Source organism: Canis lupus, unplaced genomic scaffold (assembly GCF_048164855.1).
Source record: "Canis lupus baileyi unplaced genomic scaffold, mCanLup2.hap1 Scaffold_109, whole genome shotgun sequence".
In the NCBI taxonomy this organism is placed as follows: domain Eukaryota; kingdom Metazoa; phylum Chordata; class Mammalia; order Carnivora; family Canidae; genus Canis; species Canis lupus.
The window spans coordinates 5,283-131,596 of record NW_027326483.1 but is presented as its reverse complement, the minus strand read 5'-3'; the positions used below and the strand labels follow the sequence as shown (position 1 = coordinate 131,596).

The window sequence follows — 126,314 nt, the reverse complement described above, 5'->3', positions numbered from 1 at the left end:
TTGCCTCCTCCCCGCCAGCTGCAAAGTCCCTATCACCTGTTCCTCTGGTCTCCCAGCAACAGAATCCCCTGCCACTTTTGCTTTGTGGATCTTTCTGAGACCTGTCTGGGATGTGGTACCCAGGGCCCAGGTTGGCGAGTTTGGTACCACTCAGATGCCGCGGGCTGGGCGGCCCTCCGCCGCCCGATCTTGAAGCCCAAGGGCAGCTCGCCCCTCTTACCCGTGAAGCTAAACATGGTCTTCATCGCAAAGCTTTCAGGCTTCAGACACAGGTTTTCGCCGCCTCTACAGCTCAACACTTAGTGCTGGAGATAAGCCAAGCCGGCCTCGCGGCAACGTCCCAGCAACTGAGCACCGGGGTCCAAAATCTCTCTCTGCAGAACAAATGTACCCCGGCAATGCAGCTAAACACAAATGCGCCTGCGCACCTCAGAAACTGGCGTCACTCGCCTGCTCACAAGGAGCCCATGGCCAAGAGTGCCCAAAGCGCATGTGCCAGGAGGCCCAAGCCTCTCAAATCTCCGCGGCCCCTTGAGCTGGGCTGGCTTCCCCTCAAACGTTGCCGGGATGGCTGAGCATTATGGGACATTTGCAAAAGACTCTGGGGTGTGGAAAAGCAGTCTTCCGGGCCCCTGAGTGGCTCAGTGGTTGAGCGTATGCTTTCAGCTCAAGTCCTGATCCTGGATTTTGGGATCAAGTCCCGCACAAGACTCCCCCGCAGGGACACTGCTTCTCCCTCTCCCTGAGTTTCTCATGAATAAATAAATGAAATCTCAAGGAAAAAAAAAAAAACGTAGTATTTACATACGACTAGGGCTAGAGTGCATGAAAGCACGTTCCCCCAGAATACTTCCCTAACGAATGCTCTCCCTCAGTTTATTCCTCTTCCACATCCCTCGGGACCCCTGTCAGTCTCCATGGAATGCAGCGGATGCAGCCAACAGAAAACTGTTCTCATGGTCAGACTTGGCAATGTGTATCATCAAGTGCAAGCTCACAAGGGGAGAACAATTCACATTCCCTAGATGAAATGAAAACCCGTTTCTGCATGCCTCCTAATCCTCCCATTTGGCCCAGCCTTACGTTTACATTTTCTTTATTTTTAGTTTTTGCTGCTATTCCCCAATTGAACCTTTAATCAATCCAAGATTTAGTTTGCAGTGTGGTGCAACATTTAAGTTTTGTTTTTTTGTTTTGTTTTTTTGTTTTTTTTTCTGAGAGAGAGAGAGGTACAGAGGGTGAGGGAGAGAGACGGAGGAACAGGAGCTAAAATCAACAAACACGAAAAATAAAAATAAACAGAGGCTTAACCAACTGAGCCACACAGGCTCCCGCGCCCCAACATTTAAGAACTCTTTAAAAAAATAGCTATTTGCTTCTAAATAACCCATCTTTTCTCACCTAGCTTAAAATGCCACTTTATCATAAATTCTGTTATGGTTTTCTTTTTCTGGGTTTTACACTGGATTCAATTGACCAGTTGCCTTGTATCAATCAGTACTCTAGTATTTTAACTGCTTTATACATATGCTTTAGTATCCAATGCAGGTCCATAGTTCCCCTTCTTAATCTTCTCCTTCAGTATTCTCTTGGCGATATTTACCTCTATGCTACTGGAGATATATTTTTAATCACTATGCCAAATTTAAAGAATTCATGGAGAGAATTTGTAATTAGGTTAAGAGAATTAATGTTAACAGAATCAATCTCCCTGAATCAGTGTATTTAGATGTATGTTATGTCTTTGTGCCTAAGTCTTATTTGACATCCCTCCTTAGCTTCCAGGAGGTTTTTTTTTTCCCTTATGTAAATCCTGCATACACTTCGTGATGTATTTATATCCTGGCTTTTTCTTTTTTCTAATGAAGTGATATATTTTCTGATTATAACTTCTAAGTGGTCACTCTTTTGATATCTGTATATTTATTTGGTAATGAGAATAAAGCACATTTTAAACTACATGCTTGTTAACAAAAGTTGGCAGTTTCTCGTAGATACTCAGGGAAGGCACGAATTGGATGGGAAAGATTTCACCAGAAAGATATACATCGAAGAATGGTATGATGTGGTTGAAAAAAAAATCAAGTAAAATACAAACAGGATAGGCTGTTCATATTTATGTGTATGTGATACACACACACACACACACACACAGAGGCTGTATACGAATGTCTACAGAAACTCCTTTGAATGTGGTGGTAATTGATCCATTAATTAATTACAACTGGACTACAGGCGATATTCTGGGTGAGGCAGATAGAAAAAAGCAGGAGCAAACCCATGACAACAGCTAATACAAAACTAGCTACCCCTAAACTCACCAGATTCCTATTACATTTGTTAATGATTTTAAGGATTAACCAAAGTAGGAGCTGCCCCTGACTGGCTTAGTTGATAGAATATGCAACTCTTGGTCTTGGGGTTGGGAGTTTAAGCCTCCTGTTGGGACTATAGCCTGCTTAGAAAAGGGAGGGGGTGGGGGCTTAGTCAGGCATCTGCCTTCAGCTCAGATCAGGATCTGAGGGTCCTGGGATCAAGCCCCATATCAGGCTACCTGGTCTGTGGGGAAACTGCCTCTCCCTCTCCCTTTGTTGCTCCTTATCCTTGTTTTTTCTCTCTCTGTCAAATAGATCTCTCTCTCTCTCTCTCTCTGTCAAATAGATCAGTAAAATCTTTAAAAAAAAAAAGAAAGAAAGAAATTGACCAACAAAACCTAACAGAAGCCACTGTTGGCACAAGATGCACCAGCAAAATTGGGAAGTTTGGTGTCTGTTTTTACAGCAAGACAAACGCATAGATAGAAGTGTAGGCACTTATTTCAGAGGCCATTTAATGCCATTTTGTGCATGTAGGTCGCATGATTTGACAAGAAGTAGTTTGGAATGAGCAACCTAGAAACTAAGGGGGTCTGCATCTTCAGAAACTGCTGCTGGAATGAGCTACAGAACTCTGGAGACCACTAGGGTCCCTTCTGAGAGGGTGGCTAGTTCCAGGGCAGATCATGTTCATTGGTGGAGGAGCAATGAACAAAAACAAAGGAACAACAACAAGAAACCATTTCTTGGCCCTATTCAGCTTAGCTAGACCAAATGGTATTGGTGCGTGTGAATGATTGCAACTATGAGCATCAAGCATTTGTCTCTTACAGGTGCCAGCTAGAAAATTATCTTTTGTCCCCTTAGAATTCCCCAGGGTGACTTATGAGACCAGTAGAGGCTCTGTGTAGTGACAATTGACTAGAAGACTGACATTTCCTAACGCAACCTCCGATGAGAGGCAACGGCATTACTAGGCTATAAGGAGACAGGAACTCCACACCAGGACTCCAGGTAAGTTGAACAATTTGGTTGACTGTAGTGTTTTTGTATAGATCAGAGATACTCAAAGAGTATATGGTAGTCCAACTCTGAGCTTCTTTGTTCCTTGGTCGAATGCTAGGTGGATCCCCCAAAGACTTTCTCACAATCACCTGAAACCTAAGATTTCCAATTCCCAGACTTCTGTGGAAAACCATTTCGGATCTAGAACAGACATCCTCTAGAAAGTTCCTGATTAGAACTCCCATCCCCATGAGTCTCATGTATGTCCTGGTTCAACTTTGCTGCATACTCATTTGGTAGTTATACCAATGAAAATAACAAAGTGTTAGAGTAATGTATCTTTTATGATGAAAAGCAACTGAGATATGAATGCTTTACCAAATCCCTTAGCTCAGGTTTTCCAATTCTACTTCAGGGCTGTCATGTCTCCTCCTTTTAAGAGTTGCCAAGAAATTCACCACACACTTTCCATAGGGGCACCTGGCTGGCTCAGTCCATTAAAAGGCTTCGTTAAGGGAATCCCTGGGTGGCTCAGCGGTTTAGTACCTGCCTTTGGCACAGGGCGAGATCCTGGAGTCCCGGGATCGAGTCCCACGTCAGGCTCCCTGCATGGAGCCTGCTTCTCTCTCTGCCTGTGTCTCTGCCTCTCTCTCTCTCCTCTGTGTCTTTCATGAATAAATAAATAAGATCTTATAAAAATAAGGCTTCTTTAGCTCAGGTCAGGATTCAGGGGCCTTGGGGTTGCCCTGCCTCCAGCTCTCTGCTCAGCAGGGAGTCTACTTCTCCCCCTTCCTCTGTCTCCACCCCCATTTGTGTTCTCTCACACTCAAATAAATAAAAATCTTTTAAAAACAACCAACAGTTTTTCATAACTGTTTATTCATTCCTTTGGATATCTCTTCCCTTGCAGTCCACTCTATCTACCGAGGAAAACTGAATTTATGTCGTAATTAAACTATGATGAGAATTTGAGGGCTCCAGTGTGTTGAGGATGATCTGGGCCATAGTCTACTAAAAATCCCTGACCTGGGAGAACCACCTCAAAGGGACCACAAAATTAAATCAGAAACGTGTACTGAAAACCTGTATTCTGGCATTGTGGGAGTCAGTGAGGGAACAACAAACATGACATTGCGGTGTTCATGGAGTAGAGGCGAGTTTAATGCCACATTTAGGGTGAGCACAAAGGGCCTACGGAGTCATGTAAAAATAAGGGTAGTGACTCAGGGATGGATGCGCAGGAAGAAGCAATATCAAAGCTAAAACTTAACGAGTAGGGGTTAGCCAGTGAGAGGGAGAGAAGCACATTCCAAAAAGAAGGGATAGTGTATCAGTGAGGATCCAAACAAGAGACAAACCACTTAGTAATTTCAACAGGGAACGTTTAATATAAAAAATGATGAACTATAACAGGAGATCAACTATAAAGATGAGAAAAGAAATCCAAATACCCTAAGGTGCAAGATTACCCAAGAAAGGTTACCCAAATGGGTAAATCCCAAGGCTGGGATTCAGGTCTCATTGAAGGAGATGTCGGAACTGCAGTCAGAGTTGCCCGGCCAAAGCTAGTCCGTGCTACAAAGCATGCAAACAGGAACTACCCTTCAGGAGTGCAGGGAGTCCTGTCTGATAAATGGATGTATAGGGAGGGTCAGGGAACAATGAGCCCACCGACAAGCAGAGCAGTGCAAGGCCTCCAGTGTATCATATGCACATGCAGAAGGATGCAACAAACCCCGTAGGGATACAGCAGAGTTAAGACTAAGGACTGGATGCAGAGAGTGAGTAGGGTGTCAACAGCATTTGCTAGGGGCATGGTATCCATTTTAGAAAGGTCACTGGCTGAGGCCCGGACTGCATGCTCTGGAGTGCACAGCTGGGAAGAGTACTTCTGATGCTGGTGAAGCGGGGTTAGCAAGGGAGGAAGAGAAAGGAAGGAGATAGGAAGAAGAGAAGAAGAAGGAAAGGAGGAGGAGAAGGAGACGGAGAACACAAAGACGATGAAGATGAAGATGAAAGAAGACGAAGAAGAAGAAGAAGGGAAGCAAACCGGAACATGGGCCAGGGCCAGCGCTCAATCTCCAGGCTAACAGGAACAACCCTCTGGGACACAAATGAGTTGAGGTTGGTAATTGGATGCGCAGAGGAAGTCAGACATACAGGACTCAAACTTCTCTGCCATCCATCGTGCTTCAATCACACCTTCTTTAGCAACTTTGGACCCCCCCTCCCAAGTTACCTCTTCTGTGGTACTGTCTTCAGACTTCTCTGTCCCACCTTCTCATTACTATCTCATCATCATTTAGTAATTCTTTATATTTACTTCCACTGTTTAAAATACTATGTCATATCTGTCTTCCGATTGGACCCAGACTAATATAGAGGCCAGGGAGTTGCACTCTTTGGATTTGTCTTCTAGAGGATCTACCATAGAGAGCACAGTTGAACTGCAGCTCAAAATGTAGACAGCTGCTACATTTTCATATCCACCGTAGCACTCACACCAAGGCCTTGTGTCTCTGCTAGGCTGTGTCCAGCCAATGACTTAGCACAGAAGGAATACTAAAACCAAGTCATTTCTGTCTCCCGTAGGACCCCTCTACAGGCAAGCTTCTGATGGGGACTCAAGATCAGAAAACCCCGAGGGCCTGTGCTCTGATTCTCCAACAGGGGCTTGCCCTGAGATCCACGGTACAACTTTTCCCCACCACTGACACCATGAATAGCATAGGGTCTACTGGATCCTGTGACCAAAGCAGTGAGGACTCCTAAGCACAGCCTGCACCTGCTGCACAATTCATCTGCTCTGAGACCACTGAAGTCTTGCATTCCTTAGTTTCACCAAGGTGTATGGATGAAACGAGTACTCAATGTAGGACAAGGTTTCCCAACCTTGTACCATGGACATGGTGGATTGTTGTGGAGGCCTCTCTTGGGTATGTTTACCAGCACTCCTGACATCGACCCACTAGATGCCAGCAACATCCTCAGTTGTGAGGATCGGAAATGTCTCCAGACGAATCTATTGTTAGCAGTGTCTATAGCTAATAATACTGCATTGTATACTTAAACTTTGCTAAGAGGGTAGAGCTTATGTTAAGTGTTCTTACCAATTAATTAATTAATTAATTAATGAGACCAGGAAGAGACTTTGGGAGGTGATGGGTAGGACTATGGCTTTAAGGCATTGATGATTTCACAGAGGTCTATACTTATCCACAAACTCACTGAATTCGATACATTAAGTATGTACAGCTTTTGACATGTCAAAAAACAGGTCTCCAGACACTGCCAAATGCTCCCTGAGGAGCAGAATTCTTCTCCCACCACCCCACCCCCAACGCATTGAGAATTAGTGGCGTAAAATATGCTACCTCCAGAACCCAAAGAGGTCTCCCAGTTTCTGTCTTTGTGAAAAGGTATTCAAAATGTGGCAATTTTTCTTTCACTCCTGCGAGAATATCCTGGCATGCCCACTGGATGCCTCAAAACTTCACGGATATGTCAATTCATGCCGTCTTACCAAGGGCCCAAAGCGTTATAGCCTCTTACTGATCCTCATGTCAAATTAGCATGGTGTCAATATGATAGGCCAATGAGATATTCTGGGGATGTTCAAATGGTCTAGCTCCATGAGTTAATAAAACGCTGAGGCAAATTAAATGAATGAACACTTTGCCTATACTCTATGAATATGAACTATTTCTGATTCACTAGCGGACTAGAAAAGAATGCATTTGCCAAATCAGTGGTGACACATACCATGTACCTGACGTCTTATCAATCTGTTCTGGAAGCAATAAGAGGCGCACAATAACTATGACTGGAATTACTCTTTGTTTAAGTTGACAGTAACTACAGATATTTGCCACAATCTATCTTGTCTCTGAATGGGCCAGACTAGTGAATCAAGCAGAAATGTGATAGAGCTCACCAGCCTTTCATCCTTTAGCACTATCCCACTGCACCTCTGCTAGGATGCAGGGTTGTTTTTGGTATACCCTACCAAATGAAGGCTTGGAGACAGTTTCAGAGGTTTCTGCTTGGACTCTCTAAATTTTTTTTTCTCAGTTATATTTCCTTATTCAGGAGAGACACAGAAAGAAAGGCAGAGACATAGGCAGAGGGAGAAGCAGGCTCCCTGCTGGGAGCCCTATGTGGGGCTCAATTCCCGGACTCTGGCATCAAGCTCTGAGCTAAAAAAGAAAAAACTCACAATTTCAACAAGAAACACTTTTAGCTACTGTAAAATCATACAGAAAAAAAAAAACTATTGCAAATGACATCAATCTATATTACAAAGGATTCTGAATTATACTATACAATGTTCTTCACCTTGTCCTGTCAGAGTAATTGTTTTCTACCTAACCGATCACATGCTGACATTTTTCACTATACTTATAAATACTCTTCTTATTAAGTTAAACTTTCCGCCTTGAGAAATTGTTACCACTCTCGACCAAATACTAAGATTCACAAAAAAAAAACCTTACCTTTTAGCGTAGTCAACTGCATTTATATTTGCTTTTTCTACTAAAAATGCCACCATTTTCTCTTTTTTTTCATTTATAGCAAGTAAAAGCGGTGTGAGGCCATCCTGTAGGAGTGCAAACAAAATTTATAATTTACAAAATTACATATTTGGATAATGAATCGTAAAAATTCTGAACGATCCTGTAACTTAAACATGTAACATAGAAAGTAAATAAAATTAGCCCTTTCGTTCTCAGCCCTCCATGGTTTCACCAGCTGCTCCTTCTTTTTAAAATACTGCTTTCTCACGGAGCGTGGGTGGCTCAGTTGGTCAAGCATCTGCCTTCAGCTCATCAGCTCAGGTCATGATCCCAGGGTCTCAGGATGGAGTCCCACCTTGGGCTCCCTCTGCAGCAAAGAGTCAGCTTCTCCCTCTCCTTCTGCCCCTCCCCTCCACTCGTGCTCTCTCTCCTGCTTGCTCACTCTCTGTCTCTCTCAAAAACATAAAGTCTTTTTAAAAACTAAAATAAAAATAATAAAATAGACCTCCTCTTCCTCTTCAACAGATTACCTGCAGTCATTCCACAAACTCGCTTCAAACATTGCCTGGCTCCAAGAATCTTTGCTTCGCTCACAATATATATCATGGTATACCCTAGTTATTTTCTTCTGCACCATCTAAACCAAAAGATTCTAGAGGGGAGGGGTTATTTTTTATCTCTGTATCTCCACTCTCTAAAACACAGTAGTAAATATTTAAAGTATCGTTACTGATTTTAATGGATATCTCCGGAGTAGTGTTTCTTCAATTATATTCCAAAGAACACATGATTTGCAAGAGATACTGTGCCCCAAAAGAAAGATTCAATGATCATCTATGTTTGTGAAACATTACAAAACTGCACTATACATCTAGCACAAATGAACCCCATTTACATTTGCTTATCCCCATTTGACAATTCCTTCTTTTGTAGCAAACATTAATACTTGAGAAACAAGAGTTCCCAGGGATATAGTTTTAAGAACTTTCCAATAAAGGTAAGGGTTTTCTCCAGGTTGTACAAACTTGCTGGATTCTCATCTATCAATGGTATGGGGATCCCAGATGTCAACATAAAACACTCCAGCTCCAAATGAGTCACTAAGGAGATGGACTCTGAATGAAAAGAGCTAGGTTTCAGGGCAGCTGGGTTGTGCAGGCAGTTGAGGGACGCTTGGTTTTGTCTCAGGTGTGATCTCAGGGTCGTGGGATCCAGCCCCACATTGGATTCGGGGCTCCCCTGGCACTGAGCACCAAGTCTGTTTAAGACACTCTCTCTCCCTCTCCCTCTCCACCTCCCCCACCCCCACAAGCCTGTGCATGTGTGTGCTGTCTCTCTAAAATGCATAAAGAAACCTTTTAAAAATTAAAAAGAAAAGTAAATAAATAAAAATAAAAGAAAGAAGCTTCAAATGAATTTTGACCACTTAATACTAAATAATCTTTGGTTAAGGTGGGCCCACAATGAGATGAGCACTCGGTGTTATTCTTTATGTGGGCAAATTGAACTCCAATAAAAAATTGTGGGTTTTTTTGTTTAAAATAAAAAATAAGAACAATAAAATATTAAAAATAAATAACTAAATAAATAGTCCTTGGACTTTCTCCTATTATACCATGATAAAGTTTTTTCTTAACTGTTAGAAAGCTCAGTATGAGATTTTTCTCATTTTTACCCTTTTATTCAAATTCAGTTCCATACAACATACTATTAGTTTCAGAGGTAGAAGTCAGTGGTTCCTCAGTCTTATGTAACACCCAGGACTCATTCCATCATGTGCCCTCCTTAATGTCCATCACCCAGTTATCCCATCCTTCCACTCCACCCCTCCAGTGACCTTCAGTTTGGCTCCTATGATTAAGAGTCTCTTAGGCTTTGTCTCCCTCAGTCTCTCTGGTTTAAGTTTTTCTCTTCTTCCCCTTCTCCTCTGTCTTGTTTCTTAAGTTCCACATATGAATGAGATCATATGATAATTGTCTTTCTCTGACTGACTCAGGGTATTACGCTAAGTGAAATATGTCAATGAGATTTTATTCTCAACTATACTCATTCTGAGAACCTAATGCACATCTACTTCTAAAAAAACCGGTTTGTATTCTAGTTTCTATTATCATTGCTATTTTTGATTATTTATAATTTAGGCTAAGTGTAAATCAGAAATAAAAATGTCATGACTTACCAATAAAAATTCTAATACTAGATGAGCACTGGGTGTTTACATGTTGGGAAACTGAGATTAAGTAAAAACTATTAATCACAAATTCTAATACTGCTTTATACGGATTATTTTTAGTATAATAAAAGCTACTATGTAAATTGAGTATTTAGGGAATAATACCAAGGAGAAAGAGAATACTGTCTGGAATATGCATAATCTATCCAAGCAGAACCAGGATTAACCTCACATGGCTTACAGATATTCCAAAAGGTACATGATTACTGTACATATATAGAAAAAATGTTTGTAAAAAAAACGACTTTCAATTCCTAACTTAGAAAATTCATCCCGAGGCACCTGGGTGACTCAGAGGGTGAACATCATGATCCCAGGGTCCTGGAATCGAGCCCATATCAGGGTCCCCATAGAGAACCTGCTTCCCCCTGTGCCTAGCTCTCTGCCTCTCTCTGTGTGTCTCTCATCAATTACTGAATAAAGTAATGAAAAAAAATAAGGTGACAAAGAAACAGAAAATTCAATCCCAATCCTAAGAAATTAACATAAAATACAAAATATATATTATAAATTAATATGGAGTGTCTTGAAAATCTTGAAATCTTTGTCAACATATACCATAAAACAGTAATTGTAAACTCAATGGTTATGGAGGCAAAGCAGGTGACACGAGTCAGTGAAGACCCTAGGCGGGGACACGAGCAAACTGGAGACACACGCCTCCTATAAAGGGACAGCCTCTGCACAGCATACCAAACAGCAGCATGGGCTCAAGGTACCAGAAGTGATCTGTAAGAAAAGCTCAAAATCCAGAGTTCTACATGCGTGCCATAATTTTAAGTGTTAGCTCAACTGACAGTGGAAACTAAATACATCCAGGGGCTACATTTAGTCTATAGCCTACTTGTGTTTTTCTATTTGCTGTGACTGTTTCCAATGGCCGTGCGTAAAACAAATACTTGGACATCAAACCTTTCCTAAAGCATCAGGATCATGTTTTACCAACAAATTAGGCCCCACCTTCTAAGGAAAATTGCTGTGAAGACTCATTAACACCTACTGTCAGAATTTTCCAATGCTTGTTTCAACTACAATCTATTTGTATTTACTTCCCTCACATTGCTAACCGAACAGACAGGAGTTCAGAGGAATGCTGAAGCAAAGTTATTAAAACAATTACCATCTATATTGTCACTAACTACATGCTGAATGTTTAACACAGTAGTGATTATGCACTATGCCAGGGCCCTATGAATTTGAAAGACATCCTAAGATAGTCTATCGTACAGCTTCAACTAAAAAAGAAGGTTCACGGATTTCTACTGCTGCAATTGGGAAAACCCTGCTTGTAATAATCAGAATGGTAGCAAAACACGTAAAATCTTTAAAGGGTCAGACTCTACTTATTAAAAGACTACTCATAAAGACTTCCCATCTGGGTGCCGGTGAATGACTGATAGTTGGAAGAAAAGGTAATTATTTTTCAAGCCAACGAGATGACCAATAATTTTCATCTGTAATTCTCAAAGAGATACAGACAGATGAAAGGCTAATGTTGGAGAGAGTGGAAGGAAGTAGCCAGTATCCAACTTCAGTTAAATCTCTTCCAGAGATTTAATATTTTTACATCTCTAAATTTGTATATGTATACCTACCCATTCAGTAGTTGTTAGCCAAGAGTTGTATCAGAATCTCAAAACCCTATTTCCAAATTTCTGCGTACACACGTTATTGGATTCACTCCATCGAAATCTTCACGGGACAGTTTAGGCTTGTAAATTCTTTTAAATTCCCTAGTTGACTGTGATTCACCAGCACAAGTCTAGGTGAGAAGTAGTACAGTACACAACCATGCCAGTCTCCCCTTTCACCTATGTGGCCAATTCTCCCTATCACTTGAGGATTCAGCCAAAAACTGAAATGAGTCACTTATCAAACCTGCATTCAATTTCCATGGCTAGAGGTAGAACAAGGTCTAGTAAACTCAAAATGCAACTTGATTCCATTATTTACACACTCCTTACTTCCTTCCCATCAAGACATTCTAGATTTGCAAGCAGAGTTTAGATTCGTATCTAAGTGGCTATAGCTGCAAAATACTATACTGTGTTCTTTCCTCTGCTTGTCCACTTTTTGTTTTTTTTTTAAGATTTCTATTTATTTATTCATGAGAGTCTGAGAGAGAGAGAGAGACAGGCAGAGACATAGGCAGAGGGAGAAGCAGGCTCCTCCATTCAAGGAGTGCCATGTGGGACTCGATTCGGGAGACCATGGGATCATGCCCTGAGCCGAAGGCATATGCTCAATCACTGAGCCACACAGGCGTCCCTTTTCGTGCCCATTCAACCACCAGTTTACTGCCAATCTGATGTCCTTAGAGTCCTCCTAGAATTGATCTCTATATAAGTTTACAACACACTCACGGGTTCGTAAAGTAAGAATTATTATCCCTGAAAATTGAAGACTCCTTACCTAAACATAAACACTGAAGAAAAACAAACACAATCCAAAAACCTTGTCTTGATATTTCCCCTCACTTGCCAAATGTCTAAATCACTCTGCATGTTCCTGACTGCTTTCTCCTTTTCCCCTCTTTTGTCCCTCTTAAGTCAAGGCTGATAAAAGATAAACTCCGACCGTGTTAATAAATCACTTTTTGATCAAATAGGAACTTCTCAACAGCAGCAAGATTTGATATTGTAAAATACACTTGTTTTCTGTTTTAAGTCAAAGCCTATTTCCAAGGCAAATTTTGCTTTCCTCTGTTGTTTGACACTAAATAAGAAACAAACTGGGTGAGAAAACATTTTTGAAAATAAAGTTTCAGAACACATTCTGTGTTCTCATAAATATTTGCCATAAATACATAAAAGAAACTTGCCTTCTCTAATGCTTCTTTAGAGGTATCATTATTTAGGGGCAACTGAGTGGCTCAGTCCGTTGAGCATCTGACTCTTGGTCTTAACTCAGGTGATGATCAGAGTTATAAGATCCAGCGCTGCGACAGACTCAGCGCAAAGTCTACTTCAGATTCTTACTCTCTTTCTTTTCCCTCTGCCCCCACAACATCCCCTGCTTGTACATGCTCGCTCACTTCCCCCCAAAAAATAAAATCTCACGGCTGAGTAATACTCCATTGCGGACATATACCACAGATTACTCAACAATTAGAAACAATAAATACCCACCATCTGCTTCAACATGGATGCAACTGGAGGGTATTATGCTGAGTGAAGTAAGGCAATCGGAGAAGGACAAACATTACATGGTCTCATTCATACGGGGAATAGAAAAGAGTGAAAGGGAATAAAGGGGAAAGCAGAGAAAACGAGTGGGAAATATCAGTGAGGGGGACAGAACATGAGAGACTCCTAACTCTGGGAACCAAACAAGGGATGGTGGAAAGGGAGGTGGGTGGGGGGTTGGGGTGACTGGGTGACGGGCACCAAGGGGGGGGCACTTGACGGGATGAGCACTGGGTCCTGTGCTCTTTGTTGGCAAACTGAACCCCAACTAAAAAAATTTTTAAAAAGAAAAAACTAAAAGATAAAATAAGTACATAAACCCCAGAGTGTGAGGTGAAAAAAATAAATAAATAAAAAAGCTTAATTAAAAAAAGGAAGGCAGGAAGGAAGAAGTATTATGGTAAGCCTGGGGGGCTCAGTGGGTCAAGCATCTCTCTCTGGTTATGGTCACGATCCCACTCCTGACATCAAGCCCCGTGCATCAGGCTACCTGGCTCAGTGGGAAGGCCTCTTCTTCCCCTACCTCTGCTCTTTCCTCCCTACTCATGTTTGCTCTCTCTCATATAAATACAATCTTCAAAAATAAAAAGTGTTGTTATTTAAAGCAAAAGCTTAGACAGTTATTTCAAAATATTTTCATCCAGGAAATGCTTGAGCTTCCAAATATGAAAAATCGACCCTATCTATGGCACACAACAGTGTTTCTGCAAGGGCAGTGACTGAATGTAATGCACGTCAAAGAAAGCACAGGGAGACTGGCAAGTGTGGTCATCACCAGCTCCCCATGCACACCTACCACCCCACTGAGGAACTACATAGGCTGAGCAGGAGCTACTCTCTGGAATGGGAGGCCTCACCGTGGTACATGGCTGGCAGAGTGGCTACCAGCACAAGCAGATACCACCTGTAGGATGTCATGACCTGATCCCCCTGCTCTCATCTTCTGAACCTTAGGGCCTAGAGTGCCCAAGGCCTATTACAACCTGCTGCTTTCTCCTCCCATTTACATTCACCCAAGCTACTCCTCTGGGTCACGGTCTCCTACTCATCCCCAGAAGCATCCATTTCCTAAGCCCCTGCACACCTTTCGGCCTCCATCATCACCACACTCCCCTCTAGGCCTTCAATCCTTTGTGGGCTCTGAGGGTACCATCTACTCCCAGGCACAAAGGGGAAGATTTTCTTTCTGGGGTGGAAAGGTTGCTAGCAGACAAAATGTTGCCTTTCTACAGGCATTACTTTTCTCTTTCCCTGCCCCTGCCTTAGTTTTCCAGTTGTTTCCAGGATGACAGGACCTGCTGTATAAAATTCAGTGCCGATGTCTTCATATATATGTGTACATATACAAAGAAAACATTTGCAGCTATTTTTATTTATTTACTTATTTATTTATTTATTTATAATGTAAAATACGTTGTAAAAAAAAAAGTTGACCTGTACCTTGTTTCTGATCTCCATATTTACTTTCTTTAAAAGTAGTTTCTGTGCTATTGTGACATTGTCCCCTAATGCTGCATAATGGAGAGCAGTGTTGCCCTTGATGTCTTTTAGATCAGGATTAGCACCATGTTTCAGCAGAATATCTACACATGCCTCATCTTGGGATTGTACAGCCTGTGAGCATTACAACAAGAAACAGAATGTAAATTCTGGGAACTGAAAGGAAACATGCCACAAGTTTCACCAATGAGTTATGTTTAAATGCAAGAAATGTTCATTCCAAGGACTTCAATCCAATCCATCTCAGGCAGATATACCTGTCACCACGCACCTTCAGTAGAGCGGTCGTGTTTTCAACATCACGGAGGTTTAGCTGGCATTTCCGATCTACCAGGAGCTTCACCATATCTTCATGGCCATTGGCACAGGCCAAGTGGAGACAACTCCTGTGAGTGTGAAAGGGCTTGTCAGGATTACAGTGTACCTTTTCAAAAATTGCTAATCAATTCATAGAATTGTAAATGTTAAATACTGCTTATTCTCATGACTCCAAAACAAAGAATTAGTTTACTTCAGACTTCTCTGTCCCACCTTCTCATTACTATCTCATCATCATTTAGTAATTTTTTATATTTACTTCCACTGTTTAAAATACTACGTCATATCTGTCTTCCGATTGGACCCAGACTAATATAGAGGCCAGGGAGTTGCACTCTTTGGATTTGTCTTCTAGAGGATCTACCATAGAGAGCACAGTTGAACTGCAGCTCAAAATGTAGACAGCTGCTACATTTTCATATCCACCGTAGCACTCACACCAAGGCCTTGTGTCTCTGCTAGGCTGTGTCCAGCCAATGACTTAGCACAGAAGGAATACTAAAACCAAGTCATTTCTGTCTCCCGTAGGACCCCTCTACAGGCAAGCTTCTGATGGGGACTCAAGATCAGAAAACCCCGAGGGCCTGTGCTCTGATTCTCCAACAGGGGCTTGCCCTGAGATCCACGGTACAACTTTTCCCCACCACTGACACCATGAATAGCATAGGGTCTACTGGATCCTGCGACCAAAGCAGTGAGGACTCCTAAGCACAGCCTGCACCTGCTGCACAATTCATCTGCTCTGAGACCACTGAAGTCTTGCATTCCTTAGTTTCACCAAGGTGTATGGATGAAACGAGTACTCAATGTAGGACAAGGTTTCCCAACCTTGTACCATGGACATGGTGGATTGTTGTGGAGGCCTCTCTTGGGTATGTTTACCAGCACTCCTGACATCGACCCACTAGATGCCAGCAACATCCTCAGTTGTGAGGATCGGAAATGTCTCCAGACGAATCTATTGTTAGCAGTGTCTATAGCTAATAATACTGCATTGTATACTTAAACTTTGCTAAGAGGGTAGAGCTTATGTTAAGTGTTCTTACCAATTAATTAATTAATTAATTAATGAGACCAGGAAGAGACTTTGGGAGGTGATGGGTAGGACTATGGCTTTAAGGCATTGATGATTTCACAGAGGTCTATACTTATCCACAAACTCACTGAATTCGATACATTAAGTATGTACAGCTTTTGACATGTCAAAAAACAGGTCTCCAGACACTGCCAAATGCTCCCTGAGGAGCAGAATTCTTCTCCCACCACCCCACCCCCAACGCATTGAGAATTAGTGGCGTAAAATATGCTACCTCCAGAACCCAAAGAGGTCTCCCAGTTTCTGTCTTTGTGAAAAGGTATTCAAAATGTGGCAATTTTTCTTTCACTCCTGCGAGAATATCCTGGCATGCCCACTGGATGCCTCAAAACTTCACGGATATGTCAATTCATGCCGTCTTACCAAGGGCCCAAAGCGTTATAGCCTCTTACTGATCCTCATGTCAAATTAGCATGGTGTCAATATGATAGGCCAATGAGATATTCTGGGGATGTTCAAATGGTCTAGCTCCATGAGTTAATAAAACGCTGAGGCAAATTAAATGAATGAACACTTTGCCTATACTCTATGAATATGAACTATTTCTGATTCACTAGCGGACTAGAAAAGAATGCATTTGCCAAATCAGTGGTGACACATACCATGTACCTGACGTCTTATCAATCTGTTCTGGAAGCAATAAGAGGCGCACAATAACTATGACTGGAATTACTCTTTGTTTAAGTTGACAGTAACTACAGATATTTGCCACAATCTATCTTGTCTCTGAATGGGCCAGACTAGTGAATCAAGCAGAAATGTGATAGAGCTCACCAGCCTTTCATCCTTTAGCACTATCCCACTGCACCTCTGCTAGGATGCAGGGTTGTTTTTGGTATACCCTACCAAATGAAGGCTTGGAGACAGTTTCAGAGGTTTCTGCTTGGACTCTCTAAATTTTTTTTTCTCAGTTATATTTCCTTATTCAGGAGAGACACAGAAAGAAAGGCAGAGACATAGGCAGAGGGAGAAGCAGGCTCCCTGCTGGGAGCCCTATGTGGGGCTCAATTCCCGGACTCTGGCATCAAGCTCTGAGCTAAAAAAGAAAAAACTCACAATTTCAACAAGAAACACTTTTAGCTTCTGTAAAATCATACAGAAAAAAAAAAACTATTGCAAATGACATCAATCTATATTACAAAGGATTCTGAATTATACTATACAATGTTCTTCACCTTGTCCTGTCAGAGTAATTGTTTTCTACCTAACCGATCACATGCTGACATTTTTCACTATACTTATAAATACTCTTCTTATTAATAAGTTAAACTTTCATCCTTGAGAAATTGTTACCACTCTCGACCAAATACTAAGATTCACCAAAAAAAAAAAAAAAAAAAAAAACCTTACCTGTTAGTGTAGTCAACTGCATTTATATTTGCTTCTTCTAATAAAAATGCCACCATTTTCTCTTTTTTTTCATTTACAGCAACTAGAAGCGGTGTGAGGCCATCCTGTAGGAGTGCAAACAAAATTTATAATTTACAAAATTACATATTTGGATAATGAATCGTAAAAATTCTGAACGATCCTGTAACTTAAACATGTAACATAGAAAGTAAATAAAATTAGCCCTTTCGTTCTCAGCCCTCCATGGTTTCACCAGCTGCTCCTTCTTTTTAAAATACTGCTTTCTCACGGAGCGTGGGTGGCTCAGTTGGTCAAGCATCTGCCTTCAGCTCATCAGCTCAGGTCATGATCCCAGGGTCTCAGGATGGAGTCCCACCTTGGGCTCCCTCTGCAGCAAAGAGTCAGCTTCTCCCTCTCCCTCTGCCCCTCCCCTCCACTCGTGCTCTCTCTCCTGCTTGCTCACTCTCTGTCTCTCTCAAAAACATAAAGTCTTTTTAAAAACTAAAATAAAAATAATAAAATAGACCTCCTCTTCCTCTTCAACAGATTACCTGCAGTCATTCCACAAACTCGCTTCAAACATTGCCTGGCTCCAAGAATCTTTGCTTCTCTCACAATATATATCATGGTATACCCTAGTTATTTTATTCCGCACCATCTAAACCAAAAGATTCTAGAGGGGAGGGGTTATTTTTTATCTCTGTATCTCCACTCTCTAAAACATAGTAGTAAATATTTAAAGTATCGTTACTGATTTTAATGGATATCTCCGGAGTAGTGTTTCTTCAATTATATTCCAAAGAACACATGATTTGCAAGAGATACTGTGCCCCAAAAGAAAGATTCAATGATTGGGATCCCTGGGTGGCGCAGTGGTTTGGCGCCTGCCTTTGGCCCAGGGCGCGATCCTGGAGACTCGGGATCGAATCCCACGTCGGGCTCCCTGCATGGAGCCTGCTTCTCCCTCTGCCTGTGTCTCTGCCTCTCTCTCTCTCTCTGTGACTATCATGAACAAATAAATAAAATCTTAAAAAAAAAAAAAGAAAGATTCAATGATCATCTATGTTTGTGAAACATTACAAAACTGCACTATACATCTAGCACAAATGAACCCCATTTACATTTGCTTATCCCCATTTGACAATTCCTTCTTTTGTAGCAAACATTAATACTTGAGAAACAAGAGTTCCCAGGGATATAGTTTTAAGAACTTTCCAATAAAGGTAAGGGTTTTCTCCAGGTTGTACAAACTTGCTGGATTCTCATCTATCAATGGTATGGGGATCCCAGATGTCAACATAAAACACTCCAGCTCCAAATGAGTCACTAAGGAGATGGACTCTGAATGAAAAGAGCTAGGTTTCAGGGCAGCTGGGTTGTGCAGGCAGTTGAGGGACGCTTGGTTTTGTCTCAGGTGTGATCTCAGGGTCGTGGGATCCAGCCCCACATTGGATTCGGGGCTCCCCTGGCACTGAGCACCAAGTCTGTTTAAGACACTCTCTCTCCCTCTCCCTCTCCACCTCCCCCACCCCCACAAGCCTGTGCATGTGTGTGCTGTCTCTCTAAAATGCATAAAGAAACCTTTTAAAAATTAAAAAGAAAAGTAAATAAATAAAAATAAAAGAAAGAAGCTTCAAATGAATTTTGACCACTTAATACTAAATAATCTTTGGTTAAGGTGGGCCCACAATGAGATGAGCACTCGGTGTTATTCTTTATGTGGGCAAATTGAACTCCAATAAAAAATTGTGGGTTTTTTTGTTTAAAATAAAAAATAAGAACAATAAAATATTAAAAATAAATAACTAAATAAATAGTCCTTGGACTTTCTCCTATTATACCATGATAAAGTTTTTTCTTAACTGTTAGAAAGCTCAGTATGAGATTTTTCTCATTTTTACCCTTTTATTCAAATTCAGTTCCATACAACATACTATTAGTTTCAGAGGTAGAAGTCAGTGGTTCCTCAGTCTTATGTAACACCCAGGACTCATTCCATCATGTGCCCTCCTTAATGTCCATCACCCAGTTATCCCATCCTTCCACTCCACCCCTCCAGTGACCTTCAGTTTGGCTCCTATGATTAAGAGTCTCTTAGGCTTTGTCTCCCTCAGTCTCTCTGGTTTAAGTTTTTCTCTTCTTCCCCTTCTCCTCTGTCTTGTTTCTTAAGTTCCACATATGAATGAGATCATATGATAATTGTCTTTCTCTGACTGACTCAGGGTATTATGCTAAGTGAAATAAGTCAATGAGATTTTATTCTCTACTATACTCATTCTGAGAAGCTAATGCACATCTACTTCTAAAAAAACCTGTTTGTATTCTAGTTTCTATTATCATTGCTATTTATGATTATTTTATAATTTAGACTAAGTGTAAATCAGAAATAAAAATGTCATGACTTACCAATAAAAATTCTAATACTGAATGAGCACTGGGTGTTTACATGTTGGGAAACTGAGATTAAGTAAAAACTATTATTCAAAAATTCTAATACTGCTTTATACGGATTATTTTTAGTAAAATAAAAGCTACTATATAAATTGCGTATTTAGGGAATAATACCAAGGAGAAAGAGAATACTGTCTGAAATATGCATAATCTATCCAAGTAGAACCAGGATTAACTTCACATGGCTTGCAGATATTCCAAAAGGTACATGATTACTGTACATATATAGAAAAAATGTTTGTGAAAAAAAACGACTTTCAATTCTTAACTTAGAAAATTCATCCCGAGGCCCTGGGTGACTCAGAGGGTGAACATCATGATCCCAGGGTCCTGGGATCGAGCCCATATCAGGGTCCCCATAGAGAGCCTGCTTCCCCCTGTGCCTAGCTCTCTGCCTCTCTCTGTGTGTCTCTCATCAATTACTGAATAAAGTAATGAAAAAAATAAGGTGACAAAGAAACAGAAAATTCAATCCCAATCCTAAGAAATTAACATAAAATACAAAATATATATTACAAATTAAATATGGAGTGTCTTGAAAATCTTGAAATCTTTGTCAACATATACCATAAAACAGTAATTGTAAACTCAGTGCTTATGGAGGCAAAGCAGGTGACACGAGTCAGTGAAGAACCTAGGCGGGGACACGAGCAAACTGGAGACACACGCCTCCTATAAAGGGACAGCCTCTGCACAGCATACCAAACAGCAGCATGGGCTCAAGGTACCAGAAGTGATCTGTAAGAAAAGCTCAAAATCCAGAGTTCTACATGCGTGCCATAATTTTAAGTGTTAGCTCAACTGACAGTGGAAACTAAATACATCCGGGGGCCACATTTAGTCTATAGCCTACTTGTGTTTTTCTATTTGCTGTGACTGTTTCCAATGGCCGTGCGTAAAACAAACACTTGGACATCAAACCTTTCCTAAAGCATCAGGATCATGTTTTACCAACAAATTAGGCCCCACCTTCTAAGGAAAATTGCTGTGAAGACTCATTAACACCTACTGTCAGAATTTTCCAATGCTTGTTTCAACTACAATCTATTTGTATTTACTTCCCTCACATTGCTAACCGAACAGACAGGAGTTCAGAGGAATGCTGAAGCAAAGTTATTAAAACAATTACCATCTGTATTGTCACTAACTACATGCTGAATGTTTAACACAGTAGTGATTATGCACTATGCCAGGGCCCTATGAATTTGAAAGACATCCTAAGATAGTCTATCGCACAGCTTCAACTAAAAAAGAAGGTTCACGGATTTCTACTGCTGCAATTGGGAAAACCCTGCTTGTAATAATCAGAATGGTAGCAAAACACGTAAAATCTTTAAAGGGTCAGACTCTACTTATTAAAAGACTACTCATAAAGTCTTCCCATCTGGGTGCCGGTGAATGACTGATAGTTGGAAGAAAAGGTAATTATTTTTCAAGCCAACAGAGATGACCAATAATTTTCATCTGTAATTCTCAAAGAGATACAGAGAGATGAAAGGCTAATGTTGGAGAGAGTGGAAGGAAGTAGCCAGTATCCAACTTCAGTTAAATCTCTTCCAGAGATTTAATATTTTTACATCTCTAAATTTGTATATGTATACCTACCCATTCAGTAGTTGTTAGCCAAGAGTTGTAACAGAATCTCAAAACCCTATTTCCAAATTTCTGCGTACACACGTTATTGGATTCACTCCATCGAAATCTTCACGGGACAGTTTAGGCTTGTAAATTCTTTTAAATTCCCTAGTTGACTGTGATTCACCAGCACAAGTCTAGCTGAGAAGTAGTACAGTACACAACCATGCCAGTCTCCTCTTTCACCTATGTGGCCAATTCTCCCTATCACTTGAGGATTCAGCCAAAAACAGAAATGAGTCACTTATCAAACCTGCATTCAATTTCCATGGCTAGAGGTAGAACAAGGACTAGTAAACTCAAAATGCAACTTGATTCCATTATTTACACACTCCTTACATCCTTCCCATCAAGACATTCTAGATTTGCAAGCAGAGTTTAGACTCGTATCTAAGTGGCTATAGCTGCAAAATACTATACTGTGTTCTTTCCTCTGCTTGTCCACTTTTTGTTTTTTTTTTTTAAGATTTCTAATGATTTATTCATGAGAGATGAAAGAGAGAGAGAGAGAGAGAAAGAGAGAGAGACAGGCAGAGACACAGGCAGAGGGAGAAGCAGGCTCCTCCATTCAAGGAGTGCCATGTGGGACTCGATTCGGAGACCACGGGATCATGCCCTGAGCCGAAGGCATATGCTCAATCACTGAGCCACACAGGCGTCCCTTTTTGTGCCCATTCAACCACCTGTTTACTGCCAATCTGATGTCCTTAGAGTCCTCCTAGAATTGATCTCTATATAAGTTTACAACACACTCACTGGTTCGTAAAGTAAGAATTATTATCCCTGAAAATTGAAGACTCCTTACCTAAACATAAACACTAAGAAAAACAAACACAATCCCAAAACCTTGTCTTGATATTTCCCCTCACTTGCCAAATTTCTAAATCGCTCTGCATGTTCCTAACTGCTTTCTCCTTTTCCCCTCTTTTGTCCCTCTTAAGTCAAGGCTGATAAAAGACAAACTCTGACCGTGTTAATCAATCACTTTTTGATCAAATAGGAACTTCTCAACAGCAGCAAGATTTGATATTGTAAAATACACTTGTTTTGTGTTTTAAGACAAAGCCTATTTCCAAGGCAAATTTTGCTTTCCTCTGTTGTTTGACACTAAATAAGAAAACAAACTGGGTGAGAAAACATTTTTGAAAATAAAGTTTCAGAACACATTCTGTGTTCTCATAAATATTTGCCATAAATACATAAAAGAAACTTGCCTTCTCTAATGCTTCTTTAGAGGTATCATTATTTAGGGGCAACTGAGTGGCTCAGTCCGTTGAGCATCTGACTCTTGGTCTTAACTCAGGTGATGATCAGAGTTATAAGATCCAGCGCTGCGACAGACTCAGCGCAAAGTCTACTTCAGATTCTTACTCTCTTTCTTTTCCCTCTGCCCCCACAACACCCCGTGCTTGTACATGCTCACTCCCCCGCAAAAAATAAAATCTCACGGCTGAGTAATATTCCATTGTGGACATATACCACAGATTACTCAACAATTAGAAACAAAAAATACCCACCATCTGCTTCAACATGGATGCAACTGGAGGGTATTATGCTGAGTGAAGTAAGGCAATCGGAGAAGGACAAACATTACATGGTCTCATTCATACGGGGAATAGAAAAGAGTGAAAGGGAATAAAGGGGAAAGCAGAGAAAACGAGTGGGAAATATCAGTGAGGGGGACAGAACATGAGAGACTCCTAACTCTGGGAACCAAACAAGGGATGGTGGAAAGGGAGGTGGGTGGGGGGTTGGGGTGACTGGGTGACGGGCACCAAGGGGGGGGCACTTGACGGGATGAGCACTGGGTCCTGTGCTCTTTCTTGGCAAACTGAACTCCAACTAAAAAAATTTAAAAAGAAAAAACTAAAAGATAAAATAAGTACATAAACCCCAGAGTGTGAGGTGAAAAAATAAATAAATAAAAAAGCTTAATTAAAAAAAGGAAGGCAGGAAGGAAGAAGTATTATGGTAAGCCTGGGGGGCTCAGTGGGTCAAGCATCTCTCTCTGGTTATGGTCACGATCCCACTCCTGACATCAAGCCCCGTGCATCAGGCTACCTGGCTCAGTGGGAAGGCCGTTTCTTTCCCTACCTCTGCCTTTCCTCCCTACTCTTGTTTGCTCTCTCTCATATAAATACAATCTTCAAAAATAAAAAGTTTTGTTATTTAAAGCAAAAGCTTAGACAGTTATTTCAAAATATTTTCATCCAGGAAATGTTTGAGCTTCCAAATATGAAAAATCGACCCTATCTATGACACACAACAGTGTTTCTGCAAGGGCAGCGACTGAAGGTAATGCACGTCAAAGAAAGCACAGGGAGACTGGCAAGTGTGGTCATCACCAGCTCCCCATGCACACCTACCACCCCACTGAGGAAATACATAGGCTGAGCAGGAGCTACTCTCCGGAATGGGAGGCCTCACCGTGGTACATGGCTGGCAGAGTGGCTACCAGCACAAGCAGATACCACCTGTAGGATGTCATGACCTGATCCCCCTGCTCTCATCTTCTGAACCTTAGGGCCTAGAGTGCCCAAGGCCTATTACAACCTGCTGCTTTCTCCTCCCATTTACATTCACCCAAGCTACTCCTCTGGGTCACGGTCTCCTACTCATCCCCAGAAGCATCCATTTCCTAAGCCCCTGCACAGCTTTCGGCCTCCATCAACACCACACTCCCCTCTAGGCCTTCAATCCTTTGTGGGCTCTGAGGGCACCATCTACTCCCAGGCACAAAGGGGAAGATTTTCTTTCTGGGGTGGAAGGGTAGCTAGCAGACAGAATGTTTCCTTACTATATGCATTACTTTTCTCTTTCCCACCTCTGCCTTGGTTTTGGAGTTGTTTCCATGATGACAGGACCTGCTGTATAAAATTCAGTGTCGATGTCTTCATATATATATGTGCTATAGTACAAATATATCTACATATACATGTTGAAAAACCTTTTGCAGCTACATTTATTTATTTATTTACTGATTGATTTACTGATATTTATTTATTTATTTATTTATTTATTTATTTATTTATTTATTTATAATGTGAAATACGTTGTAAAAAAAACTTGACCTGTACCTTGTTTTTGGCCTCTATATCTCCTTTATTCAAAAGCAGCTTGCGTGCTATTGAGATATTTCCCTCATAGGCCGCATAATGGAGAGCGGTGTTGTCCTTGAAATCCTTAGTATTTACATCAGCACCTTTTCTGAGAAGAATATCTACACATGCCTCTTCTTGGCATTGTACAGCCTGTCAGCATTATAACGAGAAACAGAATGTAAATTCTGGGAACTGAAAGGAAACATGCCACAAGTTTCACCAATGAGTTATGTTTAATTGCAACAAATGTTCATTCCAAGGACTTCAATCCAATCCACCTCAGGCAGACATAGGTGTGACCACCCACCTTCACGAGAGCTGTCCTGTTTTCTCCATCACGGAGGTTTAGCTGGCATTGAGAAAGTACCAGGATCTTCACCATATCTACACTCCCAATGGCACACGCCAAGTGGAGAGCCGTCCTGTGAGCATGAAAGGACTTGTCAGGAAATTACAGTGTACCTTTCCAAAACATTCAAATTAATTCACAGAATTGTAAATGTTAAATACTGTATTATTCTCATGACTCCAAAACAAAGATTTAGTTTTCTTTGGAAGAAAGTACAATATTTATTAGTGATTCTTCACCGCTCTATTAAAAGAGCAGCCTATCTGTTTAGGAAGAGCATGACCTCAGGAGGCAGCTCAACCTGGGTTTGATTCCCACTTTAACTCTGTCGCTTCACAGTGACCATTTAGCCTTATCGCAATTTCCTCATCCACAAAATGGGCATAAAAATAGTTGTCTCAGGTCGCCTGTCTGGCTCACTCTGAAGAGCATGTCACTCGATCTCGGGAGTCAGGGGTTCGAGACCCCTGTTGGTTATAGAGGTTACAAAACAATAGTAATAATAAATAAAATAAAAGGTACTTATCTCACAAGACCTCTTGTCGTGATCCTTAAATGAGGATCCATGCAAAGTTTTAGAATACTAGTTCCTAGCACAAATATTATTATAGCTATTACTACAACTTACAAAGACCCACTACAATTAGGGAAAACAATCCAATTATGCCCACTTTGCAGCTACGTTTAAGGATGAGCAAGAATACTCTATTTCAATGATTCCAAGATGCTCATTTTGTCACCTTTTAATATCTCTGACATCGGAATCCAATTTCTAATTCAAAATGTCTTAAAACTATAACTGGCATGATTTCTAAAAATTTCTTCTTGGTACATAAATAGTGGGGCATCATACAATCTACGGTGTGTCTTAAGTGAAATAATAGTGACATATACAACAGGTCTGTTGCACTTCTAGTCCTATGCTTGGAATTACATTGTTCAAGAGCTAAAATAATTTTCAGTAGTTGAAAGCATTATGAGAAGAGAGGACTAAAAGAACAAAAGAATGTTTTTAAAGCAACCCTTACTTTAAGTTTCAAGGGATTTTAAGTCAAAAGAAACTCAGGATTCAAATAAACGGGGAGAGTTCTTTTATTTTTGGGGGGGTGGTGGGAAGCTCATTTTACTAAGCATTTTAATTAATAGAAAATGTTTAGATTCATAGAAATCAAGTATTTTCAATTACCAATATTAGTATTTAGTATTATTGCAATGTCAAAAGGGCAGGTAAAGGTAATCTTTTACAATTTCTGATTCAGAAATGTTTTCCTTTGACAGGAAGTTCCAAGGAAAAGCTTCACGTGAGATTAAGTCCTAATACTTCCATTTAAAATTTCTCACCTAGGGGCACCCGGGTGGCTCAGTTGACTGAGTGTCCAACTTTTGGTTTTAGCTCCGGATGATCTCACGGTCATGAAGACAGACGCCCACATTAGGCTCCATGCTCAGGGTGGATTTTGCTTGAGATCCACGCTTTCCTTCTATTCCTCCCCTCCCATGACCTTCTCTTTTTCTTTTTACAATAAATACATCTTTTATCATTTACAAAATAAAATAAAATCTCTCATCTTAGGAGTGCCTGGCTTGCTCAGTCTGTAGAGCATGTGTCCTTAAATGTCCAGCCCCATGATGGGTAGAGAGATTACTTAAAAATGAAAGCCTTAAAACCTAAATACATAAAATTTCTCATCTTGCTCATACTGGGCAACATGGAGTCTTCTTTTTTAAGATTTTATTTATTCATGAGAGACACAGACAGAAAGCACAGACATAGGGAGAAGCAGGTGCCTCACGGGGAGACCAATGTGGGACTCGATCCCAGAACTCTGGGATCACTCTCTGAGCCAAAGACAGATGCTCAACCACTGAGTCACCCAGGAGTCCCTGAAGTCTTGTTAAAATTGAAAAGATCCTGAGTAGACTATGTCTGCTACATAACTTGTGTTCAGGTTTGTCTGAGAAATAAATGGACTGAAAGAATACATAAATTTATTTGGAGAATATAAATAATAGTGAAAGGGAATAGAAGGGAAGGGGAAAAAATGGGTAGGAAATATCAGAAAGGGAGACAGAACATGAAGACTCCTACCGCTGGGAAACAAACTAGGGGTGGTGGAAGGGGAGGAGGGTGGGGGTGAATGGGTGACGGGCACTGAGGGGGGCACTTGACGGGATGAGCACTGGGTGTTATTCTGTATGTTGGCAAATTGAACACCAATAAAAAATAAATTTATTATTAAAAAATTCATTTGGAGAGCTCTGTAGTTTTTAAAGATTTATCTATTTCTTGGAAAAAGAGAGAATGCAGGAGTGCGGTGAAGGGCAGAGGGGCAGAGAGATAGGGAGACAATCTCAAGCAGCCTCCCCATTGAACATGGAGCCCAACAGGGTGCTCAACCCCACAATCCTAACATCATGACCAGAGCCAAAATCAAGAGTCTGATGCTCAACAAACAGCCACCAAGGCACCAAGAAAGTTCAATATTTTTAAAGAAAACTTTTGTGAAGTAAACTAATATTTTTGAAATAGCAATAAAATGTGTATTTGCTATTTTTTAATTTTTTTTCAGAAGAGGGATACAACAAAAATTCTATAAGGTTTTGCAATACCATTTGTATTTTTTATTTTTTATTTTTATAAGGATTTAACCAAAATAAAATCATTAACCGTTCACTTATTAGATGTTATAAAGCTGCACATAATAAAAACATATGTATAGGTCATCCCCCGTGGCGCAGCGGTTGAGCACCGCCTGCAGCCTGGGGTGTGATCCTGGAGACCCAGGATCGAGTCCCACGTCGGGTTCCCTGTAATGGAGCCTGCTTCTCCCTCTGCCTGTGTCTCTGCCTCTCTCTCTGTGTGTGTCTCTCGTGAATAAATAAATAAAATCCTTAAAAAAATAAATAAAAATAAATAAAACCGTATGTATATATTTAATGTATGCGTAATACAACCTACAATACAGATAAAAATATTCCCCTTAGTTCTGAAGAGGCTAAAGGTTGTTAGAAAATACCAATCCTCTCCCATCAATTTTTTTTGAATAGGAAGAGGGGCGCTTAGGTGACTCAGTTAGGCATCTGCCTTTGGCTCAAGTGTAGGGGTCCTGGGATCGAGCCCTACATCATCAGGCTCCCTGCTCCATGGGTTTCTGCTTGTTGTCCCCCTGCCCCTCCCTGCTGCTTGTTTGCCTGGTCTCTCTCTCAAATGAATCGATAAAATCTCTTTAAAGTAAATAAGTAGAAACTATTTTTTGTCTACACAAGATTCATATTCTTGTTCTCCTGGATTAGTTCATTGATAATAAACCTTTCTTAGAATTTTTATGTATCTTTCCTATAGAAATCACAGATTTTAAGAAAATGAAAAATCCACTTAGAATCCAAATGTTTGAAGATAACTAATTTTATATTTGCACATCTTTTTGGCTAACTCAAAACCATTGTCTGCTTATATGTATGTATCATCAAAACAATTTTTCACTCATTTAATGATCCAAAGTACAGCTTTGCATGTTAATGTGTATCAATTATCTCTGCCACATTCAGTGGTCACATAGTAGTCCAGCCTCTGGATACACTGCCATTTACAAATACAGGCCATTAAGTGACTCCTTAATACACTGCTATTGTAAATAGTGCTGAGAATAGCATATTGTATATTATTTATTTCTAATTATTTCCTAAAGATATTTTACATCAATAAGCTTCATGGCTCAAGGAAATACTTATTTTTCAATGTGGTACATAACCACCAAACTATCTGAAAAGTCCAAAACAACTTAAATTTTAAGTAGTATAAGTAACATCATTCCTTATCTTCACAAAGCTTGAGATGGAAAATGGGATTTTATGCCTCTTTTTAAAATATTTTATTTATTTGAAATTAAGAACACCAGCAGAGGGGAGGGGGAAAGAGAAAAGCAGACTCTCCACTGAGCAGGGAGCCTCACCAGGGGCTAAGCTCCAGGACCCAGAGATCATGACCCTGAGAGGAGGTCAGAAGAGGCCAACTGACTCAGCCATCCAGGGGCCCCTATCTCATTCCTGTAATAACTTCCCTGTAAAACGAAGATGTTCTTTTTCTCCAAAACATATGTTGTAAATATTTTGCAAGTACATTCTCTTTTATTTTGCTAATATTACTTTCTGATTCAGAGGCGTTTTTTTTTGTGTCTGTGGCTGAATCAAACTCCAGAATTTTTGCTTTTAATGTCATGAGCCCCTCTACTGCTCGCCCCGACTCCTCCCGCCCGCCTCAAAAGCCCTGTTACCTGTTCTTCCTGTCCCTTTTATTTAAGTCATGTAAACCAAAAACCAGCAACTGCTGTATCTCCTGCATTTTTTCTGTATCGCCCTCAATCACAGCTCTGTGGATTCCCCGGAGATCTTGATATCTGATGTGGTATCCGGGACCGGGGCTGTGGAAGCTGTCAACAGTCATAGTCATAGGCGGCGACCTGACCCTCAGAGGCCTGAGGTTGAAGCCGAAGCGCAGCAGGCCCCACCCATTCCGCGCTGTAGATCTCTTTTTCATAATGAAGCCGACAGGCTTCAGTGACACAGGTTTCACCGCCTCTAGTGCGATACACTCCCGCGCCAGCAATAAGGCAAGTGGGCCTCGCCTCAATGTCTCAGGGACTAAGCCCAACGACTTAGAATCTTCCTACGCAGAACCAGTGTAACCTAGCAACGCTGCTAAATGCGAATGCGCCTGCGCACCTCAGAAGCTGGCATCCCTGCGCATGCGCACAGAGGGCAGTGGCCAAGGGTGCCCAAAGCATATATGCGAGGAGGCCCAAGCCTCTCAAATCTCTGAGATCCCCTGTGAGCTGGCTGGCTTCCCTTTAGAAGTTGGTGGGATGACTGAGAATTTGGGGACATTTGCAAAATCCTCTGGGGTGTGGAAATGTAGTCTTCTGGGCCTGTGAGTGGCTCAGTGGTTGAGCATCTGCCTTTGGCTTCGGTCATGATCCGGGGTTCCTGGGATCAAGTCTTGCATCGCACACCCCACAGGGAGCCTGCTTCTCCCTCTGCCTATGTCTTGCCTCTCTCTCTCTCTCTCTCTCTCTCTCTCTGTGACTATCATAAATAATAAAAATTTTTAAAATTTAAAATAAAAAAAATAACATCACTCATTGAGCCCTGCACCACGCAGGGGGCTGATCAGCTCCCCCAAGTGCCCACACCTGAAAGTCAGCACAAAGGCCCCTCCACCAGAAGAATTGATATCAATCAATTAATAACCAAATTAATAACCAAATTTAAGACATACTTAGATAATAATACACTTATACTTGGTGACTTCAATCTAGCGCTTTCTACATTTGATAGGTCTTCTAAACACAACACCTCCAAAGAAACGAGAGCTTTAAATGATACACTGGACCAGATGGATTTCACAGATATCTACAGAACTTTACATCCAAACTCAACTGAAAACACATTCTTCTCAAGTGCACATGGAACTTTCTCCAGAATAGACCACATACTGGGTCACAAAACAGGTCTGAACCGATACCAAAAGATTGGGATCGTCCCCTGCGTATTCTCAGACCATAATGCCTTAAAATTAGAACTAAATCACAACAAGAAATTTGGAAGGACGTCAAACACGTGCAGGTTAAGAACCCTCTTGCTAAAAGATGAAAGGGGAAACCAGGAAATTAAGGAAGAATTAAAAAGATTCATGGAAACTAATGAGAATGAACATACAACAGTTCAAAATCTTTGGGATGCAGCAAAACCAGTCCTGAGGGGGAAATACATCGCAATACAAGCAGCCATTCAAAAACTGGAAAGAACTCAAATACAAAAGCTAACCTTACACCTAAAGGAGCTAGAGAAAAAACAGAAAATAGATCCTACACCCAGGAGAAGAAGAGAGTTACTAAAGATTCGGGCAGAACTCAATGAAATCGAGACCAGAAGAACTGTGGAACAGATCAACAAAACCAGGAGTTGGTCCTTTGAAAGAATTAATAAGATAAACCATTAGCCAGCCTTATTAAAAAGAAGAGAAAGAAGACTAAAATTAAAATCATGAATGAGAAAGGAGAGATCACTACCAACAGCAAGGAAATACAAAGGATTGTAAAAACATATTATGAAAAAAAAACATATTATGAATAGCTATACGCCAAATGGACACATTTCTAGAAAGCCACAAACTACCAAAACTAGAACAGTAAGAGATAGAAAACCTGAACAGGCCAATAACAAGGAAGGAAATTGAAGCGGTCATCAAAACCCTCCCAAGACACAAAAATCCAGGGACATGTGGCTTTCCCTGGGGAATTCTATCAAAAGTTTAAAAGAAGAAATCAGGGGATCCCTGGGTGGCGCAGCGGTTTGGCGCCTGCCTTTGGCCCAGGGCGCGGTCCTGGAGACCCGGGATCGAATCCCACGTCGGGCTCCCGGTGCATGGAGCCTGCTTCTCCCTCTGCCTGTGTCTCTGCCTCTCTCTCTCTCTCTCACTGTGTGCCTATCATAAATAAATAAAAGTTTAAAAAAAATTTTTTTAAAGAAGAAATCATACTTATTCTACTAAAGCTGTTTGGAAAGATAGAAAGAGAAGGAGTACTTCCAAATTCATTCTATGAGGCATCACCTTAATTCCAAAACCAGACAAAGACCCCACCAAAAAGGAGAATTATAGACCAATATCCCTGATGAACATGGATGCAAAAATTCTCAACAAGATACTAGCCAATAGGATACAACAATACATTAAGAAAATTATTCACCATGACCAAGTAGGATTTATTCCCTGGACACAAGGCTGGTTCAACACTCGTAAAACAATCAATGTGATTCATCATATCAGCAAGAGAAAAACCAAAACCATATGATCCTCTCAATAGATGCAGAGAAAGCATTTGATAAAATACAGCATCCATTCCTGATCAAAACTCTTCAGAGTGAAGGGATAGCGGGAACCTATCCAGAAAAGACCATATACTGGGTCACAAATCAGGTCTGAACCGATACGGAAAGATTGGGATCGTCCCTGGCATATTCTCAGACCATAATGCCTTAAAATTAGAACTAAATCACAACAAGAAGTTTGGAATGCACTTTGCAATATAATTCAAATTAGAAACCAAAGATGCATATCAATTTCGTTAACTAGTGACACTCAAATTTTTGTCTTCTGTAGAATTTGTAACATACCAATTTAAATGAAATTTATAACTAAAATTTATTCTTTTCCCTCATTTTTTAAAATAAATTTATTTTTTATTGGTGTTCAATTTGCCAACATACAGAATAACACCCAGTGCCCATCCCGTCAAGTGCCCCCTCAGTGCCCATCACCCATTCACCCCCCCCCACCTCCCCTTCCACCACCCATAGTTCGTTTCCCAGAGTTTGGATTCTTTATGTTCTGTCTCCCTTTCTGATATTTCCCACACATTTCTTCTCCCTTCCCTTCTATCCCCTTTCACTATTATTTATATTCCGCAAATGAATAAGAACATATAATGTCTGTCCTTCTCCGATTGACTTATTTCACTCAGCATAATACCCTTCAGTTCCACCCACGTTGAAGCAAATGGTGGGTATGTGTCATTTCTTTTTTTTTATAATAAATTTATTTTTTATTGGTGTTCAATTTCCGAACATACAGAATAACACCCAGTGCTCATCCCGTCAAGTGCCCCCCTCAGTACCTATCACCAATTCACCCCCCCGCCCACCTCCCCTTCCACCACCCCTAGTTCGTTTCCCAGAGTTAGGAGTCTTTATGTTCTGTCTCCCTTTCTGATACGTCCCACACATTTCTTCTCCCTTCCTTTATATTCCCTTTCACTATTATTTATATTCCCCAAATGAATGAGAACATATAATGTTTGTTCTTCTCCGACTGACTTACTTCACTCCGCATAATACCCTCCAGTTCCATCCACTTGAAGCAAACGGTGGGTATTTGTCATTTCTAATGGCTGAGTAATATTCCATTGTATACATAGACCACATCTTCTTTATCCATTCATCTTTCGATGGACACTGAGGCTCCTTCCAGAGCTTGGCTATTGTGGACATTGCTGCTAGAAACATTGGGGTGCAGGTGTCCCGGCATTTCATCGCATCTGTATCCTTGGGGTAAATCCCCAACAGTGCAATTGCTGGGTCGTAGGGCAGGTCTATTTTTAACTCTTTGAGGAACCTCCACACAGTTTTCCAGTGTGGCTGCACCAGTTCACATTCCCACCAACAGTGTAAGAGGGTTCCCTTTTCTCCACATCCTCTCCAACATTTGTGGTTTCCTGCCTTGTTAATTTTCCCCATTCTCATTGTGGTTTTGATTTGTATTTCCCTGATGACAATTGATGCAGAGTATTTTCTCATGTGCGTGTTGGCCATGTCTATGTCTTCCTCTGTGAGATTTCTGTTCATGTCTTTTGCCCATTTCATGATTGGATTGTTTGTTTCTTTGCTGTTGAGTTGAATAAGTTCTTTATAGATCTTGGAAACTAGCCCTTTATCTGATATGTCATTTGCAAATATCTTCTCCCATTCTGTAGGTTGTCTTTGAGTTTTGTTGACTGTATCCTTTGCTGTGCAAAAGCTTCTTATCTTGATGAAGTCCCAATAGTTCATTTTTGCTTTTGTTTCTTTTGCCTTCGTGGATGTATCTTGCAAGAAGTTACTGTGGCTGAGTTCAAAAAGGGTGTTACCTGTGTTCTCCTCTAGGATTTTGATGGACTCTTGTCTCACATTTAGATCTTTCATCCATTTTGAGTTTATCTTTGTGTATGGTGCAAGAGAGTGGTCTAGTTTCATTCTTCTGCATGTGGATGTCCAATTTTCCAGCACCATTTACTGAAGAGACTGTCTTTCTTCCAATGGATAGTCTTTCCTCCTTTGTCGAATATTACTTGACCATAAAGTTGAGGGTCCACTTCTGGATTCTCTACTCTGTTCCATTGATCTATGTGTCTGTTTTTGTGCCAGTACCACCCTGTCTTGATGACCACAGCTTTGTAGTACAACCTGAAATCTGGCATTGTGATGCCCCCAGCTATGGTTTTCTTTTTTAAAATTCCCCTGGCTATTAGAGGTCTTTTCTGATTCCACACAAATCTTAAAATAATTTACTCTAACTCTCTGAAGAAAGTCCATGGTATTTTCATAGGGATTGCATTAAACATGTAAATTGCCCTGGGTAACATTGACATCTTCACAATATTAATTCTGCCAATCCATGAGCATGGAATATTTCTCCATCTCTTTGTGTCTTCCTCAATTTCATTAAGAAGTGTTCTATAGTTTTTAGCCCACAGCAAATATAATTCTCAATGGGGAAGCACTGGGAGGCTTTCCCCTAAGATCAGAAACAAGACAGGGATGTCCACTCTCACCACTGCTATTCAACATAATACTGGAAGTCCTAGCCTCAGCAATCAGACAACAAAAAGACATTAAAGGCATTAAAATTGGTAAAATTTATTCTTAAGGCTGACCGTGAAGACCATTTAATTTATTAGCATTTGGCTGAACTAAACACAGAAAGGACAAGGAGAAAAAAAGAGTTGTGGCTGCAATACTACAAAAGAAAAGAAATCCTGCAATCTGTAAAGGAAACAAGTTACAATTAAAATGCTAATTGCAAAAAAAGTGAAATGCTAATTGCATATGTAATACACTGTTTGATACATGATAGGTCACTTCTTTTGGCTAAAAAGGATATAAATCAGACGATATGGCGGGGGTGTGTGTGAGTTACATGTTATACTTTGATACTGAAAACCCTTGCTTGTTAAGTCAAAATAAGCTCATGAAATTCATTAAGAAAACAAAGGAATCTGAAAGTAACATAGAGATACTGGCCCTCTGTCTTATTAGTGCTGAGAGAGAACACGAAATGGACAAGGTCTGACCCAAGATGGCACACTATCCTGCTATTATATTACTCCAGAATAATCACATCAAAAAGTGAGATCTGGGGATCCCTGGGTGGCTCAAGGATTTGGCGCCTGCCTTTGGCCCAGGGCGTGATCTTGGGAGTCCTGGGTGATATCAAGTCCCACATCTGGCTCCCTGCGTGGAGCCTGCTTCTCCCTCTGCCTGTGTTTCTGCCTCTCTCTGTATCTCTCTCTCATAAATTAAATAAATAAATAAATAAATAAATAAATAAATAAATAAATAAATAAAATCTTTAAAAAAACCATTAAAAACCAGTGAGATCTTTTAGTTCATGCCAGCCTTTCTCAGGCCTCACCCCAGCAGTTAGAAGGGGAGTACGTGTCTATCAAGAAAGACCTAATAAAAGATACATAGTTTTTTACAAGAACATAAACCTTAACTTTTTACAGTGCAACTCCCAGACCAAGAGCAGCCACTTAAAAAGAACTACATGGAAAGTTAATTACATCTGCTTTACCCTCTACATCACTAAGCTATACTGTCAGAAAAACAGATTTAAAATATAACATGGTGAAGGCACTCATCAGAATTAAATAGGGGAACAATGGTCATAAACAACTCGCAAATGTTAGTGGCACGTGACACTGGAGATTGATTACCTCACTCCTACTCTGTGGACACATGTCCTCTGGGAACTCTGCTCCCCATTTCCACACTCCTGGGCCCCCGTGCGAGAGCTTCTACCATTTGGAACAGCACCTGTGACCAACGGGGAGTGCACGGGTGGAGAAATGTAGCAGACAGTGCGCTGGCCCTCAAAGACTTCTGCCTTGCAGTGACACACTTTACTTCTTTTCACATTTCATTGACTAAAAAGTCACATGACCATAAGTAACATAACCTTATATGTGTCTGTGAACAGCAAATATCAGACAGTATACAGCAGGATGGATAGATGCTTACAACAATATACAAAATTCTTTTTCATTCCAAGTGAATCGTCTGAAAGAAATTTTAGGTCATACACACAAAAGCCTATGATTTCACTTCTGGCATGCAAGGTAGGTACCACTATTATCATCATTCACATATAAGGAACAGAGGTGCCACGAGGTCAGACAATGAGGTATTATCATCACACTGTTGGCATGATATTCTTGGCACAGCCAGAATCCAAGTCCAAGCAATGTAGCTCCACAGCCCCGGCCCTGAACTACCACCACAGATGTGTGTGCACCAGAATGGAGAGCCCGGGGATCTGCACACACGGAATACTCCTTACTACACCCAATTGACCATATAGCTAAGGCACTCCAAGAGAGGTGACTAGACAAACATAATGACAATGAAATGACCTCAAGGATGAAAGACAAAGGAACAAAAGAAAAAAGAAAAGAGGCAGCGAAAGGTCCACACTTGACCTGGATGAATAATGAAAGGTGTCCTGGAGGTTGCAGGATCCCTCCCTCTAGAAATTACCTTTAGTGCCTTGAGCCTCACACCAGACTCTCACTCATTCAATGAGTGGTAGCTGAGTGCCTAAGGGACCAAACTAAACTTCAAGGAGTACTACTCAGTCCCTCCTCCACCGAAATCAAATGGAGCTGGTGACAAAAGTTCACTTGTAATTCTATGCTAGATTCTGGGACACATATTCCTGTGATACTGTGAATATGGTGGTGATGTCTCCAAGTCAGCCCATAAAAGCAGGTTTCAATCCATCCTATGAGGGGTGTCTGGGGGGCTCAGGCAGTTAAGCATCTGCCTTCAGCTCAGGTCATGATCTCAGAGCCTCAGGGAGGAGCCCCACATCAGGTGCTCAGCGGGCAGTCGGTCACCTTCTTTCTCTCCCTCTGCCACTTCTTACCTGCTCATTCATTCTCTCTCTCTCTCTCTCTCTCGTAAATGAATAAACTGTTTTAAGAAAAAAAATCTACCCTGTGAGATTCTACCTCAACCTTGACTTTTCTTCCAACAGAACTTGTGTTTCTATAGCCCTTTTCACACAACTCAGAGAAGCGTGGACCTAGCCTCTGTACAATCGCCACATCCCGTTCCATCTCGGCCCTGAGGAACAGGCCACTCCCTTTTACCATCTGGGTCCACAATGAATTGTGGTCAATGTACTCTGAGAACCAATGCAGAATGTCAGGCCCACGCTCATGACCAAACACCTTCCCGGCAACAGGACATGAACTACCACCTACCCTGGCAATAAAACAAGGGTTCTGAAAACCACACAGTCCAGAGACTGAGGAGATAACGGGAGATGAAGCGGGGTACTGCTAACGCCAACACAAGGCTCGGCAAGCCAGTCACCTCCGGTCACGTACAATCACCTGTAGGATGATTTGGCAAAGCTGAATACAGTGGGAGACACATGTTCATGCCCCAACAAATCCACTGTTAGGTAGAATAGCTCAGGAGCTTGTAACTTCCCTACTAGAATTCCTGGTCTCTGGAGATGGAGAAAAACAGGAATCACCTCCACAAGGGAAGTGAGAACTGCCTTCCTGCCTCCACTCATTCCAGGCAATCAACTACCTGCTCTTATGTGATGCTCAGGAGGAAACATCCCACGTGCATTTTTGTAGAGCAAATAGACTCCTGTTATTAAATTAGGAATCGATCCAAAAGTAAGGTGGCTGTTCTGCAACGAAGCATGGTTGAATAAACACTTAAATCTCACACTAACTTTCAGAAGGCAGCTGATGTGTTACGCTGAACACAGACTACCTCGGTAGGAGACAGCCCCATCAAGCAACCATTTCGGGACATCTGTAAGAAGAGAAACTGAGCATTTCCAATGACAACCTGGCTCCTAATCACTCAGCCCCAGTCCCACACAGATCTCTAAGAAGGGCTACATATGGCCTCTGTCTTGAGAGTGTGAATTACAAAGGCAACTGTTTACTCAGGGTCTCAGGAATTCCTATCTTTGGCAGACTTTACCTGTTTCTGTGCCAGAAAAAAATGTCAACTATAACGTAAGAAATAAGGTTGTCTGCTTCCTCCAACACAGCTGGCTGAACAATTACCTTGGACTGCCCAAGGAGCATTACCAGCTTCTGATGCCCAGGTCTCCACTCTGTCAGACCAGGTGGCCATGGATCATTTGCAACATCTGGCTATCTTTTCCCTTTCCTCCCACCAAGGCAAATAGGACTGCAGAGGCAAGTAACATAACCACCCCAACCGGGTTACTCTGAACCTAACACCACCTCTCCCCTTTCGAACAGTACAATTTGTTTCTAACAAGCCCTGTACCCCCCCAAGTATCTTATAAAATATTCTTTTGAATCTCACTTACTACTATGTAAATCTCACCTTCCCTCCCCCACTACTTTGCTTCTCGTTGCTTCTAGACTCAAATAAAAGAGGAAACCAAAGGCCTGCACAGAAAATAAGTTTATAAAACCACTGCTCAAAACATGATCTCTCTGTCTTTCTCTCTCTCTCTTTCTCTCTTTAATAGCTTGGCTGTATCAATTATCTTGGAAATAACTTTTTTCCAAGCAACACTCATGGTGCTAATTAGTAAGAAAATTGGAATTACTGAAGGATGAAGATCACACATAAACTTCAAATTGGTCTTTCATTTTCTAATGTTTCCTACTTGGAAATATAAATATAAATAAATTCTTGTTAATAGGTTACCTTCTGAGCATCTGTTCAAGACTTACTTGTAGACTCAGACAAAGAAGACTTCCACTTTTAAAATTCTACCTAAATCGCAAGTATTAAAATCTTCACAAATTCACATGAATATCGAGATTTAAAATAAACTAATTATCCATCATATCTTCCTCCCTCTGGTCAACTACCCTGTCCACAACTTTGTGTGTTTCATTAAAAACAACATTCCAGGCTATCTTTTCCAAAGGAGAAACTGAATATTTCCAATTACAAATATAATTTGGCAGGGAGTTGGTATTCAAAATACACAACGAATTCTTTACAAACCAGCAATAAAAATAAGAACCAAATGATAAAACTAGGTAAAGCGAGACTTTTGGTTTCAGCTCAGATCATTAGGGAGAATGAAAGTCACAGAGCAAACTGCCTCTCGGAAATCAGAAAAAAACAGAGGAATAGAGAGATTCATGGCCAAGATCAGCTTAGCAAAGCAGAAGCCGGTGGAGCCAGAAGCTTGTAGGAAAACAAAAATGGTAACTCTGATGAATTGATGGTGACTGGATGCGGAAGTCTGAGAGTCAAAAACCTCCTGAGCCCCAGTCCTAGGGGAGGAGGCCCCTGCACGTTCCTTGCACCAAATTCTCATAGTGAAGACTGGAGAAAAATCCCCTTGGGTTTGCAATAGAAGAATAGAGAAACAATCATTTTGAAATACGTTAAGTCAAGAGCTTTTTCCGTAACCGAGGCCTGCCCTCTGAGAAAAGCAGCTTTAAATAGAGCCCTATTGGACCTGGGGAAAGAGCTGTAAGGTGAACTCCAGCCCCTGCTAGCCTTCCTGACCCAACTAAGGAAGGAGGGGAAAAAAGGAGGCTAAGAAATGCTTATAGGAGTCAGCAGAGCCCAGGACTCAGGCCCACTAAATAACGGACACTTAACCATCAAGATCACAAGAACAACTCCCCACCAACGGGGTGCCAGTGAAACCACAGTGGTCATAGCTGAGAGATGCACATCAAAGACCTCAAGAGAGTTCCTTAAAGAGCCAGAGGAGGAGGCAGGGAACGGGAGAGACACGAAGGTTTCCGAAGCCTCTGACACTGACAGCTATAGCAAACATTCAACACAACCTAACCTCTAGCTGGCTTAACATAAAAGCTCACACTAAAAGCTGGATTATATCAGTTCCTATTACCCAATAACTATGTCCAATTTTCAACAAAAATAATTACAAGACATGATAAGAGAGAAACACAGTTTGAAGAGATAAAGCAATCATAAGAATCAGACTCAGATATGACACAGATTTATGGAAGCAGGAGAAATACGGAGATTAAAATAAGTATGATGAATATGCTAATGCCTTAGCGGATTAATATGCTAATGTGAGATGGAAACTCAGAGAGAATTAAAGTGAAATGCGAGAAACCAAGAACAGTGTAACAGCAATGAAGGCTGCCTTTGGACGTGGCCAAGGGAAAAATCAGTAAGGTCGAAAATATGTTCATGGAAATTCCCAAAAGTGAAATGCAAAAAGAAACAAAATATCCAATAACTGTGGAACAATGCAAAAAGGATAGCAAACACATGATGGAAAACACCAGAAGGAGAACAAAGAGAGGAAGGAGAAGAAATATTCAAAGTAATAATAGCTGAAAATTCTCCAATATTAATGATAAAACACCAGACCACATACCCAGGAAGCTCAGAGAACACCAAACAGAATAAATGCCAAAAAGATCTACATCTTGCACTAATACTCAAACAGCAAAAACCAAAGATAAAGATACTGAAAAGAGCCAGAGGGGAGAAAAAAGCACCTTATCTACAGAGGACGAGGATAAGAAATACATCAGACACCTCATCAGAGATCATGCAAGCAAGAACAGAGAGGGTGCAGGTAAAAAAAGGTTAAAAAGAAAAACCCACCACCTAAGAATTCTGTAGCTGGTGAAATTGTACTTCAAAAGTGAAAAGAGGACCCCTGGGTGGCTCAGCAGTTGAGCGCCTGCCTTCAGCCCAGGGCGTGATCCTGGGAACCCGGGATCGAGTCCCATGTCCGGCTCCCTACATGGAGCCTGCTTCGCCATCTGCCTGTGTCTCTGCCTCTCTCTCTATCTCTCTCTGTCTCTCATGAATAAATAAATAAAATCTTAAAAAAATAAAAATAGGGATCCCTGGGTGGCGCAGCGGTTTGGCGCCTGCCTTTGGCCCAGGGCGCGATCCTGGAGATCCGGGATCGAATCCCACGTCAGGCTCCCAGTACATGGAGCCTGCTTCTCCCTCTGCCTGTGTCTCTGCCTCTCTCTCTCTCTCTCTCTGTGACTATCATAAATAAAAAAAAAAAAAAAAAAAAAAACGTAAAAATAAAAATAAAAAACAAAAAAGTGAAAAGAAATAAAAACAAAACACTCAAATAAACCCAAGGAATTTACTGCTCAGCAGACTTGTCTTGCAAAAAGTATTAAAACCAGCGTGCTGAGTTCTTAAGGAATATGACAAAGTGAAGTCAATTAAAGCAATGTTATAAAGGATGGGGAAAAAAGGAATTGAATATATTCTCCTATAAGGCAACTGCACTACCTGTGAAAAGGTGTAATGTTATTTCAGAGTGGACCTGGATTAGTTAGAAATGAATATAACAAACTGTAGGGCAAGCACAAAAAATTCTTTTAAAGAAGTATATGGGGATCCCTGGGTGGCGTAGCGGTTTGGCGCCTGCCTTTGGCCCAGGGCGCGATCCTGGAGACCCGGGATCGAATCCCACGTCGGGCTCCCGGTGCATGGAGCCTGCTTCTCCCTCTGCCTATGTCTCTGCCTCTCTCTCTCTGTGTGACTATCATAAATAAATAAAAATTAAAAAAAATATTTAAAAAAAAAAAAGAAGTATATGGACAGGGTTGTCTGGGGGCTCGGTTGGTTCAAGCGTCTACCTTCAGCTCACGTCATGACCCCAAAGTCCTGCAATAGAGCCCTGCATTGGGCTCAGTGGGGAGTCTGATTATCCTTCTCTCCTGCAACTTCCTCCCCCTGCTCCTTCTCTCTCTCTCTCTCTCAAAACTAAAATCTTTAAAAAGAAAAAGTATATGAATATGCTAAGAAAGAATGGAATCCCATAAAATGTTAAACTAAAAGCAGAGACGGAAGAGAAAGAGAGGGTGATAAAAATATAAAAAAGAACAACTGTAATGAGTGAAAATCAGTTGCAAACATGGTGAATATTAACCCAACTACAGCAACAATTACCTAAAATGTGGATGGTCTAAATATGCCAATTAAAACAAGAGACTGGAGGTGCCTGGATGGCTCAGTGATTGAACATCTGTCTTCCGCTCAGGTCGTTAATACTGGGGTCCTGGGATCCAGTCCCACATAAGGCCCCCTGCTCAGTGGGGAGCCTGGTTCCCCTCTGCCTAGGTCTCTGCCTCTCCTTCTATGTCTTTGGTGACTAAATAAATTAAATCAAGCAAGCAAGCAATCAAACCAGAGACTGCAAGAGCAGATAAAAAGATCCAACTATATGCCGTCTACAAGATACCTACTTTAAATAGAAGTACAGGGATCCCTGTGTGGCGCTGCGGTTTAGCGCCTGCCTTTGGCCCAGGGCGCGATCCTGGAGACCCGGGATCGAATCCCACGTCGGGCTCCCGGTGCATGGAGCCTGCTTCTCCCTCTGCCTGTGTCTCTGCCTCTCTCTCTCTCTCTCTGTGACTATCATAAATAAATAAAAAATTTTAAATAGAAGTACACAGGTAGAAGAGAAGTAAAGGAAGGGGGAAAGAAACCAGGCCTACACCACCCAAAAGAAAGCTGAAGAACTCATATCAATTTCAGACAAGGCAGATGGCAGAATGAGGAAAATTCTCAGGGATAAAAGAAGGTATTACACAGTGAAAAAGGGATCAATTCTCTGAGAACACAGAACACTCCTTACTGTGTATGTATGTGCCTAACAAGAGAGGGTCAAAATACATGAGGCAGAACTGATAACATCCAAGGAGTCATGGATAAACACACTAGCACCTTTAGAAACTTCTATAGCCTTCTACACAATAATTGACAGACCCACTAGGCAGAACATCAGTGCGGATACAGTTGAACACAACAGCACCAACTAGTCTAACACTTCATCTAACACAGCACTACACAGTCTTCACAAACTCACGCAGAACCAGACAGACCACATCCTGGCCATAAAACACACTGTAACTATCTAAAAGAATGGAAATCACACACCATTAGCTTAGACCACATGGAGTTAAGTAAGAGAAATACAGCAGAAGAATCTCCATACATTTGGAAATTAAATGAGTTAAAGTTGAAGCACTGAAATTTTTAACTATTCTGAACTAAATGGAAATACAACTTATGCAAATTTGTGGAAGGCTGCAAAGGAGTGGTTAGAGGAAGATTTCAGCATTGAAGGCATATGTTAGAGAGAGAGAGAGAGAAGAGGACACTAAAATCAGTAACTTAAGCTTCTACCTTAGGAAACAAGAACAAGAAGAGCCAGGAGAAGAAAAGGAAGAATAAAATAGAAATCTGTGGAATTGAAACAGGCAAACATGGCTAGGTGGCTCAATCGGATAAGCATCTGAATCTTGGATTTGGCTCAGGTCATAATCTCAGGGTCATAAGACTGAGCCCTGAGTCAGGCTCTATACTCAGCAGGTGAGTCTGCTTGAGATTCTCTCTCTCTCTTCCTCTCCTTCTCCTCTGCTCATTCTCTCTCTCTTTCTCAGAGGAAAGGAAAGGAAAAAGGAAAAAAGAAAGGAAAGGAAAGGAAGGAAGACGCCCAGTTGGCTCAGCGGTTGGGTGCATGATCCTGGATTCCTGGGATCCAGTCCCACATCCAGCTCCCTGCATGGAGCCTGCTTCTCTCTCTGCCTATGTCTCTGCCTCTCACTCTCTCTGTGTCTCTCATGAATAAATACATAAAATCAAGAGGGAAGGAAGGAAAGGAAGGAAAGGGAAGGAAGGGAAGGAAGGGAGGGAGGGGAGAGAGAGAGGAAAACAATTGGGGAAAAAAACAACAAAGTCAAAAGCTGGTTCTTTAAGATGATTCATAAAATTGGTAAACCTACAGCCAGGCTAGCCAAGAAAAAATGAGAAAAGAGACAAATTACTAATATCAGAAATGAAAGAAGAGTCGTCGCTATGGATCCCACGGAGATTAAAAATTAAAGGTAACGATAATCCTATGCCCTCAAATTTGAGGATTTACATGACACGCACCAATTCCGTAAAAGACACAAGTAACAAAAACTCCTACACAAAGAGAAATAGGTGATCTCAATAGGCCTATACCTAAAGAGAAATTAAATCAATAATTAGTAACCTTCCTCAACAGCAAGCACTGAGCCCTGACGGCTTCACTGGCAAAAATAAGAAGATGACATTATACCAATTCTCAAACTCTTTCAGAGAAAATAAAACAGAGGCTGTACTTCCAACTCATTCTATAAGGCCAGCCTTATCCTACTATCAAAACCAGATAAAGACAGCAGAAGAAGGAAAACTATAGTAGTCTATACTTTTCTATAGAGATATAGACTACTATATAGTCTATAGACATATAGACTACTATATCTCTTATGAACAGAGATGAAAAACTCTTCAAAAAAATTTGAAAAATTTCAAATCAAATTCAACAACATATAATATGGATGCTATACCAAAACCAATGTTTTTTTTTTTCCAGGAATGCACAGGCTGTATAATATGCAGAAGTATTAGTGTAAGCCATCACTCCAACAAGATAAAAAATATCTATTTGATCATATCAACAGATGCCAAACAATTATTAAGAAAAATCCAACACGTATTCATGATAAAAGTTACCACCAAACTGGGAATAGAGGGGACTTCCTCAACTTGATAAACATGTATAAAATACCTAGAGCAAACCTACTTAATGGTGAAAAACTAGATTCTTTCCCTCTAAGATCAGTAACAAGGCAAGGATATTCCCCTCTTACCACTAGTAAAGATTCAGTACTTAAGAAGAAGTCCTAGCTAATCCTCTAGGAAGGGAAAAGAAAAGAAAAGATTTACATATGGGGAAGGAAAAGGTAAAACTGCCTTTGTTCAGAGACAACATGACTATGTATGTAGAAAATCCTAAAGAAACACGAAAAAAACTCTGGGAACTAGTAAGTGATTACAGCAATGATTCAGGATGCAAACTTCATGTACAAATATCAATTACTTTCCTATATACCTGTGTTCTATGAAAGAGAGAAGAAAAAGGCTGACAAGTCCACCTTGATGAGAAATGGCTTCTTAAGGGGACTTATGGACAGAAGTGTGTCTTGGGAGGCTGAAAAATTAGTAGATCTCCACAACCCCACCTCCAGTGAGACCTGTTTTGGGGCCCAAGAAGCTGGCGGGTAACTGCTGGAAGCCCACCCAGGAGGAAATGCTTGAAAATCATAATCCTATCTCTAGAGCAGATGAAGGACATTCATGGGTGTACTTAAGGGTGTGACCAGACAAAAAGAAAGAATATGAGAGGGACCTGTGCTCCAGAAGGCTTCAGGCCACAGAGAGCCATCAGCATGGTGGGTCTGCCCAAGATAGCATTGTTCACACTGCCAATGAACAATGGGAATTTGAAATTCAAAACAAAATACCATTTACATTAGTGCCCAATCTAACAAAAAGTGTACAGAATCTCAATTCGTATAAAACTCAGCTGATGAGGAGCCCGGGTGGCTCAGCGGTTTAGCGCCGCCTTCAGCCCAGGATCTGATCCTCGAGACCCAGGATCAAGTCCCACGTCGGGCTCCCTGCTTCTCTCTCTGCCTGTGTCTCTGCCACTCTCTCTCTCTCTCTGTGCTCTCTGTGTCTCTCATGAATAAATAAATATTTTTAAAAACTCAGTTGAAAGAAATCAAAGATGATCTCCATAAGTAAATTCCATGTTTACGGACAAGAATATATAATATGATCAAGATGTCAATTCTTCCCAACTTGGTTTATATATACAACACAACCCCAACCCAAATCCTAGCAAGTTATCACATATATATGACAAACTCATTCTCAATTTTACATGAATAGGCAAAAAAAAAAAAAACAGAACAGCTGACACAATATTGAGAAATACAAAGTCAAAGGACTGACACCAACCAATTTCAAGATTTCCTATAAAGCTTCAGTAATAAAGACACAGCAGTATTGGTCAAAGAACAGAAAAACAGGGATCCCTGGGTGGTGCAGCAGTTTAGCGCCTGCCTTTGGCCCAGGGCGCGATCCTGGAGACCCGGGATCAAATCCCACGTCGGGCTCCCGGTGCATGGAGCCTGCTTCTCCCTCTGCCTGTGTCTCTGCCTCTCTCTCTCTGCGTGTGTGTGACTATCATAAATAAATAAAAATTTACAAAAAAAAAAAAGAACAGAAAAACAGATCTGTAGAACATAACAGAGCTCAGAATAAAACCCACACGAATACAATCAACTGGTCTTTGGCAGAGGAGCAAAGACGATTCAGTGAAGAAAGGCCAGTCTTTTCAAATACTGATGCTAGACAACTGGATATTCACATGCAGAAAATCTTTGAATCTAGGCATAGAACTTATCCCTGTTCACAAAAATGAACTCAAATTAGATCACAGAACTAAATATAAAGACAAATCTGCACAATTCCTGGGTGACTTTGAGCATGGCAAGGAGTTTTTCCATGCAACTCCAAAAGCCCAACGTATGAAAGAGAAATTGCAAGGTTGGACATTATTAAAATTAAGAACTTCTGTTCTGTGAAAGAAACCGTTCAGAGAATGAAGAAACAAGCCACAGACTGGAAAAAAAATATTTGCAGAACACGTATCTAATAAACAACACGTATCCACAAAAGACAACTGTTAAAACTCAATGATAAGGGAAAAACACAACTCCCTTAAAAATAGGCAAAAAATGGAAAAGACACTTCTGTAAACCTAAGACTGTTCTAAAAAGAAGTCTACTATTTCAAAGGTATCTAATGAGAAAACTGTCCAAAGAATCCAAAAAGACGTTTCTGCAAAGATGATACAAAAATAGCCAATAAACACACAAAAAGATAATGAACTTCATCAGTCATCAAGGAAACGTAAACCACAGCAACAAGGAGGTATCATGTCCCACCTTCTTCTAGAAAGGTGAGAACAAAAAAGTCAAACAAAAGCAAGTGTTAGCTAAAACAAGTGTTGGTGGGGCACTTCAGCGGCTCAGTTGGTTACACAGCCGACTCTTGATTTTGACTCAAGTCATGATACCAGGGTCGTGTGAGATTGAGCCCCAAATCAGGGTCTGTGTTCACAAGGAGTCAGCTTGAGATTTCCTCTCTGCCCCTCTCCCTCACCACTGCCCACCTCCCTGCTCGCTCTCTTGCTCTCTCTCTCAAATAAATAAAATCTTTTTTTAAAAAATAGGGTTAAAAAAAATAATAATAAAAAATAAAAATAAATAAAAAAATAAAATAAAAAATAGGGTTGACAAGCATACAGAAATCAGAAGCCTCACACACTGCTGGTGAGAATACAAAACAGTGGAGCCACCTTGGGAAACTGCTGGTTCTTCTAAGTGTTAAACACAGACTTAGCACTTAACCCAGCAATTCCGCTCCTACATACATGGCCCCCAGAAATGAAAATATGTCCACATAAATACCTGTATGTGAAGGTTCCTTTTTTTTTTTTTCATTTTGTATTTTTTTTTTCTCCAGGTGGGGTTTTTAACGGTCACTTTCCCACACTCTGGATAATTTCTGATCCCACCACAAGGAGCCCTTGAATTGGCTAATGTGAGAAACTGGGAATGAAGACCCCTTTTAACTGCCATCTTGCCGAGGGAGTCTCCTTTTTTTTGGAAAAAAAAATCGAAAGGTTATTGCGTGAGCCTGGATGAATCCCACTCTCAACCCTCCACGGTCCGACCCACCCCATCTCACCTCATACCCGTTTTTGGCAGGGAGAAGCAGGAGTACGTGGTCCCGAATTCTCCTCCTTCACCTTGTTAAACACTAGAGGGAAAGCCCGCCATGAATGGCAACGATTCACCTTCAAGCTGCCTCCCTTCATCCAACGTTAAAACCCTTTGCACATAAGGCAACGTGGAAGCTGATGTTTTTACTCACCTCGCTGTTTTAAAGCACCATTATGAAGTCAGGTTGTACAGTAATTAACAGTACCTTTTATATATATCTCATATCTGTCATTTATATATATATACACACACACACACACACACAAACTGGAAGAGGTAACAGCAGCTTATAGAAATGGATCTTCTTCAAGGTTTCCTGTGTGGTAAGCACCTGAAATACTGCATAAAAGGGTCTTGTGTGATGTGTCTCCCTGCTGCTCACTGGGCTCTGTTCTGCATGACCAGGAATGGTGCTGGCAAGAGAGCTCAGCGGCTGGAAGGAAAGTCTGCTGCTGAGCGTCACTATTTTCCACCCCCTGCTTGTGCTCCTATCTGATCAGGCTAGAGAAGACAACAAAACATACATAGTTAGAAAAAACTCCAATATATAGATTTCTGTAGAATTTCCTTTTTTTTCCCTCCTGTCCTTCCTCTGCAAGGTATTGTTGCTATGTCCTATTACTGGTTTTTGCTGCAATAAACCCTCTTTGTTTCAATCACAGCAAGAAACAAAAATCCAAACAGAAACCCCTCTGAAAAGAGTAGAAAACAAAAGGTTTTACCTACAAAAAGGGGAGGGGGAGACAGGAGGGACCTTGGTTTTGTTTTTAAAAAGGACTGAAGATTAACATTGAAAAATCAGGAGATGATGTGCAACCCTTTGTGCAAGGCAAAGCCCTCTGGTACTTCCGCCTCTGGTTTTGTTTTAAATTTCCTTTTTCTCTTCTGCGTGCGGATACTTCTCTCCATCTTCATGTTGTCAGTGTTTTGCTGTGTTTTGTGTTTTCTTGTTTAACTTTGTGTCACTACCTCAGTCTGCCCTCATGTCCCTTACACACAAACAAAACATTCCTTCAGCAGAGCAAAGAGGTGGCGGATGACCGGCACGCTCCACGACCGGCCCAGCAGTCTCTGCGTCGCCAAGTGGCTCATGTTGGAGACATCAGTATAGTGGACAGGGAAGCCAAACACCCTTTCCATTTTAGTGCACCGTAAGATGTCCTCTTTCTCATTCATGAAGACGGGGACATGCTGGTCTTTGCCCTGCTTTATGGAGTTCGACCTAGTAGTAATGGTCCTCACTTTGCTGAACTTGGCTATCCAGCCGTGCTCCAGACACTCCTGCAGCTCCAGCTTATCATTCACAGTGGATGCCAATGGCCTCCTGTTCATACCAGGAAGGTTCCCCCAGAAGTAGTGGGCCCTGTGTGCAGCTGACACTTCTTTGGCATTAATCATCATAGGGTTGGACTCGAGAATTCGCGAGATGTCCCTCTTGTCACTAATGCCCATGGCCACCACATTCTCAAAGAGCCGGAAGAAGGGGCGGTCATCTCCCTCCTTGGGCCGCGCATCATGCAGCAGGTGGTAGAACTCAAAGAAGAGCCGGCCAGTGCCCTCGTAGAGTCCTTTATGGGCAGGATTGATGATGGAGAGACCATTGCAAGGACTGCCCCCAATCACCAGATCCAATGGGCCCCACTCCTGGATATGCTTCTGCGTGACGCTGCAGACGTCCCCAACATACATGATCTTCCCCACCGTGATGGAGTCCTTGCACACCTCGGAGGCGATGTAGCAGTCCACCTGAATCCCCAAATCCTTCAGCACCAGAAGCCCTGTAGCAATTCCATCAAATAGAGACAGCACCCGGATGGGCTTCCTCTTCTCAGCTGGGACAGGCAGGTAAACCTTCATAGGGTCAAATTCCTGGTCGTGGCTGTTGGTGAAGAACATCTGGAGCCATGAGGGCCAGTCGTCCCGCTGCCGCAGTAGCCCGTAAGTGCCCTTGTGCCCACACATGTAGCAGTTCCGGGGGTCCTCCTTGATGGCTGCCAGGTGGCCCCCAGCCCCAATAAGAGATCCACACCCTCCACACAAAAACACCTGCAGCAGTTATTGTTCCCACACATGAGCACCTTGCCCCCCACCCCCCACAGCAAATGGTGTGGTAGGACTGGTAGCTGTCATCATCATGGTGATACGTATGCACACTCCAGGAAGCAGTTCTTACAGTTTTGGCACATTTCTCCAACAAAGAGAGGGTGTTCCAGGGTAACGTTGAGGCTCCCACAAGAGATGCAAATGTCCTCGATGTTCTGGCACTTCTGCCGCACTTTGTACACCAGCTGCTCTCTTGTGCGTTCATCAATGATCTTAGGCTTCTCAGTCGTACTCTTTCGGGGCTTTTTGGCTGGGGGGGGTGGTGCATAGGCAGCTGCCTCAGGTTCGACCCACATGTCTGTGTAAACTTCTTTGTAGGGGTTCTTCTCTTCTTTGGGTGGCTTCAGGCCCTTGGGGCCAGAAGGCTGGAACCCTCCGAGAGACCACTCGATCATCTGTTTGTTCTGCACCTCCACGGACTTGGCAGTGTCGCTCTCATCGCTGTCGTGGCACGCTGGGAACAACTTCCCCGCATGGCTACAGGCCACCTGCAGGACTTCATAGATGGCTTTGCGGTACATGGGCTGCTTGTTGTATGTGGCCTGGTGGAAAGCACTGCAGAAGGAGCTCAGCGGCATCAACTTCTCAACACACACCATCAAGAACTTGCCATCTCCAAACCACATGACCCAGCGGGTGCCTTCAGCTCCTCAGCTCCGGCCTGTCATCCACCAAGACACAATGCGGCCTGGCCACCAGGAGAAGCCCCGACGTTTCCCCCACACCAGCTCCCCAGTGCCAAAGCCCCGGCCGTCCTCGTAGGCCAGCTCATCATTGGCTGCTTTGGTGGTGTTCTTGTCCCCAGCATCTGCCCCCACGGGCTCAGGTGTGGTGGCCACAGTGGGGGATGCAGGGTTGGTGGGCTGCTGCATTGCAGGAGGACTGGCCTCCTCCACCTTCTGAGACTAGCCAGACCCCTGGTTTTCTTCCACAGCATTCATTACTGCGATCACCTTGGCTTTTCTTCTCAGCCCATAAGGCCACGTGCAGCCCCTCTATGTAAAGATTCTTAGCAGCATTATTCATCATAGGCAATAGGTAGAAATGACCCAAATGTCCAAAGCTGGATAAAGAGGTTAACAAAGCTGGTATATCCATAAATACTACTGGGCCATAGAAAGGTATGAAGTATTGCTACATATTATCATGTGGATTAAGCTAAGTGACAGGAGCCGATGGCAAACAAATCTACCCACCATATGATTCCATTTACATGAATTGTCCAAAACAGGTAAATAGAAACAGAAAGTAGATTAGTGGTTGCATAGGGCTGGAGTGAGGAAGGGTCAGAGGATGAAGGATTAGCGGTAGACAGCTACATGAGACAGGGGTTTGTTGGGAGGAGATGAAATTATTCTAGAATCGTGGAGGTGGCTGCATCACTTTGTGCGTACACTTCACATCCTTGCACATATACTTGAAATGGGTAAACTGTCTGATATATGTCTCAATAAAGTGGTTACAAAGAGTTACTATCTAAATGTTGATGACACCCCAATCAGAGTTGCGAGATTTCACAAAAGGAAATATAAAAAGACAGCACAGTTCATACGTCCACTAAAAAAATAAATAAATAAATTACTGTTTCTCTTAAGTTCAAATTAAACTGGATGCCTTGTATTTTATCTGGCAACCCGACTCCCAAGTCTATTACCTACAACCTAGAACTTACTAATTATCCTCAAGATCCACGTATCCAACTACACAGTAGGAAGTTCTACTTGGTTAACTGCCAAATAGCAAATGAACATAAAACTAAAATCACCTTTCTTATGAGAAGATATTCAATTATGTCAGAAGTGGTAGGTCAGGGCTTGTGCAGGTCTCTGGAGCCCTCTCTCAACCCCCGATGGCCTGGCATCAACAATCTGGTGGTTGGATTAGTGGATGTGGTGTCTAGGAGCTGAGGTTTAACCAACACGGGGGAGGAGTTTCAATATGTTGAGAAACATCACCCTGATGGTGAGGGCAGGCTGAGCATCCAACTCCCTTTCTCAAAACAAAAATCACTTTCCTTCCCTCACCCATGGGTTCATTGCCATTGTCTTGACCTGGAAATCTCCAGGCCCATCCCATCTCTGTAGCAACTAAATTTTACTTCTGAAAAAAAAAAAACCAGTCTGATATCATCATTCTGCTGCTTTAACCCTTTCAATATACTGGCTCCTACCATGGTCAAATAAAGTCAAAGCCAATTAAGAAGAGGTCTCTACCTGGGCCCCTGGGTGGCTCAGTTGGTTACACCCCGACTCCTGGTTTGGGCTCAGGTCCTGATCTCAGGGTCGGGACCCCGGATCCTTCACAGGGCTCCACACTCTGTGGGGAGTCTGCTAAAATTTCTCTCTCCATCTCCCTCTGCGCATTCTAGCACTTGTGCGCATTCTCGCATACGTGCACATGTGGCTCGCTTTCTCTCTCTTGCTTGTTGACATACTTGAAAGTGAACAGAATGGGTCAAAAGACACACTTGAAGTTTGCGTGTGATAGAGGCTGGGAGTGGGGGGCAGCTAGTAAGAAACATAGAATGGACTAGAGGGGCACAGTAAACATTAAAAGCACATTTTACAGCAATTACAGAAAGATCCTTGTAATAGTACACATGCTACTGTGCCACTTAAATGCTAGCAACATCAATTTGTTTACTCATTGCTTTTCTAAAACCAGGATATCAGTGACTATGCTTCCTCGCCACTTACTAGTCACATTTACTTTGAAAAACCACCAAGCTTAAAACTCAAGAGCTAGTGTAACTAAGACTTTGAAAAAAAATTAGTGTCCTTTTCTTAGTAGAAATAACAACCACCTATCACTACTTTTTGGTCTTTCACGTGCTATAATTTAATACTAAATGCCTGCTTGTATTTGCCTAACCTATGTAACTATCAAAGAAAGAAGATCTCCACTATTGTATTTGAAACTCACAAACCACCTTGTTAACATTATAATTTCCATTTTATAGGAAGGAAACAGTGGCCACATTACAACTAAATAGAGACACACATGCATGCATTGTTTTGGGCATGTCTGTTTAATGGTTAAGGGGTGCTGATGAACACAACGATACACAAAGGTACCGTGGCAATTCCATAAAAACTAAATCAAGCACTCTAGTCTTTACATGTATTGTTAGGAAAATGCCACATCTCAACTTTTTCATTTCTTGAGAGTTGCTACTGCTTGAGGCAGGCAAATTTCAGCCAATTTGATGGGAAAAAATGGACTAAGATTTCTTCTAGCCTGTGAAGCAAAAGCACATTGGAAGTGGCTGATTTTCAAATACTATACATCAGTAACATCCTTCTCTCGTGACAGACAACCATAGCAAATTCACCTGAGTTTGGTTTTGGTGCAGATAGAGCTAAGGCACCACAGGTATCAATTTCCTACAGACTCAGGTAAGACTCACATCTTTTTTTTCAGCTTGAGTTAAATGAAAAAAAAATGCAATTCATATCTCCAGAAGCAAAACTAAGCTTCTTAATCTAATTTTACTATTTTAAGATTTCTGATCACTCCCAGCATTGCTGTGTGGCAAGACCTCATTTCTGGTGGCTGACCATTTCCATGGCATGATGCTTTACCAAGAACCAGCTCCAGAAACTCTTTTTCTTCGTTTTGAACTTTCATGTATTTATACACAAAATACCATTTCAATGGCGTTGTGGGGAAAAAAAAAAAAGCAACTTCTTCAAATTTCAGTTGACCTTGTCAAAGGTAATTTTCGTTTACTTACTTATTTATTTATTTACTTATTTATTTATTTTTATTTATTTATTATTTTTTACTGGAGTTCAATTTGCCACCATATACCATGACACCCAATGCTCATCCTATCAGGTGCCCCCCTCAGTGCCCATCACCCAGTCACCCCCACCACCCACCCACCTCCCCTTCCACCACCCCTTCTTCGTTTCCCAGAGTTAGTAGTCTCTCATGGTCTGTGAGATATTTCTGATATTTCCCACTTGTTTTATTTCCTTTCCCCTTTATTCCGTTTCACTATTTTTTATATTCCCCAAATGAATGAGATCATATAACATTTGTCCTTCTCCGACGGACTTATTTCACGCAGTGTAATACCCTCCAGTTCCATCCACATGGAAGCAAATGGTGGGTACTTGTTTCTAATGGCTGAGTAATATTCCACTGTATACATAGATCCCATTTTCTTTATCCATTCATCTTTTGATGGACACAAAGGCTTCTTCCACAGTTTGGCTATTGTGGACATTGCTGCTATAAATTATCAGAGAGCAGGTGTCCCGGCATTTCACTGCACCTGTATCTTTGGGGTAAATCCCCAGCAGTGCAATTGCTGGGTCGTATGTAGGGCAGATCTGTTTTTAACTCTTTAAGGAACCTCCACAGTTTTCCAGAGTGGCTGCACCAATTGACATTCCCACCAACAGTGCAAGAAGGTTTCCCTTTCTCCACATCCTCTCCAGCATTTGTTGTTTCCTGAACAGGCCAATAGCCAGGGAGTAAATTGAAGCAGTCATCAAAAACCTCCCAAGACACAAAAGTCCAGGGCCAGATGGCTTACCAGGGGAATTCTATCAAACGTTTAAAGAAGAAACCAGGGAAGCCCCGGTGGCGCAGTGGTTTAGCACCGCCTACAGCCTACGGCCTGATCCTGGAGACCTGAGATTGAGTCCCACGTCAGGCTCCTGAATGGAACCTGCTTCTCCCTCCTTCTGTGTCTCTGCCTCTGTCTATATATGTCTATCATAAATAAATAAATCTTTAAAAAAATAAAGAAGAAACCATACATATTCTACTAAAGATATTCGGAAAGACAGAAGGAGATGGAGTACTTCCAAACTCATTCTACGAGGCCAGCATCACCTTAATTCCAAAACCACACAAAGACCCCACCAAAAAGGAGAATTATAGACCAATATCCTTGACGATCACGGATGCAAAAACTCTCAACAAGATATTAGCCACTAGGATTCAACAATACATTAAGAAGATGCTTCACCATGACCAAGTGGGATTTATCCCCGGGATGCAAGGCTGCTTCAACACTCGTAAAGCAATCAATGTGATTGATAATATCAGCAAGAGAAAAAAACACCAACCACATGATCCTCTCAATAGATGCAGAGAAAGCATTTGACAAAATACAGCATCCATTCCTGATCAAAACTCTTCAGGGTGTAGGGATAGAGGGAACATTCTTCAGCATCTTAAAAGCCACCTATGAAAAGCCCACAGCAAATATCATTCTCAATGGGGAAACACTGTGAGCCTTTCCCCTAAATCAAGAACAAGACAGGGATGTCCACTCTCACCACTGCTATTCAACATAGTACTAGAAGTCCTAGCCTCAGCAATAAGACAACAAAAAGAAATAAAAAGCATTCAAATTGGCAAAGAAGTCAAACTCTCCCTCTTCACTGATGACATGATACTGTACATAGAAAACCCAAAAGACTCCACTCCAAGATTGCTAGCACTCATACAGCAATTTGGCAGTGTGGCAGGATACAAAATCAATGCCCAGAAGTCAGTGGCACTTCTATACACTAACAATGAGACTGAAGAAAGAGAAATTAAGGAGTCAGTCCCATTTACAATTGCACCCAAAAGCCTAAGATACCTAGGAATAAACGAACCAACCTAAAAACTAGGGAACACTTCTGAAAGAAATTGAGGAAGACATAAAGAGATGGAAAAATACTCCATGGTCATGGATTGGAAGAATTAATATAGTGAAAATGTCAATGTTACCCAGGGCAATTTACACATTTAATGCAATCCCTATCAAAATACCATGGACTTTCTTCAGAGAGTTGGAACAAATTATCTTAAGATTGGTGTGGAAAGGTAATTATTTTAAATTAATGTGGCTATGAACTGCTGCCATCCCTAACCTCAGAAAATATATTCCTTCTAATTTTTGTTGTGACCATTCATTACTCAAGCTAAATTCCAGCTCATGAATGTTGTCCATAAGGAGCCTATACCTTCCTGCTATTATTTCATATTCTTCTTCTAAACAAGGGCAGGCATACGTTGGCTTCATTAGTGCACACAGCCAGATCACCACCATTAAGGGAAATCATCTAGGTATTTCTGGTAAAATCTTTAACAACTTCCATGCTCATCACGGAACAAGGCTGATTTGTTCTGCCTTGCAGAAGGCAACAATTTGATCTCTGGTTTATGAGACAGCACTCAAAATGTTTTTCCATGTTTTCCCACCAAGAGAATCTGACATCAGCATGGTTTTTACCTTTACCAGTGAATGCAGGCTTTTCTCACCAAACATATCCCAGAGGAAGGTCAGGTCTTCCTGGCTGTCCACACGTGGCCCCAGCTGGACTGGCAGAACAGCCAACAGCTCATACAGACCTAGAAAGTGAAAAATAAAACACAAAGCGTAATCATAGAGTGATCTCATTAATTTCACTTAAGGTGTGTGTGAAGGATGGCTGGAACATGTCGTTTTTACTGGATCAGTATTCTGGACCATCAAGCAGAACGCTTCTCCGCGGAAGCCAAGGAACCTTTTTGACTTTTACAGCCCAATCAAATATGCAGCATCAACAGGCTAGCCTAACCTTTCGTTTGTCAACATTCTCCAGGCATCCAAGTGGACACAACCCGAGGCAGAAAACGTGTACAAGCTTTCAGAGGAAGAAGAAAACTAAATTGTCACTACTATTGTCTCAGTGTTAGCCAAAGATCAAAAGGAGTCATGAATAGGAATAACTTCCTTAGAAGAGCAGAAAATTGATAGAGTGGCCCATTAAAAAGGTTTTGTGGTTTCCAAAGAGTTCCTAATGATATATAGCTTCAAAACCATTTGGGTTATCTACATCCAAATTCAAGTTCCAAAAAGCTAAGGCCTACTAAACCATACTTGGTGTTGCTTTCTTGTAGCTGCTCATTTTTCAAAAGCAACAACCACAAGCTACACAGAACTGAGTTTACCTTTAACTCCAATCTGAGCATATGCCGTAACCTCTGAAAGAGTTAAGGAAAAGGATGCAGGTTCCTCGGGGCCCTCCTCACTAGAAGCTTCTTGGGGCTAGACAGTAGTGCCCTGTTCCACCAGTAGCCTGTTGCAGAAACCCTCCCACCTCCTTTGGGGGCCGTCAGTCCTGTCCAAGAACTGTTACGACAGTGCCTGCCCGGGGCCTCTTCAGGGAGGTGACCTAGAAGTATCAACTCTCAGCACACGTTTCACTTTCCAGTGGGATTATACAAGGTAAAAAAGGAGAAACTTCCTTTTATTTCTGTCTGCTGTCTACAAGAGCACCGAAACCTCCTGGGATCTATGACACAGGAGCATGTTGTAATTCCTGCTCTGAAGAAGTGCTGCTGTTCATCACAGGGACAGCTTTACAAGATATGTAACTAAAAGAATCGTAAATTATGGCCTGCTGATTAGTCTATTATCTTCCTAAAGTATTATCATATTCTGATAATCAGTGATCATTCACCAAATGTATTCATTTTCCCTTGGAAAGTTGGATCTGTAACTTGAGACATTAAACTCAAACATTCCTGGGATTGCATGTGGCCATAAAGATCTATTCTACTTTAGGGGGAAGAAAATGTCTCCCTATTACATTCTAAGTATTCTTGATGATTTACACTTATTCCCTTAAAAACCTGGCATCATGCCTAACCTAGCACTTATTGATGATTTCATAAAAATATTTGTAAGGTGTCCCAAATAGTCTGTTTCATATGTAACTCAGTGAGCTTCAGCTATTGTTGTTATTATTAGTTATTCATCATGACTATTATTTTTTAAAGATTAATTTATTTTACAGAGAGGCAGGGGACAGGGGCAGAGAGAGACAGAATCTTAAGCAGACTCCACGCTCAGCATGGAGCTTGACACGAAGCTCCAAATCATGACCCTGATCATGGCTGGAGCTGAGACCAAGAGTCAGACACTCAACCCACTGCACCAACCAGGAGTGTCCATCGCTACTGCTATTGAAAAATCAAAACTCTGAGTCAAACAGACCTAGAGTCAAACCAGGTCTATACTTCATTTACCTCCCATAACTTACCTCAGCCTTCTTTCCATCATATGTTCAAAAGAAACGGTAATCTACACATGTAGTAAACTGGACAGGAAAAAATACACAAACGTATGCACATACACAAGGTATGTAAAATCTGAAAAAGCCTAAGGGACTACGTTAGTGGCGATGTACCCACATGGTTACCATAACTATGCGAGATGAGGAAGCAGGGTCAAGTGTACACGGGATCTGTATTATGTATTTCAACACATGAATCCACAGTTATCTCAAAGTACAGTTAAAGCAAGACAAGTGGTGGTTAATATGACTGTTATAAGAATGCAAAAGAACAAGGCACATAGTCCCGTGGTTGGCACAAAAGAGGCATTTGATGGATTTTTTAAAGATTTTATTTATTCATGAGACAGAGAGACAGACAGAGGCAGAGACATAGGCAGAAAGAGAAACAGGCTCCATGCAGCGAGCCCAAAGTGCTACTCGATCCCGGGACTCCAGGATCACACCCTGGGCTGAAGGCTGATGCTTAAGCACTGAGCCACCCAGGCGTCCCTGATAAAAAGGTTTTAAAAATTGGGCAGCCTGAGTGGCTCAGCAGTTTAGCACTGCCTTTGGGCCAAGGCTTGATCCGACAGGATCAAGTCCCACTGTGGGCTCCCTGCCTGCTTCTCCCTCTGCCTGTGTCTCTGACTTTCTCTCTGTCTCTTTGTCTCTCTCTCTCTGTGTCTCTTATGAATAAATAAAATCTTTAAAAAAAGAGTTAAAAAAAATAAAGTGACTTCTTAAGACTTCCTCAAGTGGCAACTGCCCCTTACTAGAATTCTGTCTATACCTTTACTCAACTTCACTTCAAAAAGTTTGGTTCTCTAATGAAGAACCAAGAGGAGCAGATGAATAAGCATCCGCATAAAACACATAAAGTGAAAGATCCCTATAATTTCTAATCTGTGGATAAAACCTGAAAGGAGTCTGGGGGACTAACCAAATAGCAAATCACTTCGAGATTGATGACATATGCCTTATTATCTAAATTAAAATAGGAAACACAGGGACACCTGGGTGATTGAGAAGCTGAGTGTCTAACTTTGGCTCAGGGCGTGATTCTGGCCCAGGATCCAGCCCCACATTGGGCTTTTTATGGGGAGCCTGCTTCTCCCTCTGCCTGTGTCTCTGTGTCTCTCACAAATCAATAAGTAAAATCTTTTACAAATAAAATAAAATAGAAAACACATATAAGAAAATCAACTTCTGAAGATGATTTTTTAAAAATTATATGGCCCCGATATTTAAGCTGAACTACATTCCTTTTTAAATCATAAACAAGGAAAACATTTAGAAAGCAACAGATAAGCTCAAGGAGATCACAAAAACCAACCTTCACAGGAGACCTATTTCTCCTCTGGCTCAGTGTCCTTTACAGTTTATCCAGGTGTGCTTTCAATTCATCTGAGTTTGAAAGTGAACGGCAAGGAACAGCAAGGTAATTCATTCCAAGATTGAAAATAAAATGATAGCTACAGGAAATTACTCCATCAATGCTAACTGCTTCTGTCACTTATTCTTTGGTTATGAAGGTAATGTGGAAAGGTCTAATATCCATAAATCATTATGATGCTTTATACTTCATTTTGAAAACAATCCTGTCTTTTTATGTATTTCATCAGGCCTCGTTCCGACACTAGCGTATCTGTCAGTTTTTAGCACTGTCAGCAACAGACCTAGCTGATTTGTCTTTATTTCTCCAAAGCATTCCTCCTGCCTGTGCCTTTCTCAGAACACTAGTAGCTGACAGTTTCTCTCTGCCCAGAGAGTTCTAGCCTCAGACTTCTGCTACTGTAGCCACCCAGGTAGAACAGAGGACATCCCCACGCACAATTTTTTGAGCAGGAGAGTGAATGCAAATCAGCACAGTATCCGCATAAGGTCCTCGGTGACAGGACTTTTGGAAACATTTGCAGCGGCTTCTGGTTTTCACTCCCAGGATCTCACACTTGTGTCTGTGCCAGGAAGAGCTCTGCTCAGGACCGGGCCCAAGGGAGCCGGGTGGCAGGGAGCTCCGAAAGGCACACTTACATCATCAGCCAAGACTGCTGTGCTGTGGAGGATGGGCACAGGGTTCTACTTCTCATAGTAGTAGAGCTTTTCATGAATCTAGAAGAAAAACAAGAGTATACAAGTTCACCTGCTAGCAAACAGTGAGATAGTTGAAGGGTTTTCAGCACTGCGAATAGAAACAGATCCACTAAACCTCAAAAAAAAATTAAACGTTTCTATAAATCTGTAGATAATAAATAAGTGGGCTTATTTCTATGGTCCAGTCTGATTCTTCTTTAAGATTCTCATGTCAATGTTCTATGTTTAAATCAAAGTTTTTCTAATTGCGACATCATTGACATGTACCACTGTAATACTTTTTATATGTACAACATAATGATTTGCTGTATATATATATTGCAAAATGGTTACCACAGTAAATTTAGTTACTATCACCGTACATTGTTACATGAGATGTCAAATGGGGGTAAAAATCATTATCAAATAGAGCCCACATAAAAGCTAAACCTTTTTCCCTTGAATAATTATGATAGTTTTCTAAAATATGTAACTTCTAAAACATATTGCTTCAGTACTTTAAGTATCAGTTGTAGTTCATATCTCTACTAAAAACATACATGATGATTAATAAGGCGGCAGCCACTTGGGTTGGTACGTGATAACCATTAGAAGCAAGGGAACTGGCGTGGTGTGTGCCCTCCTGAGCATGCTGTTCCTTTCGCTTCGTCTTTTTTTTCCCCCAGATTGTCAACCTTTCTCCCAAATTCAAACTTCTAAGAAACAGAGGGAATGCTCCTAGATGAAGACATTTCTCAGAACTATTGAGCTTAGATAACTTTCTGTCCTGTAAAACAAGTAAAATTATACTATCAGGGAATAATTGGGTCCTTTCTTTCCCAACATTACCCAAGAAACAACAAAGGTGAGAATGTATTTTTAGTGCACTAGAAGACACATGGAGTTCCTTAAAAAATCTGCTTTAACAAATGCAAAACTGTTGGCTTTTACGTTTTATCTACTTCAGCTCTTACACAGGTGCCTTTAAAATGTTATACTTGAAAACTTACTTGAGCCTCTTCTTACTTACAGTTGAAGAAATTACCCCCCGCACTATATATATAAAACAGTTGCACCGCAGAATTTCCAGTTTTTAATAGGTATCAAGTAATACACTCAGAGGTATCAGGCCATCTACTCTTTAAATAATAACTGGCGATGGTTCCACACATAGAAACAAATGAGTTGGGACTTAAAACTCAGGCCACCTGGCTCAGTGTCAGAGCTTGTCGTCACTCCACATGCCTACCTCTCAGATTAACATCTTGTCTGCCTTTTCCACGGACCTCAATCATGGCTGGACGAACAGGATAGAGAGAGGCTCGCAGATATGTGACAAATAATACTGGCTGTTTCTAATGACTACGGGATTAGGAATGGCTTCTCTTCACCCCTCCCTGTCTTTTTTCTTTCCGACAATTCTTAATTTTTTCAGATGAATTTGTATTGATTCTGTACCATAATTACAACTTAAACATTATATGCCCCAAATAAAGACATTCTTCTCCACTTCATTTCCTTCTTCTGAGGGTCTTTTATAAACAAGGAGCCCCTCTTTCCACATCATCATCTTTCCATCTTCACCCAAGTGAGTTGAGTGCGTACCCCTACCCTGCCAACCCTGGGACGTTGTATTGTATCAGGAGTTTTTAAATGCTCTCCCAGAATTTCCAAATGCTGGTAACCCTATGATGATATGTGTTTTACTCCAGGACATAATTTTAAATATGAAGTTGGTATGAAAGTAAAAATTACTTCAAGTAATTAATGTTCAATCTCACAAAATATTTTCTACCATATGTACCAATAGTGTTTTCCGGGTGTGACCAGGTAATATGGGAATTCTATTTACAGAATTTATTTATAAATTTCCAAATACTAGCCATCTCATCGTGGCTTTCCCAAAAGGGGCCTCACTTGGCTAGATATTTTGGTCACTTAATGTGCCGTGGAATCCATTGATGATATCTTACTGAGACTTTCCTCATTAGTTCTCGCAACTGAAGTTGGCTTTTTTTCTCCTGGTCTTGTCTTTATGGGGTCATAATATCAGTGTTACACTGCTTTCGCTTTTTTTTTTACACTGTGGAAAGTTTCAATCTTTTTCTATGCTCTCAAATCTCAATGCCACTAAAGTAATCTTTTCTTTAAGTGTTTGATGGCATTCCCATGGGAAACCAGGAGGATCAGATACATTATGGAGGGCAGCTTCATCCCCCAACTTTATTTCTTGTGGGTGGTGTATGGAAATTTCTCCATTTAGGTTTTCTATCTCTTCCTTTGTCAGTTACAGTAAACACCGTTTTCCTACAAAATTACTCATTTTTTACTGGCCTTAAAAAATTAAATGAATCTGACTCAGTTGGGGGATGGGGCAGATGGCAGAGGATTAGGGGTCCTCAAGCACCTGGCCCCACCAACTTACCTAGACCAGAGACCCCTTCTGGATCTCCTTCAGAGGTGGCTCGTGGCCCCTGCAGCCCCCAACCATCCCCATGCATCTCCTCGTGTTCGCAGGCTGCTCTGCCAGCACTCACCATTCGGGTCCTTCTCACAGTAGCACTGGTACTTGCACTCCACCACGTTCTCCAGAAAGGCCTTCACCTGCTCCTTGTCCTCGAAGTCCACCAGGCCTGGCACGGACCCTGCTGGCCTGGCAGAGCTCAGCCTGCCTCTCTGCATGCCTGTGGCATGGTCACGTGAGTAAGTGGAAGGCCATGGCCTGGGGCGGAGCCTCTGGCTGGAGCCTGGGCGAGGCTGGGCAGGGCTGGGCAGGGCGTGCCCCCAAGGTCTCTGTGCTGGTCTCCCATTCAGGAAGGGAGTGCACAGTCCATCTACCTTTGAAGACCCTTGGCTGTTGCCACACCTCTTGCTTCTCTGGCTCCTTCCCTCTAACTGGTGACAGCCTCTCTGCAGCACTTCTGTGCCAGCTTTATGCATCCCAGCATTACAGGATCCGTGGTCTCTCATGTGGCCCATGGGCAGTTTCCACTGGCAACTTAGCACTACTGAAAGAAAAAAAATCAATTAACATTTTTATGCACCTGGATTTGAAGTTGCAACAGGATTATTATTTTTGCATAATTGTTTTCATAAGGCTGTGCCAGTGCTGCACAGGCTAAGCTTGTCAGAGCTTTGCTATTAACCTTCGCAGCATTGCTTATCACCATTGTGTTTGGAAAATTTCTACTATACAACTATAATTATCTCAAGTCATATATTCAATTAACTAAGATAGGTAAAAGACTTCAAATTAGTTCATAAAAGCCTAGTCATTGAATATAGCAATACAGAGGTGTCTGGGTGGCTGACTTGATTAAGCATCCAACTCTTGATCTTGGCTCAGGTCATGGTCTTTGGGTCATGAGATTGAGCCCCATGTTGGGCTCTGGACTCAGTGTGGAATCTGCTTGAGATTCTCTCTCCTCCTTCTACCCCTCTCCTCTCTCTCTCCCTCTCTAACAAATGTTGGGAAAATAAAGAAAATACTAATATAAACATAGAGGTTCCTATCTTCTGAATATTTAGGATCTAATTCCCAAACAATCCAAGGTTACAGGAATATAGACATTATGATATTCACCAATAAACTGACAATGTTCATACCAGCCCTCATTTAAACATTTCTTCCCACCTAATACATGCCCTCTATGCTGTCATTGGTTTTTACCTTGGATGCCATTAACATGACTGCAAAAATACAGGACTTCACAGGGCTGATGAAAATGATGACGAAGTGATGCTGGTGGTAAACAAGCCTCTGAAAGAGGTCTGCTAGTCAGCAACTGAGAAAAATGTAACATATCTGACAAAACTCCCCACTTTGAAAGGGAACAATCTGAATACCGAACTTTAAAAATGAACAAAAACCAAATACTACTGGAGAAACTAAAGTCTTCAAATATTTTTGTTAAACTGCCCTTTTAACTGGAAAAGTCAAAGTGCTATTATAAAATGTTGGCAGCAATATTATGCCAACAAAGGAAAATTCAGCAGGATACAATGCATCCATGCTAAGAATTAGCAGTTACAACTGTAACCTACAATATTCTTAATTACATTTCAAATGTGGTCACATTTTATATTTCCTGTTCCTACATAAAGTTCTGTTCACTTCCCCCACCATTTTCTTGCTCTTTTCGTACCTGTTTAATGCAGATTAATTGTAACTGGCCTTTTCCTACTATGTATTATTACTAGATAAATGGACCACAGAATAACAACATCAACAGAGAAAGCTAACAGGGTTCCGACCTTCACTGAGAGTGAATCTAGCTATGCCAGAAGTGGAACTGAAAATGCATTTATTTCACAAAAACAACCAAAAAAAATAATAAGCCACCCAAACAGTGTCAGAATACAAAGTACAATAATAAGAATTAGGTTTTCTTTATCCTGAGAGCTAATTTCCCCCACCTCCAGGGCTTTGTCGTTTAAGAAATTCCGTTATACAGTGTCATGAAGCCACCAAATTTCTCCAATAATTTTTAAATTAAGGACATCGACCTTTTGCCAATAAACTGTTTCCAGAGAAAGCACAAACTAACGCTTTCTAGGATAAAAACTGATAGCCACTAAAAATAGAGATGAAAACAAAATAGACTATACAGGACAACTGGATTCCTACATGCACAAGAATGTAGATTCTTAGATCCCTATTTCACACCATACACAAAAAATTAGCTCAAATTTTAAATCAAGGGGTAAATCCTCATAACCTTGGGTTTGCAAAGAGATTCTTAGATATGCTACCAAGAGCATAAGCAGCACAAGATAAAATGGACACTGATCTTTATAGAAATTAGAACTTTTGTACAAAGGATACTATCAGACAAGTGAAATGATAGCCTACACAAGGGGAAAAAATATTTGCAAGGCGAAAATATGATAAGGGTTTAATATCTAAAATATATAAAAAATGCCAAACTCAACAACAAAAAGGCAATCAGATCGCCAAAGACTACCTGAAAACATGCTCAACATCATTAGTCATTAGGGAAATGCAAATCAAAACCACAATGAACTACCACTTCATGCCCACGAGAATGGCTATAATCAAAAATTACTCAGTGTAACAGGTAGTGATGAGGATATGGAGAAATTGGAACCCTCATATAATGCTGGTAGGAATGTAAAATGGTGCAGACTCCACGGAAAACACTTTGATGGTTCCTTCTCACAAGCCTAAACAGAATTACTATATAAGCAGGCATTTCAGCTGCTAAGTGTCTACCCAAAAGAACCGCAATCGGGACTCAAAACAGATAGTTGTACAGCAATGTCCATTGCAGCACCATTCACAATAGCCAAAAGGTGGACACATGCAAGTGTCCATCAACAGACAAATGGACAAACAACATGCAGTGTATACACATAGTGCAATGTTATTCAACCATGAAAGAGAAGGAGATTCTGATACATGCTACAACATGGACAAACCTTGAAAGCATTGCATGGAGTGGTATAGTTACAAAAGGGCAAGTACTGTATAGTTCCACTTATGTGAACTATGTAAAACAGTTAAAATATAGAGACAAAGCGTAGAATGGTGGTTGCCGGGAGCTGGGGGTGGGCAACAAGGGAAGGTAGCGCTTAACAGCCACAGAGTTTCTGTGTAGAGTGATGAGAAGGTTTTGGAAATAGAGAGTGGTGACGTTTGCACGACATTCTGAATATACCTAATGCCATTACATTGTACGTTAACATGGTAAAAATGGCAAATTTTATACACGTATCTTACCTTAAAGAAAAACTGAAAAATAAAAGCCAACTACATGTACATTATGAAACATTGTACTCCTTACAGCTAAAAGAGAAATCACACCACTGCCATTAAGATTATACAATGAGTCTCAAAATGAAAGACAAAAACTACATAATGAATGAAAATTATTGGCAGAATTCCTGTATGAGAGGACTGTTGCACATACAAAGTTCTGTACAATGCCATGAGACACAACATATTCAGCAACTTGTTTACATGGCATTTCTGTAAAGACTAAGATAATAATCACAATAAGATGATATATTAAACCTTTTTAAATGAAGTTTATTTTTATCTATTTTTAATTCTTTTTCCCTTATTTTTTGTATATTTGTTATTGGGCTTCGATTGGCCAACATATACTACAACACCCGATGCTCATCCCGTCAAGTGCCCCCCTCAGTGCCAGTCACCCTGTCACCCCAACCCCGGCCGACCTCCCCTTCCACCACCCCTTGTTCGTTTCCCAGAGTTAGGTGTCTCTTATGTGCTGTCACCCTCACTGATATTTCCCACTCATTTTCTTTCCTGTCCCCTTGAATCCCTTTCACTAGTTTTTATATTCCCCGAATGAATGAGACCATATGATGTTTGTCCCTCTCCGACTGACTTACTTCACTCAGAATAATATATTAAATCTAACAGACGACAGGGTAACAAATAGAGAATTTGCTTCCGTATCTCCCTCTAGATCTGGTCTAGTCTGATTCACCTGCTTCTTTTGTGTATAAATTTCTGTCACCAATTAACAGTATTTATTGAATACATACAGTACAGTACAGTCACTGCAGGAAAGTCTACTGCTATTACCCACTGTAATAAATAAAGCCATTCATTTGAAAAACTCAACAAAAGGAGAAATGACGGTTGGGCTTTTTGTAATAGCAAGAGTACGCAATGTAGCAGAGTCACTGGCTAACATGTAGTAAGTATGCTAGCAGATATTTACCTTACAAGAAAACTATTAATAGAACAGAAGTGAAAGCCCACCTCTAAGAGCTACTGTGAGAAATGCCACTAAGTGATTTTCCTGTTTAAAAATGAAAAATCCAGGGCAGCCCGGGTGGCTCTGCAGTTTAGCGCCAGCTTCGGTCCAGGGCCTGATCCTGGGGACCGGGGATCGAGTCCGACATCTGGCTCCCTGCTTGGAGTCTGCTTCACCCTCTGCCTGTGTCTCTGCCTCTCTCTCGCTCTGTGTGTCTCTCATGAATAAATAAAATCTTAAAAATTAAATAAAAATTAAATAAAAATGAAAACCCATTATTACATGAAGACGACTTTTTGCTTCATTCATAAATACTTGAGGAGCAGTAACAAGGACAAGAACAAGTGTCCTGGTTTAATTTAAGAATGAAGCTCTATGTACTGATCTCCCCCCAACAAAAGTTGTATCCAAATGCCAAATCACACGCTGCTTTCTGTTCACACAGAACAGCTTGCGGTCAGCCACATACCTAATGAGCTTGATTTGCTATGGAAGAGAACTGTAAAAATAAAAACATGATCCATTCAAAACTCCAGAGTATACCTCATTTTGGAAGCCATTTGAAGAAAAAAGAGCAAGTTGAAGATGCTGATTTTCCATGATGAAAAACACTCAATATCAAAAGGGAAAAATAATTCATGTTTTAAATGAAATATGAAAACAAAACATTTGTAGGACATTGGCAAGGCCAATAAAGTCCATTCTAGTTACTTCAAAGGGCTTCTGCAAGTGGCAATATTGCAGTGATATAGTCAAAACCTTTCTTCTTTCGAATCTACTGCTTTAAGAATGGAACTTCATGCTTTTGATGTTGGAAATAAAGGTTAACCAGGTTTCTTAAGATGAGCCTATGGTATAAACAATTTGAATGTTGGCCAAACATTTTTTTTCTTTTTTTTTTAATAAATTTATTTTTTATTGGTGCTCAATTTGCCACCATACAGAATAACACTCAGTGCTCATCCCATCAAGTAAGTGCCCCCATCAGTGCCCGCCACCCAGTTACCCCCACCTGCCACCCACCTCCCCTTCAACTACCCCTAGTTCGTTTCCCAGAGTTAGGAGTCTGTCATGTTCTGTCTCCCTTTCTGATATTTCCCACTCATTTTTTCTTTCCCCTTTAATCCCTTTCATTATTTTTTATATTCCCCAAATGAATGAGACCATAAAATGTTTGTCCTTCTCCGATGGACTTATTTCACACAGCATAATACCCTCCAGGTCCATCCACGTCGAAACAAATGATGGGTATTGGTCATTTCTAATGGCTGAGTAATATTCCATTGTATACATAAACCACATCTTCTTTACCCATTCATCTTTCGATGGACACCGAGGCTCCTTCCACAGTTTAGCTATTGTGGACACCGCTGCTAGAAACATCGAGGTGCAAGTGTCCTGGCATTTCATTGCATTTGTATCTTTGGGATAAATCCCTAGCAGTGCAATTGCTGGGTCCTAGGGAAGGTCTATTTTTAACTCTTTGAGGAACCTCCACACAGTTTTCCAGGGTGGCTGCACCATTGCACATTCCTACCAACAGTGCAAGAGGATTCCCTTTTCTCCGCATCCTCTCCAACTTTTGTGGTTTCCTGCCTTGTTAATCTTCCCCATTCTCACTGGTGTGAGGTGGTATCTCATTGTGGTTTTGATTTGTATTTCTCTGATGGCCAGTGATGCGGAGCATTTTCTCATGTGCTTCTTGGCCATGTCTGTGTCTTCCTCTGTGAGATTTCTGTTCATGTCTTTTGCCCGTATCTTGATTGGATTGTTTGTTTCTTTGCTGTTGAGTTTAAGAAGTTCTTTACAGATCTTGGATACTAGGCCTTTAACTGAGAAGTCATTTGCCAATATCTTCTGCCATTCTGTAGTTGTCTTTTAGTTTTGTTGACTGTATCTTTTGCTGTGCAAAAGCTTCTTACCTTGATGAAGTCCCCATAGTTCATTTTTGCTTTTGTTTCTCTTGCCTTCATGGATGTATCTTGCAAGAAGTTACTGTGGCCAAGTTCGAAAAGGGAGTTGCCTATGTTTTCCTCTAGGATTTTGATGGATTCTTGTTTCACATTTAGATCTTTCATCATTTTATCTTTGTATATGGTGCAAGAGAGTGGTCTAGTTTCATTCTTCTGCATGTGGATGTCCAATTTTCCAGCACCATTTACTGAAGAGACTGTCTTTTTTCCAGTGGATAGTCTTTCCTCCTTTGTCAAATATTAGTTGACCATAAAGTTGAGGGTCCACTTCTGGATTCTCATTTCTGTTCCATTGATCTATGTGTCTGTTTTTGTGCCAGTACCATACTGTCTTGATGACCACGGCTTTGTAGTACAACCTGAAATCTGGCATTGTGATGCCCATGGCTATGGTTTTCTTTTTTAAGATTCCCCTGGCTATTTGGGGTTTTTTCAGATTCCACACAAATCTTTTTTTTTTTTAATTTTTTTTATTTATTATTTATGATAGTCACAGAGAGAGAGAGAGAGAGAGAGAGGCGGAGACACAGGCAGAGGGAGGAGCAGGCTCCATGCCTCGGGAGCCCGATGTGGGATTCGATCCTGGGTCTCCAGGATCGCGCCCTGGGCCAAAGATAGGCGCCAAACCGCTGCGCCACCCAGGGATCCCCCACACAAATCTTATAATAATTTGTTCCAACTCTCTGAAGAAGTCCATGGCATTTTGATAGGGATTGTATTAAACGTGTAAATTGGGATCCCTGGGTGGCGCAGCGGTTTAGCACCTGCCTTTGGCCCAGGGCGTGATCCTGGAGACCCGGGATCGGGCTCCCGATGCATGGAGCCTGCTTCTCCCTCTGCCTGTGTCTTTGCCTCTCTCTCTCTCTCTGTGTGACTATCATAAGTAAATAAAAATTAAAAAATAAATAAAAATAAACGTGTAAATTGCCTTGGGTGATCACTGACATTTTCACAATATTAATTCTTCCAATCCTTGAGCATGGAGTATTTTTCCATCACTTTGTGTCTTCCTCACTTTCTTTCAGAAGTGTTCTGTAGTTTTTAGGGTATACATCCTTTACCTATTTGGTTAGGTTTATTCCTAGGCATCTTATGCTTTTGGGTGCAATTGTAAAAGGGATTGACTCCGTAATTTCTCTTTCTTCAGTCTCATTGTTAGTGTACAGAAATGCCACTGAATTCTGGGCATTGATTTTGTATCCTACCACACTTGGGCCGAACATTTTTAAAAGAAGTAAACAGAACTTATTTAAAAGAAAAAAAGTTATGTACGTATTGAAGTCTTTAAAAGAGCCAGAGGAAAAAAACATGCTTTGAAAGATTACTTCAAATCAGAGATCCTGACAGCTGACCTCTAACTAGAAATTTTAGGAATAATCATTTCATCATCTTTCACTATACTGAAATATAAATAGATAGATGATAGATAGATAGATAGATAGATAGATAGATAGATAGATAGATAGATAGATACACAGATAGGTAACAAGAGCCTACCTAGCATTCTTTGCTTACTAAAAATGCCATTCAAGACGACGCAGGTGGCCTGGGTCGAGGTCCTGGGATCAAGTCCCTTGTTGGGCTCCCTGCTTGGAGCCTGCTTCTCCCTCTGCCTGTGTGTCTGCCTCTCTCACGACTAAATAAATAAAATCTAAAAAAAAAAAAAAAAGAACACAGGCAAACAGGGAGATCATTCAAGATAGTCACATAAAAACTTCTGAAATCCTTTCCCTCAACAGACACAATATATCTACAGCTACATATAAAACAATTATCTCTGAGCAGGACAGCTACTCCACAACGAAGAATTAGACAGGGAGGAGAGACAGATGTAGTTGTATTTTTGCCGAAAACCTCACCTCCCCCCATGCAACGACCTATGGAGGAGGGGTTGCACAAATACAGAACCCCTCCCTGAGGGAGGGAATCTGTACTACACATCAGGCACCATGACCCATGGGAGATGCACCAGACAGACAGCCCCCAAAGCACCTGGCTTTGGAAACCAGTGGAGCTTCCGTCCAGGAGACTCCTAGGGCTGTACTGAGTGCAGGCTCTGCTTTTACAGGGCTCACAATCAGACTCATTTGCCTCAGGACCCAGTACAAAAGCACCAGTTTGAAAGGAGCCTAGACCAGATGTGAAGGGGTTCCATTTGCTAATCTTAAAGCATCTACCAGAAGGGCAAAAGCCCACTCAGATTCCCTCCAAAGACAAAAGATACCGGAGGGTGCCATATTTACGCTTTCTCTACCTTGCTACTGCCAATGCTGGCAGGAGCTATTTTTGCATTCCCATAACCTTCTAGTACCTCCTTCCCCCTCCATACTGCTGCCACGGCCCTGCCAGAAGCAGGAGGCCAGTGCCCTGACCTCTAGTTACACTCCCACTGCCAGAGGCCTCCAAGCCAGCAGGTACATGCAACCCACACAGGGGATGCCTACTGAATATGAGACTCTGGGGCCAGGGTGGATTGTGTTTGTGAGCCCCACAGGTCTAGAATAATTGGGGAAACAGTATGAGAGACAACCAAACACTGAAGCAAGGTTACTATAAACAAAAATGTTCACCCACACACAGCCACACACCTTCAGGACTAGAAGAGATAGCTGTTTCACCTAACACAAAGACATACATACATACAAAGTCAGGCAACATGAGGAAACAGATAAACATGTTCCCAATGAAAGACCAGGATTAAACCCCAGAAAAACTCAACAAAGTGGGTATAGACCAAATGTACCTCAAAATGTAAGGCCACGTATAACCAGTGCACAGCTAGCATCATGCTCAACAGGGAAAAGCTTCCTGCTTAACATCAGGAACAAGGCGAGGATGCTAACACAGTATTGGAAGTCTTGGCCACAGCAGCTAGGAAGGAAAAAGAAAGAAATTGGAACCAAATTGTAAAGGAAGAAGTAAAACCATCACTATTTGTAGATGATACAATTTTATACACAGAAAACCCTAACGACTCTGTGGAAAAAAAAGACTGTTAGAACATTAGTTCTAACCTTATTTCTAAATAAATTCAGTAAAGTTGCAGGTACAAAACTGATATACACAATTCTGTCACACTTGTGTACACCAACAACAAACTATCAGGAAGAGAGACTAAGAAAACAAATCCCATTTAAAATTGCATGAAAAAATACCCAAGAATAAATTTAACCAAGGAGGTGAATGATCTATACTCTGAAAACTATAGGACACTGAGGAGAGACAATGACACTAATAAGTGGAAAGATATTCCATGCTCATGAAGAATATTGCAAAAATGTCCATACTGACCAGAGCAATCTACAGAGTCAAGGCAATCTCTATTGAAATTCTAGTGGCATTTTTCACAGAAATACAACAATCGTAAGATTTGTATAGAACCACAAAAGATCCCAAGCAGCCAAAGCAAATCTTGAGAAAGGACAAGTCTGAGACATTACACTCCTTGAATTCAAGCTGTAGTATCTAACAACTAAAGTAATCAAAATGTATGGTATTGGCATAAACACACACACACAGATTCGTGGGACAGAAAAGAGAGCCCCGAAATAAACCCAGGCATATAAGGCCAATTACTTTACAAGAAAAGAGGCAAGAATATACAATGGAGAAAGACAATCTCTTCAATAAATGGTGCTGGGAAACCTAGACACCTACATATAAAAGACTGAAACTGGGCCATCATCTCACACCATACAAAGAAATTAACTCAAAATGGATTAAAGACTGGAATGAAAATCCTGAAATCATTAAACTCCTAGAAGAAAACATGGGTCGTAAGCTCTCTGACATCGCTCTTGGAGATTTTTTTTTTTTCCTTTTTGGATCTTATGATTCCAAAGGCAGTGGCATCAAAAAACAAAACAAAACAAAACAAAACAAAACAAAACAAAACAAAAAAAATTGAGATAACATAAAACTAAAAAGCTTCTGCACAGCAAAGGAAATCATCAACAACAAAAAAGGCAATCTACCGAATAGAAGGAAGAACTGCCAATTCTATCCAATAAGGGGTTAACAGCCAAAATATATACAGAAATTCATATAGCTCAATATCAACAAGAAACAAACAATTCAACATTAAAAAACGGACAGAGGATCTGAATAGACGTTTTCCCAAAGACGACATACAGATCACCAACAGGCACACGGGAAGATGCTCAACATCACAAATCATCAGAGTAATGCAAATCAAAATCACAGTGAGATATCGCTTCACACCTCTGAGAAAGGCCAATATCAGAAAGACAAGAAAAAATAAGTACTGATGAGGCTGTGGGCAAAGGGGGACCCTAGTGCACCGTTGGTGAGGTTGTAAATTGGTGCGGCCACCACAGAAAATAATCTGGAGAACAGTCAAAAACTTAAAAATACAACTCCCACATGATCCTGCAATTCCACTTTTGGGTATTTATCTGAAGATTCAAAAGGATACATGTACCTCTATGTTCACTGCAGCATTATTTACAATAGCCAAGATATGGAAATAACCAAAGTGTCCTTCCTTTGAGGGATGAATGGGAAAAGATTTACACACACACACACACACACACACGAATACTATTCAGCAAAAAAAAAAAAAAAAAAAAAAAGGAATACTATTCAGCCATAAAATAAATTAGCCATTTGCAACTGGCATGAATCTGAAGGGTATTATGCTAAGTGAAAAAAGTCAGAAAGAGAAAGACAGATATGGTATGATTTAACTTATACCTGAAACTAAACAACAAATAAAGTCAGAAATACAGAGAATACATGGGTGGTTGCCAAAAGGGAAGGGGGTGAGGCTGTGTGGGTAAAAACGGATAAAGGGGATCAAGAGTCCCATCATCCTCTTACAAAATGAATTCACGCACAGCATGGTGACTATAGTCAATAATAACGTATTGCAAATTTGAAAGTTGTTTTCAGAAAATACGTCTGAAAAGTTCTTAGCACAAGAAAACAAATGGCGTGACTGTGCATGCAGAGAGATGTTAACTAGACTTACTATGGTGTTCATTGTGCAAGATATACAAATGCCAAATTTTATGTTGCACGCCTGAAACTAGTGTGTCATATATCGATTATAATTTAATAAAACGAAAAAAAAATGGAAGGAAATAAAAACATGTACTGATTCACTGAAAGACATAGTTTGATAGCCACAAACCCTCAATACAGGAGATTCTAGAGCTTTTTTACATTAAACAGGTGAAAAATCAGCCTGGATGACAAGGCTGAGCTGTAAGATTGGGACTAGAACAAACAAAATGGTGGTTATACTAAATGAATAATGACGTTGATGTAAAGCAAAATAAGGATGTCTTCAAGGTTGTGAGGGGTTTTTGTTTTTCTGTTTGTTTTCTAGAGAGAATTAAAATACAGGACACAACAGCACTGAAGTTGGCAGGAAAGTATATGGGGCAAAAGTGCGCTAAGATTTCTGGATCTTTTCCAGATGACAATAGACAGATTAAGATAGGATTTTATAATAAAGGATTCATGTCATAATTTCTAAGGTAGCCACTCAAATAACAGAAAGAGAATGTTTTAACTTCTCAACTGTATGCAGGGAAAACCCTAACCAATCCAAAAGAAACAAAGAAAAATCAGGACAAGAAAACACAAAATACGTCAGATTTTAAATTATAAAGATCATACGTCATAATGAACTGTAGTGAAGATATTCTAGCTGAAAGTAAAGACTTCTGACTTGTTACCTCAGAAAGCTCCAACTGTAATTCACAAAAGCTGTAATAAAGCAGGAATATGGAATAGTTGACAATAAAAGGATAGGAAAAGATATCCTGCAAATGGCAACAAAAACATATCTACTTTAAAATAAACTCTATTAAAAAGTATAAAGTGTAGTAATTCACCAGCAAAATAACAAATTTATATTTAATAACAAATTTAAATATATACAACAAAAAATGAACAGAGGGAGCCTGGGTGGCTCAGTCGGTTAAGCACCTGCCTTCAACTCCCGACAAGATTCCAGGGTCCTGGAATCAAGGCCCACATCAGGGTCCTTGCTCCAGGGGGGAGCCTGCTTCTCCCTCTCTCTCTCTCTCTGCCTGTCACTCCTCCTGCTTCTTCAGTGTCCGATAAATGAATTAAATTAAAAAAAAAAAACACAAAAAAAAACTGAACAGAACTGCAAGAAGAAAACCATGGTCATAATGGGAAACTTTTTTACCATACTTCTCTTGGTAACAGAGAATAAACGAACAAAAATCAGTGAAAACACAGAATATTTGAATAGGTTTACAAACTTGATCTACAGACACATACAGAAAACTATACTTAATGACTGCAGAATATACCTTCTTTTTAGACACAGACAGGATACATTACAGATATTGAATATGTAGCTGGCCGTAAAGTGTAAACACATTTCAAAGGACTGAAATAATGCAAATTAGGTTTTCTGACCTCAAAGCAATTAAGGTAGAAATCAGGAACAAGATAGATTAAAAAAATCCTTATTTGTAAATTCAAGAAAAGTCTAAGTAAGCAACTACAAAATGATTCTAAGTTAAGAAAACCAGTACCTTGGGAGAAATGGCCTTAAATGCTAACGTTAGGAAAAGAAGAAGGTTGAAAATTTATGAACAAACGTTCATAACAAGAAAAAGAATTTTTTTAAAAAAGTCAATGAAATAAAAACTAATATACAATGAGGAAAATTAATAAGGCCAAAGGTTTATATCTAAAAAGACTAATGCCAAAACTCTGGCAATATTGAGGAAAGAGAAGAAAGGGCAATAAGTACCAATATCAGGACCAAGAAGAAAAACAATTAGCATAGAAACTGCACATGTGAAATATTATAAGCAACCTTTTCAGAAATTTGACAATGTAGTTGAAATGGACCAAATCTTAGAAAAATATGAATCATTAAAACTAATCAAGAAGAAATAGAAAGCCTAAACGTTCTTGTCATCTTTAAAATAGTTACCAATATCCTTATCAAAAAGAAAACATCCAGGCCCAAGGAACCCAACAAGTCAGTTCTGCTAAAGGACAAACGAACTTCAGTCTTTCATAAACTTACCCACAGAAGAGTAGAGACTTCCACCTCACAACATAAGGCTACCCAGGATATTGTGAAGATCTGATGAGAGAGATAAGAAAGCAAAATTATGGGCTGAAGTCTCATAAAAGGAGACATTAAAGTTCTAAATAAACTAGGAGTCAACTAACTCCAGCAGATTATATGTAAAGGAGAACAAATCATGAACAAATTAGGTTATCTCAAATAATAGTCCAATGATAGCCAGTTGAACAGTCAAAAATCAGTAAAAAAAAAAAATGTCAAAAACCAATGAACTTTCCTATGTTGAGACTGACAGGAAACAAATCATATGATCATTACAATAAATAAATAAAAAGCACTTGACAAAGTCCAATGGCTAGTCATTTAAAAAGTCATTTTACACAGAATAAACGGAAACTTCTTAAACTGAGTAAACGGCAAATATGAAAAAAATAATCTAGAGCAAATATGACAAAGAAGAAATGTTGAGAGAATTTCTTTTGAGATCCAGATTCACACATAATAAACAAAAATCTAGAGTAGTGAAATCAAAGTGAAAATGAAAAAGGGAATAGCTTTTTGGTCACACATTAAGGAAATGTTTCATGAATACAATTCAGAAATCACTAACCTAAAGGAAAATGGTGCTCGACGAGTAACTTCTGCATAGAGAGTAGGGGAGGACAGAACAAAGCATGAGATGACAAAATATTTTTCCATATGTTTTCCCACCAAGAGAATCTGACATCAGCATGGTTTTACCTTTACCGGTGAATGCAGGCTTTTCTCACCAAACATATCCCAGAGGAAGGTCAGGTCTTCCTGGCTGTCCACACGTGGCCCCAGCCGGCCTGCACAACAGCCAACAGCTCATACAGACCTAGAAAGTGAAAATAAAACACAAAGCGTAACCATAGAGTGATCTCATTAATTTCACTTAAGGTGTGTGTGAAGGATGGCTGGAACATGTCGTTTTTACTGGATCAGTAATCTGGGCCATCAAGCAGAATGCTTCTCCGCGGAAGCCAAGGAACCTTTTTGATTTTTAAAGCCCAAATATGTAGCATCAACAGGCTAGCCTAACCTTTCCTTTGTCAACATTCTCCAGGCATCCAAGCGGACACAACCCGAGGCAGAAAACGTGTACAAGCTTTCAGAGGAAGAAGAAAACTAAATCGTCACTACATTTGCCTCAGTGTTAGCCAAAGATCAAAAGGAGTCATGAATAGGAAAAACTCCTTAGAAGAGCAGAAAATTGATAGAGTGGCCCATTAAAAAGGTTTTGTGGTTTCCAAAGAGTTCCTAATGATATATAGCTTCAAAACCATCTGCGTTATCTACATCCAAATTCAAGTTCCAAAAAGCTAAGGCCTATTAAGCCATACGTGGTGTTGCTTTCTTGTAGCTGCTCATTTTTCAAAAAGCAACAACCACAAGCTACACAGAACTGAGTTTACCTTTAACTCCAATCTGGGCGTATGCCGTACCCTCTGAAAGAGTTAAGGAAAAGGATGCAGGTTCCTCGGGGCCCTCCTCACTAGAAGCTTCCTGGGGCTAGACAGTAGCACCCTGTTCCACCAGTAGCCTGTTGCAGAAACCCTCCCACCTCCTTTGGGGCCCATCAGACTCCTGTCCAAGAACTGTTACGACAGTGCCTGCCCGGGGCCTCTTCAGGGAGGTGACCTAGAAGAAGTATCAACTCTCAGCACACGTTTCACTTTCCAGTGGGATTATACGAGGTAAAAAGGAGAAACTTCCTTTTATTTCTGTCTGCTGTCTACAAGAGCACCGAAACCTCCTGGGATCTACGACACAGGAGCGTGCTGTTATTCCTGTTCTGAAGTGCTGCTGTTCATCACAGGGACAGCTTTACAAGATATGTAACTAGCAAAGAATCATAAATTATGGCCTGCTGATTAGTCTATTATCTTCCTAAAGTATTATCATATTCTAATAATCAGTGATCATTCACCAAATGTATTCGCTTTGCCTTGGAAAGCTGGATCTGTAACATGAGACGTTAAACTCAAACATTCCTGGGACTGCATGTGGCCAAAAAGATCTATTCTACTTTAGGGGGAAGAAAATGTCTCCCTATTACATTCTTAAGTATTCTTGATGATTTACACTTATTCCCTTAAAAACCTGGCATCATGCCTAAGCTAGCTCTTATTGATGATTTCATAAAACTATTTGTAAGGTGTCCCAACATAATTCGATGTATAATAATGCAGGTCTCACTTTACACGTACACAGATACATACAACTTTAAAAACATGACAATTGCCAAGATCAGCGATTAAGGTCAGAGGTTCAAATTGAAAATTAGGTAAAAAGGAGGTAGAATTTCGCTATTTTATTATTGATTTAGGAGCAACAAAAGGAATTCCTTGTTCCTTGGAAATATGGTTAGTTTAATTAATAATACTAGTTCAACTATAACATAATTTATGAGGTATAGTTCTGGGGGGGGGCGATAACTGAGGTAATGTATTAGAACAGCCCCGGCATATGGTAAATAGTCTATTTCATATGTAACTTAGTGAGCTTCAGCTATTGTTGTTATTCCTGTTATTCATCAGGACTATTATTTTTTTTAGGATTAATTTATTTTACAGAGAGGCAGGGGACAGGGGCAGAGGGAGACAGAATCTTAAGCAGACTCCACGCTCAGCATGGAGCTTGACACGAAGCTCCAAATCATGACCCTGATCATGGCTGGAGCTGAGACCAAAAGTCAGACACAAAACCCACTGCACCACCCAGGAGTGTCCATCACTACTGCTATTGAAAAATCAAAACTCTGAGTCAAACAGACCTAGATTCAAACCAGGTCTATACTTCATTTACCCCCCATAACTTACCTCAGCCTTCTTTCCATCATATGTTCAAAAGAAACGGAATCTACACCTATAGTAAACTGGACAGGAAAAAATATACATACGTATGCAGATACACAAGTGTGTGCATATAACACAGGTAAAATCTGAAAAAGCCTAAGGGACTGCATCAGTGACGATGTACCCACGTGGTTACCATAACTATGCGAGATGTCACCACTGGAGGAAGCAGGGTCAAGGGTACACGGGATCTGTATTATGTCTTCCAACACATGAATCCACAGTTATCTCAAAGTACAGTTAAAGCAAGAGGAGAAGTGGTGGTTAACATTGTTATAAGAATGCAAGGGAACAAGGCACGTAGTCCTGTGGTTGGCACAAAAGAGGCATTTGATGAATTTTTAAAAGATTTTATTTATTCATGAGACGGACAGAGAGAGAGAGAGAGAGAGGCAGAGACATAGGCAGAAAGAGAAGCAGGCTCCATGCAGGCAGCCCAAAGTGGGACTCGATCCCGGGACTCCAGGATCACACCCTGGGCTGAAGGCTGACGCTTCAGCACTGAGCCACCCAGGCGTCCCTGATAAAAACATTTTAAAAATTGGGCAGCCCGGGTGGCTCATCAGTTTAGCACTGCCTTTGGGCCAGGGCTTGATGGACTCCCTGCATGGAGCCTGCTTGTCCCTCTGCCTGTGTCTCTAACTCTCTCTCTGTCTCTGTGTGGCTCTCTTAGGAATGAATAAAATCTTAAAAAAAAAAGAGTTTTAAAGAATAATAAAGTGATTTCTTAAGACTTCCTCAAGTGGCAACTGCCCCTTACTAGAATTCTGTCTATACCTTTACTCCACTTCAAAAAGTTTGGATCTCGAATGAACCACCAAGAGGAGCAGAGGAATAAGCGTCCGCATAAAACACATAAAGTGAAAGATCCCTATAATTTCTAATCTTTGGATGAAACCTGAAAGGCGTCTGGGGGAGTAACCAAATAGCAAATCACTTTGAGATTGATGACATATGCCTTATTATCTAAGTTAAAATAGGAAACACAGGGACATCTGGGTGATTAAGAAGCTGAGTGTCTAACTTTGGCTCAGGGCTGATTCTGGCCCAGGACCCAGCCCCACATTGGGCTTCCTATGGGGAGCCTGCTTCTCCCTCTGCCTGTGTCTCTGCCTCTCTCTGTCTCTCTCACAAATCAATAAGTAAAACCTTTTACAAATGAAACAGAAACCACATCTAAAAAATCAACTTCTGAAGATAATCGATTTCTTTTTAATTATACGGCCCCGATATTTAAACTATGGCTTTTCAAAACCATCAACAAGGAAAAAATTTTAAAAAGCAACAGATAAGTACTAGGAGATCATGAAAACCAGCCCATCGCACCCTGCGCCGCACCCACGCCCCGGCAGCGCGTGGTCCGGGAGGCCCCGCCAGCGAGACAGCCAGCCCGGGCGAGGGAGGAGGGCGCCGCGTGCAGCCCGCGCCCCGCCCGCGGCCCCGGCGGCTCGCACCTTCCTCAGCGCCGACATCCTCGAGCGCTCTGAGTTCAGCAGGCGAAGGGCGACATGCTTTGTGGCCCGTCCGTCCATCCGCACCGCCAGCCGACAATCCGCGGGGCCGCCGCCGCCGCCACCGCCACGCGTCCCACCGCGCTCCAGCCTGGCACACGCTCGGAGCCCCCCGCCGGCGCCTGCGCACTGGGCGCCCCGGAGGCCTGGCGCGCTGGGGGCCGGCCGGCGCGCGGAGGCACCTGGGAAGGGCCAGGCAAGCGCGGGGAGCCCAGGCAAGCGCCGCGCCTCCGCCACACCGCAGACGGCGGGCAGTCCCCGCCCCGAATGCCACCTGGGGCGCGTGCTGCTCGCTGGCCGCAACAAGGTCCCAGCGCCGCTGAGCAGCCGGTGCCAGGGCGAAGCGAAGGTAGCGCGCGTCCCCCCACGGGCGGTGCCCCGCATCCGGAGGACGGACCGGACACTAGCTGCCTCGGGCGGCGTGGCCGGAGGCTCTCGAGCTGTCCAGGGACCGTCTGTCCGCCGCTCGCGCTGCCCTAAACACGAGCCGCTTCCGCCTGGGCCCCTGGGCCCTCGCCGCTGCCCCGCGGGAGCCGGACGCCGCCCCCTCCTCAGGCCCCGCAGCTCCTCCAGCCCGCCCGTCTGCCCGGAACAGTCCGCGCCGCACCCACGCCGCGGGAGTGCAGGGTCCGGGAAGCACCGCCGGCGAGGCACCAGACCGCCGCGCGCAGCCCACGACCGATCACCCCTGCAGCTCGGGGTCCCTGCCCGCGCCCCGCCCGCGGCCCGCACCTTCCTCAGCACAGACATCCTCGGGTGCTCGGAGTTCAGCAGGCGCAGGGTGATAGGGCACACGGCCCGTCCATCCGCAGGGCTGGCCGTCAGTCCGGGGGACCGCGCTCGAGCGCAGTGCACGCTGGGAGCCCCCCGCCGGCGCCTGCGCACTGGTCGACCGGGAGGCCCCGCACGCTGGGGGCCGGCCTGAGTGCGGAGGCACCTGGGGAGGGGGCCACACCCGCACCGGGAAGCCCAGGCAGCACCGCGCCCTGCCGTCCGGGGGTCCTTCCGCCCCACCGCTCCCCCGCCGCCGCCGCCGCCACCACGCGCCCCACCGCGCTCCAGCCCGGCACACGCTCGGAGCCCGCCGCCGGCGCCTGCGCACTGGGCGCCCAGGAGGCCTGGCGCGCTGGGGGCCGGCCGGCGCGCGGAGGAACCTGGGGAAGGGCCAGGCAAGCGCGGGGAGCCCAGGCAGCGCCAAGCATGGCGTCCGGGGGTCCTTCCGCCCCACCGCTCCCCCGCCCCTGCCGGCGCGCAGGCCCCGCCCCGGATGCCACCTGTGGCGCGGGTCCCCTGGCGCTGGAGGCGGCGGTAGCCTGCAGCAAGTGCAGCTCGCCCGCAGCCCCACGGTCCCAGCGCGCCTGCGCGGCCGGTGCCAGGGCGACACGAAGGTAGCGCGCGTCCCCCCAGGGGCGGTGCCCCGCATCCGGAGGACAGACCCGGCACTTGCTGCCTCGTGCGACGTGGACGGAGGCTCTCGAGCTGTCCAGGGACCGTCTGTCCGCCGCTCGCGCTGCCCTAAACACGAGCCGCTTCCGCCTGGGCCCCTGGGCCCTCGCCGCTGCCCCGCGGGAGCCGGACGCCGCCCCCTCCTCAGGCCCCGCAGCTCCTCCAGCCCGCCCGTCTCCGGCACAGCCCGCGCGGCACCCACGTCCCGGGAGTGCAGGGTCCGGGAAGCACCGCCGGCGAGGCACCAGGCCGCAGCGCGCAGCCCACGACCGGTCACTCCTGCAGCTCGGGGTCCCTGCCTGCGCCCCGCCCGCGGCCCGTACCTTCCTCAGCGCAGACATCCTCGGGCGCTCGGAGTTCAGCAGGCGCAGGGCGACAGGGCACACGGCCCGTCCATCCGCAGGGCTGGCCGTCAGTCCGGGGGACCGCGCTCGAGCGCAGTGCACGCTGGGAGCCCCCCGCCGGCGCCTGCGCACTGGTCGACCGGGAGGCCCCGCACGCTGGGGGCCGGCCTGAGTGCGGAGGCACCTGGGGAGGGGCCACACCCGCACCGGGAAGCCCAGGCAGCACCGCGCCCTGCCGTCCGGGGGTCCTTCCGCCCCACCGCTCCCCCGCCGCCGCCGCCGCCACCACGCGCCCCACCGCGCTCCAGCCCGGCACACGCTCGGAGCCCGCCGCCGGCGCCTGCGCACTGGGCGCCCAGGAGGCCTGGCGCGCTGGGGGCCGGCCGGCGCGCGGAGACACCTGGGGAAGGGCCAGGCAAGCGCGGGGAGCCCAGGCAGCGCCGAGCATGGCGTCCGGGGATCCTTCCGCCCCACCGCTCCCCCGCCCCTGCCGGCGCGCAGGCCCCGCCCCGGATGCCACCTGTGGCGCGGGTCCCCTGGCGCTGGAGGCGGCGGTAGCCTGCAGCAAGTGCAGCTCGCCCGCAGCCCCACGGTCCCAGCGCCGCGTGTGCGGCCGGTGCCAGGGCGACAGGAAGGTAGCGCGCGTCCCCCCAGGGGCGGTGCCCCGCATCCGGAGGACAGACCCGGCACTTGCTGCCTCGGGCGACGTGGACGGAGGCTCTCGAGCTGTCCAGGGACCGTCTGTCCGCCGCTCGCGCTGCCCTAAACACGAGCCACTTCCGCCTGGGCCCCTGGGCCCTCGCCGCTGCCCCGCGGGAGCCGGACGCCGCCCCCTGGTCAGGCCCCGCAGCTCCTCCAGCCCGCCCGTCTGCCCGGAACAGTCCGCGCCGCACCCACGCCCCGGGAGTGCCGGGTCCGGGAAGCACCGCCGGCGAGGCACCAGGCCGCCGCGCGCAGCCCACGACCGATCACCCCTGCAGCTCGGGGTCCCTGCCCGCGCCCCGCCCGCGGCCCGCACCTTCCTCAGCGCAGACATCCTCGGGTGCTCGGAGTTCAGCAGGCGCAGGGCGACAGGGCACACGGCCCGTCCATCCGCAGGGCTGGCCGTCAGTCCGGGGGACCGCGCTCGAGCGCAGTGCACGCTGGGAGCCCCCCGCCGGCGCCTGCGCACTGGTCGACCGGGAGGCCCCGCACGCTGGGGGCCGGCCTGAGTGCGGAGGCACCTGGGGAGGGGCCACACCCGCACCGGGGAGCCCAGGCAGCACCGCGCCCTGTCGTCCGGGGGTCCTTCCGCCCCACCGCTCCCCCGCCGCCGCCGCCACGCGCCCCACCGCGCTCCAGCCCGGCACACGCTCGGAGCCCGCCGCTGGCGCCTGCGCACTGGGCGCCCAGGAGGCCTGGCGCGCTGGGGGCCGGCCGGCGCGCGGAGGCACCTGGGGAAGGGCCAGGCAAGCGCGGGGAGCCCAGGCAGCGCCGAGCATGGCGTCCGGGGATCCTTCCGCCCCACCGCTCCCCCGCCCCTGCCGGCGCGCAGGCCCCGCCCCGGATGCCACCTGTGGCGCGGGTCCCCTGGCGCTGGAGGCGGCGGTAGCCTGCAGCAAGTGCAGCTCGCCCGCAGCCCCACGGTCCCAGCGCGCCTGCGCGGCCGGTGCCAGGGCGACACGAAGGTAGCGCGCGTCCCCCCAGGGGCGGTGCCCCGCATCCGGAGGACAGACCCGGCACTTGCTGCCTCGGGCGACGTGGACGGAGGCTCTCGAGCTGTCCAGGGACCGTCTGTCCGCCGCTCGCGCTGCCCTAAACACGAGCCGCTTCCGCCTGGGCCCCTGGGCCCTCGCCGCTGCCCCGCGGGAGCCGGACGCCGCCCCCTCCTCAGGCCCCGCAGCTCCTCCAGCTCGCCCATCTCCGGCACAGCCCGCACGGCACCCACGCCCCGGGAGTGCAGGGTCCGGGAAGCACCGCCGGCGAGGCACCCAGGCGCCGCGAGGGACGAGGCCGCTGCGCAGCCCGCGACCGGTCGCCCCGGCAGCTCGGTCCCCGAGGCTCGCACCTTCCTCAGCGCTGACATCCTCGGGCGCTCGCGGTTCAGCAGGCGCAGGGCGACATGCTTTGTGGCCCGTCTGTCCGCAGGGTCGGCTGGCCGTCAGTCCGGGGGACCGCGCTCGAGCCCAGTGCACGCTGGGAGCCCCTCGCTGGCGCCTGCGCACTGGGGCCTCACGGGGTAAACAACCCCCACTGAGCCCTGCACCAGGCAGGGGGTTGAGCAGCTCCCCCAAGTGCTAACAACTGAAAATCAGCACGATAGACCCTCCCCCAGAAGACCAGCGAGAAGGACAGGGGAAAAACAAGTTATTGACCAAGCAGCACTGGAAAGTTCCAGGGTAAGACAAGGGACTTGCAGGATACAGAATCAGACGATATTCCCCCTTGTTTTGTTGTTGTTGTTGTTGTTATTTTTTATTTCTGTTTGCTTCCCCCACCCCTTTTTTCCTTTCTTTTTTTCTTTTTCTTCTCTTTTTCTTCTTTTTTCTTTCTTCTTTTTTCTTTTCTTTCCGTCTTTCTCTCCTCTCTTTTTCTCCTTTTCCCAATACAACATGTTTTTGGGCACTCTGCACTGAGCAAAATGACTAGAAGGAAAACCTCACCTCAAAAGAAAGAATCAGAAACATCCTCTCTCCCATAGAGTTACAAAATCTGGATTACAATTCAATGTCAGAAAGCCAATTCAGAAGCATTATTATAAAGCTACTGGTGGCTCTAGAAAAAAGCAAAAAGGACTCAAGAGACTTCATGACTGCAGAATTTAGAGCTAATCAGGCAGAAATTAAAAATCAATTGAATGAGACACAATCCAAACTAGAAGTTCTAATGATGAGGGTTAACAAGGTAGAAGAACGAGTGAGTGACATAGAAGACAAGTTGATGGCAAAGAGGGAAATGAGGAAAAAAGAAACAAGTAAAGGACCATGAGGATAGATTAAGGGAAATAAATGACAGCCTGAGGAAGAAAAACCTACGTTTCATTGGGGTTCCAGAGGGCGCCAAATGTGACAGAGGCCCAGAATATGTATTTGAACAAATCATATCTGAAAACTGCTAATCTGGGAAGGGAAACAGGCATTCATATCCAGGAAATAGAGAGATTCCACCCCCTGAAATGAATAAAAACTGTTCAACACCTCGACATTTAGTGGTGAAGCTTGCAAATTCCAAAGATAAAGAGAAGATCCTTAAAGCAGCAAGAGACAAGAAATCCCTGACTTTTATGGGGAGGAGTATTAGAGTAACTGCAGACCTCTCCACAGAGACCTGGCAAGCCAGAAAGGGCTGGCAGGATATAGTCAGGGTCCTAAATGAGAAACACATGCAACCGAGAATACTTTATCCAGCAAGGATCTCAATCAGAATGGAAGGAGAAAGAAAGAGCTTACAAGACAGGCAGGAACTGAAAGAATATGTGACCTCCAAACCAGCTCTGCAAGAAATTTTAAGGGGGACTCTCAAAATTCCCCTTTAAGAAGAAGTCCACTGGAACAATCCACAAAAACAGGGACTGAATAAGTATCATGATGACACTAAACTCATATCTTTCAATAGTAACTCTGAACGTGAACGGGCTTAATGACCCCATCAAAAGGTGCAGGCTGTCAGACTGGATAAAAAAGCAGGACCCGTCTATTTGCTGTCTACAAGAGACTCATTTTAGACAGAAGGACACCTACAGCCTGAAAATAAAAGTTTGGAGAACCATTTACCATTCGAATGGTCCTCAAAAGAAAGCAGGGGTAGCCATCCTTATATCCGATAAACTAAAACGTACCCCGAAGACCGCAGTGAGAGATGAAGAGGGACACTATATCATAATTAAAGGATCTATCCAACAAGAGGACTTAACAATCCTCAATATATATGCCGCGAATGTGGAGGCTGCCAAATATATCAATCAATTAATAACCAAAGTGAAGACGTACTTAGATAATAATACACTTATACTTTGTGACTTCAATCTAGCGCTTTCTACACTTGATAGTTTCCTAAACACAACATCTCCAAAGAAACGAGAGCTTTAAATGATACACTGGACCAGATGGATTTCACAGATATCTACAGAACTTTACATCCAAACTCAACTGAAAATACATTCTTCTCAAGTGCACATGGAACTTTCTCCAGAATAGACCACATACTGGGTCACAAATTGGATCTGAGCCGATACCCAAAGATTGGGATCGTCCCCTGCATATTCTCAGACCATGATGCCTTGAAATTAGAACTAAATCACAACAAGAAGTTTGGAAAGACTTCAAACACGTGGAGGTTAAGGACCATCCTGCTAAAAGATGAAAGGGTCAACCAGGAAATTAAGGAGAAATTAAAAAGATTCATGGAAACTAATGAGAATGAATATACTACCATTTAAAACCTTTGGGATACACCAAAAGCAGTCCTGAGGGGGAAATACATCACAATACTAGCAGCCATCCAAAAGCTGGAAAGAACTCAAATACAAAAGCTAACCTTACACCTAAAGGACCTAGAGAAAAAAAAAAAAAAAACAGCAAATAGATCCTACACCCAGCAGAAGAGAGTTAATAAAGATTCGAGCAGAACTCAACGAAATCGAGACCAGAAGAACTGTGGAACAGATCAAACAAAACCAGGAGTTGGTTCTTTGAAAGAATTAATAACATTAATTAATTAGAGGTATTGAATAATATAAATGGTGAAGTAACCTCGTACTTGGAATTTAAAAAATTCTATCAGATGGTAGCGTGGAAAATACAGAAAGGAAAGAACAACTAGAAGGCTATAAAAGTGTAGGTTGAATCCAACAGATTTTGCCTTGGATATTTGGGTGATCATCCTACCTTAATCAGATTTGAAAGGTCTTTGAGACTGATTATTTCTTACCCCTTCTTGAAACATTGTGGGTAGTACATTTCCAAAGAAATTCAAAACATAAATGATAGATAGCATTTTCATGAAGATAAATTTAGAATAATTTTAAATACTGTAACAGAGTCTAGGTAGGAAAACAAAACATGTTAGTTATTTTAGCACAGAAAATTTGACAACACAGAAAATTTTACATGCAGGATTGGTTAAGCACATACTGCCTGTTATTGAGGAGTGGAGAAACCAAAAAGGAACACTGAGGTAACACACATACAGTATATATATATTTACCCTGAGAGCTGAAGTATGGTAGGAAGAGGATGTAGTTATTAGAACCTAATGGCTTAAAGGAGGGGCCCTGCAGAACTGGTGATATAGTACCTGCAAGCGGTGTGATGAAGCTGGTTCTGGCTTGGGTCAGATAACAGAGAACTGGAAACTGGAGCTGTGGCTGCTAGGTGTCTCCTTGTCCTGCCTCTCAGTGTGAATTCCAGTGCCTCCTATGGGCAGAATCTAACAGGAAGCTAGCTGACTAAACAGCATTATTTGCAGTATCCCAGTCCTAGTAGCATCACAGTAGAGAAGGGGGTGGTGTTGAGGCTGAGACAGCAGCTTAGTAAACCTTAATAGTTGTTGTCATCAAACTACTTGTAATGAGTTATTTCCAATAAAGTATATATTCAGGATTTTAGAATGAATCTAATTTCGTGGAAAGTGGCCTTGTTAATTTGCAAAGTAACAAACTCTAAAGTGCCATTTATCATTACAATTTCAATTTGGTAGTTCTTTGCTGATAGTTACAGTGGCAGGCCACTTGGACATTGTTTTGGCTTTTTAAAAAATCATAATTCAGAGAAAACTAATTCTGCTTGTTTTGATTTCTAAGACATGGGCTAAATGTAGTGAAATCAGAAAGAATAAATAATGGGCATGTAAGCTTGATGGACCCAAATCATAAACGGTGTCAGGGGATTTCATTTTATGGGTGGAAGCTGAAGACTGTTACCTGAATGGATTAAGTGTTACGTGTTTTCAGAATCAGGATTTCCCTTTCTATAAATTTCAAGTATAGGTATATAATCTCCGAGTAATGGTCTTTTTCATTATAATGCACCCAGTGCTGTGAGCATAACACCTAAATTATTTATAAATTACAAATTTAATCTTATCTGAGATGTTAGCTTTTGAATCTTTCTGCAGGTTACTGTAAACTCACTTTGTCTTTAAATCACTTTTAATGGAAGTTTTTGAGTAAAAATTTTAAAACATAAAATTAGTTTTTATCTAATATTTTCATAATGAAAGAATAAAATAACAGATGAATAACGTAGGTCAAGACATTATTTTAACCTAGGTTTAAGAAGTTATGGAATAACTTTTTTTTAAAAATAGTTCTTTTTTCTCTTTGAAGTTTTCAGACTTTAAATCCAACTTTGAAAATCAGTAACAATATTATCTAGTTATCTACATAGACATTTGGTTGTATGAATGATTTATATGTATCAAACGTTGATGATGGTCTAGTAGAAGTTAACCTTATTTTTTCAGTATTAGATTAAGATACTCACATGTAGTTCCCTAAGTCCTGTGATGAACATTTATTGTGATTTAACATAGAACCTAGCCTATGATAAACTATTTAGGAAAAACTTTTTTGAATGTCTCTTCCTTCCTAATATAAATCATAATAAGACTTACAGATCACATGTAGCTTGTTATAGATTAGTTATGCATATTTGTGATTTTTAAGACGCCTCCGAATTGCTTCATTTAGAAAAAAAAATTATTCACATTTAAAGAGTTAATTGATATCTTCCCTTCTACATATCTACCAATTTTGATTTGCTGGGAAGTTCTTTAAATTCAATCACAGATGACTTTGCATTTATATTCCAGCACCACTTGTTATCCCTTAAATATCTTCTGCATTTTTTGGAGCTTTTCAAATTGAGGCTCTCAAGATCTACTTTCTGTAACCAGTCTTTGCCTGAAGATATTCTACTTAATTTTTTAAAATATATAAATTTATCAGAAAACTCTTAGGCCCCATGAATTTCTTTGTTATAGTAAATGCCTTTCCTTGATGTTGTAGATGTTATTCAGTGAACCATTCCTTATTAACAATTCATCAGTTAATTTCTAGGATTAACTATTTTTTTTTCCATCTTTTCACTTGGGGAAGAAGTAGTAGGATTCTGTATTTTAAGGGAGAGTGCAGAAAGGGATATACACTTTTTTAAGAGGAGAAAAACATGGTTAAAAGACATTTTGAATTGAAGGAGAGCAGATGGGTGCCTCTTTATTTGTTTAGTACATTCTTTCAGAGCAGTCCTTTTCATCCCTTTTGGTCTCAAGACCTCTGTCTCTACAGTCATGAAAACTGAGAGCTGTTGTTTATCTTCTACCAATATTTACCATATTAAAAATTAAAGCTTGATAAATGAGTCACTTGGGTGACTCAATCAAACATCTGCCGTAGGCTCAGGTCAGGATCCTAGGGTCCTGGCATAGAGCTCAATGTCATACTATTCAGTGGGGAGCCTGCTTCTCCCGCCGCTCCTCACCCTTGCCTAAGAGTGCCTGCCATGTCCCCCAACTCAAAATCTTTATTTAAAAAACTTGATAACTATGAAAAATAATTCTAAAATCAGTTGATTGTAAACCCTTTAATGTTAGCTTATGTAATGTTTTTATGAAAAATAATTATAAAATTAAAAAAAATAGATCTTGAGTATCTCTTTAAGGCCTCTCTTAAGAGGAAACTTCAGATGTGCTCTGCATTCAATCTTCCATGATAACATACTTTTCTACAGCATCTGGGAAAACTCCACTGTTTTTGTGGTAGAATGAGGAAGAAAAAGACCATCATATTAGTGTTATTATGAAAATAGTTTTGATCTTTTGAAATGATTTTGGGGTCCCTCAAGGGTTCCTGGACAACACAAGGAAAACTCCTGCCTTAGTATATCAAGCCTAAGCCAGCAAATTTGAAGTGTTTGCAGACCTTTTTGAAGTTTAGTTCTTCGCTTGTTGGTTTTTTTTTTTTAATTTTTTAATTTTATTTATTTATTCATGAGACACACGGGGGGGAGGGGCAAAGACACAGGCAGAGGGAGAAGTAAGATCACGCCCTGGACCGAAGGCAGGTGTTAAACCGCTGAGCCACCCAGGGGATCCCTAGTTCTTGGTTTTAGATACTCTTTTTTTTTTTTAATCAAATTTAACAACTTTAAGATCTAATGTTTAATATGGTGATGGTAACTGGTAACACTATATTGTGTAATTGAAATTTGCTGAGATGAAGACTTAAATGTTTTCATAAAATCTGTTAGGTGATGATGTGTTAATGAACCAGATGGGTGGAATCCTTTCACAGTGTCAAATCATCACAGCATACACTAAATATCTTCCAGTTTTGTCAATCATACTTCAATAAGGTTGAAAATACACAATGAAGAAAAGCATTGTAACACCTATTGCACAACAGTATTTAAATATTTCCCATTACTAAAAGGTTTCCCCCCCACAACCTTTTTTTTTTTTTGAGTATGGAAGTGGGGTGGAGAAGATAAACTAGAGTTATTAGTATGTTGTTGTAATGCTGTACGCTGAAACACATTTTGTTAAGTAAGACATTAAGTTATACTGAGCTAAGATTTGGTGGGCAGAATCCACACAGTGTCATAGACTCCTATTCTTCAAGGTTCTGGCCTGTAAACTTTTAACTGTCCTGGAGTTAACCTGGGTGTAAATTAACTGTCATTAAATAATATACCATTTACTTGAGCTGGAAAAAAAAATACCCTTTTTTCTTAAAGTGAGACTTTGACAAGGAAAAAAGTATGTTGATATAATTTTTTTTTTTTTGATGCATGCTCCTTATCCCCTGCAGAACAGGTAACAATTCACAAAGCCATCGCTTTGAAGAGCAGTGGTGTAGATCACTCTGCCCTGCTCTGATGTCCTCTCATCCACCTGTCTCAAATCTTATCTACCTCTCCAACCAGACTAGTTATCATAATCAATCTCATGTAACCACCTTCCAAGCAACCCAAATCTTCCAGATACATGCATAGAAGTATTCAGTTTGGGGCAGCCCAGGTGGCTCAGTGGTTTAGCGCCACTTTCAGTCCAGGGCCTGATCCTGGAGACCCGGGATCGAGTTCCACGTTGGCTCCCTGCATGGAGCCTGCTTCTCCTTCTGCCTATGTCTCTGCCTCTCTCTCTCTCTCTCTCTCTCATAAGTAAATAAAATCTTTAAAAAAAGTATTCAGTTTGTATAATAATTTAGGTACAGGGAGTAGTAAGTGGTGAAAAAGCTTTTAGAACTTGGCCTTCTGTGATTGGGTTTCTGCAACTTGGTTGTAGCCTACCTTTGGAAACTAGAAGGATTGAGAATTAACTTTCTGTATGAGAGGTTTGGAGGCACAGGGCTGATTGCCAATAGCTTCATTATTTTGAGGCATAATCCCAAGAGCATAAGTGTGACAGAATCTGCAATATTTTTTCATCTCTTAAAATTATTGCAGCATTTTGAGAATTGGTATTGATTTGGTGGCAATAATGGGCATCCTGAAACTTAAGTTTTTATCCTTTTTTCTGTCACCAATTAGTTTTATGGCGTATGGATAACTCTTACGACTATCTCTAGGCTTGTTGCCTACTTGGCAAAATTAAAGCTGAGTCAGCAGGGCATGAAGGTTCATTCTTTTCCTCAAGCTTTAAGATTGTGTCACTGTCCACTGGTGAACCAGAATTGTAGACTACCAACGTATAACATTTCATTAATCTCAAAGCTCCTTTGAGGAAATAGTCCAGAAATTCATCTAGAAGTAACTTGGGATTCTTCCAGATTCCTGGGGCCAGTGCACTTCTTTAAATTTTACACTTTTTAGATCAGTAGCATGGAAATTGGCCCTCCTTTCAGATTTCTCTAATTTCTTTATAATTTTACTATACCTGTAAAATACCTAAAGAGAATGTATCTGAGAGTTTTTGAAAGGCTAGTTTTTGTTACAGGGATATGAGTGATGCTGCTGACCTCATATATTATGTGAGACAAGGTTTAGCTTGCCCAATCTCATGGATTTTGAAGGTGAAGCAAATATATGGCTTTTAATTAGCTCTGTGTTTATAGTTTTATTTTTAAATTCTGTGGGTTTTTTTTTTTCTTCACTAAGTAACAGTGAATACAGACCAATTGTTCTTGGTTACTAATATATATGAGTATTATTGTGCATGAGTTTAAAATTGATACGCCATCATGTCATGAAATCAGTTAAGTATGGGTTTTCTAATCTCCACCCCCCCCCCATGTGACAGGATTTCAGCAATTAAAATTATGTAATGGGGAACTTTGGTAATGCTTTTCCAAAGTCAAGATGTTAATTTTGCATTTCTCATTCTGTGCTTAATAAACTAATGTATATGAATCTGTTTTAATTTCGTATTTTACCGGATTTTCCATTGTTATTTTTGAAGGTTTTCATAGACTAAAGTCTCCTAAGAGATATAGATAGATATCTACACACACACACACATAGATAGATAGATATCTACACACACACACACACACACACACACAATTACATTTTATATCAGGGTACATTTTTTTTATGGTCTTTTCCCTTATATGTGCTTTGAAAACCATTGACTGTTGAAGTTTCATAATAAGTGGTTAAATAGTATTAATATTTTCTAATTTTTAAAAATGTATTTTTAAGCCTTATGATTCTGCAGATGACTGGTCTGAGCATATTAGCTCTTCTGGGAAAAAATACTACTACAATTGTCGAACCGAAGTTTCACAATGGTTTCCCAAAAGAGTGGCTTGAAAGGTATTTGCTCTTACTCATTAAAAAATACTTATTATTCTTGACTACAGCTTAACATCTTAGAACTTTCTCAGCTTAGGTTTCTTAGTGAAACTCCTCATTCCCCCCTTCAATTGCAATAGTTGGCCCATTATGTTTTCTATAATTTCTCTTTGCTTAAAAAAAAAAAAGAAAGAAAGAAAAAACTTGGATAAGTCACTGTCCACAAGGACCTTGTAAACCATCAGTATATTTAAGATTTTATATCAACCTATATTATCATTTATAATGAACATTTTCATAATTTAAAGTATATTAATGTTTCCTTCATATGTGTAGAATTAATATTGGGGAGTTTTGGTTGTAGGGTTTAATGGTGTTATAAACAATTGCTATAATGCTATCACTGAGAAACATTAATGTTCTGTTAGCTATGTTTCATCTCCCATACCAGTTGATATTATGGCTATGTTCAGTTCTTTTATTTTCCATATAACATTCTGTTGAGCATTTGGTCAGAAGTGTCATATGTAAACTCATTGTACCTGATGTAATTTTTATGAGTTTATCTATGTTTTATTTTTAGAGAACAGAGACAAAAAGAAGCAAACAAGATGGCAGTTAACAGCTTCCCAAAAGATAGGGATTACAGAAGGGAGGTGATGCAAGCAACAGCCACTAGTGGGTTTGCCAGTGGAAGTAAGTATTAATTTTTTTTTTCTTTGAAACAACATGATGTTTAATTCACTCCTATAGTTTGTATGTTTATATCCATATGCATAGCTGTTTACATATGTAAACTAAAATAATGTAAATGTATAGTTTCTTTTATGTTAGATCTGTCTTCCTAACCTCCACCATTTTGTTTCCTGAAAAGGAAAAGAGTTCATGGAGGATTAGTACACGTATGTTATTCTTCACTACTCATACTGGCTATGATGCAGTTGAATTGGTGGAAAACAAAATCTCATATTGTGGATTGACTCTTAAAACAGGAGTTGTTTGGGTTTTTTTTCCCCCCTTTGCTGAATTGTGTCCTGTTAAACTGGACAGTGAAACTTCTTCCAAAACTCATTGAATGTTTGAATCTAACAATTGAATTGTAGCCACACACAGATGGTAACATTAAAGTGTCTCTTGGTGTTTTGTGTTTATCAGTGAGAAACTTTTTTACCTTTTATCTGGGAACTGATTACATCATCATAGATGTGAATAGCATCTCTATACTGTGAGCATACCTTAAAGGTTTTTGAGGTCACATTTTGTCTAAGTGGGACAATATGAGTAATATGCATTTATTTCTTAATTCAAATTAAATTTGAATTTGAAGCTTTTAGTAAAGGTCCTCTATTCCCAGTGGCTTCCTTTTGCCCAGAATAGAATTTAAATGCCACCATAGACTTCTTAGGCTTTTTATTAGATTTTGAAATTTGGAAGAATTTTTAAGATGTGTTCAGGGAATTCTTGGACATCTTCTTCCTGTAACTTACATAGAAGGTTGTATTTGGTCTTAGCAAGACAGTACTGCTTTTTTGATGGGAAAAGTTTTAAGATGAAGCAGATAGTAAAGTAACATAATTCTTCACTGAATTTTTAAGATATGTTCCTTTGAACATTTAATTTTTTTGTACTAGTGAAATTGTATTTAATTCTTACAAAACAATGATTTAGTGTACTGAAGTAAGGAAATTAAAACTATTTTTGAGACAGAAGACTTGGGTCCTGGTTCCATTTTACTTAATATCTTGAATAACTGTTACTTCTTGCAAACAATCAGAAATAAGGTAAAGGTTTTCCTCTCCAGGTTTAAAAAAAAAAAAAAAAAACCGCACCCAGCTTGTAGTAGTTCTGTCTGAACAAACTGCAGAAGGATATTGAGAAGATATGGTGGAGGAGTGGCAAATGGTTGTAAAAAAAATAGTCACTTTTTTTTTTTTTTTTTTTTTAAGATTTTGGGCCAGGCCTCTCACTTAGTGGGTGATAGTTCCCAGAGAGGGAAAAAAATAGCCTAGTGCGTCAGCTTTATTCTTTCCAAAATACCCTATCATTTTAAGTCTCTTCTCCTCTCTTGAAGTAAATGGAAGTAAATAAAGATCTGATGGAAGTATTGATGAAAGTGAAAGTAGTGTTTTTTTGTCTTTCTAATAAACCATCTTTAAGGAAATAAAATCAGAATTGTGTTTTTAAATTGTGTGCATCTTTTTCTTTCACAAATGAAGGAGTTCCTTCTCTTTTTTCTTTGTAATTTCAAAAGTGAAGCATGTTTGTTACTAAAAAATAAAAAGGGGATTTTTTTTAATTTCATGAGCCAAGAACATTTGGGGACATACACTTTTTTCTGCGTGTATATAAATGTGTATTAAAACTACATATGTGTGTGTTTTACATAATGGCATTATATGTTACTATTTTTAACCTTTTTTTGTTCATTAATATTTTGAGGAAATATTTCTGTGTCAGTTTAGAAATCCCTGTGTGTTAAAATTACATGGTTTTCCTTTTTTTTTTTTTTTTTTTTTTTTTGATGTGCCCTCATTTATAGGTAATCATCTGTGGATACTTGGGTGGTTTTTATCCTTTTCCTACTGTCAGCAGTGCTGTGATGTCTATCTTTGCCCATTACTTCCTTAGTCACATTCCTAAAAGTGCAAATGAGGAGTCAGTAGGTCTCTGTGTGTGTTGAAGTACAGTCATGTGTCTCACTTTTTCAGTTTTAAGTGATAATTAGAAAAAAAAAAAAAACCTTAGCTATATTTCTTTTTATTTTTCCTTAATTGGTCAACTGAGTTATACCTAAGTGTGGTAGTAATGAAGTCATTGAGTCATTTAAGTGCTTAACTTTTTCTGTCCAAAAAGTATTGGCAGAATTTTCCCATGTGTCCAGCACATTGGTGTTCATGTTGGGTAAGACCTAAAGCTTTGCAGTTTGAACTGCCAATACAAGGTATGCATGTTGGTGGGGGTGGGCAGATTGAAAGATTTTATATGAAAGGAGAAAAAGGTAGAAAATCAATTTATTTTATGTACTACAGCAAATAATGTTATCTAGAACTTGACCTTGAAAACTTTATGGATAAAATTTTTATTTGGTTTTACTGCTACTAGATTATTTTCATTGTCTTTAATCTGTGCCTTACAGAATTATTGCTCTATACTTAGAGAAACCTTAACTTGGTGTTTCTCAACTGTAGCACCAATGACATTTTGGGTTAGGTGATTCTTTGTTGTGGGTTGCTGTCCTGTGTCTTAGGACATAGAGTACTGTACCTGGCCTCTACATGCTAGATGCCAGTAGCACACCTCCTCTCTTCCAAGTTGTGATAACCAAGAATGTCTCCTTACATTTGCCAAATGTCTTTGTTGTGGAGGCGGTGTGCAAGTAAAGTCACCATGTTAACTGTTTCGTCTAGAGTTGTGAATCATAGAAAGCTGTTGTAGCTACAGCTTCCTTAGTTCCTATAATGCTGCTGCCACTGTAAAGCTTACAAGTGTCTGAAGAAGTATCAACTTTAATTTTCATCTGAATACATTTGCTTGATACTCTTTGACTCTAGTCTTACAGAAGTGAGATTTTTTTCTTGGTGTCCAGGAAATAAAAGTTATTGGTAATCAAGTGACAGGATTGGTGGGAATTGGGTATGGTATTATTTCTGTTTTATTCCTAAACGTTTCTGTTGTAGCAGTATTCTTTTCAGGAAGAAATTGTAGAATAAAATTTAAGTTCCTTGTGCATGCAAATGGATAGTTTACTGATGAGTTAATATCATGCAACAGATGTTTGTATTTTGCTGTGATTAGCTCAATCTGTTCACCTTTTTCTGTTAAGGTTAATATATGTGTAACTTACAACACTGAATTTCATTTATTAAGTCAAAGACTTTGTGTTTTGATATAACTAAAGCTTTTTGGCAGTAGCCAGTACATTCTGTTTAGTATAACATGTAGGAGTTGTACGCTGAAGGTTTGGAAACTGACTTGTAGTTTAAGCATACTTCCTTCTTTGTGCTGTCTTGGTTTCTAGATTCAGAGGAACCATGAATTGGGAAAAAAAAACCTAAAATACTCAATGGGGAGGGCATCTTTTGGTAATATTATTATTACATATGTGCTTGAATCTTAAGATATTTCTCTACTTGAAAGTTGTTTTAAGTTTCAGTTATTGATTAGACTTATAATTTTGGTTAGAGATTTTTTGATAAATTTTATCAAGATTGGAATTTTCCTTATTTTTTTGTGGAAGCAGAAGTATTTCTGAGGTTTAAATGTTTTGTGACCAAATTGGAAGAGGATGTTTTTAATATAACTGGTAATAGCAAGTAGATTTTTCTGACTATGCTGCTGGATGTAGGCCTTCTCTGTTTTCAGATAGCATTATCTATAACTTGAGCTTATTACTAACTTGTATTGTTAGCATTTTCAAAAATATGAACTGATTTAATTACTGATTGCACAGTTCATCATAAATTCAGCCGTCCCATTTAAAGCCCTAGCACAAACTACTTTAGAGACCACTAATTAGCTACTTCAGTATTCAGAAAAATCAGGCTAATAAAGCTAATATTCCTTTGCAGTTGAACCACTGTGGATAATTCAATTATTAGAACCCACGGCCCATATTTTAAAAGAATGGACCATTTGCTTTTTATATTTTTAAAATACTTTAAAATTTTTCATTTGAGTGAAACGTTAAAACTCCATATATGGACTGTTTGTTTTTTTTTTTTTTTCCAGTGTTTTGTTTGAATTGTGGTGTGGTTCTAAAGAATCCCCAAAAGCTCATAGCTCATTTGAAATCTGAGTATAGATTACTTAGAGTTGAGGCTAAATATCCTCTTTCAGTATTTGCTGGTGGTAAAACTGCAGATACTAACTGGGCTTGCAGTTTTTCAGTATTTGCTGGTGGTAAAACTGCAGATACTAACTGGGCTTGCAGTTTTATAACAAGATATAAGTATGTTGCTAAATTAGCTGATTCTATAGACAGGATTCTAATGTAATCTTTTTTCTTCCCCCTTCTGTCATCTCTTTTTTCGAACTGTGAACTAAAGTGGAAGACAAGCATTCCAGTGATGCCAGTAGTTTGCTCCCACAGAATATTTTGTCTCAAACAAGCAGACACAATGACAGAGACTACAGACTGCCAAGAGCAGAGACTCACAGTAGTTCTACGCCAGTACAGCACCCCATCAAACCAGTGGTTCATCCAACTGCTACCCCAAGCACTCTTCCTTCTAGTCCATTTACGCTACAGTCTGATCACCAGCCAAAGAAATCATTTGATGCTAATGGAGCATCTACTTTATCAAAACTGCCTACACCCACATCTTCTGTCCCTGCACAGAAAACAGAAAGAAAAGGTATGCCATTATTACTAGATGCTGCACGTTGAACTGTAGATTGAGTTTTTTTTATTATATTACAGTATCTCCATTAGCTTGAATAAGACTCTTAATTATAAATTCTTTTTAAAAGTCTTTTAAATGTTACTGCGTAGATTTAGGTCTAGAGTTAGCCATATTTAGCTTTTTCTTTTAATTTTAATTACTAAGCCTTAGCTGTTTTGCCTTTGACACTTCGAAGTCAAGTGCTTATTAATTTATAAGTTAGTAATGGTTTAAAGTCAAAGGACTGTCCCATCATATTTGTGTAAAAGTAATTTTTGTTTTTTGTGATAATTGTCATGATGGTTTAGTTGAGATATTGTCTCAATTTTCTGTTAATTAAAATTTGATATGAATAGAGACCTTTTAAAACCTGTTATTTCTGCACAACATGCAACTATTGGTTTCAGTTTGTGAATAAGAAAACTGTGTCCTGGGCCAGAGGACAAAGAGTCTTAAAGTCTGAATTAGAACTTAAATCTGAAGGGTAGAAGTTAACTTCAGAACTCCAATTGTGTTTATCCAGCTCAGTGCTGATAACCGTAGCATGTTAAAGGAGAAAAATTGTGGCTACAACTACTCAGGAGATAACATACAACAGAAGCAGAGTGATGAGATAATAAGTTTATTTGCACAGACCACTCACAATTCTAAACTTAACACATTATAATGTGTTTTAAGAAATGAAGGAAATTAAAAGACAATAGGCAAATAAATTATAGGCAGACCCATTAGCAGCCTAATTAGCAGATTAGCATGAGTAAATTCTGAGAAACTTTTAAATGTCCTGTGGGTTTAAGAGATGTTACAGGGAGCTAATGAGTCTTTAAGCTTTTAATCTATGGTTTGATTCATTATTTCACATTGATTTAATTTGCTTACAAAGGGTTCTCATAGATTTCTTTGCTGCTTGTTTTCTTTTATGCATGTTATTTGAATTTCTTCTGTAAGTACTCATTCCATATTTAAACCACGTACTTTGGGCCGCCCGGGTGGCTCAGCGGTTTAGCGCCGCCTTCGACCCAGGGTGTGATCCTGGAGACCCGGGATCGAGTCCCATGTCAGACTCCCAGCATGGAGCCTGTTTCTCCCTCTGCCTGTGTCTCTGCCTCTCTCTCTCTCTCTCTCTCTCTCTGTCTCTGATGAATAAATAAAATCTTTAAATAAATAAATAAGCCACGTACTTTTATCATCTGGTGCTTAATGCATCATAAACAGATCGTCCCAAATGTTGTCAGATTCCCCTAAGATAATTTGTACCAAAATCCATATGTTGAAGTCATATTTACCCTGATGCAGAATTAAATTTGTAAAGAGAATTCTTGAGGGAAATCTGAATTAATGCAGTAATTGTTAATGTGGTAGTACTTTCTAAAGGATGTTAACGGTTTTTCAATTTTTATAATTTTGATTATTTAGTCACAGAAATTCTTTTAAAAATCATTAAATCCTGTGGCCTTTTAAAAGTCTTTATCTTGGGGTGCCTGAGTGACTCAGTTAAATGCCTTTGGTTCAGGTCATGATCCCAGGGTTTTGGGATTGAGCCCTGCAACCCTCTCCCTGCTCAGCAGGGAGCCTGCATGTCCCTGTCCCTCTGCCCCTCCTCCCTACTTGTGCTCTCCCTCTGTCTCTCACACCTTTTTTTTTTTCTCTCATACCTTTTTAAAATCTCAAATAAATAGAATCTTTTTTTTAAAAAAATATCTTTATCTCATTTCTCTCTTGTTAATTTAATTCTTAGCTCTTACCTCCTTTTTGAAATTCTTTCCATCACTGGCTTCTGGAATAATGCTATTTTTCAATATTCTAGTTCTCTTCTTGCCCCCTAAATAACCAGTATTGTTCATCCTTTTACTGTTTTCTTTTTTTCTTGCTCAGTATGTTCTCTTTTGCCAGGCAGTCTTATCTACAAAAGTGACTCCCAAATCTTTATTTCTGACTCCTACCTTTTATCTGCTTTATTTCAATAAGGACTTGTTGTGTCCCAAATGCCTCCCTTTCCCCACAGCTTATTCTCAGATTCTTGGTAAGTAACTACACTGTCCTCCACTGTTTCTTGTTCTTTAGAATTTGTCCTCATCTCTGTCTACTGACCTATCAGCAGATCTTGGATTCCACCTTCTCTATCCTTTCTCTGGTTGTCGCCACTACTATGGAAACTCCAGGCATCTCTCTTGAAAAAGCCTTCTAATAACTGTTCTGCATCCTTCCATCCACACTATTCACTGACAGTTGTTTCATTATAAAATTTAGATTGGATTGTGTTACTTCTAATACTTTTCCATTATCCACAGGATACGTCCATACTTCTTAGTGCCTGACAGTCTGCTTGCAGCCTGTTATATCCTGGGCATGTTATATCCATTCTTGTTGTGAGCTTTCGCTGAAAAAGGACATGCTCTAACATTCCATCCTGTTGAGCTCTTTAAGAGGCAGCTCCAATGCCCTTGGGTTCTCAGCGTCAGTTATGCTCTCTTAGTCTGTGTTTCCCAAACCTCTCCCTGTTATATTTATTTATTATTATAGCACCTATCATATTGTAATTTTAGTTGACTTAATTAAACTGTTTAGAGTTAGGTATTAATTACATGTTGAACTTGGTTCACCTATACTACCTTCTCCCTCCATGCTTCACCATTCCTGACAAATTTTTAAAATATCATTAAAAAATTTCTTTTAAATATTTATTTATTCATGAGAGAGCGAGAGAGGGTGGGGGGTGCACAGACACAGGCAGAGGGAGAAGCAGGCTCCATGCAGGGAGCCCGACGTGGGACTCAATCCGGGGTCTCCAGGACCACGCTCTGGGCTGAATTCTGCGCTAAACCACTGAGCCACCAGGGCTGTCCAAATACCATTAAAAATTAACTGTGTACCAGGCTTGGTGCTAAGTGTTTACTACATATTTTAGTTTATTTTTTAAGACAGTATTGCAAAGATGGTGTATTTTTTAGATAAGAAGAACCTGAACATTGCCACTGTTTAAGTACATGATGTTAGAGGCAGCTTCTCCAAAATTCATGTTATTTCCATAAAACCCTAGGGTAACGAAAGACACAAATCTATATATTTTTTTTTAATTTTTATTTATTTATGATAGTCACAGAAAGAGAGAGAGAGAGAGGCAGAGACACAGTCAGAGGGAGAAGCAGGCTCCATGCACCGGGAGCCTGATGTGGGATTCGATCCCGGGTCTCCAGGATCGCGCCCTGGGCCAAAGGCAGGCGCCAAACCGCTGTGCCACCCAGGGATCCCGACACAAATCTATATTAATTTGAACCCCAGTAATTAAAAATTGGTAACAAATCCTAGATGATTCCATTTTAATACTACAAAGTATATTTGCTAATCACAAACTTTTTCTAAAACTTTTACATATGGTAATTTTAAACTTACAGGAAGAAACTTGGTTACCTTGCAGTTGACTATTGAAATAGGAAAAATTGTATAATTTTCCCAAGTATTCCTTGTGTATAAATGAAGACTACTATTTTCAAACTGTTCATTAGTTGGTCTAAATTTGTGAAGTGTCCATTAATTTGAAATATTTTTTTTCTCTCAGGCACATCCATGTTCTTTAAGTTAAGCCTTTTTATTGACTGTTATCAATATACTGATTTCCTTGTTTGAGTTTTCCTTAACAAATAATTTATATTAAAAGGCTGATGATTGGGTAATATCAGACTTTTGGACTCTTGGTTGTAAGTGCTAATAGTATGGCTAGGCTCTATCTGGGGGTGTCCATGGTAAGATGCTGTGTTAAATAATAGCAAGATCTTTGTCATTATGACCCACTGCTCTATCCCTAGTTCTGGAAAAAATAATAGACCATCAATACTTGTAGATGGATAAGTAACAGAGAATGGTAATGGTGTGTGTGTTAAGGGCTTGGAAAGCACTTGCAGTAGTTCATGGTTTAAGAAATGGATTTGGAGAAAAAGAAAAGTATTATAATTGTTGTAAACCTAAAGATTTAGATCTGTTTAATGCCAGTGTGCCTTTTGAGAAGAAGCAACTAAATTAATTAATTTAAAGGATAAATTCAAAGTCTGTGCTTGCTTGAGAGACAGAGTGTGGAAAATCTGAAGCTCTGGTTTTGTAGGAAACAATCCTGGTGTTAGGTAGGGTGAAACAAGGTCAGGCATCTTCTTTTAGATCTGTATTTGTTGTTAGGATAACATTTGAACATCTCTTGGCATATTACTTTATTGGACAACCATATAACAGAGTGATAGAGACAATGATATACTTAAACACCTAAAACTTGGTTTTTATCAGTTGGTATCCCATTAACCATTCCTCATATATATATATATGTGTGTATATGTATATATATATTATTTATTTATTATACAGCGCAAGAGAGAGAATATGAACTGGGGGACTAACGGGGAGAGGGAGAAAGAATCTCTAGCAGACTTCCTACAGAGCATAGTGCGGAGCCTGACAAGGAGCTTGAGCCAAAACCAGGAGTTGGAAACTGGAACCTGGATGAGAAGTCATCCAGGAGCCTCTTCAGTCCCCCATAGACTGTTCTAAATTGTATCTAACTCTACCCTTTCTTCCAGATTCATGAAATGACAAAATAGGCAGGAAACCGTTGCTTTGGCCAAATAACTGCCAGAGTGAGAGGAGTTTAATGACCTTAATTAATAAGTTTCTTACTTAGTAATTTTAGAGTTATGATTTATTAGCATAAACAAACTTGAAAAGTAAGGCAAAATAACCAAAGAAGCAGACCTATTCATTGAGTAATGCTAATCTGCTGAGGGCTAGTTTGCATCTAAATCCTTAATGTGGTTACTTAATTCCGCACTCAATCTAACAGGAGGGGGGATTAGTCATTAATGTGAGGTGTGAGTCACTTGGAATAAACTTTGCTTTTGTGTCTTGATGGTATGTAGACTGAGTGAAATTTAAATGAACCTGAAGATTTCAGTATGCATTAAGGCAGTACTAGCCTTTTATAAGCTAGTGTAGTAGGTCATTAACTAACTTGAGTGGGCCATGTTCAGCCCTCGCTCCTTTGCTTTACTTTATAATAATTTTTAGGATTACTAAACTCTTCATGAAAATTAGGAAAACTGGTTACAGATGTGTTAGTGACTCAAATTTTTTTTAAGATCTTAAAAAATTTATTTGACGGAGTAAAAGAGCACAAGCAGGGGAGAAACACCCCACCAAGCAGGGAGCCTGATGCAGGGATGCAGGGCTGGATCCCAGGGCTCTGGGATCATGACCTAAGCCAAAGGCAGGCATTCAACTAACTGAGCCATGCAGGCCCCCCATGATTCAAATTTTGTTGAATAACTGAATACGTTAGTAGAAGAATTTAGTCTGTATTAGTCTGTAACTTTAAAATTATGCTAGTTAATCTAAGATGGCACTTTTAACAATGGGACAGGGGGAATAGCTGTGATGAAAGAATATACTATTTATAATTTGAGGGGTGGGGAAGGGCTTTTTAAATCAAGATCCAGTATGCCTTTGCCTTTAAAAAAAAAAATGTTGATAAATTTAAACACAAGACATATCTCAAATTGGTAGAAAATACTTGCAACACGTATAGCAATATGTTAAGGATTCATTAAGAATACATCAAAATAGTAGGAAAAAAGACAATCTAATAGAAAAAATAAGCAGTAGATATGAACAAGCAGTTATAGAAGAGGAAATTAAAATTGCCAGCCTTGGCTTACAGCTATAAAAGTTAACTCAAAATGGATCAAATACCTAAAGTTAGGAGCTGAAACTCTAAAAACTCTAAGAAGGAAACGGGTGAAAATTTCTGTGACATTGGATTTGGTAGTGATTTCTTAGATGTGACACAAAAAGCACAGGCAACGAAGGAAAAAGATAAAACGGACTTCATCAGTATTAAAAGCTTTTGTGCATCAGAGGGCACTCTAGAGTCAAAAGGCAACCCATACAGTAGGAGGAAATAAATTGTAAATCCTATATCCAGTAAAGGATTAATATCTAGAATATATGAAATCCTATAACTGAGCAATTAAATGAAACAAGCTAGCTCAAAAATGGGCAAAGGACTTGAATAGACGTGTTCTCCAAGGCCAGCCAGTAAGCACACAAGGCATTCAGCATCAGGGAAAGCAATCAAAACTACAGTAAAAAAAACATTTCACACCCATAGGATGATTATTATGAAAACAAACAGCAATGAAAATAAATGTTTTTGAGGATGTGGGAAAAATTAGACCTCTTTTTTTTATTTTTATTTTTTAAGACCGCTTGTACATTGCTTCTAGGAATGCAAAATGATGCAGCTCCTGTGGAATACAGTTTAGCAGTTCCTCAAAAAATGAAACCTAGAATTACCATAGGATCAAACCATTCTGTGCTTGGATATATAACCAGAAGAATTGAAAGCCAGGGAATCAAACCGGTGGTTATACACTGATATTTGTACCATTGTTATTTAAAATAGCCAAAAGATGGAAATGGTTCAGGTGTCCATCAGCTGTTACAGGTTTTAAAAAAATATATATTAGCTAGACATACAGCCTTAAAAAGGAAGGAAATTCTGACGCATGCTGCTGTGACATAGATGAAATTGAAGACCTTATGCTGAAAGGAGGTAGTATAGTGGCTACTAAGGAGTGGGATGATGAGCCCTTGTTTAATTGGTGACAGAATTTCTGTTTGGAGAGATGAAAAGGTTTTGGAGATGGATAGTGCTATGTGATGTTTGCACAACAGTTTGTAAATACTTAATGGCCCTGAGTTGTAAACCTAGAAGTAGTTAAAGTAGTAAGTTTTATGTTATATATATTTTAGCAGGCTAAAAAATTTCAAGAGAAAGATTATCAGTGCATATTGGAAATTAAGATTAAAATAAGATTTTTCACCTTTAAGATTAGTGACAGTTAACAGCTGGATGTGGGGAAGCACAATTGGTGGGAATGTGTATGTCGGTTATTAGAGGAATCCCTTTAATAAAATCTGTTAAAAGTTTCAATACGGGGATGCTTGGGTGGCTCATGGTTGGGCACCTGCTTCGGCTCAGATCGTGACCCCGGGATCTGGGATCGAGTCCCACATCAGGCTCCCTGCGAGGAGCCTGCTTCTCCCTCTGCCTGTGTCTCTGCCTCTCTTTCTGTGTCTCTCATGAATAAATTTCAGAGTATGTTTATCCTTTACATGTATAGCATAAAGATTTCCTCAGTTGAATAAAAAAGCAAGGTGCAAAAATATATCTTAACATATTTTACATCACCATATTTCTGTACGTTTGTAAAATGCAAAGAAAAGGTTCTGGGTGGTGGATATGTGATTTAACATATTCATGAATTATCAAATTAAAAATAAGTGAAAATCACAGATTATATACCAGGTTACTGCCACCTAGATACCTTATTATTACATTTTTTTCCTACTACTTTTGAATACTTTGTTTCCTTTGTAACTTCTCCATGTTGTAATCTTCAGTGTAACACCATTACTACAAAACAGAACAAAACAAACTGCCCTTCTTGCAACAGTAGTTTGAGCTTTGTTCACATGTTCCCCTGAATATTATTACAGCAACTCTCCAAGCATCAGAGGAAATTAATGATTAGAAATGTAGTATGGTACCTTTTACCCTTTTTAAGTGCAGTGTCTTTAGATCTTATTGTAGATCTAGAAGGAATTCTTTGGCGTGCCAGAAAAATGTAGGTCAAAAATAGATTTTGACTTTGGTTTATGCTCTTGGATATTTTGGATGGGGGCCTAGATTTAGAAGAGGTGAATATTAACTTTAAACCATAAAAGAATTAGGGTATAGTAACAGATTTTTAGGTGACTCTGAAGTTTAGTCTTTAGTAGATTATGGCCCCTACTGGTAAGCATTGGAAATGTAAGTGAATAATTCATACAAGTATAAGGGGAAAGAAAAATTTTGTCAAAGCATATATACCAAAAATGAGAGGATAAAATTTTAAAGTTTATAGTAAAGAGTTGGTTAGAGATCTGTAAGTCTTAGAAATAATCATAAGGGAAAGTGACTTAGTTTAAGTTTAAAATAGGTGTGTAAGAGATTGAAAAAAATGCTCAAAGGAACCTAGATTTGCTTGGGGAGAGTTTACATTTAAGGAATGAGACTGGAGGATGATATTCTTTAAAAGTGGAAGAGCCTATAGAAATGGCTTTGTAATGCAAAAACTGTTCTTTTACCTACATTTACTTCTTGGTCTTTATTTTGAAAGACCCAAGTTTTTATTTGTTTAGTTTGATAAAAATATATATTTGATGACATTACTGTTTATTCCAAATAGTTCCATTTCCTCTCTGTGTTTTTTAAAAAGAAAGGTTGAGTATTTTATAGGGTTATTTAAAATAAGCTTAAATAAGTTAAATTTATCTCTAAGACTACATATAGTTCCTTACTTTTATGAAAGTAGCATAAAGCTGTAATTGTCAGTTATTTAGGATGGAGATCTTAGACTTTCCTCCGTATTATCATAAATTCTATACTTAGAGATTAGAGGGAGAATGCATGTACGTGGACCTGGGCCTTTACTGCAGGATCAGGTACCCATTCAACAAGTACATGTTGATGCCATCTTGGTGTCATGTCCTCTCGTACCAGGGCTATAGAGATAAATACAACAAAATCCCCCTACTGAAGTTGTTAAAGTTCTGCAAGAAAGGAAAGACAATAAACTATATAATAGAAGATACTGGGTAACGTTAATAGATCTCTTTTAGGGCATTCAAAACACAGGAGAGGTACCCAACCAATACCTTTCTTTAGTAATATTTTAAGACTACCTTACAGAGTAGTATTTTATATCTATATTATTAAACTCAGTACATTGTTCTCAGTTATATATATAGATTGAGGAAAGTAATATGTAAAATGTTTAACATGTAACATGTTTTGGAAGGGCATTTGTATGGATGTGTCTTTATAGGGAGACAAGGTGAGTGGAGCTATTATTAAAATAGTGTGGAAATACTTATATATGTGAAGAGTCTAAAAAACCAAAACCAAGTGTATAGATACAGAGCACACAGCTTGGTGGTTGCTGGGACGAAATAAGTGAAGGAAGTCAGAAGATACAAACTTCCAGTTATAAAGCAATGGGGACATAATGTGCATAATAATACTATTGTATATTTTCAACTAAGTCTTGAAAGTTCTCATAGCAAGAAAAATAATTTTGTAACTGTTTGGAGATCATTTTGCAGTATATATAGATAAGAATGTTGAACACCTGACACTACTAGAATGTTGTATGTCTGTTATACCTCAATGGAAAAAATAGGAGACCTACCTGGGAAAAATGATTTAGCTTTTCTGTCTTGCATCTTATCCTTAATTCCACTCACTCCTGTACCTTTGTGCTATGCTGCTTTGTTTTGGTTTTGTTTCCTTTGGTTTTTAAGGTGAAAAGCAACCTTGAAAGCTCTAACCTGTTTTTTCAGAATCAACTAGGGTGTCAGAATCACCTATAGAATTCTTACAACTTCAACATATGCCTGGGCCTCCCCAGGTTCATTAGAGTGGAGCCCAGGTATCTGTTTTGTTTTGTTTTGTTTTTAGCTTTATAGATAATTCTGATAAGCTTTCTGCTGAAAACTGATACTCAAACCTTTTAATAGAAAAATTCTGGCCTTTAAAGATGTTGCCTGTTCAAGGGTCTCCTAGATATTAAGCAGGATCACCTGGTTTCCATACTACTCTTCAGTGATCTTTGACAGAACTTCAAAAGAAATTTATCTTAGAGTAAACAAACTTACTAAAACTAAGAGTTAAGGATATTTAGTTTTTGTTACTTTATTTCTTTATGGTAATATGTATAGTTTTCTTTTCTGGGGTGTTTCCTTTTTTTGGATTAAAGGGCAGCACTCAAGAGTTTTTTAAGCTGTGCTTATTTTAAAAATGTGTGGATAGATTGAGCAGCATCAGAATACGTTAAAAAACAGAAGAAAGCCACAATAAAAGTAACAAAAGAGTAAGGATCATTTCAGAGGTATGTAAGCACTAATTTGATGGTTCATGCAGAAAGTAAAAATGCAGAACTTGTTTTCATTTTAAACATTAATCAGGAATGCCCCTAAGCTGACCCTTAAGGAGTATGATCTGGAGAAAACTGTCATCATAAAATGTAAGAACTGACAGGTTTTCAAAGGGGAAATTTTATTTCTTTCAAGTTTCTGTATACTTGTATATGAATCCAGAGCAACAAAATTGAACGTGATAGGCAATCTGCTAAACTGAATAACCCTCTTTAAAATGTGTGCTTTACAAAAATTCAGATGTTACACTTTTATCAATTTTGATCATAGTTGATCAACATAGCCATGAAATATATTTTAAAGCAGCTGTGAAGTCCATACTTCAGAGAGCTATTGCCCCTAATTCTTTTGACTATTATAGTAGTGGTATAAAAAGGCTGATAGAGGAGTCCTTTTTCAGTAAGTTTACTAGTAATTCCCAGCTTCTGTGCGGACATGAAGATTAATAAATGTTTAGTTCTTAGAATTGGAAATGAGGATTTGCAGTTACTAGGTAGCAGTGTAATATTCAGATGCAGTATTCCTGCAACTTTTATACATCATATAATAGTCTTAATTTGGGATATATATATATATATATATATATATATATACAAACTTGAAAATCTTCAAGAAATAGGTGTGTATGGAAAATTAAAGATTTTTAGCAAATCTTCATATTTAGGCCAGTATTGTAAGCATATGCATGAACATCTTGATTAGTTGTTTTAATATTTTTATCCAGAGGTCCTCTGTTCCTCTTTTTTTCTTTCTTTAAAGTTATTATATTAGTAATATTCCATGGTATGAAAATACAGTGTTCATCTTTCTGTTGGTGAACATTTAGTTTGTTTCTAGTTTTGTGCTAAAATAGAAACAAGCATTGTATTATTATAAAAATTGTAAAGCCATTCCGGTTTCTTCTGGGAAATGTCTTTATTTCATCTTTTGTTCATTTTTCTTTCGTGTAGTTTGTCTTTTCTGATTATAGGAGTTCCTTAGAATACTTATCTGTGCTTTGAATGTAATTGGTTTGCTTTTTGTAGTTTTCTGCGTCTAGATGTCAAAGATACCTTCTTGTTTTCATCTTCTAGTTCTAAAGACACATAACAGAAGTTTAATCGACCTTATATTGGTTTTCTTTCAATTGTGAGTTTTTATACTGGCAAGACACATTTCACTAGCTGTGTTCTTTTTTTTTTTTTCATGAACTTCATGGCCGTACTAGCCCTTACCTTTTTCTTTTTTTTTTTTTAATTTTTATTTATTTATGATAGTTACAGAGAGAGAGAGAGAGGCAGAGACACAGGCAGAGGGAGAAGCAGGCTCCATGCACCGGGAGCCCGACGTGGGATTCGATCCCGGGTCTCCAGGATCGCGCCCTGGGCCAAAGGCAGGCGCCAAACCGCTGCGCCACCCAGGGATCCCTACCTTTTTCAAATAAGTTAATAGAATCAACTTCTCAAATACTGCCAAAAATGCTTTTGGAGTTTTGATTGCGATTGCATTGACTCTATATATGTAATTTGCAATGATAGCTTTCAGATAATGACCATTTTCCGTGCATGTTTTATTTATTTATTTATTTTGGTTTATTTAAAATACTGAATATATGTATTGTGGATGGGTTGCTATTAAAAAAGCATCATTTCTAGTGCTAATAAGTTTTAAATGTGACAAATAGATATATTTATAGAAGGAAAGTATGTAATCTGGAAACTCAATTGTTAAGTATGAAAGTTCAAAGTTGGAGTTTCATTCTTCTGATCTGTAGCCTATATTGGAGGTGCTCGCCATGGTGTTAAATCCTGATTTGTTTTCTGGTCATTGTCATGTTTTGGAGGGCTGTTACTGTGGTCATAAACATTTTCACCTTAAATTAAGTCCAGGAGAATTGTATTGTACCTTTATCTTAATAGAAGCTTATTTGAACGTGTAGTTAATACATAACTAACTGTGTTTGAAACAGCATTACCAGTAAACAGAACATGAGACTTTTAGAATCAGACATGAATATAGCAGAATCACTGCTTTACCAAGTTTTGTGATTTCAAGCAAGTTACATAATCTTTCTTGTTTAGTTTTCTCACCTGTGAAATCGGGATATAAAAATACTTAACCCTATTATTCTAAGTAGGTAGATCTTTACTGAGCCCCCTCCCTGTGTCACCTTGGGAAGATGGAATGAAATTACTTGAGTTGGGTGTTTGGCACATGAAAGTTGCTCTTTCGATGTTGGTTCTAGTTTTCTCCAAGTAGTTTTTTTTCAGCCTTGTTATCTCCTTTTTACTTAGAGTCTACACCAGGAGACAAATCTGTATCACATTCTTGCACAACTCCTTCCACATCCTCTGCCTCTGGACTGAATCCCACATCTGCACCTCCAACATCTGCGTCAGCAATCCCTGTTTCTCCTGTTCCACAGTCACCGATACCTCCATTACTTCAGGACCCCAACCTTCTCAGACAGCTGCTTCCTGCTTTGCAAGCCACACTGCAACTTAATAATTCTAATGTGGACATATCCAAAATAAATGAAGGTAAATTGGTAACAGTTTTATTATTATTATTTGCTTCGTGTCGTTAGTAAATTCCCCAATTTAGGAGTGGTCTTTTGTTTCATTTTGAAATTCACATTTGAGCGTCATTCTTTGAAATTCATATCGTAACCTCATGGTTGTTGAAAGCCTTTGGTATTGTAATTGAGTTAGTAGTACTTGGATTTTTCCTGTATATTTTTCTTTTTTTTTTCTCTCTGTATATTTTTCAAGACTTGCTGTGTACGGTATTTACCGGAGATAAAGCTATTCTGTCTGCTTAATGTGTATAATAAATCTCTTTTTTTTAATTAAAATTAAATTTTTTTAATTTCTAAAAACTGATATAAAAACACTTAAATTCTAGCATATTGTTAATTCCAACTTTGCTTTTCAGTATGCTGTTTAGCTAGCAACATCAAAGAAGTCTGAATAAAAGTGGATATAGTTTTAATTGACAAGCTATTCAAATTCAAACAGTCTTAAGAGCATTTTAAAATTTTCTGTTTAGAATAGTCCATTTCAGTATGTGTACATTGTTACATAATATATTTAACAGTAGTGCTAAATGGTTAAGTTCTTCCTTTATCTTAAAAATGGAGCTATTTCACGCTAGTTGGTCAATAATTTTGTTCTTACTGTACTTTCTTGCATTTTGATTTTATTCTCTTAAGATAACTGTGCCATTCTATTTGATAGGTACATGTTTTACTAGGGAAAGTAGGACTTTAAGCAGTTTGAAGAGATGATAGCATAAGAAAATGTCAATAATAAAGGATCTTGTGCTTTGAAAATAAATGATGTTCCTAAATTACCTAGCTTCTTTTATTTAATGTCTGTTCTTTAAAAGATTGTTGGAGTGGGTATTAATGTAGGGTTTTATTTTATTTTATTTTTAAAGATTTTATTTATTTACTCATGAGAGGCACAGAGAGAAAGAGAGGCAAAGACACAGGCAGATGGAGAAGCAGGCTCCATGCAGGGAGCCTGACATGGGACTCGATCCCGGGTCTCCAGGATCATGCCCTGGGCTGAAGGCAGGCACTAAACCGCTGAGCCACCTGGGCTGCCCTAATGTAGGGTTTTAATGGTCACCTTGTTTAGTAAAGCATTCACATGAAATAACTACCCTTTATCTTTTTAATTTCAGGTAACCTACAAAAGCCCTTTAGCTATTAATGAATAGATTTCTGGTATAATCAGAATTTCCAGGGAACACTCTTTACTGTTTTTAAAAAGTCTCCGGAGTTTCTTAAATTGAACACAAATTTTAATGCAAAGGAAAACTACTGTTTTCCTTTACAAAAAAAAAACCATTAAATTTCTTCTACCTCTGATCATTTCCTATCTCTGGACCCATTTTATTACCATCTTACAGATTTTTATTTTGAGAGTTCTAGTTTGAAACACTGCAGTTTCTTTGGGGTTTTTTTAGTTTTCAAGTTGTTACTAATACCATACTGTGCCACTATGTTTTTATTTTAATTTAAGATATGTGTTTAGTTCTTACAGCAGCTGTGACACAAGCCTCATTGCAGTCTATAATTCATAAGTTTCTTACTGCTGGACCATCTGCTTTCAACATAACTTCTTTGATTTCTCAAGCTGCTCAGCTCTCTACACAAGGTATTCATTTTCTTAGGTATTGTGAGAATTGTATATTAATTTGGAGCAGGGGGTTCATGGTAAAACTTTTTGGTTTCTGAAGAGACTAGCTATAACAATTTGATGTTTGTTTTACAGGATCCTGTAATTTGTTTTTAATTTTATTTATTTATTTATTTGAGAGAATGTACATGAGGGCGGGGAGAAACAGACTTTCTGCTGAGCAGGGAGCCCAATGTGGGGCTCAATCCTGGGACCCTGAGACCATGACCTGAGCAGAAGGCAGATGCCCAATCTATTGAGCCACTCAAACACCCCTGATGTTTGATGATTTTTTTTTCTAACACTAGTATATACAGTATTTTTTTTTCCAGATGAGGCAAACATTGACATTTATCTTCCAGTATTGCCATTAAATCTGTAATACATATTTAATTCAGACTTTAAGTTGTCAATGTACTCTAAAGCTGAGTGTAAACTGATATAAAGCTGAGTGTAAACTGATAGGTCCTCAATTTTTATGAAACATTGAATATATTTTAAGTGTTGGTTTGGTTCACATTTGATGTTTAATGATTTTTGACTGACCACAGGATACAGAAATGCTCAAGTCCTGTCTTAAATTACCTATTTCTCTTCTCCATGAAACATCCAATGGAAAGAGGCATATATAGGAACAAAGAAGAAATGAATTGGTCACTTTGACTTGTCCCCCTGCCCCAATTCTGAAAACTAATAAACTGAGCAGAAACACTTATTCTGAAATTGAAATATAATAGTGCAAAGACTTAACTCTCTGGTTATCCTCATGAGGCAGGAGATAAAGGGGTATAACCAGGCCTAAATATAGAATAAGAAAGAACAAATAAGAATGGTGAGGATGCCTTCCATGTGAGAATAGTTCAGGCTTACCTTCTTGCTTCAGCCTAAAAAAACAGGTTGGAGGAGGCATACATTGGATGTGCTTCTCTAATTCACAGCTCGTTTTTAGTCCATGACTCCAGTGAGTATTTCAGATTCTGACTTTAAACAGTTAAGTGTTCTGTCTGGTGTTCAGGGGGCATGTAGAGGGATGGAAAGACCTCTACATATATATTACGGAAGTTTTGGTTTATTTGGAATTAATTAATTGCTTTACTTTTTCACAGCTCAGCCATCTAATCAGTCTCCAATGTCTTTAACTTCTGATGCATCATCCCCAAGATCGTATGTGTCTCCAAGAATAAGCATACCTCAGACTAACACAGTCCCTATCAAACCTTTGATTAGTACTCCTCCTGTTTCATCACAGCCAAAGGTATGTTGCTTTTGAGGGAAATTTGGAAAAGAAAGCACGAAAGCACTCACTTCTGGAAAAACAAGTTTAATGTTTTAGACTCTCTATTGTAGGAAAAGCCCTCTTTGAGAACGTGTAGTAGTGGTGGAGTGAATGATGGGTCAGCTTAGATGCAGGTTAGTCTCAGTAAATTGAGGACTCTAGAGGGAGTTGCATCTATGCTACTTTTAAACATTTTTTTAATTAAAAATTATATTTATTTATTTACAGAGAGGGCATGGGGGGGGAGGGCAGAGGGAGAAGCAGACCCCTTGCTGAGCTGGGAGCTCACTGGCGGCTTGATCCTAGTACCGGGAAGTCAGACACATAACTGACTGAGCCACCTAGGCACCCCCATCATATGTGTTACTTCTATACGCTGATTGTTTTCTCTTACTGGCTGAGATTTGTGACCTGGAGGAAGAGTGGGATAAAGAAGGATAAAATAATTGTCTTAATATTTGTAGAGTTTTTTAACTTTTTAAAAGATATAACCTGTTTTCCAGTGGCTTTCCTCCCATACTTTTATTTTAGAAATGAATCCATTTCTGTGCTAAGAGCTTAATAGTATTATATTTAACTTCACATCATGAGAATCAACTACTATTTGCTTCATTTAATAGATAAGAGAATTAAGCCTTCAGTTAAATCCAGTTTTTGTGGTGGAATCAGAATTTAAGGCCTAGGTCTTTCTGAACACAGAATCCATTTTACTAAGCTTATACTACCTGTGTTTCTCCAAGCAAAAGTTTGCATGAATGGCTCCTCAGAGACAGTTAGAAAATTGCTGGTCTCTTCTTATTGGAATATAAACCAGACCTTAACAACACTGCCTTCAGATTTTATACTATATCATTTGAGTCTTGCCCAAATTTTTTTTTTTTAAGATTTTATTTATTCGTGAGAGACACAGAGAAAGGCAGAAACACAGGCAGAGGGACAAGCAGGCTCCATGCAGGGAGCCCGATGTGGGACTTGATCCCAGTACTCTGGGATCACACCCTAGGTGGAAGGCAGACGCTTACCTGCTGAGCTACTCAGGTATCCCTTACCCAAAATTTCTTAAGCAAATCTTAGTCATACTCATTCTTTGCTTTGTAGTCCTATTACCAGCAAAACATTAAAAGATTTGGAAGTTGGTATATGCACAAATTGCAGTTTTTTTTCTTAATGGTAAATTTAAGAAATTCTTTTTAGTTAAAAAGTAGGCTATTTCAATCCTTTATGCTGAAGATTTTTTTTTTAAGAAGGAACTTTTTTTTTTAAGAATTTATTTATTTATTCATGAGAGACACAGAGAGAGAGAGAGAGAGAGGCAGGCAGAGAGAGAAGCAGGATCCATGTAGGGAGCCCGACGTGGGACTCGATCCTGGGACTCCAGAACCAGGCCCTGGGCCAAAGGCAGGTGCCAAACTGCTGAGCCACCCAGGAATCCCCTGAAGATTTTTTTTTTGTTTAAGATTTTATTTTATTTTATTTTATTTTAATTTTTTATTTATTTATGATAGTCACACAGAGAGAGAGGCAGAGACGTAGGCAGAGGGAGAAGCAGGCTCCATGCACCAGGAGCCCGACGTGGGATTCGATCCGGGGTCTCCAGGATCACGCCCTGGGCCAAAGGCAGGCGCTAAACCACTGCGCCACCCAGGGATCCCTAAGATTTTATTTTTAAGCAGTCTCTACGCTTATCGTGGGGCTCGAACTCACAACCCTGAGATCCAAGAGTTGAATGCTCTACCTACTAAGCCAACCAGGGGTCTTGCCAAAATTTTATATTGAAATAAAGTTAAGGCTTAAAGCTTTAGGCTTTTTCACAGAAGCCTAAAAATAAAAACGTATTGAAAGATAACTTGAAATTGATGCTAGGACAGCTTTTAGGTCTTCCTTAGCTTATCCCTTCCCTATTTAAGTCATTTATCTAAACTCATTTTAGGGTCAGTCTGGATTGATACATTTAACTCAAAATTTAAAAAGAAATTAGTCTATTCTGCAATTTCATACTGTTTGCACTTTGTGAGAGAAGGAAAAAATTTTTTCAACAAAGGAGATCTTCTTAGAGCTTAAAACTCGTCAGGGTGTAGTATCTTAGGAGTACAATAAATAATGACTAAAAGTGATTGTAAAGTTTTACAATCAGTTATAAGATTAGCATTTCAAATCCCTTATGTATATGGGCATCAAATTTTTTTTTAATTTTATTTATGATAGTCATACAGAGAGAGAGAGAGAGAGGCAGAGACATAGGCAGAGGGAGAAGCAGGCTCCATGCACCGGGAGCCTGACGCGGGATTCGATCCGGGGTCTCCAGGATCACGCCCTGGGCCAAAGGCAGGCGCCAAACCGCTGCGCCACCCAGGGATCCCCATCAAATTTTTTTTTAAGTGGGAATTCAGTATTAAGTAGACCTTATAAAAATGCTTATAAAAATGATTTTTATGTAGCCAGGCTATCCAGATTTGTTTGGGGGAATATTAAAAAAAAAAAAAAAGGAAGAAAGAAGAAAAAAACAAAACTATTATTGGAGGATGTGACTTAATCACAAATGGCTGTCTGCCTTCGTGCCTTAATTCGGGGCTTGTGTTTAAAAGTACTTGTTTTCTTTTTCTGTGGCATGTAAGTATGTGTAGTGTACATATCCTCACTGACAATCATGGTCCTCTTGTTCCACCTCTGTAGGGTAACATGTCTTTGAAGACCACTCCAGTGTTGACTCATTCACTGGTAGACCAATCTATACGCTCTGCATATGTGGTTTAAATTTGAGCAGCTGTATTTGTATGATATAGTAACATTAATTTTTACTGATATAAAAATAACTGAATCAGAGGAGCTATCTTAGTGTATTAGAAAGAAAACTGGGCTCAACATTAGAGAACTAGTTTGTGTTCTTCTGCTTTACAAAAAGTAATCTTAAAGTCTTCTGGGCCATTTTATGAAGAAATTCTATGTTAGTCTCAAAATGAACGTGGCTCTTCTAACTGTGAACTTTGGGAACTTAATCTGACTGCAATTCTTGAAGTCTCTAGATTTTTCAGAGTTTAAGACTATCCAACTAGATTTGGAGGGGTGTGTGGATTTGGGGACCTGGATGACCATGATTTACACAATTAAATATGTCTATATCACTAATAATTATGAAACAATTAGGGGACAGCTCATGTTATCTTAAAAATTACTAAAGAATAGAAATAAGAGACTTCACATTGATAGTACTTTTGGTTTTATGTACTTTCCATGGTATTTATGTATATAATAGAAGCCTGTCTCACCAGATTTTGACATTTCAGGTTAGTACTCCAGTAGTTAAGCAAGGACCGGTTTCACAATCGGCCACACAGCAGCCTGTAACTGCTGACAAACAGCAAGGTCATGAACCTGTCTCTCCTCGAAGTCTTCAGCGCTCAAAGTAAGTTCATGTGTGTTGAAACATTTTTTCATTAATGTTGCATGCTGCATTGTTTGAATATTATAAAAATATATGTATAATAGAACTTGATCTTGTAAGAATCCATGGTTAGCCTAAGTTTTATGTATTATAAGATTTACAAAGGCAAATCTTACTCCAAGTAGGTTGTTGTCTCTAGTAATGAAGCCAGCTTATTTTTTGAAGAAAGTCATTCTTCAGATTTTACTTAATAGAATATGATAGGAGTAACAATATGTCATACTTGTACAAAGAGGGCACCTGATTTTATAATACTTGTTGGAAATGACATCATTTTTTAACCTCCTCATAGCAGTTTTAGATATGAGTGTATTGCTGAATCCAAAAATGGGAAATACTATTTCTCAACTGGTATGTGTCAGGTTTTCCTAAGAGCTTCAATTTTGACCCCTGTGTGGAGTGCTTGTCAGATAGGGCTGTATTGTGTTACATGTTTCTTTGTTAATTAACAAATACAACTTTAAATGATTTTCATTTGATTGATTTTCCTATTTTGATTTCTTGCTATGAGGTAGCAAAATAATTCAACTATTGTTTTTATTGTTGTTTTCTAAACAAGCATTTCAGAACTTTTACATCCAAATGAGAGTTGTTCCCTTCAAAATAATCACCTTGGGAAGCTGTCTACTTACTCCAGCAATGTTGCCATTGCTCAGAACATTTTTGGGAAATACTTCTTTTAAATTGTCTTTAGAGGCTGCAGTATTATTTTAAATATCCTCAGTGATGAAAACTCTTCATCCTTTGGGAGATTTAGTTTTTGGAAATAACTGAAATTCATTCAGAGCCAAGTCTGGTGAAGCAGGTAGGAAATCAACTTGGGTGATTAAAGTTTTGGTTCTTACCACCATATCCCCAAACCCTAGCCAAACCATACAGTTTTAAAAGAAGATAACTTATCTCAGAGTGTTATTTTGGGTCTTATTTTGCCACTAAACTCATTTGTTGCTGTCCAATAAAATGCCTGTATTTTGCTTCACATTATCTACCCTCTGATTCAGTATTTTGTTCTGACACTAAACAAAGGCAATAGATTTTTCCCCCTCTTTATCTACATGTACTTAAGATGCAATACTCAGTTGTGCCTTATATCTACAACTGTTAAAATATGACCATTTCTTAGTTACATTCTGAGTAGTGTTTCTGGTATACAAAATCACAGGTTCTGCTGTCAAATTTGAAGAGCACTATTAGTTTAAATTTAACTGACATTAGTGTTCTTAGAAGGGCCCTTTTTCCTCCCAAAAGTGTGTTTAAGGAGTACATGATATATAACTACACTTTGGATTTTAAATTCTATGTATTTGATGTTAAAATAACAGATTTTTCTTAGGAATTTGGATATCTTTAATTTAATAGAAGACATTGACAATTTTTAGGTATCTCCTTTTAAAAATATACTATACATTCAATTCTTTTTTCTCTTCCAGTAGCCAGAGAAGTCCATCACCTGGTCCAAATCATACTTCTAGTAGTAATGCATCAAACGCAACAGTTGTACCACAGAATTCATCTGCCCGACCTACATGTTCATTAACACCTACGCTAGCAGCACACTTCAATGAAAATCTCATAAAACATGTTCAAGGATGGCCTGCAGATCATGCAGAGAAGCAAGTATGTTACATGATTCATAGCAGATGTTTTACCTTTGGATGAATGACAAAATATAATTTCTTCTAGAAAATCTAATCTAGATCACTGAATTTAAGCTACATTTAAAGTAATGTCTAATTAGATTGTCTATAGTCAGTGCATTAAATTAAATATTTGGTAAGCACTTATTTTAGGGCATTTATGAGATAACTTTTTATGGTTTCACATAAAATATTTTAATATACTCAGCATTTAGCACTGTGCTGAGTGCTTTATTTTCTCCACTTCTCAAAACTGTTAAGCAGTGCAGATGAGTTCTCCCATTTTACCATTGAAGACCCTTAAGACCAAATAAATTATATACCAAAGTCACCCAGTTAGAATAGTTATGAGGCTTAAAGCCAGGATGCTACTCAGCCAGCTGCTCTGATAGTTTTAGAACTTGTTCATACTATTACTCTTCTATCTCTCCACTAGACTAGCAAGTAGAAGTTAGAAAACAGTTTTGCTTTGGAATGAGGGACCTTTGGACATTCCAATTAACTGCCATTGGCTTCTCCCTTTTAGCAGCTTACTGACTGTCTGAAATTTTCTCTAAGTTCACAGAGGTAATATTGCATATCTTATGACATCAGAATACAGTGAAGTCCCTTTTAACATTGTTACACCTGAACTTTACTCTGGCTGACTCAGCATCTTATTAACCACGAATCATGAGCTCTTCTATCCTTAGTGCTATGCAATACTAAAATTGGAAATACTATATCCTCCAGAAGTTGAAGGGGGAAATCTTGGAAAAATACCTTCTTTCCACCATTAGACAGTTTTTTAAAGAAAATCCTTTTTCTCCTTTAGATTCACTATCATTTTTGTGGATTTAAAGGCGGATTGTTCTGTAATCTTGGTACAAAGTTGTCAGAAATTTAATGTTTTGGGGTTTTTGTTTTTTTTTTTGTACGTGATTGTGGCATGTATGTGATCTTTATTTCTTTAATTATAGGCATCAAGATTGCGAGAAGAAGCCCATAATATGGGAAGTGTTCACATGTCAGAAATTTGTACTGAATTAAAAAATTTAAGATCTTTAGTCCGAGTATGTGAAATTCAAGCAACTTTGTGAGAGCAAAGGTAAGTTTTTCACTGACAAAGTTTTTGTCTTAGTATATCTTAAATCAGACTGAAGAATATAAATCAAATTTCATTTCTGAAATTTAAAGTTCTCTTTGATAGAACGTGTTCCATAACACTGTAACTGCATTTTTAAAAAACGATTGATTTAAGAGAGAGAGTGAGTGAGGTGGGTGGGGGGGAGCAGAGGCAGAGAATCTTTAAGCAGACTCCCTACTAAATGTAGAGCCTGATAACACGTCTTGATCTCTAGACCCATAATAAGATCATGACCTGAGCCAAAACAAAGAGTTGAACTCTCAACCAACTGAGCCACCCAGGTGCCCCACACTATGATTACACTTTGTAATTTAATAATAATCCTGGTGAATGGTAATGGCATCTAGATTTTAGTTCTCTAACCCATGGTAGATGCTTCATTAGACTTTTGTCTTCTAACTCTGTAAAGTACAATAGTATTTAAATAGTGAAATGTTATAACACTGTTAACATATAATGTTAACTAAATGTTAACAACAACTGTTAACACAGTTGACAGCAACTAATTATAAAGGGTCTCCTCTTCAATTGAGGGTAGTATTTGGTTGCTGGCCATACTTGTTTCAGTTGAAATTTCAAATCACTGTAAACATTGTCTTTGGATATTTCCAAGATCCCTTGGAAATTTAATTGTCTAGCAAGTATATCTGTTTCTGAGGTGTTTTCACTTAAACTCTTCTTGTCTCTCAGTTTTTAATCTAGTATCCTACTCAAGCAAGGATATCTACATCCAAGTAAATAGGACAGATATTTTTTACATGTGTCTTATAAAATCAAGGACAAATTTTTAAGGGCCTCTCACATCCTATCTTTATAAGTCACTGGGTCACAAGTAGAGTTAGTCTTAACATGAATCTACAAATATTTAGTAAATACCAAGTTGGCATTTATAGTAAAAATTGAAAACTGTTTTTGTCTAATCCTTTATTAAATTCTCTGGAGTTGTATTTTGAATATCAACTGGGATTTGTTTATGATTGCTCTGAAAGTACTTCAAACATACATAAAACTTGACTACATTTTGGCTTAATAAGACAGGTGATTTGACTTTTAGGAAATTATTTGCTGCCCCAACTATTGACAACAGTATACACTGATTACCAAGCTATAAATACTATATAATTATGCCTATTTCACTGGTACAGGCAGTAAATATCATACTCCATAGAAAAGAAGGGTCAGAAGTTCATGGAAGGTTTATGAAGTTCATGGAAACCTAGTTAGCCGTGGAGTTTATTTTATTTTTTGTTTTAAATATGCTTGTTAATTGGAATTTGACTCAGCTTTCTTTATGAGCCTATGTTTATATTGAGAATTTGTTCTTCAAAATGATTAGCCTCTTGCACCTAGTTTATTCTAGGCTTATTCTGTTGTGGCCTAGAAAACATATTTGGCTCAGGTTGTGATCCCGTGGTACTGGGATCAAGTCCCACATCAGGCTCCCTGCAGGGAACCTACTTCTCCCTCTGCCTATGTCTCTGCTTCTGTATGTCTCATGAATAAAGAAATAAAATAAAATATGTGTCTCATATTTAATATGTGCTGCCTTTTGTGTGTATCTGTGGTGATACAGTAAATGACATTTTTAAAAATCAGTCTTTATAGTCAAATTAATTGAGAAATTGTTAGAAAACCAGGAGACATTCTAACTTTTGTCATCCTAGTGTTTCATGCATTCACTGGTCATTTTGTCTTAACTCTAGACTAACACATTTATTTATTTTTAAATATTTATTTATTTGAGATGGGGAGGGGCAGAGGGAGAGAGAATTTAGAGCAGACTCCCTGCTGAGCACAGAGCCTGCCATGGGGTTTGATCTCAGGACCGGACCTTAAGATCATGACCTGAGCCAAAAGCAAGAGTTGGGACACCCAACTGACTCAGCCACTCAGGTGCCCCTAGACCAATCCATTTTTAATTTCTTAGTTTTAACTGTAGTTATTCATTTTATCTTTTTTTAAACATTTTTAAAAGATTTTTTATTTATTTAAAAAAAATTATTTATTCATGAGAGAGAGCAGCAGAGACAAAGGCAGAGGGAGAAGCAGACTCCATGCAGGGAGCCTGACGTGGGACTCGATCCCGGTCTCCAGGATCAGGCCCTGGGCTGAAGGCAGAGTTAAACTGCTGAGTTAAAACTAGACCTGCCCTACGACCAGCAATTGCACTGTTGGGGATTTACCCCAAAGATACAGATGCAGTGAAACGCCGGGACACCTGCACCCCGATGTTTCTAGCAGCAATGTCCACAATAGCCAAACTGTGGAAGGAGCCTCGGTGTCCATCGAAAGATGAATGGATAAAGAAGATGTGGTCTATGTATGGAATATTACTCAGCCATTAGAAACGACAAATATCCACCTTTTGCTTCGACGTGGATGGAATTGGAGGGTATTATGCTGAGTGAAATAAGTCAATCAGAGAAGGACAAACATTATATGGTGTCTCATTCATTTGGGGAATATAAAAATAGTGAAAAGGAATGAAGGGGAAAGAAGAGAAAATGAATGGGGAAATATCAGAGAGGGTGATAGAACATGAGAGACTCCTAACTCTGGGAAATGAACAAGGGGTGGTGGAATGGGAGGTGGGCGGGAGTTGGGGTGACTGGGTGACGGGCACTGAGGGGGGCACGTGATGGGATGAGCACTGGGTGTTATGCTGTGTGTTGGCAAATTGAACTCCAATAAAAAGAAATTTTTTTAATTTTTTAAAAAATTAAATAAATAATATAAAAATCATGTACTATGTATTTCCCTAAATTAAAGTGGAGTGAGTCAGAGCTCCAGGCGCTTGACAACTGCATCCCCTCACACTGTGTCAGTTTTGGGGCCATCATTGGAGACAGCCATGGTTCAGTGTGTTTCTGATCGCAGAGGTCCATGAGTCCCCAGGACACCAGATCAATTTTTGGAATTATTTACATACTTAGAACAATTGAGATAAAGAATAAGACTCTGGTGAACCAGGCAGATGGAAAACCTCTCTGAAGGTGACAAAAAGCCAACAGCTCTAAATCTACAGGAGCTTACCCCAAATGGACACAGCGATTCCCTGGGGCTCCCTGCTCCTACCTCCACAGTCTCTATCTTTATCTCCCCCATACTAGATCCAGGCGGGGTCACACACATATACATAAAGATTGGTTGGTTCCACAGTGACTCTACACTTCTTTCCTTTGAAGAATAGCATATGCTGCATGTCTCTAATAAGAAAGTAATACAGGTTCACTGCAGAAAATCTGGGAAAAAGTATAAGAGAGAAAGTAAAGGAAATTTAGGGAAAACTAATATAACATTTGGTTCTATGGCTTTCCAAACAGGTTTATATGTTTTTTAAAATGGGGTCATGCTGTACGTTTGCTTTTTCACTAAATTTCTACGTTTGCCTTACACCTTGTTAATAAATGATAATAATCTGCCATTTGGTCTTCCCTGATGTGAAAATGCTTTTTGCCTGTGAAATATAAACAGATTGAAAGAATTCAAAATCCAGCTTCATCCAGTTTAAACTTGAATATTGAGAGACTCAAATGTTATGAGAAGGGGTTATCTTTAGAATAATAATTACTAACTAACATTCATTGGATGCTTATTCTTATGTTAGGCATGATGCCAGGAACTCTAAAATGTTATCTGGTTAGATGCTTACAATAACCCTGTAAAATAGAATCATGGCCCTTATTTTCAAATGACACAGTAGCATAGAGGGGTCCAGAAACTCGCAAAGGACTCAGTTTGGCATTGGGGGTGGTGAGTCTTAGTGCCATGTCAGCCAAACTAAAGGTCATGTTTTTAACTACTGCATTCAATTATTCAAGTGGTCTCTATCGATAAAGTCATTTCTATACACTAACAATGAGACTGAAGAAAAAGAAATTAAGGAGTCAATCCCATTTACAATTGCACCCAAAAGCATAAGATACCTAGGAAAAAACCTAACCAAAGAGGTAAAGGATCTATACCATAAAAACTATAGAACACTTCTGAAAGAAATAGAGGAAGACACAAAGAGATGGAAAAATATTCCATGCTCATGGATTGGCAGAATTAATATTGTGAAAATGTCAATGTTACCCAGGGCAATTTACACGTTTAATGCAATCCCTATCAAAATACCATGGACTTTCTTCAGAGAGTTAGAGCAAATTATTTTAAATTTGTGTGGAATCAGAAAAGACCCCGAATAGCCAGGGGAATTTTAAAAAAGAAAACCATATCGGGGGCATCACAATGCCAGATTTCAGGTTGTACTACAAAGCTGTGGTCATCAAGACAGTGTGGTACTGGCACAAAAACAGACACATAGATCAATGGAACAGAATAGAGAATCCAGAAGTGGACCCTCAACTTTATGGTCAACTAATATTCGATAAAGGAGGAAAGACTATCCACTGGAAGAAAGACAGTCTCTTCAATAAATGGTGCCAGGAAAATTGGACATCCACATGCAGAAGAATGAAACTAGACCACTCTCTTGCACCAGACACAAAGATAAACTCAAAATGGGTGAAAGATCTAAATGTGAGACAAGATTCCATAAAAATCCTAGAGGAGAACACAGGCAACACCCCTTTTGAAGTCGGCCACAGTAACTTCTTGCAAGATACACCCACAAAGGCAAAAGAAACAAAAGCAAAAATGAACTATTGGGACTTTATCAAGATAGGAAGCTTCTGCACAGCAAAGGATACAGTCAACAAAACTCAAAGACAACCTACAGAATGGGAGAAGATATTTGCAAATGACGTATCAGATAAAGGGCTAGTTTCCAAGATCTATAAAGAACTTATTAAACTCAACACCAAAGAAACGAACAATCCAATCATGAAATGGGCAAAAGACATGAACAGAAATCTCACAGAGGAAGACACAGACATGGCCAACACGCACATGAGAAAATGTTCCGCATCACTTGCCATCAGGGAAATACAAATCAAAACCCCAATGAGATACCACCTCACACCAGTGAGAATGGGGAAAATTAACAAGGCAGGAAACCACAAAGGTTCGAGAGGATGTGGAGAAAGGGGAACCCTCTTACACTGTGGGTAGGAATGTGAACTGGTGCAGCCACCCTGGAAAACTGTGTGGAGGTTCCTCAAAGGGTTAAAAATAGACCTGCCCTACGACCCAGCAATTGCACTGTTGGGGATTTACCCCAAAGATACAGATGCAATGAAATGCCAGGACACCTGCACCCCGATGTTTCTAGCAGCAATGTCCACAATAGCCAAACTGTGGAAGGAGCCTCGGTGTCCATCGAAAGATGAATGGATAAAGAAGATGTGGTCTATGTATACAATGGAATATTACTCAGCCATTAGAAATGACAAATACCCACCATTTGCTTCAACGTGGATGGAACTGGAGGGTATTATGCTGAGTGAAGTAAGTCAATCAGAGAAGGACAAACATTATATGTTCTCATTCATTTGGGGAATATAAATAATAGTGAAAGGGAATATAAGGGAAGGGAGAAGAAGTGTGTGGGAAATGTCAGAAAGGGAGACAGAACATAAAGACTCCTAACTCTGGGAAATGAACTAGGGGTGGTGGAAGGGGAGGAGGGCGGGGGATGGGGGTGAATGGGTGATGGGCACTGAGGGGGGCACTTGATGGGATGAGCACTGGGTGTTATTTTGTATGTTGGCAAATTGAACACCAATAAAAAATACATTTATTATAAAAAAAATAAAGTCACTTTTGGAGACCATGACAAGGACAAGGCTTAACATGCTGTTTACTAGAAACCCTACTGAATGACAACCTATTAATCTATTAAGAATCTTTTTTTTTTCTTTTTGTTAGTATTTTAGACCACAGAGATGCAAAGAGACTTTGTTTCCAGCTTATGATTTAATCTGTAAAGTAAAAAAGTCTATCCAAATCACAGAATAGGGACTCTAAGCTCTCTTGAGCTCTCTCCCATGCTTTAATTAGATTGACATTTTAATAGATGTGATATCCTTCTAATCACTCTTCTATTGCCCAGAGTGAATTACTGCTAAATAACTCCTAGACAGCTGTGGCTACATCACTTTTAGAAGAAATTTTTGTGGTTAGCCTCTCTTTGGGGTAGTCAGAGCTTCTGAATGAGTAATGATAAATCATTCTAAGTGATGTTTGCCTCAGCAGGAAGGAAAAAAATACCCAACAACCTGCAACACGTATCTGTTGATGACTGAACTGCTTCTTCCAGATCCACTATGACCAGAAGTGAGTTCTACTTCAAAACTTTAGCATGACAGGAAGAGATTGCAATTGAGCTTGGCGAGTATCAAGGACACTGCTTGCAGAAGAGTTATTGAAGACTGAGTTTCGACAGCCTTGAGACGAGGGAGTTGTGCAAGCTTTCTGAATAGTGAGAATTATAAAATGAAACCCACCTCATCTTCATGGATAGAGTTACAATTTTTTCCCTTTTGCAATATACTAGCTAAATTATTTATCCTGAGGCCTTAAAGAACGAGTGGCTTCCAAAGTCATTTCAGAGTTTGAAGAAAAATCTTTTCCAAAAATTAAGCCAGTGTTTCCTCCAGCCATGACTTCCACCATCTGGCCATAGATTCTTTTCCTTCCTGCTACCTCTCATGTGGGCTGGCCCCTCACTATGGCTAATGATGCCCAGATGTCCTGGATCCACAGGGTCCCCACCTTCAGCTGCCTGTCAATGCATCATCTCCTCTAACTCCTGCCAGGAAATAAAAATTAGAAACCACATTCCTCTCTTCTGGACCAATAGCAAAGAGCTCCCTGGTCAGGGTAGGGTAAGTTGACATCTCAAAGCTTTCAGGGTAGGTTATATTTCCATTAAGAACAACAGAATATCTTTATTTTTCCAGCAGTACCCATGAAGGCACAGACCCCAGCAGTCTGT

At 40.5% G+C, this 126,314-nt stretch overlaps 2 protein-coding genes and 1 pseudogene across 15 annotated transcripts; 1 reads left to right on the top strand and 2 right to left on the bottom strand.

The window, feature by feature from the left end:
- Positions 1-4,626: 4,626 nt before the first annotated feature.
- LOC140629751 (B-cell lymphoma 3 protein homolog) lies at positions 4,627-82,877 on the bottom strand. 14 transcript variants are annotated; one of them, XM_072819321.1, is made up of 13 exons: positions 80,626-80,820; positions 76,245-76,362; positions 76,114-76,144; positions 75,501-75,560; positions 71,205-71,332; positions 69,959-70,112; positions 62,277-62,747; positions 55,860-55,978; positions 17,517-17,620; positions 15,024-15,138; positions 14,693-14,866; positions 7,814-7,917; positions 4,627-7,516 (listed from the first exon to the last, which is right to left on the bottom strand). In XM_072819321.1, the coding sequence occupies exons 6-13, from the start codon at positions 69,963-69,965 to the stop codon at positions 7,474-7,476; spliced, it is 1,137 nt and encodes a 378-aa protein (XP_072675422.1). In that variant the 5' UTR covers positions 69,966-70,112; positions 71,205-71,332; positions 75,501-75,560; positions 76,114-76,144; positions 76,245-76,362; positions 80,626-80,820; the 3' UTR covers positions 4,627-7,473. The 14 variants fall into 14 exon arrangements, with proteins under 14 accessions (XP_072675422.1, XP_072675423.1, XP_072675424.1 ...); XM_072819322.1 differs by lacking the exons at positions 69,959-70,112; positions 80,626-80,820 and adding an exon at positions 79,837-80,002; XM_072819323.1 differs by lacking the exons at positions 69,959-70,112; positions 80,626-80,820 and adding an exon at positions 79,837-80,002 and having other exon boundaries at positions 62,277-62,744.
- Positions 48,509-55,853, bottom strand: LOC140629749 (DNA (cytosine-5)-methyltransferase 3A pseudogene; annotated as a pseudogene).
- Positions 82,878-84,046: 1,169 nt separating the features above from the next.
- LOC140629750 (WW domain-containing adapter protein with coiled-coil-like) lies at positions 84,047-120,963 on the top strand. Its single transcript, XM_072819320.1, has 10 exons — positions 84,047-84,061; positions 92,300-92,413; positions 92,976-93,088; positions 97,438-97,746; positions 110,064-110,309; positions 111,810-111,932; positions 113,060-113,208; positions 116,514-116,632; positions 118,102-118,288; positions 119,268-120,963. Exons 2-10 carry the CDS (start codon positions 92,304-92,306, stop codon positions 119,385-119,387), a joined length of 1,476 nt encoding a protein of 491 aa, XP_072675421.1. The 5' UTR covers positions 84,047-84,061; positions 92,300-92,303; the 3' UTR covers positions 119,388-120,963.
- Positions 120,964-126,314: the final 5,351 nt, after the last annotated feature.

Bases quoted from the DNA above. Each gene is read 5' to 3' on its own strand.
- LOC140629751 (XM_072819321.1), bottom strand. The intron at 15,139-17,516 runs GTAAGGTTTTTT...TCACACTCACAG, and splicing joins GCAGTTGACTACACTAACAG to GAGTTGTCTCCACTTGGCCT. The intron at 14,867-15,023 runs GTGCGTGGTGAC...TAATGCTCACAG, and splicing joins ACACGACCGCTCTACTGAAG to GCTGTACAATCCCAAGATGA.
- LOC140629750 (XM_072819320.1), top strand. From the start codon at position 92,304: ATGATTCTGCAGATGACTGGTCTGAGCATATTAGCTCTTCTGGGAAAA. The intron at 93,089-97,437 runs GTAAGTATTAAT...TGTGAACTAAAG, and splicing joins TAGTGGGTTTGCCAGTGGAA to TGGAAGACAAGCATTCCAGT. The intron at 97,747-110,063 runs GTATGCCATTAT...CTTTTTACTTAG, and splicing joins ACAGAAAACAGAAAGAAAAG to AGTCTACACCAGGAGACAAA.